General features: G+C 40.8%; 6 protein-coding genes across 7 annotated transcripts; 3 read left to right on the top strand and 3 right to left on the bottom strand.

Moving 5' to 3' along the window:
* The first annotated feature begins 2,159 nt into the window (after positions 1–2,159).
* Positions 2,160–26,529, top strand: LOC311043304 (coiled-coil domain-containing protein 158-like). Its single transcript, XM_084054495.1, has 22 exons — positions 2,160–2,349; positions 3,070–3,127; positions 3,216–3,352; positions 4,439–4,614; positions 4,716–4,825; positions 4,955–5,267; positions 5,801–5,877; positions 6,217–6,327; positions 6,467–6,548; positions 10,374–10,475; positions 12,841–13,026; positions 14,410–14,646; positions 14,857–15,025; positions 16,043–16,153; positions 17,169–17,281; positions 19,991–20,149; positions 22,697–22,789; positions 23,474–23,602; positions 24,023–24,189; positions 25,160–25,227; positions 25,590–25,688; positions 26,423–26,529. Coding segments are annotated over exons 1-22 (2,706 nt in total). The 5' UTR covers positions 2,160–2,342; the 3' UTR covers positions 26,425–26,529.
* A 629-nt stretch (positions 26,530–27,158) lies between these two features.
* Positions 27,159–33,577, bottom strand: fam47e (family with sequence similarity 47 member E; the record flags this gene model as incomplete). The annotated part of the gene is made up of 7 exons (XM_084054373.1): positions 27,159–27,263; positions 27,394–27,471; positions 27,734–27,871; positions 27,981–28,190; positions 28,960–29,160; positions 32,040–32,400; positions 33,516–33,577. 7 exons carry the CDS (start codon positions 33,575–33,577, stop codon positions 27,159–27,161), a joined length of 1,155 nt encoding a protein of 384 aa, XP_083910499.1.
* Positions 33,578–49,217: 15,640 nt separating this feature from the next.
* scarb2a (scavenger receptor class B, member 2a) lies at positions 49,218–67,330 on the top strand. Of its 2 annotated transcripts, XM_084056218.1 has the most exons (13): positions 49,218–49,755; positions 54,333–54,490; positions 55,057–55,204; positions 55,801–55,995; positions 57,303–57,394; positions 57,911–58,030; positions 58,507–58,685; positions 59,806–59,924; positions 60,278–60,351; positions 60,462–60,513; positions 61,103–61,255; positions 62,366–62,410; positions 62,881–67,330. In XM_084056218.1, exons 1-13 carry the CDS (start codon positions 49,633–49,635, stop codon positions 63,013–63,015), a joined length of 1,593 nt encoding a protein of 530 aa, XP_083912344.1. In that variant the 5' UTR covers positions 49,218–49,632; the 3' UTR covers positions 63,016–67,330. The 2 variants fall into 2 exon arrangements, with proteins under 2 accessions (XP_083912344.1, XP_083912345.1); XM_084056219.1 differs by lacking the exon at positions 62,366–62,410.
* Positions 67,331–74,795: 7,465 nt separating this feature from the next.
* Positions 74,796–89,769, bottom strand: ppef2a (protein phosphatase with EF-hand domain 2a; the record flags this gene model as incomplete). Its single annotated transcript, XM_084055394.1, has 16 exons — positions 74,796–76,100; positions 78,066–78,153; positions 78,565–78,734; positions 79,623–79,729; positions 80,464–80,606; positions 81,656–81,841; positions 82,147–82,512; positions 83,597–83,746; positions 84,189–84,225; positions 84,682–84,848; positions 86,591–86,637; positions 86,888–87,002; positions 87,294–87,469; positions 87,557–87,611; positions 87,955–88,082; positions 89,718–89,769. The coding sequence occupies 16 exons, from the start codon at positions 89,767–89,769 to the stop codon at positions 75,847–75,849; spliced, it is 2,241 nt and encodes a 746-aa protein (XP_083911520.1). The 3' UTR covers positions 74,796–75,846.
* A 2,784-nt stretch (positions 89,770–92,553) lies between these two features.
* Positions 92,554–100,473, top strand: LOC311043825 (flavin reductase (NADPH)-like). Its single transcript, XM_084055197.1, has 5 exons — positions 92,554–92,660; positions 95,302–95,445; positions 97,184–97,385; positions 97,931–98,095; positions 99,332–100,473. The coding sequence occupies exons 1-5, from the start codon at positions 92,640–92,642 to the stop codon at positions 99,487–99,489; spliced, it is 690 nt and encodes a 229-aa protein (XP_083911323.1). The 5' UTR covers positions 92,554–92,639; the 3' UTR covers positions 99,490–100,473.
* Positions 100,474–126,003: 25,530 nt separating this feature from the next.
* LOC311044441 (long-chain-fatty-acid--CoA ligase ACSBG2-like) lies at positions 126,004–138,828 on the bottom strand. The gene is made up of 12 exons (XM_084056020.1): positions 138,365–138,828; positions 137,009–137,097; positions 135,716–135,836; positions 133,790–133,870; positions 133,075–133,224; positions 132,548–132,715; positions 131,581–131,762; positions 130,951–131,184; positions 129,417–129,634; positions 128,870–129,009; positions 128,529–128,772; positions 126,004–126,827 (listed from the first exon to the last, which is right to left on the bottom strand). The coding sequence occupies exons 1-12, from the start codon at positions 138,671–138,673 to the stop codon at positions 126,742–126,744; spliced, it is 2,022 nt and encodes a 673-aa protein (XP_083912146.1). The 5' UTR covers positions 138,674–138,828; the 3' UTR covers positions 126,004–126,741.
* Between the last annotated feature and the right edge of the window lie 5,351 nt (positions 138,829–144,179).

Raw genomic sequence — 144,179 nt, forward strand, 5'->3', positions numbered from 1 at the left:
CTTTTCTGACCTCTGACCTCACTGGACGGTCCGCCACACTTTTTTTTACACCTGTGCCGCTTAGCGGAGAGTGTGGCGTTGTAGAGGGGGTCTCCCCGAACGCGTGAGTATGTCACAAGTGTTGGCACACGTGTCCGTCTCCGGTCCAGTGTCCAATTGGTATAGGCTACGCACTGTAAACGGCACTTTTCTGACCTCTGACCTCACTGGACGGTCCGCCACACTTTTTTTTACACCTGTGCCGCTTAGCGGAGAGTGTGGCGTTGTAGAGGGGGTCTCCCCGAACGCGTGAGTATGTCACAAGTGTTGGCACACGTGTCCGTCTCCGGTCCAGTGTCGAATTGGTATAGGCTACGCACTGAAAACGGCACTTTTCTGACCTCTGACCTCACTGGACGGTCCGCCACACTTTTTTTTACACCTGTGCCGCTTAGCGGAGAGTGTGGCGTTGTAGAGGGGGTCTCCCCGAACGCGTGAGTATGTCACAAGTGTTGGCACACGTGTCCGTCTCCGGTCCAGTGTCCAATTGGTATAGGCTACGCACTGTAAACGGCACTTTTCTGACCTCTGACCTCACTGGACGGTCCGCCACACTTTTTTTTACACCTGTGCCGCTTAGCGGAGAGTGTGGCGTTGTAGAGGGGGTCTCCCCGAACGCGTGAGTATGTCACAAGTGTTGGCACACGTGTCCGTCTCCGGTCCAGTGTCCAATTGGTATAGGCTACGCACTGAAAACGGCACTTTTCTGACCTCTGACCTCACTGGACGGTCCGCCACACTTTTTTTTACACCTGTGCCGCTTAGCGGAGAGTGTGGCGTTGTAGAGGGGGTCTCCCCGAACGCGTGAGTATGTCACAAGTGTTGGAACACGTGTCCGTCTCCGGTCCAGTGTCCAATTGGTATAGGCTACGCACTGTAAACGGCACTTTTCTGACCTCTGACCTCACTGGACGGTCCGCCACACTTTTTTTTACACCTGTGCCGCTTAGCGGAGAGTGTGGCGTTGTAGAGGGGGTCTCCCCGAACGCGTGAGTATGTCACAAGTGTTGGCACACGTGTCCGTCTCCGGTCCAGTGTCCAATTGGTATAGGCTACGCACTGTAAACGGCACTTTTCTGACCTCTGACCTCACTGGACGGTCCGCCACACTTTTTTTTACACCTGTGCCGCTTAGCGGAGAGTGTGGCGTTGTAGAGGGGGTCTCCCCGAACGCGTGAGTATGTCACAAGTGTTGGCACACGTGTCCGTCTCCGGTCCAGTGTCCAATTGGTATAGGCTACGCACTGTAAACGGCACTTTTCTGACCTCTGACCTCACTCGACGGTCCGCCACACTTTTTTTTACACCTGTGCCGCTTAGCGGAGAGTGTGGCGTTGTAGAGGGGGTCTCCCCGAACGCGTGAGTATGTCACAAGTGTTGGCACACGTGTCCGTCTCCGGTCCAGTGTCCAATTGGTATAGGCTACGCACTGAAAACGGCACTTTTCTGACCTCTGACCTCACTGGACGGTCCGCCACACTTTTTTTTACACCTGTGCCGCTTAGCGGAGAGTGTGGCGTTGTAGAGGGGGTCTCCCCGAACGCGTGAGTATGTCACAAGTGTTGGCACACATGTCCGTCTCCGGTCCAGTGTCCAATTTGTATAGGCTATGTACTGTAAACGGCACTTTTCTGACCTCTGACCTCACTGGACGGTCCGCCACACTTTTTTTTACACCTGTGCCGCTTAGCGGAGAGTGTGGCGTTGTAGAGGGGGTCTCCCCGAACGCGTGAGTATGTCACAAGTGTTGGCACACGTGTCCGTCTCCGGTCCAGTGTCCAATTTCTATAGGCTATGCACTCCATTGAACAACATTTATCCATTTAGATACATTTTTTATCTTTTAAAAAACGTTTTTGTTACACAGAAACATAATATGTGTTGTATATCTTCGTTTAAATGCTTAATTTATAGTTTTAATGTGCAAATGAACCGTTGTTCAATGGTTTTCAATGGTTTCTTTTTACTCTAGAGGGTACTCTTATTCTGAAGGGATCGTCAACCGGAAGTCTTATTTCTGCTCCGTTATTTCTGCTGACGGAACACAGCTAACAGAAGACAAGCAGCTAGTAGCAACACAGACCAATATTTTGGCCTGTTTGATGTTTGTGTACCGCTATTAAATCCAACTACTGAACCGGGTATATTGTTGCTAATTGAAGCTAGTGAGATTAAAACTCAATGCATAATTCATGTTTGCAACGTGCTAATGAGAGTGTGGTTACCATGGTGACGAGACGACGCTAACAATTTAGCTCCTCGTATTACAGTGAGGATGTCAGCGGGATTTCAAACCTCCAACAATGGCAGGTATTAAGGTTGTTTGTTTGCTCTCTGATAAACATTAATCTGGCTTGAGCGATGGTGGCGGTGTGATGATTGTTTCTCTGACATACTTAGTAACTTATTGTTTTGTTTTGATTAACCTGCCTTAACCAGTGGTCGAAAAAGTACGGTTACTAAATGCAACGTGGAAATACTCTGTCACACAAGTAAAAGTCCGGTAATCAAAATGTACTTGAGTAAAAGTGCAAAAGTATTGATATCAACATATATACTTACCAAAAGTAGAAAGTACTCGTTATGCAGACTGTCCCATTTCACAAGTTTTCAAATGTATAAAATGTTAATAATTAATAAAATAATTTGAGAATAGCAGATCTACAAGCTCACAATGTGTCGCATTGTGAGCTTGTAGATCGGCTATTTTCAAATTGCCGAAATGTATATAGGGCTGAAGTGTAATGTATGTTTTGCAATAATAATCAAAATCTACAAAGTAACTAGTAACTCAAGTTTTCAAATAATTGTAGTGGAGTAAAAGTATAACATTTGCCTCTGAGATGTATTAGTGGAGTAAAAGTACAGAAAATTGGAAATACTCCAGTAAAGTAAACATACCTCATTGTACTTATAAGTACAGTACTTGATTAAATGTACTTATGGTTGTTACTTTACACCACTTGCTGTTGTTTTGTTTGAGTAACTGCTTTCTTTGATAATTAATGATGTATTAACCTTCCTTAACAGAGACACACCACACACATTTTCCTGTGATATTCAGCAATCTGAACCTGGACGAGTTGAGGTAAACATCCTGGACTCACTTCATGGCACCATGACCTACTGGGGTTTGGAAATGTGACAATTTGACTTGTTCCACTGTATGTTTGCAGCAAGGAGCTTGACAGGCGCACAAAAGAGACCCAAATGCTTCAGGAAGAGGTTGAACGTGCAACCAAACAAGCCTTGGAGAGGGCTGGTCTCAATATCACACTGCCTCAAAGCTGCCTTACCACCATGTTTGAAATGGGTGAGTTGTGTCGGTAACAGCCCAACTCACTCCAAAACCAACTCACTCCAAATCGAGCCCAACTCACTCCAGACAACTCCCTCCCTCCACAGCAGAGCCCAACTCACTCCACAAATTTGGCCAACTCCCTCCACAGCAGAGGACAACTCACTCCACAAATTTGGACAACTCACTCCACAAATTTGAGGCACATTGCTCTACACAACTTTTGTTTTTTACTTTAACCTCCCGGTATGTTCAAAATGTCCCTCATTTTATTTATTTTTTAAATAAAATGAGACATACATTTTGAAAGTAGCCGATCGTGTGTCATAATAGGGGTGGGGGCTTTATTATGGCTGCTCAGGTGGTCAGCTGTTAGGGTTTTATGCATCTTGCAAAGGGACAGACACGGGTGGGCCAGGAGGCGAACCGATCACCTTCTGATTACCAGACAGCTTCTCTACCCACTCGGCTATGGTTGCCCAAATAGCCGAACATTCAGCGAAAGTAGTTACATTACATTACTGTCATTTAGCAGACCCTTTTATCCAAAGTGACTTCAACATAGGTAAGCAAGAAAACTACTAATCACCAGAAGTCTTAAGTGCATTCTCTTCTACAACAAGCAACTAAGAGTATACCTAGCGCTAAGGTAAAAGTTCAATATATCAGCTACCTACTTTCTTAAACAGATGAGACAAATAGGAAAATCAAATGAGCAAGAGCTAAAACAAATATCAAATGAGCAAGAGCTAAAAGTAAGTGTATCAAATAAACGAGATCCAATAAAACAAGAGCTCGTACAAATAATTGACAACAAGTAAGCAAGGCTTGATCTACAAGCTTACAGTGAGACTAGTTGCTCTTTGGAGTGGGTTATCAAATGGATTTTTAAGTGCCCTTTCCTCTATAAAGAATGTGCAGGCAGGTAATTCAGGTGAATTCAAAGAGTCCAAAGCACACTGTTCAGTTGATAAAATATTCAAAAGCGTTTATTGTAGCATGGCTTGGCAAAGTTAAAAACGGTGCCAAAGTAACTGCACTATTTTGGTGTATGACATACATAACCTTTTAAAAGTGCATTATATTTACTTATTTCTGCAGATGATTCAGTGATCCAGCCTCTGGACTATGACCAGGATGACTTGAGTTCGGAGGTCACCCGAAGGAGTCTCAGCTTCCGGGAGGAGGAAGGAGTTTCATCGGTAAAGGAGGTGCTGGAGAACCCAGTAGAAGAACATTCTAAAGAGCTGTCTCAACTCCACAAGCAGCTTGAGGAGGTTTGTTGTGTTTCTTTTTATCCGTGGTGTCTTTGGTTTTTCGGGTCATGGAAATGCAATGAATTGCCAATAAGCCCTGGTTAAACCTCTGCCACACACAGACACTTGCTCGGTACGAGCACCTGAAGTTCCACTTTCTCCAGACGGTCGTACGGCTGCAGACGGAGCTGCAGGAAGTCCAGGCGGAGAGAGACGTACTGTCTGACCTCAGGTGAAGCCATGTTACCTTTATTTAACCAGGCAAAACATGTTACAACTACTGGGAGAGGGGAAGTTTGACCTCTGCAGGAGTGGAAGAGTCAGTTTGACTTGCGCGTTTTCTTTTTTCTTTTTCTTTTAGAATGAAGGATTTCGGGGAACATGCTGATCAGATGGACAGGATGCGTGGGGGGCTCCAGAGCATCGGGTGGTCTGACTCTGGGGACCACCAGAGGCTGCGGGAGACAGAGCTTGAAGCCAGGTCTCTGGGCAGGTCCTCAGAGGTAGTGGAGCAGACCTTCAAACAGGTGTACGCTGACCTAGTGGCTCACGAGAAGCAGACTGGACTCAGTGACTCTGTCACTAGCCTCGACCATGCTGCTGCCAGCCCCGGCGATGATACTGCCAGTTCCCTCCGCCCCAGCCAGTTCCCTCCGGAGGTCAAAGCTAAGAAGGTACACAGTAAAATCTTTATCTCTAATGGTGTACAAATGTAACCTAAACATATGTGTACATTCTCAGAGTTACAAATGGGTAAATTAACACTGATGAATTTTACTGTTTAAGATTCTTGAACATGAAATACAGTAAGCAAAAATCAGTTAAAGCTGCAAAAAAAAAAATCTTTTTACAGAATACGTTTTTTTAACCAAGCTGTAAACACAACTATTGGAGGTGGTCTCCCTACTCTTGCATTGAAAAATGTATACTCTGTTCTTGGTTGACAAGAGGTGAATGAATGAATCTCAAAGCACAATATCTCCCCTGCCCAAACGGGTCTTCCGTCTTACCTCAGCAGTCGAAGGTTTCGGGTTTGGATCCTGTGTAGGACAAACAGATTGCAGCCTTAAGTGTTCAATTCTCAATGTAGAAAAAGGCAGCTATTTCTGTTCTTCCCAATGTTCTGAAGTTGTTGTCTCTAAATTGTTATTATGGGTAAGCTCAAGCAGTCATACTGTATATATTTTTGTTCATTACTTAATGACAGGCTGTGGAACAGTTGGGGAGTGAGGAACTGAAATACCAAGGGAAGGCAACATTGATGTTACTGGAGCAAAAAGACCGGTAAATGAACAGTTTACTCAGGTAAATTCGTATGATTATGAAAAAAAAATGTTTTATTGATTTATATTTGGTCTTGCCCCTTGTTTTGTTGTTTTTGTACTGCCTTGGCCTTGTCTTGGCCAGGTCTCACTTGTAAATGAGGTCTCGAACCTCAATGTGACATTGTGACTCTCCTGGTTAAATAAAGGTTACAATGTTCATGTATTGTATGTGTTTTCACATACTTGGGTATTAAGTAGTCAGTCAGGTTGTCTTCAGGTGTGTTGACATTTATATTCAGAAATGCACCCCACATGTCCTTCAAGTCTTTAGTTTTCACCTTGCCTTTTATTGTACTAGGATGGTACAGCTCATTGCCAGTCATGACCAGGAGGTGGTGATGTTGACTGACAAACTGACCTCCTCCAGAAACTCCAATGCAAGTTTACATGCCCAGCTGGGGCAACTACAGTAAGTGTAGCGTGTTCACAAGCCTTAATCAGCAAATTTCCATCTTTTAATTGCATTTATTAAGTAGTGTGCTGTTGTGTATGAAGAAATATGAGAAATTAAAGTGCTCAAATGTCTGTGTTTTATGTATGTGTTTTAGAAATCAAGCAGAGAGCCAGGCTTCCTTGCACGAGTGTCAGGTCACTGAGCTGGAGTCAGCCCTGTCCCTTTACAAAGATAAGGTAAGTGCTATAGCATCTGTTTATTTTTATTATTTATATATTTTTATTTTCTTTATAGGGACTGAGCACATTAATGAATGTTAGTATAAGAATATAGGACGTGAAAGTGCCGGAGTTTAGCAAGAATGCTTGTCCCTACTAGGCAGGTAACAAAAAAAGAAACATTTATTTAAGTGACAATATACAAATACACAAGGAAAAAAAACTATGCGAGGTTAAAATTTACTTCCCTTTACTGACAGCACATTTTGTCCAAATGTGGTGCACCTATATGTCACCTCACAGTCTCCTCTGGTAGTTCTGCTTCATAGAAGCGCCTGATTTAATTATCCTCAGGCATTCTTCATTATTTGCTTATTTCCTGCTATTCAGTCATTATCATTCCACTATCATTTGCTTGCTTATAATTGCTGGGTGTATTCACACGTATGTGCCTCAAGCCTCAAGCTTAAAGTCCGACCCAGGATTCGTACCCGAGTCCCCCACACAAGCACCGAAATGTCTGCTGTTTACTGTAGCTATAAGGGACAGCTGCAGAGGATGAGTTGTGATTTGATCTTCATGCAGTATCTCTTGTCAACCAGTAGGTGTCCTACCCAACCACAGGATCTAAATGTCTAAATAAAAGAGCACATCTCATTTAGCTTGAAAATCAGCCCTTGTCAGCAAGCGACACCATCATGTTGCAGTATAAATGACACTGTACTATGTACTGAATCTGTGTACGTAGGCAGGGAATAGACAGGAGACAGTAGGAGGACGGCAGACATGAGCCGACCACATGGATGTAAGGAACCTCAGCTGGCCTGAGAATGACCCGACAATGGAGTGTTTATGTTTAATTATCAGAACAGGAAGATTGTGACCACAGTTGGGGATAAACAGGAAAATGGTAGCCTATAGAATTCAGACAGGGGGGTGGGGGGAGAGTTACTGTATGTCTTTGTGGCACTCGGCATCAAGGGTTGGATTGGGGGTAAGTCTCTGCGACATACTAGCGTCATGTCCAGGGGGTGTTGTAGAAACAAATGTAACTAGAAAAAGTGCTCCTTGGAGCACAGGTCTCCGCCAGGTCAGGTAGGTTAGTGTGGGCCAGCAATGTTCGGAATTGGCCAATCAGGCTGGAATGTGAAAAATCGGACGGATCGGACAGATCCGTCTTGATCACTTGACTAAAGAGATAATATGTACCGATTTGCGTGATGTTTGGACAACATTTGTAGTAGTAATATCAAAATATCGGCAGAAATCGGCCTCCTGGTGGCGCTATAATTGGGCAATGTTGAAAGGGTGCCATTTGTTCCTCAACGTAGTGCGAATGTGCGTGCAAAGTTTCAAAGATGTCAATCGTAGCCAATCAGGATGGAATATGAAAAATCAGACAGATCCGTCTTGATCACATGACTATAGAGATCATGTGTACTGATTTGCGTGAAATTTATGCTGTTAATGAGCCATCATTTATAGTCAACAACATGAGGACCCGAAGGGTGTGTACTGTCTGTCATAAATATGTCAAAGAAAATAAAATAATTGACCAGTTTCTTTGTGCTGCATAATGAGACAATGCCCAGAGCCACAGTAGAGCATGTTTTCTTCATTGACCACGTTTAAATGGATAGGTTAGATGAAGACAAGTTTGTGGGCTGAAATAACTTTGAATAGATCCTGTTCTCCACTTGCCTGGCAGCTCCATCTTCAGAATCTTTTGCAAGCTCAAATGTTATTTGGTAGCGTTTTTAATTTGTCAATTTGTAACACAGCAACACTGTCTACATCAGCTTTTTACCGTTCTGTTACTTATCTTTAATCCGAATGAATCATAACAACCAATTACATAATAGTATGTTTGTATTCGAGCAACACACAACGAAGACATATTGAACTAGAATTCTCTACTGCTCTATCTGTTAGCATGCTGAAATGGATATATGAAATACAATTTGTTCTTAGAACTTTTAGTTTGTGTGTGCATGCGCGTGTGCACACGTGTGTGCATGCGTGTGCCACCAGGAGGCTGATTGTTGCAAAAACAAAGATTTTGTCCAAACATCACGCAAATCAGTATACAGTATCTCTATAGGCATTAAACAAATCTGGTCTTTCCAATTTTTCATTTTCCATCATGATTGGCTAAGATTGGCTTTGAAGGTTTGTCACGTCACACAAATTGGTACACATTGTCTCTATAGTCATGTGATCAACGCGGATCTGTCCGATTTTTAGGCCCTGGTCTTGTGTTATTATGTCCATCTTTGTCTGATGAGTTTCTGTTTATGATACTACTGACATGATAATGGCCATGATACTGCCATGATACTGACCGTGAAACTGACAATGATTCTGGCCATCATACTGACCATGATACTGACATGACACTGATGAATTATTATTACGTATACGTTAATACGTTATTACATTATGAACTGTTATTACATTATCAGCAGCCACGTAAGGTTCTTAATGCAACACATTATTACACTATTACATTATGCAAAAAGGATGTTATTACGTTATGCGCACATGGTTTTATTACATTATGAGCTTATTACATTATGATCTTTTATTACATTTAGTTTTTTACATTATGAACCGTTATTACATTATGACCCCCTGTCCGTCCGTCCGTCCGTCCATCTGTCTGTGACCAGCTACAGTAATGTCCGGCACCGTTGGCCTGCTCGCTTCGAAACTGTGCACACACACTCCCTGGATGCCAATTCAGAACCTCTGCCCCAAATTTTTCACATAGCCCTGTTATAGCGCCATCAGGAGGCCGATTTGTGCAAAATCCATTTACTCCTATACAGATTTTATCCAAACGTCATGTAAATCGGTACACATTATCTCTATAGTCATGTGATCAACACGGATCTGTCAGATTTTCCATATTCCATCCTCATTGGCTAAGGTTGGCCTAAGTTTGCAGGATTGGTCCGTTTTGAACAAAATGTCTCAAATCATGAACACAGTGTGCGATTTCCGTGAAATTTCACACGCACATTCCCACTAGGCAGAGGAAGAAATGCCACCCTTTTCACATTGGCCTGTTATAGCGCCACCAGCAGGTCTAATCTTAGCAAAACACATTTTTGGAACAAAAGCCTCAAATCATGAATGCAGTGTCTGATTGCCGTGAAAAGCCTAAGAAGAAATGGCACCCCTTTCACATTGGCCTATTATAGCGCCACCAGGAGGCCACAATAACGTACCTGACCTGGCGGAGACCTGTGCTCCGAGGAGCACTTTTTCTAGTTACATTATGAGTTGCTACAGGTGTACTTGTACATCAAGCTGCCTCACGCTACAGAAACAGGAGATAGGCTCCTGCCCTATATGGGCCTCATGGCTCGGCAAGACTTACTTTTTTTGTGGAATCTTTGGTGCCTTATTCAACTGAGCAGCTGACATTACGCATTTAGATAAAGATTTGATTTTAGAGTTTAAACTTGACAAAATGTCTGTCTCTTTGATTTGACAGAGTGTGTGTGTGTGTGTGTGTGTGTGTGTGTGTGTGTGTGTGTGTGTGTGTGTGTGTGTGTGTGTGTGTGTGTGTGTGTGTGTGTGTGTGTGTGTGTGTGTGAGAGGCATGTCTTTAGCCTGGACAGAGACACTAACCGCTGCATGCAGCACAATTTCCTACAAAGGATTTGTAAAAACAGCCAGCAACATGGACACAGCAACCAGCTGAGAACAGATCAGTGTTCTTCATGCCGTCGGAACACAAAGCCAGCAGCAGCACTGAGTCAACATGAAGAAGACACAGTGTGTTTTCTCAATAAAAACAACTGTATTCAACATTTCCCACATGTTGTGCCGCTGCAGGTGTGTTCTGTGGAGCGGCATCTCTCCCAGACCCAGTCCCAGATGGATGAGGCCTTCATGCGGCAGGCAGAGCGGCTCGAATCCCAACGCACCCAGATCACGGTACATGTCATACACCAGTGGTTCTCAAACTATTCCATTTCAAGGACCCCGATTACTCTGAGAGTTGCAAACCTGTAATGGTTCATTTGGAATTCCCTCATTCCAAATACCAAATTTCATCGTATCCTTCAACAGCATAAAGGAAAATAATTCCCCAATGCTGTTGCTTCCTCTTTGAACCTTTGTTATTCAGAAGTCATATAAAGCATGACACTTTATTGTCTTATATAAACCATAAAAAGGCATTAAAAACATTGGGGTAATTATGGGACCATACCAGTGTTACTAGATGTCATTGTCGACTGTCAACAACACCCACATAGTTTACTTAGACTGTGACCAACTGACCATGTATCTCAAAACAGCTTTATTTTTTAGATATCATATTTATGTATTATTTATTTGTTATTTAGATAACATGTAGCACCTGTAAGGAGCAATGTTTTTTTTCCAGGCATAATGATGTTAATGTATGTACATGGCTTCTATAACAGTAATACTGTAGTTTTAGTTGAGATAAACAGCATACTGAGTCTCATAGAGCTGGGGTTTTCAACTGAGTGTGAACCAGGTGGTGGACCACCATTTGAAAACCTCTGTCATGGTGTTTTTTCCACTCTGTTTCAACATGAATGGTAGTGAATTACATTTTGAAATGTAGGAGGAGATCTACTAAAGTATACACTGTATACACTTATGTACACAAAACCTTTCAAAGACGGGGGCAATCTCTGCCAATGGCTAAAAGTTAAACTTAGACTGTTATGGTCATTTAAGGAAGTTTATAGATAATGTAACACTGTTACGTATCAACAATTGATGGTTGAACTCGCCATAACCATAAAGCTGTCATATCGGCAAGTTCTAAGATTTCAAATGCTCCCATATTTCCCCTCTTAGAGCTCTGCATGGCGAGATAGGGCTGCAAGTTTGGGGTTGATGCTCATTAGGAAAGGTTACGTTTCATTTTCGTTCTGACCACTGTGTTTTTAACAGTTTGGAATGTAGATTCTGTCAGGGTTTTGTCACTTGCAGACATCTGTGTTTCCGATGTAGTCATCCGTCCTTCCGTAAATATATTTCCCATCAGTAGTTACTCAATAAAAACCTCCTTTAATTTTCTCTCCTTGTGTCTGGAATGGATCCGTTATTTTCTTATGCATAAACCTTTCCCAGCAGTTCAGTTTAGTTTTGAGACACTTTCATTTTCTAACTTTCCTTAATGGGGCACCACAGGCTCAGCAGGTATCGTGACTAGTGTATGATGTATTAGTTACTTCTTAGTTAATGTTGTAATGTATTAATTGTTATCCAGTGGCTTAGCCTGGCTCCCCTTTAAAGGTCTGATCCTAGAATTGGCCCTGTGTTAAGTTTCAAGCACACATTTCAAATGCCCAATGCAGTCGTCCATTAGATTTTGTCCACTGGATTTGAACAGGGCCATGCAAGCCTGGAGGATGACATGATGACACTTTCCCTTCTTGAGATTCTGTGGAATGTCTTGACCTCAGACTTCCCATTAACTGACCTCATTGACTCATCTTAGGTCACCAGGTAATTTAGTGCACTGCTTCTCAAGTAGTGGTCCATGGACCACTAATGGTCCATGGCGTGATTACAGGTGGTCCATGTCTGTCTCTTCTTGGCTATAGTGGTGGTAAGGGACAACCTTGCCCTGTACATAATACTGTTATATAATATTAATATTCTTCAGGTATGCCAGTGTGGCAATACCACTCTCACAGAGATACTTTGTTACGAAAGGTAAATTACATTTAGCTTTTACTGTCTGGACTCATCCAGAACTTCACAAGGGACTGTGTTTCATACAGTACATGTGTCTTGAAAGAGTCTGGAGCTGAATGCTTGAAATACTTTTGGAATTGAAACACAAGCCTCCTCCCATGACCACTGATAATGTTTTTAATTCCACTGTCCTCATATCACACAAATACCAAATTACCAAGTTTTTCCAAAATAAAAAAAATCTGCACTTTCCTACATTACTGAATGGATGACCAGGGACCACATGGAATACCTTCACGGACCACCAGTGGTCCATGGAAACCTCTTTTTTTCCACTCTGTTTCAACATAAATGGCAGTGAATGACATTTTAAAATGTAGGAGGAGATCTACTAAAGTATACACTATGTACACAAAACCTTTCGAAGACGGGGGCAATCTCTGCCATGGCTAAAAGTTAAACTTAGACTGATATGGTCATTCAAGGAAGTTTAGAGAAAATGTAACACTGTTACGTATCAAACATTGATGGTTCAACTCGCCATAACTCATCATATCGGCAAGTTCTAATCCCACGTTCAGTCAGAGCCACGCTGAAGATCTGTGTTTATCCTTATCAGTCGGAGCTGCGTCAGACACATGAGGAGCTGTCCCAGGAGAAGGAACGCAGCGAGCAGCTGGAGGTGAGGTGCGCGGGCCTCAGCGCCACCGTGGAGGAGCTACATAAAGAGCTGGACGAACGCAGCCTGCTGGTCCAACAACTAGGAACGTTCAGGGAGGACTGCCAGGCTCAGATGGAGACTCTGGTAATAGAAGATAATTGGGTACAGTATAATTGGGACTACATCTCATATAGACAAATGTAGTTTTGATATCAATTCAGGGACTTTTGTATTACGTCTGGATTATTATTTTTTTGGTGGGGGGGGGGGTGTCTTTAATTGGGATAATGTACAGTATCTCGAAATGACTCGTGCAGATATTGTTACATGATTAAATGCTTTGCACGATGTTTGCAAGACCCTTGGAGGGCTGGCCTAGAATGAGTCGGACACTCATTTATTGCTGTGATATTGCATTGTATTTGGCAGTATGGTTCTGCTCCAGAACAATCTGCACAAGCATGACACAGACTCTGACATCACAACCCCCAAAGCAGAGCTTAAATATACACAGTTATTACTTGGACATGATAATAGACATTTGAACCCCTCATAGGGCAGAACATAAAGATACACAGTTATTACATGGACATGATAATAGACATACAGTATGACGCCCTAATAGGGCAGAACATAACGATACACAGATATGTATTAAGAGCATGATACAACACATGAACCTGCATCAAGTGACATACTGACATACCTAAATGCTACTACAGGAAATGACTGGGGAGGTTGGAGGGAGTTTGTTTATTGATGAGCTGTCATTGTGGTAGCACCGAGATATGTTGAGCATGTAACAGTGAATGTCAGTCAGCTCAAATAGACCACATATGAACCATTAAGATTGTGGCTGTTATGCGATTGGAGGGTGCATGAGCGTGAGAACGGTTTTACTTCCGTGCCTGCCTGAACTACTGCCGATGTTCCATTCATGAGCAGTGCAAACAGCCAGTGATGTGCCAGTGTTCCAGTGAATCTAATGCTCCCATATTTCCCCTGTTAGAGCTCTGCATGGTGAGATAGGGCCACAAGTTTGGGGTTGATGCTCATTAGGAAAGGTTGCGTTTCATTTTCATTCTGACCACTGTGTTTTTAACAGTTTGGATGATATGGTTTTCTGTTTCTGTTTTGTAACTTGCTAACATCTGCGTTTTATCTGTGTCAGCTGTCCTCCGTAAATGTTTTTCCCATCAGTAGTTAGTTACTCAATAAAAATCCCCTTCTCTCCTTGTGTCTGGAATGGATTGGTTCTTATGCATAAACCTTTCCAAGCAGCTCACTTTCATTTTCTAATTCTCCTTAATGGGGAACCAGGGGCTCAGCAGGTATTGTATGTATCAGTGTATTCGTTACTTCTTAGTTAATGTTGTAATGTATTAATTGTTATCCAGTGGCTTAGCCTGGCCCCCCTTTAAAGGTCTGATCCTAGAATTGGCCCTATGTTAAGTTTCAAGCACATGAATGCGCAAAAAAATGCCCAATGCAGCCGTCCATTAGATTTTGTCCACTGGATTTGAACAGGGCCGTGCAAGCCTGGAGGAGGCCCAGGGCCGGTGCAGGGCTCTGCAGGCCGAGGCGGATGGTCTGAGGCTACAGCTGGGTGACAGCGAGAAGGCGCTGGAGCTCCTGAGGTTGCAGACGGAGAGCGACGTGCAGACGACGGTGCAGCACGGCCGCATCATCGACACCCTTCACCAGGAGAAGAACCACCTAACCAACCAGCTCAATGAGCATAAGCTGGAAGTCCAGCAGCTCCGGGTGAGGAGAAGGGTTTGATAGTACCCTTGTTCGGTTCAAGAACAAGGAATTTGCCACTTGGCTTTAATTGGTTAAAATCCATGTAAATACCATTTAGCATACTGGTTAAAGAGTATCTGACATTAAAGCCTCTCTGCTTATCCTCTGATTTCAGAGTATAAAATGTTGTATAAAAATGTTTATTTAAACACTGGTTCTCGTCCAAAACAGGCTGAGCTAGCTGAACGCGATTCAGGCCTGGCTGCTCTGGAACAGGACCGGCAGGAGCTGCAGGCCTCCCTGGCCGAGCAGAGACGGCGATTCCAGCAGGCGACCCTGGAGAAACGGCAGCTCGCCGCACAGGTCAACGCACAACGCACGCAACTGTTGCTACTGTCTGGTAAGACGTTATTGACTATACAGCATGTAGATATCACACAACAGGCCTCATTTCTCTCCAATAACCCTGCCAGGGTAGTGCTGAGACCAAGCGCCAAGAGTGCCAATGTTTGACAGAGGTCTACTCAACGTAGCTTTGACATTAAGGCTTGATTTATACTTGGTTGAGTGCCTGTGATACGCACAGAAAATAGCCGATATATACATGTTCACTGCGACACGTGAGCTTGTAGATCGGCCATTTTCGTTGTCAACTTGATTATTAAATCAGCACTACTTCCTTATGAATTGATTATTCCATCACCACCTTGCAGGATTAGGCATCTAGGACTTTCATCCTCTATCAGTGAAAATAGCACATCTACAAGCACAACTACAAGCTCACAACGTGTTGAGTGCCGTGTTGTCAGCTTGTACTGTAGTAGATCGTCAATTTTCACTATTTTGTATGCCACCATTATACAACGAAGTATAATACAGGTTTAAATGGTTAATCAGACTAATCAATTTAGTTGGTTACTAAAAAATTATTCGATTTTTTTCATGTCTATATAATATACATTAAAAAAATATACATACAAATATGTATTATTTAATCAACCTACATGAGCAGCAAGAAGTCGTTTTATTGTTCTAAATATCAGTTTAGATACATTTGGGGATAATTGCCCAGCCCTATCAGTTACAGCACTGTTCCTGGAAAGAGGCACTTCTTTCGTAGCTCGTTGCCAAGCATAATCGGCTGCTTGCTCCACCTAAAGGCTTAAGCAAACAACAAACCACGTCCGGTATGTTTTCACAAGTCAACCAAGCCCCTATTTTTTTCTTCCATCTGTGATCCCCTATCTGTCAGCATCGAGCGTGTATGTAATTTAGTGGCACGCCTGTGTGTGTGTGTGTGTGTGTGTGTGTGTGTGTGTGTGTGTGTGTGTGTGTGTGTGTGTGTGTGTGTGTGTGTGTGTGTGTGTGTGTGTGTGTGTGTGTGTGTGTGTGTGTGTGTGTGTGTGTGTGCGTCCAGAAGGGCACAAGGGTGCTGTGATTAAACTGAGAAGTCAACTGAAGTCCACCCACGCTGAGCTGGAGCAGGCCAAGAGAAGCCTCAGGACCCTGGAGGGGGCGGATGGACACGGTCTCACACCCACAACGCACACACACACACTCACACTCACACACACACACAATTCATTTATAATAAAGGCAGCCCGTTTAATTAAAAAGTCTCCCTATCAGAGAAACATCTGTTTGGCTTTAAGACGGAGTCATCTGCTTCACATCATATAAACCTGTAATAATTTATTTGTGGTGGAATATTTGCTGTCTGTAGAGGTATTAATCCCTTAGATAACGGTGAATTACTTTGGGGCGGGGCAGTGGCGGTTGTTTTACTTCTTCTTTGTTGGCGCTCCAGTTGGAGCAGTTTTAATCTGGTGCTCATAACCGTAAGCACCTGTTCCATGGAGAAAAAAACAACCTGCTTTTGTTTGATTTCTATCCCTAGAATTGATGTGAAACAGATGAGAAGATGTCCTCTGACTCCTCTCTGACTCGTTCTGTCTCATCTTCTCCTCTATCGCTCCTCATTTGCTGGGTGGAAATCCATGCCTCTGCTTTTGATATCCCTCCCCTCTGATATGTTTGATATTTATGTTTGATAATATCACAGTGTAACAATTTGATAAAAATGTATGTTAACCACATTAAACCTGCTTCTCTATTTTGGGCAAATCTTAACTTTTTTTGATATTTCAAAAATAGTAAAAAATAGCAGATCTACAAGCTTCATGATGCAACGTGCTTTGAGCTTGTAGATAGTCTAGTTTTGCTATTTGTAGTACGACTAAGTAATATAGGCCAGGACTTAACAACTTAACCCTATACAGTATACGTCACTCATCGGTGTCACTCTACACTAAATCTGTTTACCAAAAATACCCATTCTACTTACTTACCCCACATCGCATCCCAACGCAACGCTTTGTGAAATTGTAGATCAGCTATTTTTGCTGAATGTTTGCTAATTTCTGTTCACCTATTATGACATGCCTAGGGATGCTAGGATTCATGTGGATAAGAAGATGTCTCTCTCAGTTTTCTTTCTACATATCGAACTCTCATATGGAACTTTGTTGGTGTATCTTGCGTAGGCCTTCAGGTAGCCATGGGCATGCAGAAGCGGATCACCGCGGGCCGGGAGCAGATGGACTCTCTACAGGGCAGGATCCAGCAGCAAGAGGCTGCCATGGAAGAACTGTACCAGGTAAACATGTCAAACCACTGACAGGTGATTTATTGTTGGTGCGCCAGGGTTGCGCACCGAAAATAGCCGCAGCGCAACCTGTTGTGAGCGTGTAGATCAAATATTTTTGGTGTGCAACCAAGTACAAATCACCCTACATTTAATTTAAAGGAGCACTTCACCCCTTTTCAACCTTATCTAACTGCAATTTGTTCTTGTTCGCTGAAGACTCAGCACTCCTGGTCTCGGGCAAGGACAAAATACAAGTTGAGGAAGTCCTCAGTTTTGAACTCAGTAAAATGCGTACTTGGCTTTCCGATAACAAACTGTCATTACACCTTCGTAAAACAGAATCCATTATTTTTGTGTCCAAACATTTCCTTAGTAATGTTAATGCAAATGATTTCAAGGTCAGAGTTGACGATATAGAAATCTCAGGCAAAGAAGAGATTACCTATATCGGCCGTAATCTTGAGATCTTGACAAGTGAAAAAATTACGTCTAAAGTGATCAAGAAAGTCAATCAAAGAACACGATTTTTGGGCAGAATTTCCTCTTTTGTCAACAAAAGACTCTTGCTGGCTCATTCAATGCCACTTTGACTATGCTTGCACCTCTTGGTTCTCCAACATCTCAATGTCACTAAAAACTAAGCTTCAGCTCTCCCAAAACAAACTGATTCGACTGCTTCTCGGCCTAAAGCCCCATGACCCACCTAATTCCAAAACACTTTGCTTGTCTGGGATGGCTCAGGGTAGAAGAGTAAGTAAGTAATTAAAAATGGGATTGGCATTTAAGATAGTCAAAGGGACAGTGCCCTCAATACCCTCATACATGACTAACTACTTCTTCAAAGTGAGTGACACCCACAGCCACAATACTAGAGGGAGCGACAATGATCTGGTACTACCCAAATATAGAACAAACATGGGAAAATTCTCATTCTACTACTCTGCCACCAAAATGTGGAATGCCCTGACACCATTCATTAAAAGATGTAAATCACTGGATTCTTTCAAGACTAGAAAAGAGGTGTCATCCTCTGCCGACGTCTTCCCTTTTTCTCCTTTGTACATATAATGTTTTCGATTCAATTATTTAAAATCGATATAGTAACTATTTATTTACCCAAAAATTCTGTGTGGAAAAATAAATACCTGAATACTGGATATAAACCCCTCTTTCTCTTTTTTCTTCTTAAAAGTACTTAGTATTGATAAAATTGATTATTTGCATTGCAAAACGATTTGATACGATTATTTGCATTGCAAAACGATACGATACAAAGTCAAACGATGCGATATTTTGCTGTTTGCGTATCGATATAGTAGATCGTTGAAAATTAAAAACGATTTTTCAATGTTGCTATATTGAATACACTTCTAATAATAAAGTATTCAATCAATCAATCTTCATATAATTGATCCCCACTAATGCTCGTTATAAGATGGCACCATTTCTATCTACTCACTCTTTGTCTCATTGGTGAGCTATGGACAGTTCAGAAACCTGCCTACCAGTGGCATCATCCATGGGGATTCCAAGCTAATGGAAAGTAAAGCCTTTCTCTTCATGGAAAGTTAGCATGCTGAAATACAAGCCATGTTCTTGCATCAATAAAAATATTAAAACGTTTTAAATTACCAAACCTGCCTATCGATGATGTAATTACAAAGCCGTTCGCAACAAGCACTAATACATGTAACTATAATGATAACAATATCGTTCACCATTGTCTGTTATATTTCTGGTGTGGACTTAGAACCATTTTTAAAACTTTATCTTTATAATTATAGTTATAGTCCACAGCCCCCTCGAGACACAGAGTTAGTAGACAGAAATGGTGCCATCTTATAATGAGCAATCGTGAGGACCAATTCTATGAAGATAGGTTGAAAATGGGTAAAGTGGTCCTTTAACGTGGATATATCCCTGAGTCTGGTCTCCTGTAAAATGTAACCACTTACAACCTGGCAGCCCTATTATGAGTATTTCATTATAAGCCAAAATTGTGATGCAACGTGTTGTGAGCTTATAGACGGACTGTTTTCGAAAATCTTTGAATAGGGCTTAAGTGGTTAAAATATAGGTCTTCCAGTGTCCCTGGAGTGTTTTTTTCCGTAGCATCATTTCTAATTGTCGGTATTGACTGCAGCTTTGTTTAGCGTGTACTTATCTTCGGGCGGGGCCGGGCCGGTGTCCTGAAATGACGCTGCACAGTGCAACGTGAAGTGGTGTCACGAGCTAAGCCTGTTGCTCCTGATCCATAGCAATGCAATGCAAGTGTGCAATATTCAACCACTTGAACCCTAGGGTCCAACATGGTCCCTCAGGGAAGTATATAGGGTTTAAGTGGTTAAATGAATACTTCCTGCACAATTGCTGAGTTCTTACTGGAACAATGGAAGAGCTCTAGCTTGGGATCAGGGAAGGTTTAAGTGCCAAATGGCAATGCCAAATAAAGACTTCCAAAACGATTTAACACAATTTAGGTCCCTTCCGAAGCTGCCGTTATTCCATTATTCCATTCTGTAGGAAATCCTTAGGAAATCCAGCTTTTGAATTAGTTTTTGTTTTGCTTTACCTCATGGGACAAAGAATGGGTGATGTTTCTTTTTTTCTTTAGGACATTCCAGTTTGTTCGATAGTTCGTTCAGTCCTGCGATGTAATCTCTGAATGCATTTTTAAGCACGGTCAATAGGTTACACTTCCACCCGTTGTGTTCTCAGGAGAAGCACTGTCAGGACCTGGAGAGCCAGCGTCAGGTCCAGATGTTGCTCTCCCTGAGGGAGGACAAGAGGAGGTTGGCTGAGGAGCTGTTGGCTCTGCGTTCCAATGAGAGACGGCTCCAGGACAGGGTCAGCGGCCTGGAGGCAGCACTCCACAAGGTGGCCATGACTAGCACTCTATTATGATGCATGTACCGTCATGTGTTATAGAGCAGTACTGTGGTTCTCAAACCTTTTAATTTCAAGGACCCCCAGTTTGATATGCATTAGCCCACGAACCCCCGTTTGATAGAATGTTTTATCTATGACCCTATAGTATAGGTTAAAACACTGAGGATTTTATAGTATAGGGCCTATACTATAAGATCTTCAGTGTTATAACTCTAAAAGTGAATTTGGGTTCCGAGGTCTATTTGCGTCACCACTTTGAGAACCACTGTTATAGAGCCTGACCGATACCAGATTTTTGGGTCCAATGTCCAAGTTTCTATTTGAAAACATTTAATTTACAAGCAAACAAATGTAGAAAAATAGACACAAACAACTTTTTGATTTTTAATTGTGTATATATATTAAATAAATAAAATGTCAAATAACATTTAACTTTTAACATTTAACTATATTATACAACTAACTACAAAATACACACATATACACATGTAAACCAAACAGTACTTGATTTAACCACTTAAGCCCTATTCAAAAAATAGCCAATCAGCTTGTAGACCTGCTACTTTTAAACAGAGAATCTTCAAGATTTTTGGAAAACGTTTGAACATTTTGGAAAGTGGTTAAAAATCTGGACACAATTGCTGATGTAATCAAAAAAGTTAAGTAATGGACGCTATATCGGCCAAACCGATATGTTGGTCGGGCTCTGGTCATGTATTATTTGACTTTAAGGATGGAGGGACCACCAGAACATATTGAGGCTCTTAATCCCAAGTTAACACAATTATACCACGCCACATGATCATTTTAGTGATTTACTAAATGGCTGAAAACTAAAATAGGAATGGCACACCTAAAGAATTTTGGTACTTAGTGGGAAAAGGTCTTGAAGCAGTGGAATGACCTCCCCCTCTCAGTCAGGACTACCAGACTCACTCCCCAGCAGTCTGAAAGCTCTCCTCTTCGCTCTTCAGTCTCTATCTCACTCCCTACTCCTTAGCACTCCTCATTCTTTGTATCACTGCTGTTTGCATTTGCGTAGTATGAATAGCATCTATCAAAATAGGCTAGTTTGATAGATACTATTCATACTATGTAGATTTATGTTGGTTACTTGTTCACACGTCCTATCTAATTTATATAGACATTCTGGGCCTCATTTATCAGTGGAACGTACAAACCAGCTTGGAACAAAGTGGTGTAGACAAATCCTACACACCCTCAGACCAGACGTGAGATCTGAGCGGGCTGTACGCTCAAGTCAAACTCGACAATTGCGGTGATCTTGGCGTGCGCCCATTATTTGGGCCACACCACTTTGATAAATGAGGGCCACTGTTTTCTTGACCACAATTGCTATTATGTTATTTAGATAGCATGTTGTTAAGACAGATGCTAGTTTTGATGTTTGGCTAGTATCCTAGTTTATTTGAAGAGCTTGATTGTTTTTCTCTGCACTCTATTTACGTGACTGACAGTTTAACTTGTTGTTTGACTAGGGTTCATGCCATTTACTCTGATCTTGCACTTTTCGCTCAGGATAAGAGCGTCTGCTAAATGCCTAAATTTTAATGATTGAAATGGTTGAAAACAGACTTTCACCAATCAATGAGGCGAAGCTTGCGAAGCTAGTTCAGGCCAGGCAACTCAAGGGATTGAGCCAACAGATCAGGTGACTAGTCACATGAACTCTTCTCCTGGTCGGGTGGTTATAAGTACTGCTCTGCCTACCTGCTCATTCTGGCTGCTCTGTCTGGCTGCGCTGACGTGCTAACGCTGCTGCTCCTGCTGCTCCTGCTGACATCTCCTGCTGTATCTGCTGCCTTCGCTTGCATGCATATGCTGCTGCCCATGAATAGTCTCATCCCACCGCCTCCGCGGTATCCACCTGTAAGCTCTGTTTCTAGGTACCCATGGGGGTCTTTATTCATTCCCTGTAAATGCTATTTGGCATGTAACATTTATTAAAATGTTCATGCTTACAGGGAGTGAATAGATTCAGAGCCCTGACACCAAACTATGCTTCATACAGTATATGCTTCTTATATCTATGCTCAAGTATGCTCAATAAATATATATTCTAATCCAATCCAAGAGTTGTCTGACTGAACTATGTTAAAGGGCAACTTGCAGTCCGGTTAGAAATCGGCGAAGTTGCCCTTTAATTATTTTCCCAAATTGAGTCTGTAGGAAACCATTGGGTGTGACTTTTTCTTTAAATGTTGGCTGACATTTGGCATCAAAACTTGTATGAACGTTGGATATTTACATTGAATGGCTTGGTCTTGGATTAAAAAAAGGATCACACTGGTTCTGCATAATCAAAGTGTGTGTGTGTGGGTGTGTGTGTGTGTGTGTGTGTGTGTGTGTGTGTGTGTGTGTGTTTGTGTGTTTGTGTGCGTACGTGTGTGTGTGTGTGTGTGTGTGTGTGTGTGTGTGTGTGTGTGTGTGTGTGTGTGTGTGTGTGTGTGTGTGTGTGTGTGTGTGTGTGTGTGTGTGTGTGTGTGTGTGTGTGTGTGTGCTTGCATTCCCTAGATGTCTGAGAGCTTTGCAGACTGTCAAGATGTCATCCACCTACAGGAGCAGGAGTTTATCCGCCTGAAGCTTCAACACGCTCTCGATCTGAAGGTACAGCTGGCCCTATAGAAATGCCCAAAGAATGGACTGCAGCTAATAATGCATACCTTCACTATACACACTGTATGAATATGTGCGGCATATGAGGTCTTACACTGAATTTTTGTAAATATTTTATTTTGTATGTTACATCCCTGATTGATTAGTTTTAAACTCCATCTGACCTTCTGGGGTGAAACCGGTTCCTCTTTATGTTTCCTCCCCTGAGCAGAAATAGGCTTCATTTATACAGTGTCATACAATGGAGCCATGTGCCGAAAATAGCATTCCGGTATCTACAAGCTCACACCACATCACACCACAACGCTCTGAAATGTCACGCGGCAAAAACAGCTGGCTTAAGTGGAAACCAGGGAAGGGGAGTATTGTATTGTCACCAGGGGAGGGGAAATAACTTTTCTATATTCACCCAGCAGATGGCTCACTCAAATGGCTTTTTGATGAGCGCTCAGCTGGGAGCCATTGGCGGTTAAGTGTCTTTCTCAGGGACACGTATTGTAGATGGGCAAGCCGAGGGTTTAACCTTCTGATGTCTGGCCTCTCTGCCCACTCGGCAACGGCCGCCCATAGACCAGAAAGGCATCACAGAATGGGTCGAAGCTGTTCCCACAGCTAGTGCCAATGCAAGCACTCCATTGAGATAAGAGACATGACTGCTTGCTATCTGTTCCCCAGGAGCGTCAAGGCCAGGATTCGCGCAGCGCTGCGACTGCTGTTCCATCGGTATCGCCTCCGATGCCTCCAGCCCTTGCTGCCATCCCACCCTCTCCCTCCACCCGACAGGCTTCCAGGAATCTGAGAGAGGTACGCCAGGAGCTACCTAATGCCCTGTGGCTCCTGCCTAAGTCTCTTCTGGTGTTTATTTGGCTACGAAAGAGGCAAAACTCTGCACATGTGTTTGTTCTTTAAATCAAAAACACATCCAGCATTGCATTCCTGTGGCAAGTGTGGGTGGGACTCAGTTGGGAATTGTTTTAGCTTCTTCAGCATGTGCGGATAGACCTGATAGCGTAGCACTGTTAATCTGAGTAATTTCCCTGTCATTGATTTCAGCGTAGAACAAATAAGACGATCTTGCCAATTCGTCTAAAACAATGTACTGCATATATACCAATATTCCTCTGGGTTCTGTGTTAAGATCTGAGTTAATCAGGCCAACTCTTCATTGCATCTATTTCCACAATGGTGCATTGATCACGTCTCCCCACCTCTCTTTTTTTGCAGCTTAAGGCCCAGAAACTGCAGGAGAGGCTGACCCAGGAGCCAAGGCCTCAAGTCAAAGAGCTTCGAGGTTCGTTTTCGGAGAAATGCAGACCACACACCAGCAGTACCGCTACAGGCAGTCTCCTCAGGCGGGGGTCTACACCAGAGAGAGCACACAGGACCACACCGTGAGTCTGAGTCATATGGTCATATGCTGGAAGGATTAGTTTAGCTTCTTAGGTTGTCTTACTCATGTAAAGCTTCAGGGGTGGCTGCCTGTCCCATTTTGGAATTGAATATGGCATTAAATAATGCAATAATGAGTGTTCAAATGGAACCAAATGGACCCTTACAAGTCTGTGGTGTGTACAAACTCTTTGAGTTCAATTAGCACTCTGGATTTTATTGTGCACCGTGATTCAGTTCAGATGCTGTAATGAGCTGTAAAGGAAATATAATTTAGATTCTACATGGACCCACACATTTAAATGAGAATGAGCTGGTCCCCATTTTAGCTGTTAGATACACATGGAAGCTTAAAAACTCACTTAAGCTATCAAATCCTCTGTCACAGGCTGATGGAATGTCACATGTTCTTATGTCATGTGATGGAAATCATGGAATAGCATGTGATGGAATGTCATGTGTTCTTATGTCATGTCATGATGAAATGGCACATGTTCTTATGTCATGTGATGGAATATCACATGTTCTTATGTCATGTTGTGATGAAATGTCACATGTTCTTATGGCATGTGATGTCACGTGTTCTTATGTCATGTGATAGAATGTCATGTCTCTCTGTAAATTCCAACAGCCGCACTGACATTGCTCATGAAGTTATAACCACTTAAGCCCTATTTTAGACTTCATCGCACAATGGTGTAGCACCATGAAAATAGCCGATCTACAAGCTCACAGTGAGCTTGTAGCCTATAATGATATGCCAGCCTAGGGACACCAGATTGAAAGTGGTTAAAGGCGGTTCCAAATTGACAAAGGAAATAAACAGCAGGTAGGGAGAACAACACCAACTAACCGCCACCTCTCCTGTCTTTGTGTGAATCCACTTCTCCCTGTCAAGCCACATTAATATTAACATGCTGTGAAAAGGAGAACATGTGTGCTGTGCTCTATGAACTTCTGCTTTATGTGCAGTGAACTTCACCTGCAGAGGACATCTGATCTGAACCATCACAATTTAAACAGCGCCATCATCACTGGCAGTGAGTTGCTGTTTAATAACTAGCTACTGTATACATTTTACTACCGGCATAATGCAACTCAACACTGTGTTTATTATGTTTGTTTATTATGTTTTATTATCTGATAGCTGTTCAGATGGCTATGATGTGCGCACGGGTCGGGGGGCTGTTAGTGGTTAAGTGTCAGTGCTCAGGGGCACTGCGACATGCGTCGAACCGACTACCTTCTGATTCCCAGACGGTCTCTCTATCCACTCGGCTACGACCGCAACAAAATAAAATGACAACATGCTAAATAATCAACGTCTACTCCTGTAACGTAGATATATCCAGTCAGCTCACATCACCAACTTAGAATAATGACACTTCCTGTTCTCCGCCAGCACCACTGGGCCGCAGGTCACCCGTCCACTCTCTGCTTACCTCTGTTCCTGATCTCAAGCTTCTACGCCACAGGCCGGAGCCTATCAAAATACCAACCTGTAAGCTATTACTGCTATTGTATGTCTCCTTGTATTAGAACATGCCAACAAATAAGAGGAGATTACTCACTTTAACAAAAGGCTGATTTATACAATGCACCGTCCTTTAGTCCACAAAAACACATATTTGCGTCTACACTTTTGTTCAGTTGAAAATACGCTGTTTTTGTCTTATGGTTGACAAATTGCAAATTAGACCCAGTGTTAATCAATGCAAGTTACACAGTAAGATTCATTAATGTTCATTAATATTTATTATATTTTATTTGTAATTCAGATAACCAAATGGATCCGCAATTAACACAGTATTTTACAGTGTCTGTTGACAAAGGAGTGAGTTGTTTGGGGCTTTTCTGAATATAGTTCAGTCACCTAGAAAGAGAATTACAGTGCTGGCTTGTTGAGGACAGGAATGGAAAGGAGTACAGCATCTAACCCATAGTTGAGGACACACAGTTGAAGAATAAAGGTTTGTAGGACAAAGGGACATTGTTAACATACTGCTTGTAGTGCTGTAATATACAGTACGATGTCATACCAACAGAAATAAACCAGCAATATAGAACTGTGTTTAGAAGAAGTAGCGACAATTCACGTCCACACTGGAAGTGCATTAATAATAGCACTTCCATGTTATGTCTGTCCCTCTTAGTCTCGCAGTTTAAATAGATATGAAGTAATGTCAACAGTGATTTAACGTCTGTTTCGCTCATAGCGCTTCCTTTGTCTTGCAGAAAGTAACTTTCATGTCCTGCCCAGGACTCGAACCCAAGTCCCCAGCACCATTGCACCGGAATTTCTACTGTGATCAAGGGAGGCTCTAAATGAATGTCTATTTTTGTAATATATTGGATTATTTAAATAAAAGTCAGTTTCACTAAATGTTTTTTTTGTTTGTCTTGCAATATTTCCTTGCTTATAGAATGCTGCAGTATGTAGGCCTAAAACCCACAAGGGAGTTTGGAATGTGTTCCCTCACCACCACATTGCTTTGGGTTTTTTGATTCAAGCAGAAAACTAGAAACAGCATTGGTGTTGTACGTCCATCAACCAGTTAGTTCGGTGTCTGTCCAGACTCATAGCATACTGTACATGTTGTGAATGAAGACTTTGATGGATTGTGTTTGAGAGGTCACAGTGACCTTGACCTTTGACCACCTACTTCTAAGCTTCTCAGCTCATCCTTGAGTCCAAGTGGACGTTTGTATGTGTAGCAGTGTGGCAGTGTCTAATATCTCCCCCGGGGATTCCCTCTTAGGCCAGTGGTTAAGATGCTTGGCTCCCACAGGAGTCGTGGGTTTGAATTCTGGGTGTTGCATACATATACTGCATATTGTACCTGTGTATCCTTAACATCTATTGTAAATATATGTGGTTGTACTTATAGCAATGAAAACATACACCAATGCCACATCTGCTGTGATAGCCTGGTTTATTTGCGACATTTAAAGCGTTTGCATTAAGCCCCAACTAATAAACCACCGTTCCCCTGCTTGTTGAAGGTGAGCTGACTGCATCAGGTCCCCTTCTCATCTGAGTTTCTGGTTTGTCTTTAGAGAAGACATTGCTCAAAAACTGCGAAGTGAAGAATTGAATTGAATGTGAAATCAGAATGTGCATTAAAATCAACAACACTCAATCGAATAGATGTCAATCAATGCAGGAACTGTCAGTCGGACGGCTGTTGGATGGTGTTGCCTCTTACCTTTGGTTCCCTCAGTCCCCTGCTGATGACAAACTGCCTGAAAGCTTGGGTTCCATGTATGTGTTTTAGCGCCTCGTCCTGTTGAGCAAAATGTGGTGTTTCACACGTTTAGCCACTTAAGTTCTATTCTTTTGTCATAGGATGGTGTCCTGTAGCGAAAATCCTGTAGTGAAAACAATAATGTGGTTGCAATGTGTAGTGAGCTTGTAGATCGGCTATTTTTGAATTTTTTTAAAACATTTTGCCTATAATGACGTGTCCAAAATAGGGATGCGAAGTGGTAGGAACACACTAAGGAAAATGGAAGGCTTCAGAAACTGCATCTGACGATAGACCTTACCTTCTCACTTGTTTGGTTTCCAAACTCCAGCTCCTCAGGGTTGACGTTTGGGTCCAATTCCTCTGTATTTCTTTTCTTCCAGGGTTTAGAATGATGGAATCTGGTGCCACAAACAGGCTTCTTGGTTCTTGGTTTGTGCTGATGGGCAACCAGAAACCATGCATTACCTTTTACATGAAGAATTTATGGTGCACATTACAAAGACAAACAACTATGAATAATGATTTTTGATGCAAAAACATGGCACCTTTGCCCTTTCAATATGTCTCTCAGAATCTTTGCAGAGCACATCATTTGTGTCCTGCCTGCACAAGGCTGTGACAGGATTGCGTAGTTCGTCTGGCAAGATTTCAGCCTTGTCAACTTGAATGGGGGAAGTCAGTGTCGGCCTCTTCTCCAAGTCGCTGACAAAAAGACCCAGTATGGTTGATTCAGTAATGTTGTTTGTCTCCCCGCCCTGTGGGAAGTGATCACAAGCATTCAGAGGTTATTTTGTTTTAGAATGGCACGACCATGAAAAAACAGGATTTCCTCTTCCCAATCTGTTTGGTAAAGCTGCAATTTGTAATATGTCCAGATGGATTTGAACCCGGGTTTCGTGCAGTGCTGAAATTTCTGTTGTTGGGCTAAGACGGACAGCTCATTTTAGAAAGGGCGAAATTATTTACAGATTGGTTAAAATAAGGTTTTATTCACTAAATAAAGTTGTGGATTGCAGCTTCAAGGAAGATGTTGGTCTAGTTTGGAAGTGACTCTTACCAATGAGGTAACCCAGTCACAAAGCAGTTTGGTGACCTTCTCGATGTCCTGGTCTTGGGATGGGGGCTGGTCTTCTTTAGCACCAGTGTTACTTACTTTCAGTTTAATGTAAGGGTTCTTTGGGCCTCGCTTTTTAATTGTTGGGTTGCTGTCAAATAAGAAAATGTAGATTTTTTATCTACATATATTGACAATCATACTATCAGTCATATTCATGTATGCATTCATTGGTTGTGAATAATTACCTATTTAAGTTCTATTTCATGCATCGTCATATGATAGTGTTGTGCAGCTAAAATACCCTGTCTACAAGCTCACAGCGTGTCACGATGCGACACACTATGAGCTTGTAGATCGTCTATTTTTGCAATATGATGACATGCCCAAATTAGGAATGCTAGGTTGAAAAGTGGTTAATGATGTATGTGGTATTAATGCTAGTACTCCTCAACAGGTCAACATTGTACTTGCGTTTCATTGGGAGATGTCTCTTTCTCCTCAATGACAACTTCATTAGTCTCCTCCTGCTTGTTTGGCTCTGTGCACTCTTCTTCACGGCACTGTTTCTCACGTCCCCTCTCCACATGCTCTGTGACAGGCGCGGGGACCGCAGAGTTTCTCTTTACACACACATACGGGTCCAGAACAGATGTCACCTCATTGAATAACTGCAGGATAAAGATGAGGTGACAGCAAAACATAACAACTGAAGGAAATGGATTCTGAATCATTCAGGACACTAGTGTCAATATTACACTTTATTGCAAACGCAGCCGAAGGCCTCCGCGCAAGTGGAGCTTACTATGAAACCGTGCTCGGGTTGGGGAGGCATGCGTTAATCCGACAGACCTTTGTGTGTGTGTCTGTGTGCACTGCCTGTGTGCAGCCGCGCCCCCATGTGACTCACGCTCTCATTGGCTGCTGACAGATCTCAGAGTGCACTACAGTGTGACTGAAATCCGCCTGCCCCTGGGTGACTAATTACACTCCTCTGAGAGAAATATAGCAGCTACAGTCAAAAATAACACATCTAAAATCATCTACACAAGTTCATCTATTGGGATATCTAAGAATTCCATGTCATTTGTGCATATTTCAGGCCGGATGGCAAGTTGAAAACGCCTTACACTTCTCTACAATTGCTCATTCCTTTCTATTTACGGGGCCAGGCTTCCAGCATGGACCCGTATTGTTATTCGCATTATTCCATTTCTTCTTCTTCTTCTTCTGCCGTTTTTGCCAGTTCTGGCTGAACCGTGCATACGCTTTTTATGAAACTCGGCCATATGATAGATGGTCATGAAAAACGATCAAAAAATAAATCTCACAATCTTTCGTCAAAAGGTGGCGCTATAGCACTCAGTTGAAAATGCCAACTTTGAACAGGTACAACTCATGCCCTGTTTTACCTACAGCCATAAAACTTCAATACACACATGCGTCTCCTCATGATGAACAACTTTCACACTCTGACTTTTGACCTCTGACCCTTAGATCTCCCACCATTTCGAATTATATGAAAAACAGTTAAAACCTATCTCCTCCTGGGATTTTTTAGTAATCTGCACGAAACTTTTTACACATGAACTTTGGACCTATACCAAAAAACGTTTGCAAAATATCTTCCATAAGTGAAAAAATGAAGCTTTAATGAGCCAATGAATATTGCAGTTTTATGACAATTATTCATCTGCCCCTAACACATACATGCAGACTTACCATTCTTTGAAACTTTGCAGAAATGTAAAGGGCCATTCCAAGTATCACTGAAACCAATCTTACTCCAATTGGTCAAACGGGGGCGCTATAGCAATTTTTTGAAAATGCAAACTTTAAACAGGCAAAAGTCATGCCTCGTTTGGCCGACAGCCATTAGACCTGCTTACACATGTGCCTTGACTAATGAGGAACACATCTATCACGTTGACCAGTAAGCACCGCCCTTAGATTGTCCGCAATCTTGAGCAGTTTGAAAAACACTTAAACCCAGGATTTTTCAGCTATTTGCGTGAAACTGTATCATCTGTGTGATCTCCTTTCACAGGTTCTTGTCTGTTGGTGGCTTCTCGCTTAAATGTGTGCCCCACAACCTGAAGGTCACCAGTTCAAGCCTCACTTGGTGCAGACTTCATCTAAGTTGCATTTCACACAACATGACTATCAATGAATACATCTGCAATTGTTAAAGATAACATGAAATACTTAATTGAGTGTTTTTTACATACAGCTGATCTACAATCTCACAACTTTTCAGATAGCAATGAGAGTATGTTTTTTCAATGTATAACATACTTCATTGTGAAAATAGCCGATGTACAATCTGACAACTTTTAATGGTTTGTGAGCTTGTAGATCGGCTACTTTCACTAGTTTTGCTTCTGAGGAGATGTACAATTTCTTCATTGGTAAATGGTTTGTGAACGAGTGATCTTAGTGTTAGTGAAACAGGGGCTTGGGTCATGACAGAAGGCAAGCGTTTGTGATCCTCAACAGACAACATCAGCCTGGACAAAGCTATAATAGCACTATAGGTAGTGTTGCAGCTACCTAAGAGTGCCTCACGACCGCAAGGTTGCTGGTTCAAGCCTCACTTGATGCACACTCATTTAAGTTGAATTGCAAAAAACATGACTCAATCTATTCCGTTTCCATGGCTCTCTCTCTCTTCAATCTATTCCGTTTCCATGTCTTTCTCTTCAATCTATTCCGTTTCCATGTCTCTCTCTCTGTCTCTTCAATCTATTCCTATTCCGTTTCCATCTCTCTCTCTCTCTCTCTCTCTCTCTCTCTCTCTCTCTCTCTCTCTCTCTCTCTCTCTCTCTCTCTCTCTCTCTCTCTCTCTCTCTCTCTCTCTCTCTCTCTCTCTCTCTCTCTCTCTCTCTCTCTCTCTCTCAGGGGCGGCCATAGCTGAGTGGTTAGTGAGCCCGCCTAGGGAGCCAGAGGCTTTGGTTGCCCCAGGTACGATTCCAGGCCAGGTCAGCAAATGTGTCGATGAAATTTGTCATCGACACAAGCAAGACTCTTAACCCCTAATTGCTCACAGGCCCTCATTGGAAACAAGACCGCAAGGACTTTCATGAACTGACCTGTTAAAGGAATTATCATTTCTCTTTCTCTCTCCTGGCCCCGTTTTATCGCTGCTTGCAGCTATATTCTTCTTATTGTTATTTTCAAGCTGCGTTCGCGCGTCTTACTTGTTTTCATAAAATAGGAGTCGATATCCCTGATACTTGGCAGCACTGTTGTGGCACAGACAGTCCATCCAACATGGTCTAACTGTGATCATTCTATCCTGACAGCTGATCAGATTGAGTTCAGTTTAGTTTTATTTATTATACAATATAAAGAGTACATACAAAGTACATAGATTTCTTTTTTATGGTGCAGTAAAGGAAGGAAGCCTGTTGGTTTATTCCGAGTCCTCTCCTTGTTAAATAATTATAATAATGATATTGATAATAGCCTAATAATAATAATATGCTAGCAAATGACCCATCTAAAATAAACCATAAACAAACAAACAGGAACTCTCATAACAGCCACTTACCTCTGGGGGCATGCCTTGCTCATAGTGTGGATACAAGGCCAGTGGATGGTGCTTGAGCTTTGCTTCCACTGCAGCCACCTGTTGTCTATGGGTCTGCTGCTTTGAGAAGCAACAAGCCAGGTCTTTGGAGGAGAGCTGCTTTCTGGGCCCTCGGCCGGAGGCGCAGGCCGCTGTGCCTCTGTGGAACAGGACAGGACAGAGGCCACTCTGGACATGATGAGATCTGCTTAACACAGCCAGGGTCGGACAGCCATCTCTGAAGTCATCCAGACCCACGTTCAAGAAGCGCCAGCCGCTGCCATCCAGGTGCGCTTTGTTCCTCGGGTCTTTCAGGTACTTGGTCTGCAACCTCTCTTTATACCTGAACAATGCACCGTAGCCTAAAATCAGTGGTGTAAAGCAACTAAGTACATTTACTCAAGTGCTGTACTTTAGTACAACTTTGAGGTACTTTTGCTTTACTGGAGTGTTTCCAAATTTCAATACTTTTACTTCTATACTCCACTACATCTCAGAGGCAAATACTGTACTTTTACTCCACTACAATTATTTGAAAACTTTAGTTACTAGTTACTTTGTAGATTTTGTAGTTTTTACAAAACATACACTAACCACGTCAGCCCTATTTAAACGTTGGCTATTTTCAAAAGATTTTTGTATACATTTTAGACATATGACAACTTGTGAAACGGGACATTCTGCATAATGAGTACTTTTACTTTTGGTACTTTAAGTATATTTTGATTACCGCAGTGTTTCTACATTGCAGTATTGATACTTTTACTTAAGTAAAAGGTTTGAGTATTTTTTCCACCACTGCCTAAAATGATCAGTATTGAATGAACTCTCTGGGAGACTCCCAGACTCCTGTGTTTGGTTACACGTTTGTATACACTTTCCCAGTGGGAGTGTATACAAATGTATCCAAGCAAACCCCTAAGGGTCCATTTGGTTACATTTGTACACTGTGTCAGAGTTACAAATTGATAATAAATGAAAGACTTTACTTCAGGCTTAGGTTTAGACCTGGAGAACATGCATGAGCATGATGGACCATCATACATGGAGGATGTCCAAATATAAAATGAACAAATATAAAAAATATGTTTTCTGAAATAACGATAAAATAAAAACATTTCAAAATAATTTCAGTACTTTTCCAAAAATCGAAAACATTCCATGAATGAAAACATATAAATACAAACTTAAGAAATAGTGAAAATAGCAGATCTACAAGCTCACAATGTTGCGATTGGGAGCTTGTTTTTACTTTTTTTAAATTCAGGCTTAAGTTATTGATTCATAACATATTTTTCCCAAGTTTTGGTCCCAGGGTTACAATAAAATATATATTTTTGGTCTCAGTTGAAAAGGTTGTGAGCCTCTGGGCTATCCTACTACTTTTAGGGTGTGTTCTTGAAACAGAGTACTCTACATTTCACAATTTATGAGAATGCAACAACAACACTCACTCACCAAGGGAAAGTGGCTTGGACAGTGTTTCCTTTGGCTCCGAGGTGAAATGTCTTATAAGCCATGGAGATTTTAGACGTTTCTGTGCTCGATATATTTATTTAACCATGGTGAAATAATGTATAGCCTATCCTTTGTGTGCTGCTGGGAAAGCACAGTGGCTCTCCTTCTACCCCCCAGACGTTTGTTAGTCGGTTGCTATGGTAACGGCCAGGGATCATGGTTCTTGGAGTTCACACAAATCTACCTCTGAACTAACTGTGTGTGTGTGTGTGTGTGTGTGTGTGTGTGTGTGTGTGTGTGTGTGTGTGTGTGTGTGTGTGTGTGTGTGTGTGTGTGTGTGTGCTTGTAGATCTGCTATTTTCAAACGATTTGTATACATTTTGAAAACTTGAAATGAGACATTCTGCATCATGAGCAGTGTACTTTAACTTTTGGTACTTTACGTATGTTTTGATGCCAATACTTTTGTACTTTTACTCAAGTAAATTTTGAATTCCGGACTTATACTTGTAATGGAGTATTTTTTACATTGATTGACATTCATTACATTTCTACATAATAGGCCTATCTACTTTCAGAAGCCATATTGGAAAGAACATCTTAAATGGCTGCAGCCATCTGTGGATCTGGTCTCAGTCTAGATCAGAGAAGTGCAGGAAAGGACAACAAAAATGTACAGCACTGTAAAACTAAACTGGTTTGATCACAATAACGTGTCAATTCACTGCAAGATATTCCAAATACCCCAGATATTGTGTTCATTAATGAACACAAAAAAAAACGTTACTATCTTTGAAATAGCTAGGCTGCCCATTTATGGACACTTGTTTTACATCCAAACTTATGAAATATCAGCCTTTGGTTGAACGTATTATGGCAGTGGGATATAATATAACTGTCAACTTATTGTCCTTGTGTTTGGGAGTCTGGGTCACGTTCACAAACTTGTGCTCTGTGGCCTGCAATTGGGAGGATTGCGAAAGACAAATGCAAAAATGTTAAATACTGTTTTGTCTCAGCTATCATGGGAAGTCTGTCTATCTGGAGAAGACGATGTTTCATATATCCTTGAGTAGCTAATGGGGACCATTAGCTAAGCTTTTTCCTGTATAAATTCCTGTATAATATGGTAGTATGTCAACAATGTGTTATCGTTTTTCCTCTGTGTGTTAATAAGCATGTGCAGCAGTTGTATCTGGTTTGACCGTAATGTAACCTTCTTCTGATTTGTGTGTGTGTGTGTGTGTGTGTGTGTGTGTGTGTGTGTGTGTGTGTGTGTGTGTGTGTGTGTGTGTGTGTGTGCGCGCGCGCGCGTGTGTGTGCGTGCGTGCGTGCGTGCGTGCGTGCGTGTGAGAGAGAGAGAGAGATGCGTGATGGCCAATTGCAGAACATGTGACCACTAGAGGGCCCTCCTCATTAGATTATAAGAATTCTAGGTGGTAGTTGCAGATCTGTGGTTATTCTGCCTATCATTCATAAATCCACTCTAGCTCCTTCTTGGTTATAACCGTTTCAGCATAGTTTTCACTGTAAGTAACTATTACATTTACTCAATTACTGTACTTAAGTACAATATTGAGATACTTTTACTTTACTGGAGTATTTCCAATTTTCAATACTTTTACTTTACTCCACGACATCTCATAGGAAAATATTGTAACTCCTACCTTCATTAAAAAACTTTAGTTAATTTGTAGATTTAGATTTTTATTATATAAACATGCATTAACCACTTAAGCTCTATATTATATATTTCGGCTATTTGAAAATAGCAGATCTACAAGCGTTTGTAGATCTGCTATTTTCAAGAGATTTTTATTCATTTTGAAAACTTGAAATGGGACATTCTCCATGATGAGCAGTGTACTTTTACTTTTGGTACTTTAAGTATCCAAACTTTTACTTGTAATGGAGTATTTCTACATTGTGGTATTGATACCATTTTACTTAAGTAAAGAATTTGAGTAATTTTTACACCACTGTATATTTCTACTGTAGTATAACTTTTCTCCAATTAATACTTTTGCGAATAGTCGAGTAATAAGCCTATCTACTTTCATTACTAGTAGGCTATAGGCTCTGCACAGAAGGCATATTGGACCGAAATTGGGCCTCTTCCTTCACAGGTGGCAATGATGTTAATGTTCCATTCAGTGTAGCACAGTGGTTCTCAGACATCTTAATTTCATGGAACCAAATTGACCCTTACGAGGCCATTTGTACACAGTTACACACCCATAAGGGGCCATTTGGAACCCCCTCAAGGAACCATTAGGGTCCCTGGACCACACTTTCCACTGCCTGGTGTAGCAGAGTGTTTCCAGTGAGCCAACATGCACAATATTAGCACCCGGACTCTGTTTGACCAGAGTGGAACTGGAACTTCATTACCATCATTGCTAACACCTGTGAAGGAAGAGGGCCAATTTCTTTCCAATATGGCTGCCATACGTAGAGTCTATTGCATAATGCTGCAAAACATATTCATCTCGACATTTAGAGCGTGGTGTTTGTTGACTCGTTTTGTCAACACGTGGTTCCCGTCAGGGCTGATGAATTAGCTAATTAGCTTTAGTTCAAGTCCCCCCCCCCACTCATGCTGTTCAAACACACCAGGGAAAGCACTGCTGGGACAGAGAGGCTACTGTTTCCCCTCTTTAAACACTGTTGATCCCTATTTATAGTGACACACCAACTCACAAAACCATTTGAATGTATTCACTGAACTGTCTAATGTGCTCCTGCAATTTGCTTCTCAACTACACAGTAGATTTGAATAGGCTCCTGCCATGACTGTGAGGGGCTGGATGGACAGTAATAACATTTCGTTGTCAGGCAGTACCCAGTGGTGGAAAAAGTTTTATTTTTTACTTAAGTAAAAGTATCAATACTGCAATATAGAAATACTCTGTTACAAATAAAAGTCCAGAATAAAAAATGTACTTGAGTAAAAGTACAAAATTATTGGTATCAAAATGTACTAAAAGTACAAGTAGAAAATACTCATTATGCAGAATGTCCCATTTCACAAGTTTTCCTATGAATAGGAATCTACAAGCTCACAATGCATCACGACGCATTGTAAGCTTGTAGATCGGCTATTTTCAAATGGCCGAAATTTACGGCTGAAGTGGTTAATGTATATTTTGTAATAATAATCAAAATCGTCAAAGTAACTAGTAACTAAAGTTTTCATATCATTGTAGTGGAGTAAAAGTACAATATTTGCCTCTGAGATGTAGTTGGGTAGAAGTAAAAGTAGGCTACTGAAAATTGGAAACACTCCAGTAAAGTAAAAATGCCTCAAAATTGTACTTAAGTACAGTACTTGAGTGTAGGCCTACTTAGTTAGTTACGTTGCACCACTGGATGGTACTAACATTTCGTTGTCAGGCAGTAAACCTCTTTTTCGTTGATGCCCTACATCACACAAAAGTAGTGAAAATAGCAGATCTACAACAAATTCACAATGCTTCGTAATGTGACCGCTGTGAGCTTGTGGATCGCTATTTTACACTTGTTTTTGATAATAATACAAAGGAAAGTTTTTTGGACATAGAGGTTTCCACCCAACAGTGATGATGTGTAGCTGATGTAGCCTACATTTGGGATCAAAGCTATCAGCTTCGGATCATTACGATCTATGACAAATTAAGTGTGGTTGAAAATTTCTGCTGCTTACAAAGTGGTTAATAGTTCCAAATTCCTCACTAGATGATAAACATTGACATAAATATTGACAGATGAGAACCATAACTAATAGGACCTCATAAATCCCAGATTAGAGCTTGTATGTGGATTATAAGGCCTAATTTGTATTTAGTTGTATGACTGCTTGCCAAAAACAACACATTTAACAGAAAAACACGACGCACAATTTTCAGTTAATGTGTGATTTCTGGTTGGGGACATTTTGCAACTTTATTGCAAATTTTCTAAATGAAAAAAAACCCTAGATATACAAGTTCACGATGCACTGTGAGCTTGTAGATGTGCTATCTTTATCCAAGGCTACTATTTTCACTATTTGTCCTATGACTAAGTATATAGGGGTTAAGTGCTTTGCCAACAGATGATGTCTGCTAGGCTGGCTACTGTCCTTGAGTGGTTTTCATTCGCATTAGTCTTTTCTTGCCTATGGATTCCTCGTGCTGCGTATATCATGGGACTGGTTGGTTTAGGTCAACAGCATGATGCAGCCGCCTCATGGCCTTCTGAGTGTGATCAGCAAGCATCATCACACTACGTCAATATGGTACCATTTCACGGGGGAGGGGGGGGATGGGGGATTCCAACAGTCGGAAATGTGGATGAAATTCTCATGTGACTCCGCCACGCTCGAGTATTCTAGCAGCTTTCTCTTCCACTTGGCTTTATAGCAGTGTTTCCCGAACTGGGGTCAGGGCCCCCCCTTGGGTGGGACGCCAAAGATCACAGGGGCCAAGGCATGAGGCCTCGTCTGTTTGGAGGTTGTCCGGAATGTTTAATATGTTGCACAAAATCACCCACTGTCTGTCTGTATGTTCTCAATGTGATATCAATCCAACTTGTCATACAGAAAACGTCTTCTTTTTTTCCCCTTGTAAATACTGAAAATAGCCGATCTACAAGCTCACAACGCATCGCAATGCGACATGTTGAGAGCTTGTAGATCAGCTATTTGCACTGTCCGTCGTACAAGAAATATATAGGCTTAAAGGGCAAGACCACTTTGGTAGAGGTTTGGGTTGTGTAGTTACCTCGCCATGATGTAACTCCAAAGGTGGTCAAGAAATACAAAATAATTGCTGCATTGATTAGAAATTGATAATTCAAAATATGCTCCCCATTGACTTACATTGTACAGTAAAACAGCTCTCAAAGTCGCTCTTTTCGCATGTAAACAAATGTAAACAAAGTTGATTCAGACAATATAGAACATCACCAAACCCAGTACTGTTTTTTTTTTAATAGAAATGTTAGCTTACTGTTGATTTAGCTATTTTTATTAGAAAGAAAACCTGGACTGGATCGGCGGATCCGGATCCGAATCTTCAAATAGTAAAATCAACAGGAAGTTGACATTTTTTATTAAAAAAAAAAACAGTACTGGGTTTGGTGATGTTCTATATTGTCTGAATCAGCTGTGTTTGGGTTCATTTATGGGCTAAAGGAGTGACTTTGAGAGCTGTTTTACTGTACAATGTAAGTCAATGAGGAGCATATTTTGAATTATCAATTTCTAATCAATGTAGCAATTATTTTTGATTTCTTGTCCACCTTTGGAGTTACATCATGGCAAGGTAACTACACAACCCAAACCTCTAACAAAGTGGTCTTACCCTTTAAGTGTGGTTAACAAATCTGGAAAAACTCAAGTGTGTGCATGTGGGGGGTCTCAGCATTTGTCAGATGTAAGGGGGGCTCCGGTAAAACGGTTGGGGAACCACTTCTTTATTGTCTGAGTTGGCACCGTATAGTGACTTGCATGGCATGGGCTAGGTGTCAGATTGACCATTGCTTTGACCGTGTTGTGAATCAGCCTTTTGGAGGCCAAGCTGCCATAAAAGTGTTCCTTAGGGCTCTGTCCCAGACGGGCCAGTTGCATTCCGTTATTCCCCAGCCAGGATGGTAAAACCTGTCACACAGTTCAACATCAGCTGAAGATTATCTGTATTCACTGATAAACCACTTGTCGCAGTTTATCATCCATTGATTTAACTACTAATCTAATTAACCTCATTAGCCCTGGTGTCCCTATTTTGGGCAAAATGTAAAAATTTAATTGATACATAGATATATTTTCTTTCACAAAGCTCAAAGCGTGTCACAATGCGACACACTGTGAGCTTTCCTCCCTTTTTGTCGTACACAGAAGTATATTGGGCTTAAGTGTTTAATAATGGAGCTCAACACTGAAGACTGGGCTTTTTTGTTTAGTGCTTCTATTGTTGTTTGCATTGTTGTTGTTTTCTATACAAAGGCAGAGCAGAGAACTTCTGTCGCTGGCGTCCCGGTTTGAAATATGATACCTGTGAAAATGTTCATTGTCTACAAACCGCTTTCTAAGTGGTTGTCCCAGGATGGCCTGACTTGCCTGGGCTCAGCCCCTTTGACAGAGCTGTGGGAGTAAATGTTGGGATGTGAAAAGGATCTTGACGCTGTTTGTCCCGTATACTCCCAAAGTACACATTCCATTGGCACGAGCATAAGTCTTGCAATGTATGACAAAGGTGGAGTTTTCAAATTATTCAAAACAAATTGCTTTATGATTTTATCCACAGTCAGCTTAATTACCTCAGCCCTTCAGAACACAACAAATAAGTGATAAGTAAAGAACTGATTCACCTCAGCAGATTCTAATTATTATTGACGTGGCAACGTCCCAAATATCTCTGAATATTCTTGTGATTGTAGTGTTTGAGCGGATGTTCTATTTTCATTTCATTCATTTCTCTCTTGTTCCTTTGTTTTTATTTCATTCGTAATCAGATTCATCTGTATATTTTGTTCTGTTTGATGATGTGTGTACCTTGGATTGCTTATTCCTAAGCATGCATAAACAAGGGGTCAGCCAAAGCAACAGGACAGCATTAATATCCCTCCAGAGACTTTCGACTTGTCATTGGTAGCGCCAGCACAATGGGAGGAAACAGGCATAATATACAGGAAATGTTTTTGTTTACTGTCTAATCAGAGGAGTTGGCATCATGCTGATTTTAGTGGAATTTACTGAAACTGTTTTAATGTCTCAAGGATGTTGAGGAATTACTCAGAACAAGCCGGTGAGAAAGTATCTGTGTCGAAGGTGTCTCCACGGTCAATCGTTTGGCTTCTTCTGGAAATTCAGAGTGTGTCCCTCCTTGTCATCAACAGCTTATAGGAGATGGAAGCTGCCAAACTTCTCAAGTTTTGCTCCAGTTTGTCCCACACTTGTGTTATACGAATATCCAACATCCTTGTTTGGCCTCATTGTATTTTGATTTATTTTATCACAGACTTTCTTGGAGAAAGTGTGGAGAGGAGCAAGCAGTGGAACACATGATTGAAGCTTGCCCTCTCCGAAGACTTAAAAGCAGGATTAGATACCAGTGGTGGAAAGTAACAAATTACATTTTCTGTATTTAAGTACAATTTTGAGGTACTGTTACTTTAGTAGATTTTTCAATATTTCTACCCCAAAGCAAAGCAAAGTTTGTTGTTTACCCAGGGTGTCGGACTAAGTACGAAACTTGTTTCCAGCCGGACCCTGCATGGAAGCCTTGCTCAAGGGCTATTCAGCGGTGATTCATGATTGATGTGATAAATTGGGGAATCGAACTAGGGACCTTCCGGTATCAAGGCCGCCCCTCTAACCACTAGGCCACCGCTGCCACCACTACGTCTCAGAGGCAAATATGGTACTTTTTACGCCACTATAATTATTTGAAAACTTTAGTTACTTTGTAGATTTAGATATTATTAAAAAACATGCATTAACCAATTAAGCCCAATTTTATACCTAAGTGGTTATTCAACAATAGCTGATATACAAGCTCACAACACGTCACATTGCAAAGCGTTGTCAGCTTGTAGATAAGCACATTTTAGAGTAGAATAAAACACATTGAAAAATGTTCATACTTTAACTTTTGGTACTTTGATGCCAATACTTTTATTCAAGCACATTTCTGAGTATAGGCCTTTTACTTGTAACAGTATTTTGATGTTGTGGTATTGCTACTTTTACTTCAGTAAATAATCTCAGTGCTTCCTCCACCACTGGGAGCTTGCTTTCTCCAAAGACTAAGGAGGCTTAGTGCCTCCTGGGCTGCTGTATCAAGGGTGACTCCGTACAGCCGATCAGGAGGCAACTGTTGGCTCGAGGACTTTATACATTCACAAAATAGATAAAGTGGAGCACGCTAGAAATTTGGGGCAAAGAACTTTATTGTTTGATATTAGCAAGCCAAGGAGTCTTGCAGGGCGCATGCACCCTGAGATAATACGCATTTAATTTTTGAGCTTGTACTCGCAAATGATTTTATGCATGATTAACTGCCCTCAATGCATATGTCGTTGCATAACCTGTCTCTCATGGCTGGGAACAACTGAGTCAAGCTCAGTCCCCCAGAGGGAGAATTGGAGGGAGCAGTTCAACTTTTAGTTACTTAATGAAGTTGCGTTAAATCATATGATATATTTGTTCAACTGATTAAAAGCTTAAATATGCAGCCATTGTCATTCTCATTCCTCCTCCGCATTCTCAAACAATTAGGCTATTTGCTCTCCCTAGTTGCAAAACACACATGTTCAATGGTGGGAAGTCGGCCACACCTAGGTGAGCAGAGGAACTTTATGGTCACCCCATCACTCAGCTGGTGCTGACAAAATAAACTACAGTCACACCATGAAACACCATAGGCCTAAAAGGAAAAGGGTGTATCCTGTAGTAAATATCTCCTGGTTGTGCCAAATCACAACAAGTTGTCTGAAGACACTTTACATATAGAGCAGAAACCCAACATTGTCCCACTTTAAGCAAGCAATTAATTTGTGACTGGCAACAAAAAACTCCTCCTTAACTGGAAGAAGCGTTAGGCCGACCCAGGCTCTAGGGTGGGCGGCGGCCATTTGCCTCGACCGTGTCGGCGGGGGGGGGGGGGCAGAGAGAGAGAGAGAGACTTTACCCCAGCATCCGTATTGTGGGGCAAACTTGTGCAGAAAATAGCTAATATCGGCTATTTTCAGCGAAGATATATGTAATGTAGAGTGAAAACAGAAAAGTTACCAGTATAGAGCCCTGAGGGACTCCTGGGCATGTTGTTAGGTGAAAAAATCCAATATTTTTAAGAGCCATTTGTAGAAGGAACGCCCGTTTGGGCGGGGGAGATAATGCGGTTTGAGTTTCCTCCTCTATACCTCTGTGGTCCTACCTGACAAGAGGATCTAATTGTCTCCCAGAAGAGCTGGGAGACCACCTCCAATTACCACAGGTGTATTAGAATGGTTATTGTGAAAAACATATGGGTGAAAGATAACAAAAATAACTTTTAATTGAAAAAGTTACACAGAATGACTTTAAATTCATTCCATTTAAATGGATATAAATGTGTTTTTTTGTGAAAATGACATGCACACAGTGTGCCAGCGAGTGCAAAACCTAAAATATGTTTTCAGTTGCACCAACCGATTCCTCTTGTAGCACATTCCAATTTATCATACTACCAGGTTACTTAGGTTTCAGTTTTTTTCCTTCCATGCTGCCTGCCACACAGCGAGTTCTTTTGGCTGCAGTGATTATCTCCAAGGAGAGCATGGAATGGATCTAGCACAAATACAGTATAAATTCAGTATAATGTACCCCTCCCATGAAACCTAATGTCTCAGGTTGCATTAATCACCTCAGCTGAAAAGGTCTGGCGCTCCGCAAGTCTCCACTACCACAAGCATGCCTGTATATCAGTCTCTGGCCTTACAAAGCTTGTCTCAGGCTCTAAAGTGCCATGACTAACGCTCGGTACCAGGCTCCACCGTGGTGCAATCCCTATCAATGGTTTAAGAAGTACTCAGTACTCTTAAGTAAAATACCACAATATAAAAATACTCAGTTTACAGTAAAAGTATTCAGTATTCAAAACTTTAAAAGTACAGAATTATTGTCATCAAAATGTAATTAATACTAAAGCAAAATGTACTCATTATGAAGTTTTTTTTAAATAGCCAATCTAAAAAATCGTTGTGATGTGACGTGTTGTGAGCTTTTAGATTGATTAATGTATGTCTTGTAATATTCATCTGAATCTGAAAGTGAAAAGTGTAATATTTGCCTCTGACATGTAGTGGAGTAGAAGTATTTAAATAAGTATTTTTCTTGTTTGAGGCACGATAAGAAATGTTTGTTAATTGAGACAGAGCTGATATGTACAACAAACTATACACTTCCTTGGATTGGGAACAGGTGTGGTGCACCGAGAGCATACCTACAGTATGTTCCCTCAGCCCTATGTTCCCTCAAAACTAACACTAACACTAACCCCAAGCCTAACCCTAACCTCTAACCCCTAACCCCAAGCTTAACCCTAAACTGAGGAAGCATAGGCGTGACCCCAGCACACCTCCGGCTGTATGTGTCCTCAGGTAGCTCTCTTGTTTCCTGTCTGTTTTATTGGTGCCCTAAATTGAATTGCCCTCACAGACTAGTACATTTGTTTTGTATTGTATAGTATACTTGTATTTTAAGTTATAAGATGTAATTTAGTCTACAAAGTCTTCAAACTTGGCCATTTATGATTCATATCTGATGCATGGAGGGCAGTTGAAGATCTGAATTCCAATATTTATTTGTACAGTGCCACCAAAGAACTGCTCTAATTTTGACCCAATCATTGATTGAGCTTAGATATGTATCTGTAATTCTTATCCATATTTTATTACTTCTACGAGAATGTGTACAAATGCGAGAATGAACTACAGAACAGTCTAGACTGTTCTGTAGTTAATTGACCCAGTGACCAATGATTTACAATTGAATGTGCAGATGAGGAATCAGATTGACCTTAAACTGACAGGCTGTTCCTTAGGATGCAACGTGAGAGTAAACCGTTATCATGGGGTGCTCCAGACCTGCAGGCTGTATAGAATGTATGGCACATTCAAGAGAATAATTTAATTTGGCACCTCATGACTGAACATTGTGCCCAAATAAATGCCCTCACTGTTTGTGCCATGCACAGGTCATGTCTCCAAAGTGCAAAAAAAAGCCTTATTGGTACAGTTTCCTGGTAGGGAATGTACAAGAACACAATGGATAAGCTGTGAAGACAAAAGATACCCAGATTGGTCAGCAAGAATTAGTTCAAAATCATTTACCCTCTAGATAAAAGTCTGCCTGTTTGTGGGCCGTATGAATGGTCGCCTTATTCTCACAGTGGAGCCTTTTTAGGGTGTAGTCGTGAGGATAATGTCACTTGCATAGAAAAAAATAATACAAAGTTGAACTCCAATCATCAAATAGCTTTGTGCGGGGCTTCACAGTCGGGTGTCTTCAGCTTCCAACGTCTACAAAAAAAGAAAAAGAAAATCAGTGTCGCACCACTGACCGAACATAAAAAGAGAGGATTACAAAGGTTGAACTGTTTTACCCCGCCCCCGCCCCTTTCTTTTTTGGCAGAAACAATGTTGCTGCATTACTTGACTGTTATCCTTCCCCCCCTGATGCTTTTCTTTAGCATTTTTTTGCTCCCCTTGTTTGCACAGATGCCGCCCCCCCTCCAGCACCCCCGACCGTCCCCTGGGTATTGTCATAGTACCCGGTACAATGAAACACACGGTAAAATCCTGAGTGTCCATCCATGGGCCGTTTAGACACTTTCAGAGTTACAGACCCGTAAGGGTCCATTTTGGGTCAATTTGAGTTAGATTAACACTTCGTTTAACTTGGAGAGTGTACAATGGAACCAAATGGTCCCATAAGGGACCATGTGTACACTCTGTGAGTTACAGACCCATTAAGGGTCCACTTTGTTTCCATTTGAGTGAAATTATCTCTTCAAAACTTAGAGTGTACAAATGGCACCAAATTTATAGACTCTCTGACTCACAGACCTGTCATGGTCCATTTTGGTTCCATTTGAGTTAAATAAACACTGGAGATTTTACTGTAACAGTAAATGCATTTTAGACATTTTATTTCCTGTAAGCGAAATAAAATCAAAATCAAACAATGTAGCCTATATCGCTTCACTAAGGAAACAGTGGTTGTTAAATGTTGTCCTAGTTTTTATTTGGTGAATGGATTTCACACACACACACACACACACACACACACACACACACACACACACACACACACACACACACACACACACACCTGTGTCAAAGTCACCTTCACAAGCAGATAGGATTGTACAAAACCTGCAAGTCATTTGCAGTTCATCCACATTGGAGAAGGTAAATGGTATATTTATATACTGTAGATGCTTTATCCAAAGTGCTTTACAATGTGCATTACATCCATTCACACACCGTCAGCGGAGGAAACCATGCAAGGCACCAAACTGCTCGGACGTCAGGTTCATGTGTCTTGCTCAAGGACACTTCGACACTAACAGGGGGAGCCAGGGATCGAACCGGGAACCTTCTGATTGCCAAGTGGCCGCTCTACCTCCTGAGCCACTGCCACAGTGGACCATGTCTGCATGGCGTGGAGAGTGGACTTTCACAGACTCTTTCAAAGCTGCCTGACCTGTTATCTGAAATGCCATCCAGTCCACTAGCATTCCGGGTAAATGCATGCCCTCCAGCTAACAGCAGGTGTTGTCTGTAAATATGGTGGTAGCTCACAGCCTCACACAATATGTGGTTTAAAATCACCCCTTGAGGTGTCCTATTTCCTCCTACCATCCATGGAGAAATGTTTAGCATGCCACAAAATCCAAATGATCACATTTTATACCTTTGGGAGATGCCCTTTGACCTAATGGTATTTAAAATATATTCTAAACCAAAGTTTGAGAAGGGTTTAAAAAGAAAAGAAAGGATGAGCTTGAGCTTGTGATGAACTTATTTGATATCGAGACATATTGGCACAGCGGTCCTTACAGGTCTGTAACTCTGAGAGTGTAAAAATGGAACCAAATATGGGTCCATTTGCAACAGGACTTTATTCAAAGGTTTGACAACCACTGCGTTATAGGTTAGAATTAGAAACACTTTGAATGGCTAAGCATGCATTCTCTAATTAATGTTTGTCCTGCAAGTGTAAAGTGTAACCCGAAAACTTTATGTAATTGCTTTCGTTTTTCCCTGCTAAATGTCACACGAAGTGAAAGGAACCCTCTCCTTTCATACTGCTGCTATTTCCTGAAACGTGATAGAGGTTTTTGGTTAGGTAATAAGGATATGTTATCAGTCCAACCCTGATTTTAAAGCAGACGCCTAGAATTACATAATTACAATTACACAGTAGTACTACTACAGTAGTATGTTTTTATATTCCCATATTTATATTCATTGCATTCTGCAATTATTCGGCATAGATATAAGTTAACCCCTTAAGCCAAATGTATACTTACGCTGTTCAGACATAGCCAGTCTACATGCTCACAACGACTGCAAAGCATTGTGAGCTTGTAGATCTACTATTTTCAAAAATCTTTTTTGTTGTTGCCTATAATGACTGCTCATTATAGGTTCCTTTTACAGTACCCATGTTGTTCTTTGCTATTTTACTTCAAGTATGAAGTATCAAGTATGTTAAAATTGTATGAATGTACCCATTATGGATGACATCTTTCTGTGTGTGTCTTTTCTCGCCCCTCACCCCAACTCAGTTTACACATCATTTGCACTCAAAGGACCACAATGGGAATAACCTCTTGAGCTTTTATGTTTTATCCTTTTGACATTCTTTTGATCATGCATGTTTATGCACGTTTTGTCAATAAAAACATATTCGGCAGATATAACTTAACCACTGTTATGTGGTTAACTTTTAGCATTTATACTTATACACAAAAAGACAACCTATAAGCTCACAAGCTTGTAGATCTGCTTTTATTATTTTTCCTATTATGGCATGCCCATAGTAGGACAACCAGTGGTGTAAAGTAACTAAGTACATGTACTCAAGTACTGTACTTAAGTACAATTTTGAGGTATTTTTTACTTTACTGGAGTATATCCAGTTTTCAGTACTTTTACTTCTACTCCACTACATCTCAGGCAAATATTGTACTACCATTACAATTATTTGAAAACTTTATTATTAAATTAGTTACTTTGTAGATTTTGATTATTATTACAAAACATCCAGTAACCCCTTCAACCCTATATTTCAGCCATTTGAAAATAGCCGATCTACAAGCTCATATTTCTGTACTTTTACTCAAGTAAATTTTGAATTCTGGACTTTTACTTGTAACAGAGTATTTCTACATTACAGAATTGATACTTCTACTTAAGTAAATAATGAGAATATTTTTTCCACCACTGAGGACAACCAGATTTGAAGTAGTGAATAATATTATTATTATTATTAATAATAATAATAACAACAACAACAAAACAACAATAACAATAATAATTTATAATGTATATGCCTGGGTGTGTATGTGCTCTTTTCTCTCCATGTGTGTAAGATTGGGGGAGACGTGCTTAGTGAGGCAGCAGCATCAGCTCCCCCAGTCCCCCTTTATAACAGCCCCGCCCCGAAATCAGTCGATCAAATTCGGCATCGCACTCGCGCCCCTCCATCCAATCAGGGTGCGGCGGGGGCGGTCTTCAGACGGTGGTCCGGGAGCCCGCTGGCCAATGAGCGCCTCTGCCCGTTGAACAAAAGAGTCGCGTCAACGGTCGTTGGCTCCCTGAATGAGACATTATTCATGTGCATGCTGTGGTTATTTAAGGAGACATGGCAACATAACGGTCCTACCACGCAGTGCATGCTCCGTTAGATGGAGGATGGGTTTTAAAGGGGTCAGCATGTCAGTGTGCCGACGCAACTTTTTACCATTTTTAAAGAGATTAATATTAATAATAATAATGCTTTTTACTTATAAAGCAGTTTATAAATAAAATGTATAAAGCACTAAATTAACACTTCATTTTACTCTGAGAGTAATATAGGCTACCTGTGTAAAGTGTACATTTTGGTTCCATTTGATTAACTCTCCATTTAACTCAGATAGTGTGGCTGTATGAAGATATACAAAATAAATCTCCCATGAATGATGCAGCTGAATGTGCACCAGTTCACATGCAGAGTAAATACTACAGTATATCCTGTCCATGTGATTACAAGCATGTGTTGCAAATTCATTCATTCATTCATAAGCCCCTCTCTGGTCTGCAAGTAGAAAGCAAAAAAAAAAAACTGCCAATAGCCTATCCATAATATTACATATGTATGCCATCATCCTAGCAAATAAATGACAATTAAGTAGATTATTCTGATTAAGTATTAAAGTATTAAATATTTGGCACCCATGGATTTTGTTTCCTAATAGGGGCAAATAGGCACACTTAGAAGTACACATAATATAATTGTGAGGCATTATACGGTTGTGTTTGTGGGGCATTATAAGGTTGCGTTTGTTTGTTTGTTTGTTTTTATCTGTGGGGCTTTATTATTGTGCCTTGAAGCGGTGACATCAGCTTAAGGACGCTGGACGGTAAAATCCCCAGTGCTAATTGAACTAAAAATTCACCCTAAGAGTGAACTAAATGGAACCAAATGGACCTTGACGGGTCCATTTGGTTCCATTTAGTTCACTCTGGTGGGGTTTAAATGACCACTGAGGGTTTCAGGGTGCTTGTGTTTTTCTACACACCAGTGTTGCCATGTCTGCTTATTATAAGCGACCTTGGGCTTGTTTTTCTGTAAAGTTGCTTGTTTTGGGGCTTGTTTCTAATGTGTAGTGTCTTATTTGGGCTTGTGTCCTAATGTCGTTTAAATCAGTGGGTCTCAAACATTTTCATGTCAAGGACCCCCATGTATTTGTCCGCGGACCCCCCCTCCATAAATATTTTGTGCCAGGGACCCCAGTGCCAGATTTGTGTTGTTCAAATGTTTCGAAAACATACCACATTTTTATAGGTTTAAAGGGCTCATGTAGGTTAGTCATAGACCTGGTTGCTTGATTCTCTCGCGAAACCTGGCAACACTGACACACACCCAGAACCCTCCCAGTCACCAAAAACGAGGCTTTCTGCCTGAGCGAGTTCATTCTCCTGGTAGGAGGGGGAGTGGAGCGCTGCATCAACCCGCCCCACAGCCGCTGGTTCTCCGCTACTGCTGAACAGGACGAACGGTGGTCGGCTTCTTATCTTCCCCCCCAATCGATCCCCGTTTGAATGAAACCGGCGAGTATTAATATATCTGGAAACAAGTGCCAACAACATTTCCTTCTCGGGAGATCGTTCAGATTCAAACGCTAAATGACTTTCTGAACGACAAGACTGACACGAATCTACAGCAGCGACCGTTGAAGAACAACTACCATCAAGGAACCACCACCTCCCTCCCGTAAAGGATCGAAGTCTAAAACAGTGTTATTATTGGGTTTTTTTGTAGCCATTTTTGGCAATTTGATTGGTGTCAGAAGTGGGATCCAATTTATATCCAACTGAAAGTTGATAGTATTTTAGGTTTTTAAAGATGACTCGGAGATCGTGTGCCATTTACGCCACCGGGATCGTGTGCGCTCACCTCCTGATCGTGGGGATCGCCCTGGTGGTCGCCCAGGTCTTCCAGACCATGATAAACAGCCGCTTAAAAAAGGTGAGTTCGATATTCGTCTGTAATGCTATGTGTGCAAATGCGTGATTTATTGCCCTACCGTTGTGTTTCGATCGGGATGTGTTTGTTTAGTGTGAGAGGAGCAAGGGTCATTATTTTAAAGTGACTAGACTGAACACGTTCCACCTGCCACCAATAAGCTGTAAATGCTGCCTCTGCAGTGCCAATCACGCGCGGTTTCTATTCGATACAAGGTCATTTCGTGTGTTAAGTTACACATACAATGTATGCAATAGCCTATATATGGCTTCAAGGTCGACCATGCTTATTATTATTTTTAATGCATTCCACGACTATAGACCCCACAAGCAGCTTTATTATGTCGAAAACCGTTTATATATCCATGGACCACCGTCCCAGGGCTAACTTAAAAGCCCCCTGTATATCCCTTGCTCAGCACGACAGTGTCGTTTGCCGAACTGATCAGATATACCTCCAAGTTCAAGCTGACAACACGTCACATCAATCGAGTATTCTTACCAAAAAAATGACGTTTTGCACAGGAAATAACTACACTGTTTCCACTCTGGCTTCCTCACAGAGTCAGTGGCACAACCCTCTTGACAACTTGATGTCAGACGTGGTGACTGTTAGAAATCACAGTAGCATCATCAGAATAACAGCATTGTGATGTTGTGATGACTTGAGTGAACATTCCTGCCTGGACTCAGTGGAGACTGGCACTTTCATTAGTGGTAGTAGTAGTGGGGGGGGGGGGGGGGGGTCTGTCTGAGTAAGGGGTGGGGGAAGGGAGTGACTAACAGGGAGTCCCCTCTTCTAGTAGTAATTGTTGACATTACACACTTTGTTTTAAATAGTTGGCATTAGTCACCAACAGTGACTAACTCATGAGCGTGTAGAAATGGGGCCAAATGGACCCGTTACGGGTCCATTTGGTCCCATTTGTACACGCTCAAGAGTTACAAACAACTGAGGATTTAAGGGAGTGATTAACTAGGCAGGGTGTCCCCCTTCTAGTAGCAGTTGTTGGCATTACACACTTTGTTTTGAATAGTTACTTGGCATATAGTCACCAATAGTAAAATCCTCAGTCGTTAGTAACTCTTGAGCGTGTAGAAATGGGACCAAAATGGACCCGTTACGGGTCCATTTGGTCCAAGAGTTACAAACACGGTCAAGAGCTATAAACGACTGAAGATTTTACAAATGGTGCCACTGTGTAAAATTCTGCATCACTTCAGTTGTCCCACTTAAAAAGAAAAAGTGTGTGAAACAATTTGAGCAGGAATGTTTGACATGTACACTCTAAACCCAGTAGTGGACGACCCCCCCCCCCCCCCCAAACAGCTGTCTTCGCTGACACAGGGTTTCTCTCTCCTGACTTTAAATTTAGTTGTGAGGGCACATTATTGTCATTCTGAGTTATGACAGCATCCCGAGCGAGGAAACCAGAGAGTTCAGCAAAAGAGGGGATAGAGTTTAACATGACTGAGAGATTGGCTGGGGAGTTGATCCTCTTTTTCTTGTCTCCGCACCCTTACTGTTGAATTAGGAGGTCTAATTCAAGGACATGTTAAGCTGATCCCCAAAAAACACTCCTGACTCTGTTGTTGATGCGACCAACCACAATAATGTACTGTAGCCTAGTTGTGAATGACAACTTAAAAGGACCTACACATCTGGTGAGTGGGTGTGTATGAAATACGTAGGAATTTGACGGACTTCTTGGCCCTGGAGGCAGGATTTTTTGTGCCTCAAAGCCTTGTTGTTGACAAACCCTCAACTCACAGTGATAACACACATGCCTCTGTGCCCCTCCCTACCCTAAGACCACATTTTGGAGAGAACACACCGCTCAAGATGATGATGAGGATGGATTGAGAAACATTTTGCGCATTGACCAGAAACAGCATGCTGGTTTTCACACATAAACAGCCCAATCTTTTGAAGGAATAGGATGAATGTGTTTTTAAACTTAGTGTTTTGAATGTGTTTTTAAACTTAGTGTTTTAAATGTATTTTTAAAACAAGGCACTAAAATAAAAATTGGGTCACACACACTTTTCCTATCTGTTTCCAGGCGCAGAACTGCAGTGTCTGATAAAAAGCTGGTTGTGGAAAACTTAACATAACACACCTACTCACGGACACAAACAGTTTTTGTAGATTGGTGAACTTCACTCTCTCACTCACATGTCTGTAGTCATCACAGACCAAGTTTTTAAACATTCTTCTAGAATGAGATAAATGCTCTCTGTATGACGTTCATCATGAAGGCCGTTTTAAAAGACCTTTCTCACTCCAAGGTCAGTTAGTAGAAATGTATCTGATCTGTGTGCAGGTTTTGGGCGTTATCAAAAGCTTCAGCTCCAGCCGTGAGGAGACGCTTGTTTCAAAAGGGCACACAGGTCACGGTTTATTTTAAAAGACAGAATTGCGCAAGTTAAATGACTTACGCTAGTTGAATCTTGGATGTAATAATCAGCCTATAAAAGTGCTTTGTAAGTCCACTGACTGTGAATGACAGTCACATGCTCGAGTTGGGTTGTCCTGCAGTTGCATTATATGGTTTCACTTCACATATAGGTATGCTGCGTAATGATTATGACTCAGGAGAACATGACTATAAATCCTGACCTGTAGAGGTTCCTGCTATATGCAATATCGAACTCCCATGCATATTTGTCACTCTGTTTTGTACTTCACAGTCATAGGGTGGACTTGGTGTAGGCCTAACGTCTTTTCATTGCCACAGAAACTGGTCTAAGACTTCTGCCACCTCATTCTAGTTGCAAACATAAAGCCTGAGTTATACTTGGCTGTGCATGTCGCACACCAAAAATAGCCGATCTACAAGTTCGCTACGCGTTGTAACTTGTTGTGGGCTTGTAGATCTGCTATTTTTGGTGCACAACACCAGCGCGCAACTAAGTACAAATCAGGCTTAATCCTTTGTGTATTACACCGTGCTATTCCAGTTATTCATATACGCCAAAGTCATTTTGCTGTGATAGTTTTCTGGACAAGATAACGTAAACATATATTTTTTAGCATTTCATGAAGTTTGAAGGGCATGTTTAACACATCGTGGTGCACGTTGAACTACTGAACATGGCTCTAGTCCGTTGTCTGTATGAACACAGCAGGGCGTAGAGCTTCTGCAACCTCTGTACCTTGCGTGATCTTGCCTTTTGTTTTCCTCCATGATGAATTGGAGGAGATTACTGTATTACAGTATATCTGGTTCCTCCCCTCAGGTGGTCTACAGTATCCATGGGGTTTTCTGAAGTGGCAAAATGAGAGGATGAAACCTGGATGTCCTAAAGCTAACAGGAAACATTGGTTTGGCGTTCTTGTGCGCCACACCTTAACCTGCATCCTCCTCTTCTCAGCGAGTCCCCTGGGACCTCAAATGAGAAAGAATGGCCTTTTTATCAAGTGCACCTCGTTTTATCCCCGGGACATAAGTCTCTCCAAAATCTAGCCATGAAAAAGACATGAGGGGAAGTGGGTCATTTCTCACTCCAAAAATACCTTCTTGAATGGGAAGGTTTGTTGTGAGTGTGGTTATTTTCCGAGAGGCAGTTAGTCCTGTGTCATCATGTTTTAACAGCCAAAAAGTTTAACTCCACATACTGTACTGTAGTCTGTTACTGTAGGCCCTGTGGTAGTTATACTTCTAAATGCCAAAAAATCAAAGTTCAGTATTATGACACCCATGTCTTGCTTCATTCAAAGTGAATGTTGTCAGAGCAGCTTGCTGTGGCAGTTGAACTGTGTGGTTAAAGGTTGCTGTTCAAACACGAAAACAGAGTAATGTTTAAAATGTAAAGCTTAGCTAGCTTAATTTTTTGCTAATGGTCCCCACACTTGTTCCACAGCTGAGGTTTCGCTTAAAAGAAAATTTGCTGCGCTTTTGTGGAGGGTAGGCTGGTCTGTCGATATCTCAAAACTCATCTGTGATCCCTCCTGTATTGTGATGACTAATGCTGTACTGATATGCAAGTGCTGTGTTGTTTTTTTTACAGCATCAAACACTGATCCATTGTGTGTGTGTGTGTGTGTGTGTGTGTGTGTGTGTGTGTGTGTGTGTGTGTGTGTGTGTGTGTGTGTGTGTGTGTGTGTGTGTGTGTGTGGTGGGGGTGGGGGGGGGTGGGGGGGCCCCGATTGGCTTACAGGAGCCGATGTATAAGATTCTCTCTGCCTTGCTGAGGTCAAATTCTTCGAATGCAGTTTTTGCTCAGGCTTTCTGCTACCCAACACCCCTTCACTGCCCCCGCCCCTACACCCTGGGGTGTCAGGGTGCTGGCCTGGCAACACCCCGGTGCAGTAATTGCCCAACATCTGCTTGCTTGGCACAAACTGACTTTAAAAAAAAAAAATAGCATATCTGCAAGCTCACAAAGCATCGCACAGCAATGCATAATGAGCTTGTAGATCTTCTATTTTTACAGGTTTAACACCTTAGTAAAACAAGTACAAAACAGCTTAAGCATCCTTTCCCCTCAAGAATGTCTGGACAGTATGGGATGCCGTCATCTCATCGCATTGCGTTTCTCTGAACATATCTTTGCTTTTGTCATCGATCTGTTTCACAGGAAATCACTCTGACGGAGAAGAGCCTAGTGTTTGAGGGATGGAAGAACCCACCCCCTCCAGTTTACATGGAGTATTACTTCTTCAACGTGACCAATCCAGAGGTGTTCTTAGCTGGTGGGAAGGCAGCAGTCAAGCAGATCGGGCCCTACACTTACAGGTACAGTGCGCTTAGCTGCGCTCACGTCCCCCATACAGAGACTAGAAATAATAATAGTGAAAATAGCAGATCTACAAGCTCACAACGCATCTTGACGCATTGTGAACTTGCAGACCGCTATTTTTGTATGGTACCATTGTACAGCAGAGTGTAATATAGGGGTTAAGTGGTAAATCAGACTACTCGATGTAGTCAATTATAAATAATCCATTTGAATTCATTTTTGTCGAATCGTTGATATATATCAAATACCAAAATATATATATGAAAAACATCTAGATTATTCGATTAACCTACTTGAGCAAGAGACAGTACGACTTACTTGAGCAAGTCGGTTGTTTCGATATGTTTTCGGTTAATTGCCCAACCCTAACAGAGACACAGCTGTGTTGTGGCGGCTGACTTTTGCAGCCACAGCTGAGGCCAAAGCTGATTTTTGTACATGTTGCTCATCTTGGATCACTGTGGGCTGTTTTGTGTGTGTGAAATGAAAACAAAAAGACATCTGTACATACTCATCTAACCTGACCTCCCCCCAAATCCCTCCCGCACCTTTTCCACCCCAGGGAATACAGGCCGAGGGAGAACGTGACATGGCTAGAGAACGGCACGAAGCTCTTCGCCCTGAACCCCAAAAGCTTTGTCTTTGTCCGAGAGAAGTCATGTGGCGACCCCGAGGTTGACATCCTCAGGACGGTCAACATTCCCTTTGTGGTAAGACGTTTGTTTCTACATTGTGTTGTGTCACTTAAACAGAAGTCAGTCACAGGCCTCTGAGTCATGTGATGGACAAGTGTGTTCCGCTAACGTCAGCGACCTTTCTTGGACACTCAGGCAGTTGGTATAATTTAACGCACCAAACCATCATCTCAAGGTTTTTATTATGACATGCTGATAACTCTGAGGTGAGAGCAAAATATTCCAAGGACCACCAAATGGCCATAGCCTCGTGCTGCAGCCCCCCATTATGAAATGGCTTAAAATACATAGCCAATAAATAGCCAATCTACAAGCTCACACACAACACATCACGTTTTCATTGTTTTTGAGAATGTTTGACAATAACATGCTCAAAAATGTGATCTTTGCAATTACTCCTCTGATCTCCACTTTGAAAGATTCTGGGCTAGACTACTCTTGTGTATCTCTACTCTCACCTGTATCTGTGTAGGGCTGCTATGTCACCTGAATTTTCCTCAGGATAAATTAAGGTCCATTAATCACCATTACATAAAGGCATTCCACCTAACGATCTTTTCCTGTGTTACTCTCCCTTTTCCTTCTGTCTCTTCTCCCCTTCTTGCTCCCAGGCTGTGATGAGTGAGCTGAATCAGTACTCCTTCATGCTCCGTACCGTTGTGTCCATGTGGATGAACAGCCTGGGCATTGAGATCTTCATGACGAAGACCGTCCACGAGGTGCTGTGGGGCTTCAAGGACCCCTTGCTGTCTAAAATCCACAACATGAAGCCCGAAGTGGATGACCATTTCGGCCTGATGTGGAAGGTGAGGACCAGTATTTATTTAGGGAAATTCCATGGTAGTGCAATGTAAAATCCGGTAGTATTCGTTTAATTCCTGAAAGTTAACTAAGGAGTTCAATTAATTCTCTAAGATTTTAATTGTGAACCATCTTGGACCATCTTTCCTGAAAATCTATATAGAGAAGAGAAACCACCATTGCATACATATACTCTTGTTAGTTATTTTGTGCCTCAGGGAACAAAGGCCATAGTCAGGTCAAGTTCATGCTGTTAGTCATGGGATAGCCTTGCATAGCCAGACGATTGGAGATCTCCGCCTCCTGAAAACGTCTGGGGAAATCTAAATTCAATGTATGGGCTAAAACTGGATGGAAACAATTTGAGTATTAAAGAAAATAACTACATCGTAGACCCAATGGAAATACTTTTAGAGTGGTCCTTCATATTGCAACATCTCATGTTTGTAAGCTGCCTTTCTTGCCACTGTTGTATATTGAATGTAAATTTCCCCAGACAAGACAGGTAGGCAGAGATGTTCTATCTTCTGGCTAGGGCTGTCACGATCATGACATTTTACTTGACGATTAATTGTCTCAGAAATCATTTCGATTAATGATTCTAATTGTGTTTTTGGCATTACACATTGGAACATATAAATAAATATTACATTTCTGTTTTGCTTTTAGGCTTCGTAAACAAAAGTTGCGCAGGGCAGATGTGACCAATAACTTAAATATACAGAGAAATGGCTGACACATTTAATAACTTTCAAAATAAACATAGCCCATCTACAAGCTCACAATGAGCTTCTAGATCTGCTACTTCTACTACTTTCTGAAAATGTGTCAACATTTTTCAACATGGAAATGATAATGACGATTATGCAAAATGAATGACGATTATGCAAAATTAATTGCGATTATCTCAAATAATTGTGATCAGGCAATTGTGTAATAGTTTATGACAGGCCTATGTCAGCTATGTCAGACTAATCATGCAACGCCTCAAACAACATATGAAAAAAGGAAGCATTCATGTGTTAGCATTGCTTAAGAGAAGTGAGATTGGCCATATGCTGATGGAAAATACTGTCTTCCTGTTGTGTAAACCTGTGACAAAATGACAGCTTGTTTAGACTATCACATCACCCTCACCCTGCACCGTCAATAGACCGAAACTGACTGATCAGCTACAGTAGCTCACCACCATTTCCTGATCATTTGCTTGGTTTAGGGGTCAATGCTACAGAAGTTACACTGAATCTCGTGTCTCAAAGGGGTCAATGCAACAGCAGTCACACTGAATCTCGTGTTTGTCTCCTTTCCATAGAAAAACGGAACTCACGAAGGAGAGTTTGTCTTCTACACTGGGGAGCAGAACTTCATGGATTATGGAAAGATTGACACATGGAACGGCTTGAGGTAGAGAGCCATGTCTCCCTGCTTTTGTGTTTCATCGTTTTACATTTTTTTCAGTTTTGAAACTTTGTCTTAGGGCTAGAAATTTGTCTTTGGTTTTGACCCCCCTGCATTTTGTCGGCCGGGTAACATTTTTCTCACTGACAAATTGCTTTCAGGACTATGACGTTAGCATTTCCTTATTTGCCCGACTCCTATATTATAAGTCAAAGTCCAAGGCAGACATGACTTTTGTGTGTGTGGTTGTGTGATTTAGTTTTCCGGTAGAACAGGATTTCAAAATCGCATGAATATTAAATGCACTTAACAGTGGGAATAGTTCAGCCTGATTTATACTTTGTTGTTCGTCTGTGTCACGCACCGAAAATAGACGAACTACAAGCTCTGCGATGCGTTGTGAGCTTGTACATTTTCGGTGCACGACATCACGCATAACGAGGTGTAAATCAAGTCACTTATCAAGCATAACAGCACTGTCATACCAAGCCTTGATATCGCTTGTTTTACAACCATCAACAGGGAGATGACGTGGTGGTCTTCAAATCAGAGCAACATGATAAACGGCACTGACGGCGCCGTCTTCCACCCGCTGATTTCCAGGAACGAGCTGCTGTACATCTTCGCCGCTGACCTGTGCAGGTGCGCACGTGGGCTTCTTATCTCTCTAACCGTGCACATGCACATTTGTTTACAGTCAAAGCAGCCAGGAAGGGCCGGGCGTTTAAGTGTTTCCCTGAGTGTCGGGGAACAAGGAAGGAAGCTTGGAAACGATGACACAGTCCCAGGCATTATGGGGCTCGGTTGAGGTCAGCTTGTAGCATATCTCACAGCTCTAATGGGAATCCCATGCATGGGAGGTTTTGGAGGAAGGCAATCTTTCAGAAGTCTCAGTCCGCGCGACACGAGTCGTGTCTACCTAAAGAAGTATTCATCTCTCAAAATGTTCCCTGAAATTATAGGGACATGAGAACCTGCTTGGATGGAGGAATGCAGCATTTTGTGTCCTTTAATTAATAGATAGAATAACCTGCTTAAAAGACTCTTAAAACAATTTGACGTATATTACATTTGTTCCCCAACGTAGCCACTGATGCATCCTCCCTGTTCCTCCTCAGGTCCATCCATCTGGGCTATGTGAAAGACGTGGAGGTGAAAGGCATCCAGGCGTATCGCTTTGCTCCCCCGGCGGACGTGCTGCAGAGCCCCATAGACAACCCCGCCAACGAGGGCTTCTGTGTGCCAGCCGGTGACTGCCTGGGTACCGGCGTGCTCAAAGTCAGCGTTTGCCGAGAAGGTAGTTGGGGAAACCCTGCCGCGTTGACCCGTAGGCTAACTCAGTGGTTCTCAAAGTGCTGTCCTTGAGGGGGTCCCCAGCTAAATTAAGTGAACATAGCATCAAAATCTATTTAACCAACTTTAACCCTATTTTATACTTGCCGATATGAGATTGTAGATCTGCTATTTTTTTTAAAATATTGGATAATTGAGATTAAAAAAATAACTACACTAATCTTCGCTTATGGGGATCCCTGTCGCAACACTTTTCAAATGAGGGTCTTTGACCAATTACATCAATTTGTAGATGGTTGACATGAAAATGTTTGAGAACCACTGTACTAACTTACCCCATAACCTAGATTCTTCCTTCCCCCTAATGGTCCACTGCATCCATTCATTATTCAGTTTTAGGCGCTCACAATCCCAGCATTGTATCACAAGTTGCCACTGTTTGAACTCGCCCGATTTTGCTTTTGCTCAATACACGGTTCAATTATTAACTATAGATGAGAGCCATTGAAGGGTTTTATTGCAGGAAATGAGTGCGAGTATGAGTGTTGGGAATCTCCGCTTCACGTTCTAAGGCTTGTAAAGAAATAAATTGCGTGGGTGTGTGTGTACCTTTTGAAAATAACATTGAACACTTGAAAGATGGCAGCCTGTTCACAACATCGCGATCAACATTTTGCACAAGACTTAGTTGTTGTTTTTTGCCACAGTATATTATTGATCTCACATCAGAACAATGGGACGTAGGCTGAAAATCGGCAACGTTTCCCTTTAATGTAAGTTGAGGCTCTTCCAGCTCATCCTGACCTTAAGTGAATGAGGCTGTCATTAGCCTACCCTACAGAAACACCCTTGGTGCAGGCAGCCGTGCTTATCAGAAGGTTGTCTATTCACCACTTCCTCTACCTCCTGTGTCTAGCACTGTAGCTTCACCCTGACATTCTCTAGCTATCAGTTGACTTATATCGGGTAAAATTGTTTACGTGATCCACTATATAATGAACTAGATCATTTTGTTATCTTGCGTTGTCTTTGATCTCTTATTCTTGTCTGCCTTTTGTTTATACCAAAACAAGATTTACTTGTGATTGTTCACTGGTTGATGCATGTCATCTTGTTTCTACCAGGCGCTCCTATCGTGGTGTCCTTCCCCCACTTCTATCAAGCCGACCCCAAATACATCAACGCCGTTGAAGGGATGACCCCCAACAAAGAGGAGCACGAGACATACCTGGACCTTCAACCGGTATGAACTAAGGGCTGATTCATACTTTGTATTCCATCTCAAGTATTTATGACCCCCAGATGATTAGGCCTATACGATAGCATGGAATACGACTCTGTTTGTTTACAGCTGTGACTTATCTAAGTGACAATAAATCACTATCGTGAACAAGGCTATGTCCTTGATGACTCAGGCTAATGTTTTCATTTCAGGATTATTGCTACATCCACTTGTTTTTGTGTGCTTGACATGGTTAACCACATGGTACGTCCAATATTGAAAATGGCCAATCTACAGTGAGCTTGCTGATTGGCCATTTTACGTAGTTAAAAGTGGAAAGACTTTGAATGCAAGCTCTTTGTGTGTGTCTCCAGACCACGGGGGTTCCCATCCGTGCCTGTAAGAGAGCCCAGCTCAACATCATCCTGAAACGAGTGCCAGGCTTCCCGTAAGTTCAACTCTGACCCACATCACTGTCGCTGCACATACTTCCCGTCGCGGCCTCACGTTGAGCCTCTTGCAATGCTTGCTGACTTTTCTCTCCCTCTGCCCCAACAGCAAAACAAAGTTCATCAACGAGACCATTTTCCCCATCATGTTCGTCAATGAGGTAAGCACATTAGGGCTGCATAGATGAAGCAGATGACACATAGCGTGTATTTTCAGTTTGGGATGAATGTTTTAGAATAGGAATTATTGAATGAATATGGCTACGTTACTTGAAAGCTGTGTATTTGCAACTGTGCTCTTTTTAAACTGAAATGAATCAAAGCACAAATGTCTAACTTGTTAGTTAATGTCAGTTTTTCCTCGTAACCATATTTGATTTGTATCTGACACTGCCTGATGATGTTATATATCGAAAATAGACGATCAACAAGCTCACAACACGTCGCATCGCGAGGTGTTGTGAACTTGTAGATTTGTAAATTTTGGTGTGCAACACGGATGTATGACATGTATAAATTAAGCTTAGGCCTGTGACATACCCAAAATAGGAACGCCGGGGTTAATTTGGTCAATGCTTTTTCGTATGACAAAAATGACATACTGCATCTTAAACTGAAAGAAGTGTTGATGTTTTTGTTTTTTTTTGCAGTGGAGAGTACACTACGTAATTTTGTTGTTGTTCGACTAGGTATAAATTAGCCTTAAGTGAACAAGCAGATCGATAACCGAGTCTCCTCCTCTCGCCCTAGACGGCCACCATCGACGATGAGTCAGCATCCCAGATGAAGACCATGCTGTTAATCGTCACGCTGGTGTCCAACTTCCCCCTCCTCATCGTGGGGATGGGTGTCATTCTACTCCTGGTCCTTGTCATCCTGGTCTGCCGGAACAGACAGAAGAAGGTAAGACCACCCCCCCCCCCCCCCCCCCAGGCAGGGACCCCTGCTTCTGTACTCAGCCGGCCCCATCAGGAGACCCCCCCCCCCCCCCCCAACGCCTAGAATGAATCTGCACTGTTATCTTGGGACACTGAATGCTTGAGAACCCACCCACCCCTCTCCCCAGTATAATGTGTGTGTCAGCTCCACAATAGATCCCAGTGTTGTTGGTTTTACATTGCTGATACACTGCTCAGTATACGTTGGAGCTTTTCATCACAGTGAATGCTCTAGTCAGTGTTTTATTTGGAGGGTCTGACTGGGTCCTTGCATGGGCAGCCGTTCCTGCTTTTTGACCTGCCGTCCCTGTTTGTGGACATGTCATTACAGGAGAACATTTTCAAAAACAGCGGAAATAGCAGATCTACAAGCCTGCAACATGTAGCAAGCTTTTAGATCTATATATATTTGCTGTTTTTTGGGAGGGGGGGCTATGTAATTTATTTCGTTTTAAAATGTCCACCTACTGTATATGACATGCCCAATATAGGGACGCCAGGTTGAAAGTGGTTAACTCGTGCTGGTGAAGGGCATAAATAACCTCAGGCTACTTGCATGTTAGCTAACACGATGCATGACAGCATGTTGCTTTTTATTTAATTTTTTTCTCTGGATCAAATGATATTCGTTGCCTCTGAAATATTTTCTAACCTGTCAGTGCAATCCCTGTCTCCAGGAACGGCTTGCTTCTTCCTACAGTCAGCGTATAAACTTAGACGAGCATGCTTCCCCACACAAAGTGCATTGTCCTCTAGTACTCCCCCCAGAATGTACAGCGTGCCTTTTGCACTTTATCTGTGTTTGCCCTAGGGTTAGTAGATCTGATCCCCCGGTGAATTCCCTGCCAATAGATTAGAATACTCCAGGTCATTAACTGTCTAAATAGAACCTGTAACATATATAGGCCAGCATAACTTGCACAATGGCTAGAACAATCGTTTTTCATTGCAGTTCAGCAGTGAGAGAATGTTAACCTAAAGCTCAGTTTCACTATGTGAGGAAGTGTTATACTGTAGTAACCATGCACTGATTTTAATTTTCTGTAACCCTCCTTTTTTTCCTTTTCTGTTTTAGAATGAAGTAAATCGTATTGATTTTACTGAAGCTTTTTCTTTTACTGTAAGTCTTCATTTTTGCCTTGTTTGCTGTTCTTTTTTAATTTGTTATCCACCTTTGCTTGACATTGATTATAATTTAATTATCTTTTTTTATGGGATATAATGTTTCTTTTGTACCCTCACCTCATAGTGATGTTTTGGTCTGTCTGTGTTTTAAGTTTGGATGCTAATATTAAATATTGTGGTGGTGTCCTGTATATTTACACCGACATAGTTCATTTTCAACATCACATTCATAGTGGAAAGATGTTTATCACTAGAAGTTTATTACTGTTTCACATTTGCTGTGGTGTTTAGTGAAAAGCCAGATTTTATCATTCTTCCTACGACGGAGTCACACGCTTTTAAAAAGATCAGCTATATTCCGGTGCGTGACTCGCATCGTACGATGAAGCATAAATCGGGCGCAAGAGGATGCGTTGCTGTTGGTAGGTTATGCGCTAACATCTGTCTCCCCTCCGTCCATCTCAGACGGCGAAGGACGACACAGCGTACACGCAGGTCAGCGACAAGCCAGAGGAGGCAACGGAGACCACCCACAGCAGTCAGCCTATGCGAAACGGCTCCTACATAGCCATGTCTCCAGTGGAGGCACAGAAGTGTTGATGGAAGCTGGGCCCGCAGGCTGGAACTCAGGAAGGGGGTTGAGGGGAGACCAGGGGGGCTACAGCAACACCGTGGGTGGGGGATGCACACGGCCACCTAGATACTTTTTCTTTTTTTTTCTCCCTGCTTCGGCTGGGTGGGGGTGGGACGGGATGGGACACAAGCCCCAGTAAATGTCACTGGAGACATTGCTCCTCTCATTGAGCCCCCTGATGACTGTCATTCTCTATACTACCTGCTGAGCATGGCCCTTACTGCCTGCCGTACTGCAACGACACAACCAACCCCCCCGCCCCCCCCCCCCCAACACACACACAAACACACTCTATCTCTTCCTTTGTCTCCGTCCTGGTCGGCCCAGCGCCGGTGGGGAGGGTGATGATGGGACTCCGGGCGGGTGTGGCCAGGACAAGCCTTTCTGGGTAACTCTTCTGCTCCTCTGAGGGGAATAGGTAGCATTAGGTTGTGGTGGCCGCTCGTAGAGGCATGCGTTCCTCGGGGCGGACGCCCAGCCAACCAATAGGGCTCAAAGAGGGTTGACGGTTAGCGTTTACCTGTCGACGTGCCGGGTCGCCCTCTGAACTAAGCCAACAGATACAAAGCCCATGCTCCTTAAAGCTGAACGTGTGTGACAAGTATTTTTGTTCCCCTCGAGGCTGAGCTTGACCGGCTCAGAGTGTAAAAAAGAAAAGAAAATGTTTTGCTAACAAACAGTGTACTTACCATATCCTTTTATAAGAAAAACAGAAGAAAAAAAGAGAAAATAGACTGAGCCAAACTATTTATAGCATTTTTGCCTTTTTTTCTAAAGATAAAATTGGTGCACAGACTTGCCACTTGGTATCCCAATATCAGAGTTAATGAACGCGAGAGCGTGCTTATCTTAACACTGCAGTGTCCTGTTTTCATGGACATGGGGCAACTATCTTTCTTGATGCAGGCACAGTTTATTATGACACCTGAACTACTAGTGATGTTGACCCTCCACACACAGTCTTTGTGTTTTTTGTTCCCTCCCTTTTCCAGAGTACTAGTTAAAAGATATATTTGAAGTCTTAACATTTCAAAAACACCAGTTACGGTATTAGCTAGCTAGCTGTAGAAATGTCGCCATAGCTCTAGGTAGCGTCCACACACACACACACACACACACACACCCGCAAAACTTACAAGGGAGACTTGAACCTTATTTCTGCCTTACAGCATTTCAGTGTGTCCTCTATGTTCATGTGGTCAAAAAAAAAAAAGACGCTGTAACCGTTTTGTCACTGTTGTACATTATGTGAAGGGGAAATGTTGGGCTACCTCCTGACCAAAATCCAGCAAGTAGTCCGCCTAGTGTGCTGACGACACTAAACAATGGTTCTCAAAGTGGGGTCCAGAGACCCTCAGGGTTCCTTGAGGAGGTTCCAAATGACCCCTTACAGGTCTGTAACTCTTGAGAGTATACAAATGGAACCATCTATACACTCTCAAGAGTTATGGGTATCCTTGTGAGAGCCACTGCACTAGAACCTGGTGTCCACCACTGGCGTGTGTCTACACTTCAAGAGAAAGCACAATTTGGACTGCTAGAACCAGTCCCAAGTAGACTACCAGGTCTTTTTTTCCTCCTATGAAGACAGTTTATCCTTTCAAATACACCGGCAGGTGCTGTGAATTTTGAAAGTGGATTATTCATTAGAAACTTTTTATTAAGGGGTGGGGGTGGGGCGGCCTGTATACCACTTAACTGCTGTGCATGCAACGCCAACATAGTCACCTTGTTTGCATAGGAGTTGTAGGCCTCCAGTCAAATGCAGCACTTGAATCCCATTTTTGTCTTGCGTTGGACGGAGCGTTTTCATTCTGCTGTCGGGTCACACTAGCGGTGTCATGTGACGAAAAGCCTTTGGCAGTTGCCCATGGAAATTAATTTAAGGCCATATTACTGTCAACATGGGGAACCGTCACCCCCTGCACTTTCCCCTGAAAATGTGCCCAGTTCATTTTCTTGAATTCCTAGTTCATTTCAATGCAAATGGTCCTTATGTATATTTCAGCGGTTCGGCCCAGTCTAGAATTTGGCTGTGGTCAGTGGTGTAAAAGAGGGACACAACAAATTGGGCACTCATGAATCTTGTTACTTGAGTTCCAGAACATGGAGTGTCTTGTTCCTTTGAATTCTGTTTTTGTTTTGTTTGTATTTGTTATTGCTGCTAATGTTTGCCATAACACATGGACTTGTATTTGTCTATGGATATTTACCATAATGTGCTAATATTCGGTGTGAGGTGGTGCCACAGAAGCCCAGTGTTCCTGTGGTGCTCGACCTGTGTGCACCTGTGAATATCTGAGCACAGGATACAAAGCCCAAAGCTTGCTGCCATTTATTGGGATTAGCGGTTAACTGTAGCTAGTAAACATTTCATAATACGAAGTTATCACGCTTATAACCACACATTTGTCAGCAGTTGATAATCTGACCGTTGTATTTGTTCTTCTGGGTTATGATGGGATTAGTTAACTGGACAGTGTGATGGATGGTCTACACAGTAAAAGCACTCGGGAGTATACAAATGGAACCAAATTGGTTCCTTTTGTATACTCGTAAGAGTTTAATTAACACTAAGCATATACTGTGTAGTCCGAAAACAAATGAAGGAGAGCCAATAAAAGCTTTTTTTTTGTCGCCATTCAGGATTTGTGCCAGTAGTCTGTCAGGCAAGGGATTCTAGGTATATCCAGTTTAAATCTGCGCTAGTGATTGCGATACGAGTAGGCCTTTTTATCCCACCAATATCCAAGCAATCGCAGCCTTGTGCAACCTCTACTGTACTTGCATAATCACAGTATACGTTAACCGCCGGTATTGACTTGAATCTGAAAGACCTTAATCCTGGGAGCCCTTCTTTTTGGTGCATGTGTGTGCTTGTACAGTGTCTGTTTAAACAGTGGCATACACCTCTGTCTGACTCACTATACACTGACCTTTGAGTACAATCCATCTAGTCCATTGGATCGTCCCATGTTTGACCAAAGATAACCTGCATAGATCTGTCCCGGCAACCATGTTTACTCTTCTAGCCGAAAAAATGGCCATGCCACCAACCACCGCCGCCTACCTTATTAATCGTGCCACGACCCAAGTGCAGTATTTGCAACAGTGTTGTGTGCGTGTATGTATGTGTGCGTGTGTGCTTTTTTTCCAACAAGGCAAAAAAAGGTTTTACAAATTTGGTTGTGATATCAGAAACTCAATTGATGGATATTGTTTCTGTTGTTTTTTTTTCGCATGGTCCGAGAAGATGGAAAAATTATTAAAATGTGGCTCTCTTTGTGAGCAAAAAATCTCAGTATTATGTATTGATAAAGCAATACAAACTTATGTAAAATATGGAATTGTGGATGTTTTGTAATCAGCCACACAATATTTAAGTATATTTTCAGTTTTTCCTCTATTTGTATGTTTGTTAGTTTATTTGTGGTCCAGTTTAATTTCTCTTTTAGTGCAGTTCAGAAGTTTTGTAATGTTCAACAGGGGTCAAAGCACATTTCAGTTATTATAATTTTTCTTTTCTCATTTTTCGAAATGAAGAAAAGTCTAAAGATGGACCAGTACAGTATATCACATTGTAACTACCAGAGCAACTGTAACATCCCCTTAAATGTCTGTAGGAGGATTTCTGGATGGTTGGGAAAACAGTGTATTTTGTGTGCCATGGGAACATGTAGTGTAAACTAATGCACTGTTGTTTTTTTTGTCAAACTGGAGTGACTTTACTGGAAGGCTGATTATCTGTTCAGATGTGAGTTGGGAGATTGCCTCAGTGCCAACAGACGCCTGATTTGGACTTTGTTGCGTGCCGTGTCGCGCGCCAAAAATAGCTGATCGACAAGCTTGCAACGCTTGCAGATCTGTTGTTTTGAGTAGTATAAAGTATTTGTATAAATCAGGCTTTAGATGAGCATAAGGGAAATACACATGCAGTCTAACCCATGTAGATGAATGACGCTTTCCTTCAGGGAATGAACACTAGTACCGTACCATCCTTCTATTTCCAACATTCGCTCTTTGGTGTTGCAGCAGTTCAAGACACCTCTGCGTCTTCCAACACCGACTACAAGACGTTTCCTATTGAGATATTAGATTCTTTTTGCTGCTGAAAATGACAATCCCCTTTGTCATGTTAGGTGCAAAATGATTGCAAAGTAATTTTTCATTTTTAGTTTTGATAATTTACTCTGCACACATGTTTCTACTGTGCTTTTTGTAAACATTTTTAGTGTATTTGCAAAAAATAAATAAAGTTGCAACAGATGCAAAGTTCTTCAAGTGATGTCTGCTGTCATTTACTTGCATGTGTTAATGAGATTCTAGCATTAAAGGTGCTCTACGTGATATGTTTTGTTTTTTGTTATTAACTAATCTTTACTATATTCAGATCATAATCATTGCTATAGAGCGTTCAGTCTCCCCATGGAGCCAAATACATTTTCAGCTGGTTTACACATTTCATCCAGTCAGGAGAGAGGACTCCACAGAGGTTATTTATCAGCTTGTGTTCCAGGTCCAATTTTGTGTGCTCATTTATTTGTTTCATCACTGCCAATTCCACTTGTTTATACTGTATCCCGTATGAGTTCTCTCTCTTGATGGGATTAAATTGGTATTGTGACCTTGAAATTGTATTTTCTGTTTACTAAAGAGCTGGAGAGATGGGGAAACCCCTGTTATTGAACAAACACTATAGCAAGGATTGCTATGGCAATATAACGCTATTTAACATTTATTTTAACAGAAAAAGTCACTCATTGCACCTTAACACAAGAAATATGTGATTTGTGATCATTACATTTTAAAAACTACATTCAACATAAGAAGCTATAAATATGAAACCACTGAACGCAAACTACAGTTGCATAGATACAAAAATAATTCCTTGTTTATAAACAATTCTGTCCTTGAAAATGTTATTAATGGATGTTTGGTGCAGAGTGGAAATCCTGTTGGCTCTACAAATGTACTCGGAATTTGATAGAGTCTCAGATTAGACACTTGTTTCTCCAGACCTCCCAACAGATGTCATCTTGTTGTGCTTCCCTCCAGTCACGTGGAGTAGCCTACTGTAACTTGATGCAAGGAAGTTCCCATGAGAGATCATGTAAACACGTCTACCTCAAGGCAAACCACGTAACTTCTCCATGTCATCAATCACGAACACAACAACGTGCTTTGGAAATGTTCCCTGTTGATTTGGCCTTCCATTCAAAGCTCTTCATTAGGGCCAATCTACGGCTGCTTTTTGACCACTTTTAACCTGGCATCCCTATTTTGGGCATATCATTATGAAGAATAAATAAGTAATAATTTTAGAAGACTTTTTTTACCCTTCAAAAATAGCAGATCTACAAGCTCACAACTCGTCACAAATTAATGCGACACGTTGTGAGCTTGGCGATCGGCTTTTTTCGAAATAGCTGTGCAACAAAGTATGAATCAAGCTTAATTAGTCAAAGAGGGACAGGCAAACAGTTCAGTAAAGACACCCTGTGGTCAGTGAACAATGGACAGCCCCTGATCTTCCAGGAAAAGTAGGCCTGTCTCAACCAGGCCTACTTTTCTGCTGGCTGCCTTTCGCCTCCTCTGCTCCATTCATCGCCAGTGTGTGAGTTTGTGGGGGGGATGTAACTCCACAGAATGTGAGGGGGCAGCCTGAGGCTGAGGTGAATGAGAGGCTGTGGCAGGCCGGGGCATGTAGGCCTCTGGCTAGGGGCAAATCTAACCGCCCTCACATGAACTCACAAGGCGTGACGCATGTTCTTTAGTTGACAACAGTCAGTGTTCCTTCCAGTAACAGGGAAGTACTGTAGTAGTTACTTCCCAAGGTTATTATGGGTTTGTACTTTTTATTTCAGTTAACTACAATATATACCACCACCTATAGTTTCTTTATGGTTGACTCCTTGGTACCTCCAAGGCTCCCATACCCAATGATGGTCTGGACCAGAAAGTGTGAACATATCCCCCCCCCCCCCCCCCCCCCTCATTTTTAGTTCAGTTGTATGATTGATGTTGTTCACCAGACAGAGATCTCAGACTCAAGGGCAGGGCGGAATACCATCTTTCTTTCTGATATTAACAGGTGACATTAACAGGTGGATTGATTTTATTTGATGGTTTAACTGAATGTTCCGGGGCCTATACATTTGGTCAAAATAGCAGATCTACAAGCTCCCATGAGCTTTTAGAGATTTGGTGGACAAAAGGAGGGGGTCTAGTATAGACTCCGGTCAACCAAGTACAGTATATAGGGGTGAAGTGGCTAAAATGCACTTGCACATGCACCTAATTGCTCAGAATGTAGCAATAAAGTCACATTACTTATATTTCTATTGCAGTCCTGTAGACTTGGCTGGAGGGCGGGTGTAGTAATTAAACTCAGCACATTATAAAATCAGCACATATTCCACAGATTATAGGGATTACATTACTCTAATGTTTTACTTATAGGACACATTTTGAATACGTTTCTTAAAACTACTCAATATGAACATATTTAATTTCATTTGGGATTTTATTCCATTCATCCCCAGCATCCCCAGTAAACCTGCTTCTTAAATTGGCCACGTTGTAGCTGTATTCGTATTGAAGGAAGTTTCTGATAGAAATGAAAATACCCATGATGATTTGGAAAAATACCATGTGAAATCTTTGAAAACATGTTATGTTTTAAATGTTTAAAAATCAGCAGGAAGCCAGTTCACCTGTTAAAATATTTTGGAGTAATGTGTTCTTTTGGGCTAAACTTGGAATACCTTCAGCTTGTTTTTGTTTTTTGTTCTTTTTTGTTATCAGGCAGTGTAATCAAGTGACATTGAACTATTCGTTTTGAACTAATGTCCTTGTGGTCTTTATCCAGGAAATTAGATTTTAAAAATGTGTTTTTGGAGTAACCTTTTCAAAACAGAAAAGGCCATAGATTCACCTGTCATACATTAGTCCACTTCACATCCAAGATAACAACAGAATGTTTTTCTTTTAACTGTAGGCTAGGTTATCCCATGGCCAGTGGCGTAAAGTAACTGAGTACATTTACTCAAGTTAAGTACAATTTTGAGGTATTTTTACTTTACTGGAGTAATTCCAATTTTCAGTAGGCTACTTTTACTTCTACTCCACTACATGTCAGAGGCAACTATTATACTTTTACTCCTCTACAATTATTTGAAAACTTAAGTTACTAGTTACTTTGTAGATTTTGATTATTAATACAATACATACATTATCCACTTCAGCCCTATATACATTTCAGCCATTTGAAAATAGACGATCTGCTATTTTCAAAAGATTTCTATACATTTGAAAGCTTGTGAAATGTGACATTCTGCATAATGAGTACTTTACTTTTGTACTTTAAGTATATTTTGATACTAAATTACCAATACTTTTGTACTTTTTTTTACTCAAGTCAATTTTGAATTCCGGACTTTTACTTGTAATAGTGTAACGTAACTTCTACATTGCACTATTGATACTTTTACTTAAGTAAAAACTACTTTTTCCAACATTGATGGCACGTCACGCACGCATGCATTTGAGAAAAACAACCTTGGGTTCCTAGTCTTCATGTCATTAGCAAAATGTTTTGTACGTTTTGCATAGCTCTGCTACTTTCGCTAGGCCTGAAGGCCTAACTGTCGTCTGACGTAGTGGCCTATGACTCATTTATACTAGGGCTTAAGTGGTTAATAATCGCACTCAAAGACACGCCTGTGGGTCTGGAGCTGGAATGTGCATAATTGTTCCTGTATCTCTCATTCATGTCAGTCACTAAATGACAGTGGTGGGAAAAGTACTCAAATATTTTATGTAAAAATACCAATAGGCCTACTGCAATGTAAAAATACTCTGATACAAGTAAACGTTCGGAATTCAAAATGTAATGGAGTAAAAGTACAAAAGTATTGGTATTAACTTTAATAGGTTACTTTACACCACTGCTAAATGAGCCATTCAAGATACAGGCAGCTCTGATTGAACATGTTGGATTGGTCAGTCCCTTCGAATTCCTTCGTTTGAAAAGAAAACTATTAGGCTGAATGCATTGTAATGGACCGCTGCAGGGGGTATGACCTTGTGTATTGCCAACTAGGTGGCCTATGCTGCCTTTTCAAATGCCAATTAGACCTGGTTTGTTTGTTTTTTGGATAAACCATTGGTCTAAATTGGTTCTCAGAGATATGCCAAAGACATATCAAAGGCTTGTCTCTCTTAGAATCAGTCTGTAAATTAATGTAATCGAAAACCCCACAACCTCTCTTATCTGTTGAGTGGAGCACTCATGTGGTACAAATGGAATGTTAATGCTCCCTGCTGGTGGTAATGGGTATCTCACCTGCCATGCTCCTAATACTACAGTACATCTGCCATACCATGCAACAGTATACATTCATTTTGAGTGCTGGTGTTATCTGGATATGTCATTTATAGGAATTCACAGTCGCAATCAACTCTGTACGACCGCCAAATGTAAATGTAATGTGGAAAATATTATTTAAAAAGTTGTAGATCATTCACTGTCACTAGGTTCATCCATGTACATGTCTTCAATATAGCCTACAACATTTGGTTTACAAAGGATCCATATAAATTCTCTAATTAAAAATTCATAAACATTTTTCTCATACCAAACATACCCGTATAGGCCTAATGTAAACTCATATAGCACTAATATAGCATTCTATACTCTATAGTGCACAGTAAAATCCTCAGTGTTCATTTATCTATTTGGGTCCATTAGGTTCCATACACTCTCAAAGTTAAATTAAGACTTAGGACTTTACTGTGTAAGTGGATCATTTACCTGCTTGGCAGCATGTTAAAGGACGTGTAAGTGATATTTCCTGTCAAAAATAAGTTATAAATAGCTCTATATTCCAATAGTAAACATAACATACATTTTCAAGTTGGTATATCATTATCAATACATTTCATCCAATCAGAAGAGAGAAGTCTTTTCTGTTTTCTGTTTACTTTTTTTTCTTATTTTTTTCCTTCTTTGCGCTGAGGTGCTCTTGTGTAGTTACACAATTTTTTGGGGGATGATGATGGAAGATTAGCTAGATTTTTAAGTATTATGTCAGTATCATGGTCAGTATCATGTGAGTATCATGGTCAGTATCATGTCAGCATCATGTCAGGATCATGGTCAGTGCTTTTCCTGAAGAAGACGTTGAAACGTTGGTTTCTCATTTAATTAAATCCTGCATCGTTGCTACGAGTGGCCTTTTCTTTACTCTCATCAGTATCATGCTTAGTATCTTTTTTCTTTCTTTTTTTTTTACATCGCCTTTAACATGCTGTTGACATCAACATTGAAATGTCAAGCTTATATTGAAAAGAGAAAATTAAATGAATGAGTCTATTGTTTATTGACTTTCCAGCAATGCATTTTACAAACAATTTAACAGGTTGCTGTGAAGTCCAACACTCTGCACCACTGTCAGCTCAGCTGTGATGAGCTGCTCACTTATGTAGTGCTGGAGAGAACTGACAACAAAGTGTCTTCTTAAACTATACCAGTTCAATAACACTTTCTTTGAAGCATTATAATCTCCTTATAACACTTTATAATCATAGTTATAAGCACACATACATACTCATAACGTGAATTTTATAGTGACTATAGAGATAATGTCAAAAATAAATGCATTATAATATGCTTAGAACATTGTAAAATTATGTTTATATACACCCAAATACTCACAATGCTTCATAACAATAGAATAATAAAACATTTTATAATGACCTATCAGGCCATGTATCTCTTTTTTTGGTGGTCAATCTGGAGTGACTTACTGGAAGGCTGATCAGTGAGTTGGGGGACTGCCTCAGTGCCAACAGACGGCTGATTTAGTCTTAGTTGTGCCCTGTAGACTTTTTGGCCAGGATCTAGTGTATTATAATTCTCATAGTAGAAATATGTAATAATTTTGTTATTACATTATGAGTTTATAATGCATTAAAATCAGTGCATGATACAGTTGTGTTATAATGAACCCTGAACATGGATGTACAGATCCAGTCATTCTGTTAGGGAGAGTGTTGTGTGCTGTAAGATTTTCATCTTTTGACCTCTCACCTCCCCCTCCAACCTCACATGTGCCCTAAAACATCCCATTGATGTGAAAGGCCTGGTTGCACTAGAGAAATGGAGGTGCTTCATACATCTGATGATTAGGGGTTTGAATCATAAGACTTTTATTTTCTGTGGTAGTCACATGTTAACTTCATCAAGCAGGATGTAATTAGGTTGATTGAGAACATGCAGGCTCTCTGTTGTTTTACACTATTAGTTTGATTTTATAGCTCTTTTAGTTGTTTAAGTTGTTTTGTTTTAGTTGTTTTTTAGTTTTGTTTATATTTTGAACCTAGAACCTTTGGTTTATAAACCCTGGATTTATGTCTTGAGCCACACTGGTATGTAAAGACACAACTGAAAACGTAATACTTAACCCACCTTTTGGAATTGAGATGGACAGTGAAAATATTCTTTAGGAGCTTTGAACCCTAAATCTTCGGTTTATAAACCCCTGATTCATCTCCTCCTATGGTGCTTCTCTATCTTCTATGGTGCTTCCCTGTCTACTATGGTGCTTCCCTGACTATGGTGCTTCCCTGTCTACTATAAAGGATAATTCCTTTTAACAGGTCGTTCATGAAAGTCCTTGCGGTCTTGTTTCCAATGAGAACCTGTGAGCAATTAGGGGTTAAGAGTCTTGCTCAGGGACAAATTTCATTTCATCGACACATATGCTGGCGTGGCCTGGAATCGAACCTGGGGCAACCAGGGCCTCTGGCTCCCTAGGCGGGCTCACTAACCACTCAGCTATGGCCGCCCCACTATGGCACTATGGTGCATCATATGGTGGTTAGATGTCATCTATGGTGCTTCCTATGGTGCTTCCCTGTCATCTATGGTGCTGAAAAGCTAGGCCCTATCATGGCCAGTATCATGGTCAGTATCGTGGTCAGTATCATCGTCAGCATCTTGGTCAGTATCATGGTCAGTATGATATCAGTATTATTGTCAGTATCGTGGGCAGACTATGATACTAACATGATACTGACCATGATACTGACCATGATATTGGCCATGATAGGGCCTGGATTTCAGGTCCTGTAACAGCAGGACCTGACACCCCTGTGACAAGGCTGGTAACATGTTACCATGGTAATATCACAGGGCCGGTGACAGGGCCATGACAGCCCTGCCATTCAGTGCTGTGAGAGGGGCTCGATGTGACATGGCCTGACATCCATATCCATATCCATTTACAATTCTACTTATAATCGTGACAGGCTTTCTTTTCTCTCCCTGGGAAGTAGGCTAAAGGCTAACAATTATAAAATAATCACATACTAACAGTCCCGTTTAATGTCAAATCTGATATTTGGAAATGTATGTTTCCTAAATTATATAAGCAACACAATACACAATAAAAAATAAAGCTTACATTTGAATTGGTTTTGCGGGGCCGTAAGGGACCTGGATATTGGATACTGGACACTGGACACTGGCCCAAAAAAGGTTGAGAAACACTGACTTTTGTTGTAAAGGATTAGGAATATTTATGGTGCTTATAACTCTAATTATACAACAGATTTTTGTTTTGTTTTTAACGATATATTTATTGAACAATTTTGTACTTACAATGACATCAAAACACTCTCATAGATTGATTATAATGCATTGTTAGAATGTTTATAATGCATTATAGACACAGGATTCATTGAGTGTTATCAAATTCTTACGTCAATACCGATATATATCTGCAATGAGCAAATATCGGTTGATATCATCGGTCTGGCTCAACTATAGGCTGAGTCATATACTGTATGTACAGGAACATTAGTATGAGTTTCACGAACGACCGCCCTAAATCCTATCACTACTAAGGCACCATCAACATTTACAATCAGTTCACTTCCTTCGTACACTGAAATATAAACAACTGCGGCAGTTTCAAGAGTAACGACTCTCCTCCTACCTTACTAGAAAAACTGTTAACAGTTTTCTAAATGTCTCTCAGTGAAAATGTTCAACCAGCGGTGGTAGAACTACTCATATTTTTCACTCACAGAAAGTAAAAGTAGCATGCAATACCACAGTGTAGAAATACTCTGTTACAAGTAAAAGGTAAAAGTATTCAAAATTAGTAAAATAAAATTAGAGTAAAACTACAAAAGTATTGGCATCAAAATATACTTAAGTACCAAAAGTAAACGTAGTCACTATGAATGACTTTATAATGTTTTTCAAAATTTGTATACCTTTTTCAAAATAGCCGATCTACAAACTCACTAACGTGCCACGACACATTGTGAGCTTGTAGATCGGCTATTTTTGAAAAGTATAAAGTGTGGCCTAATTGGTTAATGTATGTTTTGTAATGACAATCTAAATCTACAATGTAACTTGTAACTAAAGTTGTCAAATAATTGCAGTGGAGTAAAAAGTACAATATTTTCCTCTGAGAGTATAAAGTCTCGAAATGTAATTTCCTGTGTTCTGGTGAATTTTGGGAGTTTGATACCAAATCAAGGAGGGTTGGCCCTGCACCGGTGTGAACCGAGTACTCTCTTTCCATCCCCGGTGAACCCTGATCTTTCATAATCCCGTCCAATCTGCTCGGCAGTCAGGTAACGGCGTCTACATCTGAACGTGCGTCACTCAAGCGGCTTGCTTCGGCTACTTGGCAGCCCTCTCCCTCCTCCGTAATCTATCTGATGAGTGGGATTACGTTCCTGGTTGTCCACGCGGCCTCTCTCGGGCGGCGTCACTAAAATCATATGTTCGGATCCCCCTCCAGAAGGGTCAGGTCCTGGGCGGTGCCCATGAACATGCTGCGGCCGCGCTCCATTCGGCTCTTCTTGTCCGTGAGGCGGAAGGCCTCCATGAACTCGTCGATGTCGATCCTGCCGTCGCGGTTGCTGTCGATGGAGACGGCCAGGTCCGAGATGGCCTTGTCCGTGATCTGCATCTTCAGGTAGACACTCAGCAGCTTCCACGTCTGCCGGAAGTCCTCCATGCTGATGAAGCCTTGTTAGAGGGAGGGAGACAAGAAAAGGTTATAGGAAATCCTTCAACCTCCATGGTGATAAAGCACTGGCAGAGGGAGAGAGAGAACTATAATAAAAGGATGTTGGGGACGGGGAATGCATAGAAAAGACAGGAGGGTCGGTGAAGTGAAAAGAAGGATAGAGAAGAGAGGAGGGAGCACAATTTGTCACTGTCAGACAGAAACCTTGTTGCAGGATAGAAAAAGGTGACAATAAAGCTGATTCTGAACTGCCCCCCTCACCCCCCATAAAATGATGCCCTACTTTTGTCATATGACAGTGCCGCGCAAAAGTAGTGAAAACAGACAATCTACAGGCTCACGCACTGTGATAAGATGCTATTTTTGAGATTTCTGAACGTTTTCATCCATAATGACATGCCCAGACAGCAGGTTTAAAGTGGTTATGTCTGTCTTTGGGTTGTATACACATTCAACCAATGAAAAGTTAAGAAGAGCCTGTGACTAAATAATAACTACATTGGATCCACTGCAACACAGGTTTCCTGAAAAGTAATGGGTTTGGACATGCAAGGTGGATGGGGATGAGTGGGGGGTGAGTGTTAAAAGAATGCGGAGGAGGGATGGGAGGCAAGGGGGGGCTTAGTAGATCAGTGGGTTAATCTCTCTCTTATCTTGGGCGAGTCAGCAAGCCCACCAGCTGGCATTCTTACAGGTGGATTAACTGCGTCATCATGAGCTCCATTTTCACAGCAGACGTATACTGTAGCAAGTTGGTCACAACATACCTATATGTGAGGCCAGTGGTGGTACTATACTATTTTTTTCACTTAAGTAAAAGTATCAATACTGCAATGTAGAAATACTCGGTTACAAGTAAAAGTCAGAAATTCAGAATTTACTTGAGTAAAAAGTACAAAGGTATTGGTATCAAAATGTATTTAAAGTACAAAAGTAGACTTATTATGTAGAATGTCCCATTTCACAAGTTTTCAAATGTATATAATGTATAAACATCTTTTGAAAATAGCCGATCTACAAGCTCACAATGCGTTGCGTCGCGATGCATTGTGAGCTTGTAGATCGACTATTTTCAAATGGCTGAAATGTATATATGGCTGAAGTGGGTAATGTATCTTTTATAATAATAATCTAAATCTACAAAGTAACTAGTAACTAAAGTTTTCAAATTATTGTAGTGGAGTAAAAGCATAATATTTGCCTCTGAGATGTAGTGGAATAGAAGTAAAAGTACTGCAAATTGGAAATACTCCAGTAAAGTAAAGAATACCTCAAAATTGTACTCATACATACTTGAGTAAATGTACTTAGTTACTTTACAAAACTGTGTGAGGCTCATCTCTCAATTAACAGCCTCGCAAAGGTTGTTTACCAAAGAAGAAGCTTGTTTAAAAGGAAATAGTTTGGTTTTGTTTGTACATCCTGAGTCAAAGTGTTGGATGCCGCTTTCAAATGTGAGCCATTTAGAAACGACATCCACAACAATTTGTCTCAGGTGTGCTCAGGTGTACTGTAGTTACTGAGAAATGTCCACTGGAAGCTTGGTAGCATTTTCTTTTGCGATACTAATGGAAACAAAGGGAATCAGTTCGCTGGTATCTAGTCTTTCAAGACAGACATGTTGGCTCACAGAATTTTCAAATGCTACATCGGAAGCGCTGAAAATTTGGAGAAAATAGAAAGTCGTAAATAAAGCAGATGTCCTGCCTCCCTCCCACTTCCGTTTCACTTTGCATTCTAGCTTGCTGCTTGGCAGAAATTCAAAAATGTGTTTAAAATATAAAGTATATTTTTGGGAATCGTAATGACAAACAAATGACTGCTTTCTGTCCCAACATTTGCAAGGCGGAGGTACAGACTCCCTGTAGCATTCGAAGATTGTGTTGTCTGCTTGAGAGACTGGTATCCAAACAAAAAAGAGAAATAAACCTGTACTATAACGTGTTTTTGGTAAGATGTTTTACCTGAGTTGTCCTTGTCCACTACTCTGAATATGGTCTCCAGGGTGGACCGGTGTTTGTACAAGGTCTCCAGCAAACTGTTTTCGATGTGCTGAATGGGACAACATAAGGAACATCACCAGACAGAACAAAGAGGATTTTAACCATCAAAACATTTTCAAAGATTTTCACAATTTATCTGCATAAAATGTGCAGTATACGGCATTTACAGTATACTGTATAATTATGAATCATTGTTCTAAAATAGGCTAGCTGATCTACAAGATCATAACTTGTTGCATCACATCATCATTGTGAGCTTGAATCAGCTACTTTATATAACGACATGCCCCCCAAAAATAGGGATGCCAGGGTTAAAGTGGTTAATAACATAAATGTACGTAAATGTGCCCATGTACTCTCCTTGGTAAATACAACAAAAGAAAACAACAATAACATTTCTATAGACATAACATATATCCAGTAACTATGTACACATAGTTAGGTATTGATTTGTCATTACATCTGTGCCTGGTTCTTTGATAGCCAGTTCATCGAACCACCGGTTGTAGTTCAGCATGCCATCGCTGGTCTTGCCGGTGGAGACTAGCTGAGTACGCAGCATTCTCCAGGGCAGGCCCAAGTGCATCACACTTTCCACCGCAGACGCCCAGTCGTTCAGAGACACCTGGCCTAATGTGCAGGGGAAGGGATTGACAGGGAGATAAGATAAGATAAATAAATTAAAAAGATCGAATCAGGAGGATTTCGGGATCCACGTGGGAACGGCGTGGCTCCGATGTGGATCTTGGATTTGTGGCCAGCCTGTGGCGTCAGTCATCTATGACGTCAGTTGTCAATGATGTATGACTCCAAATTATGGGGTAAGGATTCAGCCTGATCAGAGCCCCATGGCTTCCATTATTAAAATTAAAGTGAAATATTATAGTATATAAGTATAAAACATACATGTATGTGGACAAACAAAAAGTGGAGGTAAGTCATTCTGTGACCTATTGGCAGTGTGCACAATGTGGTGGCGATGATCAGTCCAGCGGTTTGCAAGACTGATTAGCTCCAGACAATCAGACACACGCACACGCGCGCGCACGCACGCACGCACGCACGCAGGCACGCACGCACGCACGCACGCACGCACGCACGCACGCACACACACACACACACACACACACACACACACACACACACACACACACACACACACACACAGACAGAGTAGACCCTCTTCTAGACGGCTCGCCTCTGAGGAGCAAACTTTTGAACAGTTGCCCAAAATAGGGACACCAGGGTCAAAGTGCTCAATTAGAAAGCGTCTCGAGACTAAAGTTTCACATGAAACTGTCGATGCGTTTCTGTACTACTGAGACAAAAGTAGGATCCAAAGGTTTTTGCTGGGATTACCAAATCATTAAAGTACAAAAGAGGAGTGCGCTCACATTACTTGCCCCCTAGACTTTGTCCTTAAAGGAATCAAATCGGGGAGGTGTGGCTGAGAAATAAAACAAAGTAAAATACGATCTGCTGGAGACTGAATGTGAAGGTGAAATGCACACGACACACCTGTGTTCTCTTTGTCTGACTTTTGGAAGGCACCGATGAGGTCGGACTTGTGCGCAAACAGCTGCTCCCGCAGGCCACTGAGGGCTGAGTGCTCTGTTCGCCCCACACTGTAGAAAAGAACCACATGTTCACATGTTTGTGTTATTCTGATTAGTTTTTTCTAGACCACAAATGTCAAGAATGTTATTTAGATAGCATGTTGTTTAGACAGATGCTATGCCTGATGTTTACCTGGTATCCTAGTTTCTCTGAGGCAGTACATTGTTCTCTTTGCACTATGTGACTAGTATTTACCCTGTTGTTTGTTGACATGCTCTGCTTATTCTGATTTCACATTAGTAAGTCGCTCTGGATGAAAGAGTGTCTGCCAAATGCAGAGTATAAAGTGAGCATTAGTGTCATAGGACCACAATGGAAACAAGTCCCCAGGACTTTTATGTGATATCCTTTTAGCACACGTGTGTTCCGTGCTGTTTACATTTTTCAGGTAATAAAAAAAAAGTTAGGAGGTTTTGTCCATCATTGTTAAGAACAGCGGAATGGACCTCCAAGTTCACAATGAGGTTGGAGGTCAAAAGGGGGTGGAGCCTGGAGTCAGCAAAACCAGCTAACTCCACCCCCCTTTGGTGGACTTAGCTGGTTTAGCAGACAGTTTGAGGATCCAATGGAGTTAGTTGGTTTTGTCAGAAGCTCTTTTTAATACTTTTCATCGGTTCAATATTTTTTTAACCAACACACAGATGTAAAGGGTGTTCATTAGCACTGATTTATGAAAAAAAAGCTGGTTTCTGCCAGACAGCGACAATATATATAACAATTAAAAAGTGTTGTTCCAGTTTACCTTTGTCTGACAGTGAGCTCTCTGGTCATACTGCTAGCCTGATACTGGACCACATGTGGCAAAAGGTCTGGCCCAATTCTGAGATAGGCCCCCCTGTTACTCCCCTCTTCATAGTAGTTGGATGCAGAAAACAAGGTAACGACCTGAAAGAAAAGAAGAAAAAAAAACACATGACTTTGACACTGACATGTTGTAACAGGTTACTCAGGGAGTGCATTTGGGACAAAATAGTTTCATACAGACCCAGACCAGTGTCATTTTCTTTTGTGTCTTTTAAATGGTTACAGACCACACATTATATATTGATCAATCATGGAAATCATAAGGGTTGGATAAAGTACTTTAAAACCACACCTGCGTATGAAATCCTTAAACCCTTAAGAAAATAATGTGTAGTAGTTCAACTAAATACACTATACAAGTATCAAAAGTATCTGGTGTTAAAATGTCCTTAAGTATCAAAAGTAAAAGTACCAGGTGAGTTTCATGCTTTTGTAGTTACTTAGTAATGAGATGTCCATTGTTATACAGTCAGTATCCTTCTTTGTTTTTTAAAATGTAGTAAAGTTAAAGTGAAAGTGGTGGTGAATATAAAAAACGCAAATAAAGTATAGATCCTCCCAAAGATTACTTAAGTACTGTAATGAAGTACTTGTACTTTTCTACTTTACAAGGTGTACACCACTCTATTGCCAAGTATAGATACTACCACCATCATCCTACAGTACATGGACATGAACAGGACCCACATTCACATCAAAGAATCCTGTGCACATCGCAGAACAGCGGTCGACCCAATAGAGAATTTTGGTGTCTCCCTGGGACCCAAACATAAAAAAAAAAACACTATGAATGATTCACTTAAGTCTTATTTCAATAACAGTGTAAATAGCAGATCTACAAGCTCACAATACGTTGCATCATGACAAATGTTTTGAAAACCTTTTTTATCTTTTGGAAGAAAAGAAAAAACTGGATTTTTACTTCTTGTGACCCATAAAAACCAAAACTGGCCCCACCCATTGTTTGGGAACCACAGCGCGGTTCTCTCTCTCTCTCTCTCTCTCTCTCTCTCTCTCTCTCTCTCTCTCTCTCTCTCTCTCTCTCTCTCTCTCTCTCTCTCTCTCTCTCTCTCTCTCTCTCTCTCTCTCTCTCTCTCTCTCTCTCTCTCTCTCTCTCTCTGTGTACTCACCTTGCGGTTGTGGCAGAACTCATAGCCCTCCTGTTTACACTCGTGGGAGCGGATGATGAACTGGAGGTTGTGTCGGCTGAGGAAGTCCTCGGTGACGTCAGGGCCCCAGTAGCAGCCACCGCCCCTCACCTCGTTGGGCATACAGCCGTCCTGGCTCATGGGGTCGCTCCACAGCAGGTCCAGGATCTGGTGGCACACAGGATGACATGGACGAGGTTCCATTTGAGTTATGCTGTCCATATTCTGGGAATCGAACAACCTACTCTGATGATGTTTTTGTTTTGTGTACACAATAAGTGTTAATTTAACAAGTGTTAATTCAACACTCAGGATGTTGTCCATATATACATTTAAAAATGTATGCCCTTGCAAACTGCAGAACATATTTTGCCCTAAATGCTGCTGTAGACTGTAACCAGGTTAATGTGATGAAAATGGCTCAGTATGTACGATGTTTTTATTTAATTTTATCTAAAAGTACATCCAGTCACCTGTTTCCACTCGTCCGTGGTGCTGTCACATATGTCCGTGGACTCAAGGGAAGGGTCCAAGGAGAGGGAGGGGTTCAGCTGCTCCTGCGACTGGCTGAAACCGGGCGTTTTAAGGCCGGCCTGCCGCCGGCGAACCTCCAGTTCCTCCTCCACGGTCAGCTTTTGGACGCGTGGGGACAAGTCCTGGAGTGATCGGTTATGGAAGCTGTCGCGGGCTCCTCCCAGGGGTTTGGGGTTGAGGGACGCCCGCCGGGCGGACATCTTGTCGGCAGACCACGCGTCCGCGTCGTCTGTTCCGTCAGAGTCCACAGAGAGGCCGGCCATGCTCTGGTACCTCTTCTTCGGAGGCCTCAGACAGGAGACGTACTGGCAGGTGAGAACAGCAGAGAGCAGGACGGTTGTTTATTATCTCACACCTTAAACCACTTCCACCCCTATTTTATACGATTTCCAAACTTTTAAACATTCTCGAAAATGTTCAAACATTTTCACGATGCCAAACATTGTGAGGTATTTTCGTCATGCAACACTGTCATACAATGAAGTACAAAATAGGGCTTAAGGGCCAGAATAGGGCGTCCCTATTCTGGGCACGTCATGTCCATATCCATGTCAATATCTCGGTGCCTGGACTGCTTCAACGGAACTGAATCAATCAACTAGAGAATAAAAACATGTCTCCACTGCTACAGCAGGGACTAAGCACAATTTAAAGAATGTAGTGACACAATATGATTGCTATAATAATGAGCTGTGAAATGTCTTTTAGTCCACAGCTGTTGTTTCATCACTTCCAATTACTTTTGACTATCCTGCATCCTGTATGAGTTCTCTCCTGATTGGATAAAATTGGTATCCCAGCCTGAGCATTTCTCTTTCATTTTACTTAAGGGCCGGAGAGACAGGGAAACCCCTGTTACTGAACAAACAGCAATGAATGATACTATTGGAATACAGAGCTATTTAACGTAAATTTAACATAAATATCACTTAGACCACCTAACAGGTGTTTAAAAATGTCATGTGAACGTGATAAAGGCCGTGAATTCATGCTTTTTCAACTAACATTGACCTGGAACTTGAAGAGAATGAGATATTGATACTGTATACTCTAACGTACAGTACAACATCACAATCTGTGCCAAGTAATAGTGCAATACAAATTCATGCTTCAATATCTAATATACTATGTGCAATAAAAAATTACAAGTTCACACACTGGTTCTCAGATCCACTTGTTTATAGCCGTTCGTTCAACGTTTCGATCAAAAGATCTTCATCAGCAATTAAATTCCTGTCGAACGAACAGCTATAAACACATGTAGCAGAAAACCCTTGTACGGACTTCATTCTTTTTTTATTGTTGATCTGCCGTTTTTCCAGCACCTGGACACTGAATAGGATGTGCATGCACTATCTCTCTTTTCAATATCTATATAAGGGTCCTTACTCTCTGTCTGTCCAGTCTTGCGATGACATTGAGGTCTGTGGTGTCTGAAATTCCTCCATGAAGAACCACCACCTTTTGGTCAATGATTGTCGCTAAGGGCAACCAGCTGAAGATCTTCTGTAACAACTTCAAGATGCGTTTGCCATGCATCTGCAGGGAGAGAGAGAGAGAGAGAGAGAGAGAGAGAGAGAGAGAGAGAGAGAGAGAGAGAGAGAGAGAGAGAGAGAGAGAGAGAGAGAGAGAGAGAGAGAGAGAGACAGACAGACAGACAGACAGACAGACAGACAGACAGACAGACAGACAGACAGACAGACAGACAGACAGACAGACAGGTGCAGAGAGAGAGCAAGACAGAGAGATAGAGAGATAGAGAGATAGGGAGAGAGGGTGACGGTGAGACATAATGTTTTATTTACTAAAAAAAAATATGGATTGCAGTTTCAAATACTAGGTAGGCGATGTTGACTCGTGCAGTTTATAGTTTGTGATTCCTATGTCGGCAGCAAGGATAGAGTTTGCCACTGTGCATGAGTTTCATAAGCAGGATAAGGACCTTATGATTTCAACCTTCATCCATGTGATAGAAACTTACCCTGTATTTACTCAACACCTCCTTAGTGAAGCCATACCTAAAGCAGAGTACATAAAACAAAAAGAAAAGAAAACTGGAATGACTGAAATGGCAAGAAGACGAAGATGAATGTTTTCTTATTTGTGCAGTGAGATAGCATGAAAGGTAACAGGGACTGCACAAAGAGGTCCAGGGAACTTCACAAATTTGAACTTATAGGCTAAATTTTGTTTAAATGTTCAAACCTTTTTCAAACATAGCTGATCTATAAGCGCTGTGAACTTGTAGATAGATAGAGTAGTGGTCCTACCTGACCACAGGATATACATCACTCAATAGAAGAGCAGGTCAATCAAGTACAGTACAACCAATGCAGTTGTACATGTACAGTACCATACAGATTGGTCAAAATGTATTATTCTCTAAAGGGTTATGGTATGCAGCTTTATCCCATAGTGGCTAATACTGGTTTGAAATGGTTTGATTTGTATATGGGCTGTACAGGCCATCTTACCTCAGGTTGACCATATGGTCTTCATGGTTTCCTCGGTTGAGTTGCACTTCATGAGGATACAGTATCAGGAACGAGAAGAGAATGAGAAGGATCTCTATGGAGTCTTTGCCTCTGTCCACAAAGTCCCCGTTAAATATATACGGCTTCTCCAGGGATGGCATGCCATTCTAAAGTAGACAACACAGGCAGGGCAGTATTAAATGTCTGAAACTGTCAACCTGACAGTGAGGAGGCACCACAGAGGATTCAAACCTATAGTCTCCGCAGTGGTGGGCAGGAACTTTACCCCTGCGCCACCTGAGCGCCAATTTGCAGAGCTTTTGAAAGAATTATAGGATGTTATTGCTAAATAGTCCTACTGTATGTATGTTTTGTATCAGAGCAAAGCAGGCTATTCTTTTTTCTTACATGTTTTTTATGATTTCCTTTAGGGCTGACCAAAAATGTATGCCTTACAAATGATACATAAAACAATTAGACATTAGAGGTACTTTACATTTCATAAAGTTCCACTTAAAAGATTATAATATATTTATGTGGGAATCTAGGTGACTGGTGCACCCACTGCACCTGACCTGGTCACATGACCAGGAAGTATAAAAGTCTAGTTCTTCCTAGTAGAGAGGCATTTGACTCTGCTGCAGAGGATGGTGTTTCCCCTCTCAGCAAGGGTGAAGGAGAACACATGGTACGCCAAAGCTCATCTTTGTGTAGCATATTATAACATTTGTAAGGCTACCCTTTTGTTTGTTGCAGCTAATGCTACTGCTAGCCTATTGTTTGTTTGAGCACATGCTACTACTTTGTTTGTTCGCCTACTGTTTGAGCACATGGATGCTACCATGCCTATAGCACTTTAATTTGTATCTACATTGTTATGTTTTATTCTATTCAAATGTATTTATTATTTTATTTCCGTTTACAAACGAAGTGACCACCAGTGAGCTGCTGTGCGGTGTCTAGAGACCTGGAGATACTGGTACAGCTGTATTGATTTTATGTGTTGCCTCTTTGTGCATTTTAATGTATTTTTAGTTTTGTAACATCACTGTCTTCTTCTTGTAGCCGTGGTGCTGGAATTGTCCCCTGCCCTTGTCCCTGCATTGTGCTGCATGTGTGTCCATTCACTGCAAAGCAAAGTAGGTTTATGCTGTTCTTTTTAAAGATTTGAATACAGTGTTTGCATTATGTTCAAATACTAGGGCTGGCAACTAATGTGTTTTGTCTGTTTCCTTAAAGGGACCAGTCCAGCCACTGTTTTCCACTGTTATTTTGATTTGATTTTGATTTGTTTATTTGAGTTCATTCATTTGAGGTACAGTAGTTAGGCAGTAGTTTTAGATTTGCATTTATAGTGACATTGTTTTAATTGTTTCTCTCTTCTTCTTATGTTACAGTAACCGTGTTCAAGGCCGGGTCCGCCCTGTTACACACGCCTTCCATTCCTCTCTTGGGACTGCACTGTGGGACCTTTGGGTTTTATTGGTGTGTATGTAAAATCGTGACACTGCATGTTTTTGTATTGACTTTTATATTTTATATTGCATGAGTTTGGTGCCAGGCCTGTCCCCTTCGCTTTCCCCCAATAGTACCCTGTTAGTATTGTGTGTACGGGCCGACCCGCCCTTCCTTATTAGAAGAGAAAAAAAATAACTTGTCACTTTATATCCTTGCCCTATTGACTATTGCCTGATATTTTAATAATCCATGTTATTACATAATTGTTTAATAAAGTATGTTATATTTTGACACAAACTGCCTCCGGTAAATTGTTCCTGTCTAAGGGAAAGTGGTTATATTACACTGTGTTGAACATTTTCAGGTTCAGGGGTTCCTCCTGCCCCCTCCACAAGCGGGAGGTGGCGTAGTCAGGCATATTACAGTATTATTACTCAGTTACTACATTTACCTTGTAGAATATTAACAGCAAGTCATCCAGTTGCCCATGCAAGTCACCTAGAATGAAATAAGTCATGAATAAATTAAACAACTACAACTAGACAGTATTATGTACCCATCTATATTACTCATGTCAAATATGCCGTGTACAGCAAACCTTTATTCAAAGTATGACTCCCCAGTATTATTAAGGGCCGCCCACACCAAGCACTATAACTATAACTATATCATTCACATCTTTATAGTTATAGTTACAGAGTTTGTGGTGGACGGCCCATTATTAATCAGCCTTTACTTCAAAACTCACCACAAATGGTGATTTCCTTAGTGTGGCACGTAAAGACTCGGCTGATATTTGGCATCATGCGGAGCACCTTCCATGTTTCCAGGAGAATCTGGAGGACGTAGCGAGAGTGCAGCTGCTGCTGGGACAGAGGCTTGGTTAGGGTCAAAGTAATTTCTATGACAATGAGAGATGGAATAAAACCAAAAGACTGATTTATACTTAGGTATTTAGTGATCATGTTATTACCATAATACTGACATATGAAAAATAACCTGCTGGTCAGATACTTTGTCATGGCCTGTTGTGTACCTTGTACCACGTGTGGCATCTAAAATGGTAGTTGCCACAACATGATTCAAAACAATCGACCACAACACATTTTGGATGCTGGTCGGTGTAAACTCATGAAGCACGCAGGTGCACCTACTCTCTTGTTCCTGAAGGCCTCAACAAGTTGCGTCACTTGTTCCACGGTAAGGGGAAATTCGAGGTGGGGCCCCGAGTAGACGTCTGGAACCTCTATGTTCTTGTAATCGAAGTGCCTCTCCCACTCTGGGTCCCGGCAAACATCGTTCTCTCGGAAGATGTGACAGATCAGGTTCCCTGGAAGGCCAATAATAGTTTCAGAGAGGTACTGTACGAATGCAGGCTCGAAATTAGGAAAGATATTTTAACAAGGGAAACTCTTACGTTCATTGCTAGAGGGTGTGAAATTGTCCATAAGGTAGCCAAGGAAATTGTACAGCTGCATAAAGAACAGAGATGGTTATTGAGTTAATGGCTTATGAACCCTGAAGTTGTACGGTACTTGGCTGTATATCGTGTTCTGCACCAAAAATAGCAGATCTACAAGATCACAACGCGTCACCACACGACAAGCTGTGAGCTTGTAGATTTGCTATTTTCGGTGCATGACACTAACAGGCAATCAGACCATATTCTAGTTACTAGCCCACTTGTATACCAGTGGGGCCTGGCCCAGAGGTTGGGAATCGCTGTTCTAGTATCATTGAGATCTACTGTCACTATTGTGTGTGTGTGTGTGTGTGTGTGCGCGCGCGTGCGTGCGTGCGTGGGGCCTTTCTCACCTTTATCTGTGACTGTTCGCCAGAGTACTCCATAGACTGGAAGATGTGCCAGGTGTACCTGCGTCTCACCTCTGTGCGCGCTACATACTGTCGGTACCACCGCTGGATGAGCACTGCAGCCTTTATTGCTGCAACATAAGAGCACACACAACATGTAGTTATGCCCACGTACTGTTATCAAATCCTGAGTGTCAATTTAACTCAGAGAGTGTACAAATGTAACCAAACGGCAAACGGGTCTATTTGGTTACACTTGTAAAACAAATTGATAAATAAACACTCAATACTTTTACTCTGTATCCTATATCTATGGCTACAAGTATTTCCAGTTTGCTTTTCATCACTAAACTAATTATACATTTTTCTATGATGAACAGATTTGTTTTGATTTATTTTTAAAGAAATCCTACGACAAAGAACAAGCTATAGCTATCTGGCACAGGCTATAAGCTCTGTTTATAAAGTCCCGGGTTTCCCGAAGGAGGCATACCCATTTCCTGTTCCGGGTCAGTTTCCCATAGCTTCGTTTCAACCACAGAAATGTGTATCCAAGATTCAAACCTAGATCTTCTGCGTGGGAAGGGACACTAAACCTTAACCACCAGGCTAAGAGGGAATCCCCCCTTGGCCAGGGGAGATATTACGCTTTTGGGCTTCAGGCTGAGCTACTCTGCTACATTCTGTCAAATGAAGCTATGGGAAAATGATCCGAAACAGGAAATGGGTATGCCTTTGGGAAACCTGGGACTACGATTTTGCACAGAGCCTAATAGGTCCTGTTTCACTAAACCCATTTAGACCTGAGGCCGATTTGAAAAACACCTTCTAAAACCTAACCTAAGTTCTCTGAAAACGTTCAAATAATTACTCAAAAAATAAATACAAAATAAAAAAACTAATGAGACACAGCGGTGGCTCCCGGATTGAAAGGACAACAACATATAGGTTAGAACAGGTCTAAATGGGCTAATACCCTGACCCAGAATATTATGACTTTAGCCAATCTAGAGCTCTGCTACACGCTACATGCTAGACAACAACAAAACAAACAAGGTATGGAGGTGTGGCTTACATGTGCATGCTAAATGCAGCAGATTTGATGAGAGGAGAAAAACAAAGTCCTCAGATTCTTAAATGAAACCCACACTCAAACACTGTAAATACATCTTTGGTTATCAAGACATATTAAAATGGATTGTGTTTAAAATAATCTAGTCGACTGATAAATTGACAGTTGAGCATTTACCTGGGACAGGAGCTATGATGTATGTAACAGGGGAGAGAAACAAGAAATACCTTTGGTTAGATGTTATAGGCTAAACATACTGGACAGTAGGTCATGACTCAAGAGGAGATGTCTCTCTCTGATCGTGAGACGGGCTCTCACAAAGTGTAACGCCCGGGATTCAAACCCGGTCTCCCCCGTGGAAAACCAACATCCTAACCACTAGCCTAAAGGGGAATTATCCATGGCTGGCGGAGATATTAGGCTTTTGATCACCAGGCAGAGGCTCTGAGCCACTACTGCTACACTCACCCCCCTTTTGACCTCCCCCCACCAATGTAACGCCCGGGAATCAAACCCGGGCCTCCCGAGTGGAGAACCAACATCTTAACCAGTTGGCCAAAAGGGTAATTCTCCATGGCTGGGGGAGATATTAGGATTTTTGTCATCAGGCAGTCATCAGGCAATATAATTCATGAAGATGCCACTCAATAGACCTCTCTCTGAATTAGTTTTTTGGCATCTGTGTCCATGTTACCTTTTTCTTCTTGTTTGAAGAACTCTTTGGATTTTGAGACGCCACATCCCATGGCTGTTCCTGGTCAAAGCACAAACATTACATCACATCAGTACAACTCTGGACGTGCGGCGCAGGCAAGGAAAAATGTCGGTGCAGCCTGTACAGGAGGAAAACAGGAGGCCGGAAGTTGTAATCCTGTTATCTGTCGGCTGACTCCTAACCTCCCTGTCCTCAATCCTTCAGGAGAGGGAGACCTGCATTTATATGAAGGCTTACACAAGGAAAACTATTTAACCATTTTGTTTTTTATTTTAGAATACCCATATAAAGCGATGAATGCAAACAGAACATGGTGTTCATGATGCCATTAAGTCTTAATGCATTAAGATTCGGGAGATCAACTTAAAACAAATGCAATCAGATTTATCCCACCTCCTTTCCTGTCACTTTCCTGTTCCAGGACATATTTGTCAGGTTCTTATTTACACAGACATCTCCGCAGGGGAAAAAAAATAAAAAGGAAACACTGCCGTCATCATAAACTAGAAGATCCATAAGATAAAGTGTACTTACGTGGTCACTTTTTCTGTCAAGTCAACACGTTCCCAAGTTCTTCGGCTCAATGTTCCGTCTCAATGACGCATTTGTTCTGTTTCATCTTCCACCAGTGACTGGTCTTTCGACCAGTCATTCTTCAGTTGTCTGAATGACAGAACTAGCAGGCTTCATTTGTGCTTCTCCTTTTGGTCTGTTGTGTAGGCTACTAAAGCTTGTTTGGTCTTTAGTCCTTGGTGTAGTGCAACACAGGCACAGAGCCACAAGTGGATTAGTTTGGCTAATGACTTGAAGCGACTAGTCTTGTCTTTATATAGGATAATGGCACTAGGCAAAACCGATGACAATTGACATAGGTTAAGCACCATTTTGGTCAGTTGGCCCTCACTGGACATTGCTTATTTTAGATACAGCTTATTTTCTAAGTTGTTAGTGTTGTGTCTTTGTTTTCGATAAAACTATGAAGGTTTACCGTTTACCTAGCCATGGTTCACATGACACTCGTCATGTTTCAGGGCTACTGTTTACCTAACCTAGAATATGGGGTCCCGTCCCCCGTTCACTTCACGCTTGAAGGAACCCCCCGGAGTACTCACATTTTGAACAAAGGCTATTATTGACATAATTATGTTGTAGAAAGGATGTTGTCTACTTTACCTATACTAAGCTATTCTAAACATTAGATGCAATTTGACCTAAACAAAGTCACCTTACATTGTGCAGTGTGATTTTCTTTCCTTTTTTTCCTATGTGTGCAATGTTTTTGTTGCTAATCCAGCCAACTGACAAGCTCCATGTTTCTCGCAAGGCTATCATGAGAACTTAAATGTGTCATTGAAATCTAACAACAGTTAAAGGTAGGGTGAGTGATATTTTTTGGCTAAAATAAAAAATGTTTTGTCAAAAGGTTCATGCTGAATACTCTGATAGTCATTGAGTATAGAGTGGTTGTTCAGTAACAGGGGTCTCCGTCTCCCTGTCTCTCCAGCTCTTAAGTAAACAGAAAATACATTTGAGGTGCCAAATTCAGCCTATCAGGAAAGAGTACCCATTTATCAGCTTCAATTTTACAGAGTTCCAGTTTAAAAATTGTCTGCTCATTTATTTGTCACCACTTCCAATTTCACTTGTTTATCCTTTATCCTGAATGAGTTCTCTCTCCTGATTGGATAAAATTGGTATCCTGATTCCTGACCTAAAAATGCACAGGGAGTCAATCGACCCCTATTACCAGACAATAACACTGCAATGATTACTATCAGAATATAGAGCTTATTTTCTGTTTGCTAATTGCAATCACAGTGATGTATGTTATTTGCACAAAGGACTGGGGTGTTCTGTCTTATTGTCTAGGCTACTCAATTTATGTAGCCTATACATTAGTATGATAGTTTAGAAGCTTGGACCTGGCCCCCAATGCAAAAGTATTGCCCACCATATAGACCCCTTAACAGACGACGTCACGCTGGTTGCAAGCGTCATACTGCGCAAGCGTCAAACCCATTCTGTCAGGTCTCAATTCAATTCAATTCAATTCAAAGGGCTTTATTGGCATGAGAAAACATACGTTTACAGTCTCGCTAGGGCGCGCAGCACTAGCCAACACACAAGAGGGGGTTGGGGTGTGCTGAAACTAGCGCACCCCGAAACAACAGGCTGAGAATAGACCAATTATTTGTTTACTAACATTGAGCCAGGACGCACAGGTGATTGTTTCACACAATCAATTCCCAACCTGTTTCGGGGTGCACTGGTTTCAGCACACCCCAACCCCCTCTTGTGTGTGTTGGCTAGTGAGACGCGTCCTAACGAGACCTGATATAATGGGTTTCGTTGCGCGCATATGACGTCGTCTGTTAAGGGGTCTATTGATTGCATGAAACAATCACCTGTGCATCCAGTCTCAATGTTGGTGGTAAACAAATAATTGGTCTATGGGGTGGTCATGTAACAATATAAAGAACCTTGAATCATTCACTTTTAAACTTGATCAATAATAATAATAATTCAGAAATACATTACTAGCTGATGATAAATCCTGAAGTATGCTATTTTTTTTTTACTTAAAGGAGTAGTTCTAACAATTACACACCGCATGATGAAGCCTTATTGAATTCATGGAGATTTTTTGTCACATTCCTGAGCCAATAATTTGATGCCTGGTCACCAAATGATTCGCTCAGGAATGAGAAAAAAACAAGGCTTCGTGGTGTGTGTAATTGATAGAAAATAAGTACATTGTTGGGTGAACTACTCCTTTAACCCGTTCTACAGACAGTGACGGTCAGCCTGCAACAGTGCAGCTCTTGAACGTCTCCCACTCTGCGGACCCCGGCCAGCTGTTGTGTTTTGTAACCAGCCGATTGTGTTACACAACATTGGAGTATGATCCGCATGGCGGTGTCGGTGAGCAATACGTTATTTTAAAATATGCCTAAAATCGTTTACTATAACTTAAGTAGTCATATCAAAATATTAGACCTTCTTTAGCCCTGTAGCCTAAGTCCGTTTGGTAACGCATTTATTCAATGATCAGTAATCAGCTGGTGTAAAGTAGCCTTACATACATCTACCTTAGATATAGATCAAGACTCTCGTAGAGTTTTATCGAGTCTGAGTTTTACCGTCGTATCTATGAGAGTCTTGGCGACCCCCGCCCCCAGTTTGACCTGGAATTTCACCAGTAATAGCCCTAACCTCGCGTCACCCATAGAGTTATAATAAAAAGGCGTCACCAGACTGTCCAAGCCTGGTAGGCTGGTATTCGTTCTAAAACTAGCCGTGTGATCCGGTTTAGAAAAAAAGGTTTAAAAAAAATTAATTGTGGTTCCGGTGGTTGGTTGTGGTTGGCGTCGCATTCTGTATGTTCCCCACATAATGCGAATCAATTCGTTTAATCACGACAGTCGCGCCACGAGTTAGAATAGAAAATGGACATACCAAACCATTATTATACCAAATGAAATGAAACGATTATACGAAACTAAAGTTTTAAACTAGGGGAATCATTTTGGAGATGCACGGCGCCGGAGGTTCCGGTTGCCGGTTCCGGCCACCTGATGACGTAACGTTCTGACCGGATCAGAAACCCGAAAATGGTATTGATCCCAGGCTAGTAAAGCCCGTATTTCTCCGAACATGTACAAATGCAAAATATAAGGTGCTTACCCGCTTGCCCCAAATGTTAACTAGTTGTCCGTTGTGTTTGTGCAATGTGGTAGTCCATATATTTCAATAAAGAAGTGTTTTAATCCCGTCTGTGGCCGATTCTGTCGGAAGTTACCAATGGGCGTTAGTGACGGGGCGCATCCGGTGAAAACCGGAATTACACTCATGTAAACGGGAACTAAACGAGGGGGGGAAATGGCGTTAGGCCACAGACGGGATTAAAACACCTTTTATTGAGAAATATGAACTAATACATTGCACACATACTCCGGACACCTAGTTAATATTTGGGGCAAGCGGGTAAGCACCTTATATTTTGCTTTACTGGTGAAATTCCAGGGCAAACTGGGTGGGTGGTCGCTAAGACTCGTAGATATAAAAATATAAAAATCGATAAAATACATCTACGAGTCTTGATCTAAGCCAAAGGCTAGGTGTAGTAACTAAGTACATTTGCTACAATTTTGACTTTACTGGAGTATTTCCAATTGTCAGTACTTTTACTACTCCATTACATCTTAGAGGCAAATATTGTACTTTTACACAATTATTTGACAACTTTAGTTACTTTGTAGATTTTGAATATTATTACAAAACATACATTAACCACTTCAACCCAATATACATTTCTGCCATTTGAATTCCGGACTTTTACTTGTAACCACGGTGTCGCCTGTCAAAAGCAACTGTTGCTTTTCAACAGGCCACACCCATGGCCACACCATGAATGTTTTGGTCGTGACGTGGGCGTGGCCTGTCTCCTATGTGTAAACAGTAAACACATGGTAAAGTTCCTGCTTTACCAACCTGATAAGACTGTTGATGGAATTGACATGAGGTAACAACCACCAGGGGTGGACAAAGTACACAACCCCATTTACGTGAATCAAAGTATAGAATAACAGTGATGGAAAGTAGTAAAGTAAAGTACATTTACTCAAGTACTGTATTTTTTACTTTACTGGAGTACTTCCAATTTTCTGTACTTCTACTCCACTACATCTCAGAGGCAAATATTGTTGTTTTTATTTCACTACAATTATTTGAAAACTATTTGAAAATTATTTAACTTTAGTTACTTTGTGGATTTTGATTATTATTACAAAACATACATTAACCACTGCAGCCCTATATATACTTTACAAGGTCACGTGAGCATTTTTTACATTTGAAAACTTGTGAAATGGGACAATCTGCATAATGAGTACTTTTACTTTTGGTACTTTAAGTATATTTTATTGCCAATACTTTTGTACTTTTACTCAAGTACATTTTAAATACAAGACTTGTATAACAGAGTATTTCTATATTGCTTTATTGATACTTTTAGTTAGTAAAACATTTGAGTACCTCTTCCACCACTGTAGAATATAGGCTACTGGTCAAATATTACTCCACTAGGCCTACTAGAACTACAAGTGAAAGTTGCTCAGTCAAAATAATAAACAAAAACAAAAGCTAACGCTTACCCTTTGTGATTGTTGAGATTTTAATTTAAATTTTCCCTTTATTTATTTATTTTCTCTTAATATGTATATTTGCTGAAATATAGAGTGAAACAGAGCCTGGCTCGCGAGGCTGTTGTTAATAGGTTAATAGTGTGGTTAATAGTGGTTAATAGTGTCAACATATCATATGTTTCATATTTCACGTATTGCTTTACTGTATCTCAGGAGGCCTAGATGTAGATCACCAGGCAGTAAACTAGCATTGAGCAGCCTTTTTTATTGTACCGTAAAAAAAGGAAGCGTTCCTGCTTTGAGTTGCGAAACTGGGTGGGAGCAGCCCGCGGCTTGCTTGGCTTGGCTGCACAGACCCACATTGCTCACTGTACTGATTAACTTGCGCTGCAGCCCTGACTGAGTTGTATTTGTCCTAGAGTGTGAAGATGAAGATCGCTGTACTTGGAGCCACAGGGCAGACTGGACAGCATCTGGTGGAGCAGGCTCTGCAACAGGGACACGAGGTCACTGCCATAGTGAGGAACCCTGGGAAACTCACCGCGCACCATGACAACCTCAAGGTACCAAGGTTCAAGGTTCTTTATTTTGTTACGTCTTGTGTGCAGGTGCATACGGGTAAAGTGTACTTTTCTTCGGCTCCTCTGGCAGCAGCAGCAGCAGCACATTGACATGATAAACATCAATAGGGATAGGAAAAAATACATAATATTGTCAAATAAGTGTTTCTTATGCTAAATGCTTCTCCTACTGTGTGGTTACTGGTTACATTGGTTCTCTACTTGCTGGGTCCATCATGGTTTATAGGTGCTGAAGTCATATGCAGATCTTACAATTTCACTCTTGTGTACCACTATATGAGATGTAACAAATACAAATCTTGATTCTTTGAGTAATTACTCGCAAGTGATAATAAAGGAATGATTATGTCAAAATGTAACCCTTCCTGGTTAACTGACAGTGGGTTCAAACTAAAAGTGCTTCTGTTCACACACAAGTGCAGATTATTCAGTAACTTGTAGGTTGGCAGAAACCTTGTCATTGTTCATTATTGCTGCACTATTCTTTATGATTTATTTGCTGTTGTTTTACTATTACTGCTACAATGCTGAGTTGAGGAACCAAAGCCAAATCATTTTAAGTCATTTTAACCCATTAAAGCTGGGAAAGCATCTGTGTCATTTTAGGTTTTAGCTATATATATACATATACTGTATATATAGCAACATTTTTCAGAAAACCGTAGGATTTAGAAGGCATTTGTAGAATCGGCCTCAGGTCTAACGGGTTGAAGCTAGCGACATGAAGCTACAAAGTGACGCCTGGCACTTGTCACTGCATGAAGGGCATGCATGACACACCACAAATCAATGTTGAGCTGGCCTCGACTTTTCTTCAGTGCTCCAATGACGCAGGGAAGCGTCAATCAATCGTAATGTTTTTGTTTCACAAGTTAAACTCCCCTTCTCTCACAATTCCTGCTCCGTTCCGTACATTTGAAGAAAAACTCATTATTACCTTTGAAATCAGAATCGACATTGTTATCACATCATCATCACATGATTACAGGGTGTAAAAGAGTGGGGGATTTTTTTTGTGCCAGCTTAACATTTGCAGTTACAGGAAGAGTTAGAATAGGGAAAGAGTATAAAGAAGAAAGGAACACAGGGCACAGAACAAATAACAGGAAGGCACAGTCTAATCAAATATACAAAGTGCAATATACACAAGGTGCATGACTAAAACATAGCATTGGATTAATAGCTCTACAGAAGGCAGAAATGCTTCTTGTACATGTGGATAACATGTCCAGCATATGCAAAAGCAGTAGGTATATAAAACCAGGTTCATGTGCTTGTGCATGGTCAAAGTGCCATGGTTAAAGAAATGTAAAACAGACATTTTGATTGTACGACAAGAGTTACAGGCCCAAACAAGGCCTGTTTATAGTGAAACCTTGAGGCCAATCTTCCTTGGCCTACTTGGAGTGTGCATGCAAAGTTTCACACCGATCAGTCCAGCGGTGTCTGAGATAAGCTGTCTACGGACCGACACACAATGACACAGACACATGGACAGAGGCAAAAACATAATCTTTTGGCCTGGCAGAGATAACCAGTTCCTTGTGCTATAATTGGCACTAGTCTGAACGCAGCCTTAGCGTGTACGCTATGTACTGAACATGTTCACCAATTAGAATATCATGCACTGGCACTGAGCCTTTTCTTGCACAGATTTATGAGGTGAACTGTGAACCTCGGTCATTAACATTCCACCCTCGTTTCCGCTCTGCTTTGCCAGGTTGTGGAAGCGGATATTTTCTCGGCGGATGGTTTGAAAGCGCACATCAAAGGGCATGACGTTATCATGTCCTGCCTGGGCTTCCCCCCGTCCTTCCTGGCCGGGGTGACGGGCTACACCCAGTCCATGAGCGCACTGGTCAGCGCCATGCGAGAGGTCAAGGTCAACAGGGTCATCGTTATGGCTTCCTGGTACACCGAGCGTGAGTAGGCCTGTCTTACATAATTCGCCTGATCGCAATTATTTGCAATGATCGCAGTTATTTTTGCATAGTCAGAATCATTTCCAGTCATCTGCATGAATTCATCTGTTGAAAAATGTTCATACATTTTCAAACAATTTAAAAAATACCAGAAATAGCAGAGCTACAAGCTCACAACAAATTGCGATGCAACGCGTTGTGAGCTTCTATTTCCTGCCATTTCCACTATTCACATTTTCTTAAGTGTAATATTATTAATTATGACCTATTTTAGTACATTATTTATTGTGATATTGTGATCATAACTGTTCAATTTGTGTTTAAAAAGCCTAAAAGCTTAACAGATGTCATTTTGATTTACTATGTTCCAATGTTCAATACCAAAAACAAAAATATCGTTCATCGCAATTATCTATATGACAGTTAATCGTCAAGTACAATGTCATGATACACCCCCTAGGCATGAGTCTCCCAGAGGCCAAACCAGTGAAAAGTTGCGTTATAAGATAATCTGTGGTAACTTTTCCCCAACATTTCCCATCCAGCAAACTCTGCAGCTCAGGCATCCTACCTGGTCCGGTTCGTCCTGCTGCCGATGATCCGCAGCATCCTCTCTAACATGCATGAGATGGAGCACTTCCTGAACGGCATCCAGGACATCAACTGGACCGTGGTTCGACCGCCGGGTCTCAAGAACCTGCCTGCTACAGGTAGAACCTACAATATGTAACTTGTAGGAGAAAGAATGGAACACGTATATTAAATAATCAATTAATTCGATTAACTGTTGCGCCCCTATTTCACAGACCCACAGTGCAGTTTCATGGGCCTCAGGCCCCATTTGGTCACAGTCGGCTAGTATTTCATTGACTTAAAAGGTCATCCACAATACATGCCTGTTTTCACTTTCTTTGCGAATTGTCTGTGAATGAATTGGTCTTCTAAAGACCAACCTTGCCTTGAGGGGTTCAAACAGTCTTAGCTTACTACAACGTAAAATCCAGAGTTTTCTTCTAACCCAGAGAGTGTAAAAATAGTCAATTTTTACACTCCCAGAGTTAAATGAACACTTTGAATTACACTGTGATCTTGTGCTTCTCATGTATCAGAGGAACAACTGAGGAGAATATCTCCATTTGACAGTGTTGGGCAAGTTACTCAGGAAGAGGAATACGTTTCTAGCTACCGGTACTTATTACTCCTTTAAAAAGTAATGATATTACTTTATAACTGGGTGTCAAGAGTAACTAGTTATTACATTACTTACTTTAATTACATTAAACTAGACCATACCCGGTCGGCGCAGCGCATCCGTGGGGGGATATGCGCACATGATCTGGCAACCCGGGAGGCAGTTCGTCCCATAGCTGGGCAGCCCCGTAACCATGGCGACAGTGTTTGACACAAAAACGCTAATAAGAAGCTGAGATTTGATGACATTGAAAAACGGGCTTCACAGTTGCGTTCAGATGGTAATGGTCAATGGCTGTGTGCAAAATCAGAGCAATTGGTCCAGCCAGTGAGGAGAACCCGGTATCTTCACTCACGTACTACTACAGAGGTTACTAGAATTATAGTAGGATTACTATATCACTTTCGCTACCCTAACCTGCACGTACACGTTACGTCATCATTTTGTGAGAGAATCAGAATCTGAATCATCTACATACATACATGCATACATATGCAGTATAGATGACAGGATGACAAGTTACTAAGTTAGTTGTTTTTGACCAAGATAGACTACATCTATCTTGGTCAAAAACAACTAACTTAGTAACTCAAAGTTACTTAATAATTGTAATATTATTATTGTTTTGTCAATTGTGATCAGTTACACTACTAGTTATTGGAGAAAGTAATTATGTTACATTATGTTATGTAGTAACTGGTTACTGTCCAACACTGGTTATTGTTAATGTATTTTGTGGTTGTGTGCTCCACAGACAAAGAGTTCCTGACCCACGAGAGCTACTTTGTTCCAGACCCCAGTGGGCGGCCTGTCGGCATCTCAATGTCCAGGGGAGACGTGGCCCGCTTCATGCTGTCTCAGGTCAACAGCGACTCCTGGGCCAAGAAAGGGGTTGCGATCGCTACCCCATGAGCCAGGCTGTCGTCATGGCTGACACTGTGGCGTTTTAACGCACGTTCAATTTGTATGTTTTTATCTTTGAACGTGTACATGCCTCATCGACGGTAATGGAAACCACTGCTTTAATCAGTTAAACCCAAGCGTCCCAATTCTGGGCATGTCATGATAGGCAAACATGTGGCAAAAATGGGCGAATGTTCGGTTAAAATAGGCAATCTCCAAGCTCACAATGCATCGCTACGCGGCGTGAGCTTGTAGATCACCTATTTTCGACAAAAATATTTGGCGTAGAGGGAACATAGGAGGAGACCAAACAGAGGCCCTGTGGGGACTCTGGTCAATAACGTATACAGGGTTTAAGTGGTTACGATCACCCTGCAGAATGACATTTTTTGTTGTCTTTAAAGATTTTCACCACATGAGGGCGATGTTGCCATGTATGATCACTGTCTAACAGTTGAATGACTATGGTGTACACATGACAGCTGGCTGTCCTATGCAGAGGATGGGAGGTTATACTGTATGTGATGTACAGCTCTGCTTAGGTGAGTGATGATGACAGCATCATACGTGTATTTTATATGCTAGCATAATTTATAATATATGCTATACTCAGTATGCTGTGTGTATCAGCGTTATGTATGTATAACGCTGGAATGATTCAAATAAGTTCTGGATTGCAGATTTATTTTCTGTCAATGACGTGCCTTTGTGAAATGACTAGGCCTGTCACAGTTATTACATAATCGCATGATTGCAATTATTTTGCATTATCGTCATAATTGTTTCCATTCATCTGTTGAAAAATAGCAAAAATAACCCACCTACAAGCTCAGAACGCATCACCATGTGAACACGTAGATGGGCTAATTTAGCTATTTTTGAAATGATGGGAAAGTAAAATTATTAAGTATGTCTTGCAGTGGTACATTATTTATTTTGATTATTGATACTGGTCATTGTCAGACATGTCTTTGTATTAAAGTTGTCATATCTGCCCAGTGTAATCTTTGTTTACAAAGCCTAAAGGGCGAACTGAAATGTAATTTGTATTTTGTGTTCCAATGTTCAATGCCAAAAACACAATGAAATCGTTAATTGCAATTATTTGCTACGGAAATTAATCGTCAACTAAAATGTCATGCTTGTGACAGCCCTAGAGATGACAGCTGATCTTAGTGACATTTTTTGGTTTGTTGCGAAAACGAGGCAGACGGAATGCTGTTTAACTAACTTGTCTGTGACCTCTGCCCTACTATCCCACATTCAGGTGGAATATAATACTGTATGTTTATGTTTACGGTAAAGTTGCAACGCCAGTTCCCTGACTGAGTCCTCTATATCAGAGGTCTTCAACAGGGGGTCTGCGACCCCTAGGGGGTCCGCGGAGGTACTGCAGGGGGTCCGCGAAATTGTTGTTTGATTAAAAAAAAAAAAAAAAAAAACGTTTTAAAAACTTTTTTGTTAATTATTTTTTCTAAAATGTCAATATGTCTTTAAACATAACATGACAACATTTTAATAGCTTAGTATTGAATGCACAATAACATGGTATGTTTATACATATTTTGTAGAGAAAGAAACGGTCTTTTGCACACCTACTGGGACAACCTGTGGGTAGGAGCAGGCTCCAGGCAACCATTTGTTCATGTTTAATTGTTTATACATATAAAACACAGTTTTATACATAAATATACGATATATGTGGTGGCCTTCCCCCTACCCTACGAGGTAGGGGGTCCCTGCTCCATCACCCCATCAGTTTGGGGGTCCCTGCCTGGCCTGAAAAGGTTGAAGACCCCTGTTCTAAAGCAATCTGGGGCCTGTTCCTGTGCCTGGCTTTAACACCTATCCTGGCTTAATTTAGCCAGGATTAGGGCTGAATCGGTTCCATAGGCCTGTTCCTCAAAACACGCAATAACCCCACATTTGCAAGACCACTTTGGTAGAGGTTTGGGTTGTGTAGTTACCTTGCCATCATGATGTAACTCCAAAGGTGGACAAGAAATAAAAAATAATTTCTCCATTGACTAGAAATTGATAATTTAAAATATGCTCCTCATTGACTTACATTCAGTGAAGAGGCTCTTTTAAACCCGTAAGTAATCATTTATATATATATATATATATAGAGACATTTTTTATAATATAAAAAAAAAATCTGTTATATATTATCAAACATCTAACAACAATATGAACTATAGTGTTAACAGAGTGACAATGACATCACATGAGTCATTGTGAAACAATTATGATTGATGGTCACACACTATTTCAGTAATATAATTAATTTGATTATATCTGATTGTATTTATTTCATTTTATTTGAATGCAAGGTCATTAAAATGAGTCCATATTCAAACACATGTGTTGAATTAACTGTGGAAAAACTTGAAGAACAAAGGCACTGGATTAAGTAAGCTTGGCTGTTAGCCTGCTCCTGACCAGGCTAACTTCACAGCTAAATTGCCATGGTAACTAAGGTAGGCTTGCTTCAATTCTCTTTTGAGGAATCGGGTCATGGCTAAACTTAGCCAGGGTGAACTGGCTAAACTAATCTTCAAGCTAATTCAGCTTTTGAGGAACCGATTCAGCCCTAATCCTGGCTAAATTAAGCCAGGATAGGTGTTAAAGCCAGGCTTAAGCTCTAATTCCCTTTTGAGGAACACGCCCCATGAAAGCTGAATTATCTTGAAGATTAGTTTAGCCAGTTCACCCTGGCTAAGTTTAGCCATGACCCGATTCCACAAAAGAGTATTGAAGCAAGCCTACCTTAGTTACCATGGCAATTTAGCTGTGAAGTTAGCCAGGTCAGGAGCAGGCTAACAGCCAAGCTTACTTAATCCAGTGCCTTTGTTCTTCAAGTTTTTCCACAGTTAATTCAAAAAATGTGTTTGTATATGGACTTCAAATAAAATGAAATCAATACTTTCGTTTCGGTAAAAAGAAAATCGTTTCGGTAAAAAGAAAATGTATTAAGTCCAGAGCTCGATGGATGTTAGGGACAAAAAAAATTGTCACTACATACTCCTAACAGGTTTTTGGGGGGACGATTTACCGTTTCGGTAAAAAGAAAATCGTTTCGGTAAAAAGAAATTTTACTAAGTCCAGAGCTCGATGAATGTTAGGGACGCAAAAAAAAGTTACTACAAAGTACTACCAATCAACTCTAAATTGCCTGAAACGTACTCCTAACAGGTTTTTGGGGGGACAATTTAAAAGAAAATCGTTTCGGTAAAAAGAAAATTTACTATTAAGTCCAGAGCTCGATGAATGTTAGGGACAAAAAAAATAGTCACTACATACTCCTAACAGGTTTTTGGGGGGACAATTTACCGAAACTTTCGTTTCGGTAAAAAGAAAATCGTTTCGGTAAAAAGAAAATTTACTAAGTCCAGAGCTCGATGAATGTTAGGGGCCAAAAAAAAAGTCACTACCAATCAACTTTAAATTGCCTGAAACGTACTCCTAACAGGTTTGGGGGAACTTTTTTTTTTTCGTTTCGGTAGTGACACCATTGTGTCACTACCGAAACGGAAAAAAAATTACTAAGTCCAGAGCTCGATGAATGTTAGGGGCCAAAAAAAAAGTCACTACCAATCAACTTTAAATTGCCTGAAACGTACTCCTAACAGGTTTTTGGGGGAACAATTTTTTTTTTAAATTAGTAAGTCCAGAGCTCGATGAATGTTAGGGGCCAAAAAAAAAGTCACTACCAATCAACTTTAAATTGCCTGAAACGTACTCCTAACAGGTTTTTGGGGGAACTTTTTTTTTTCCGTTTCGGTAGTGACACCATTGTGTCACCATTGTGTCACTACCGAAACGTGAAAAAAATTACTAAGTCCAGAGCTCGATGAATGTTAGGGGCCAAAAAAAAAGTCACTACCAATCAACTTTAAATTGCCTGAAACGTACTCCTAACAGGTTTTTGGGGGAACATTTTTTTTTTCGTTTCGGTAGTGACACCATTGTGTCACTACCGAAACGGAAAAAAAATTACTAAGTCCAGAGCTCGATGAATGTTAGGGACCAAAAAAAAGTCACTACCAATCAACTTTAAATTGCCTGAAACGTACTCCTAACAGGTTTTTGGGGGAACAATTTTTTTTTCGTTTCGGTAATGACACCATCGTGTCACTACCGAAACGGAAAAAAAATGACTAAGTCCAGAGCTCGATGAATGTTAGGGGCCAAAAAAAAAGTCACTACCAATCAACTTTAAATTGCCTGAAACGTACTCCTAACAGGTTTTTGGGGGAACATTTTTTTTTCTTCGTTTCGGTAGTGGCACCATTGTGTCACTACCGAAACGGAAAAAAAATTACTGGTAGCACTTTACAATAATGACCCGTTATAAACCATTTATAAACGTTTATAAGTATTTTGTAGACTATTAACAAATCATTAACAACCTGTTTGTTGACATTCGTAAATGATTACTAAAACCTTTATAACTACAGTTACAAATCATTTATAAAGTATTAGTAAGTAGTGAACTATTCATGAATAAGCCATTTATATACATCTGTAAAAGATTATTAAATCATTTGTAACGACCCATTCTAAATCATCTATAAACGTTTATAAGCAGTTTGTAGACTATTAACAAATCATTAACAACCTGTTTATTGACATTCGTAAGTGATTACTAAAACCTTTATAACTACGGTTACAAATCATCTATAAAGGTATTTTATGACTATTCATGAATAAGACATGTATAATACATCTGTAAATGATTATTAAATTATTTGTAACTGATGTTACATAATATATACAAGCTATTGGTAGCTTGTTCATGTTTAACATATGCTTTGTTAAACATTCCTAAAGTATCTATAAATCCTTAATACATGTTATTATGTGCCCTATAGTAAAGTGAAGACAGTTCATCATTTACAACTGTCTGTTAATGTGTTTGTTCATGTTTAACATGCTTTGTAAAACATTCCTAAAATATAATATAATATGCATTATTATACTCTACCAGGAAGGCCGTACTTGTCAGCCATCTGTTAGCTCAATGGGTTGAGACGCAGTATTCATGATCCAGAGGCCATGAGTTCAAATCCCATTGATGTCTTTCCTATGATTCTTTCCTTTGCAGACTGGCTTCCAGAAGATCAACGGAAAACTACCAGGAAGGCTTTACTTGTCAGCCATCTGTTAGCTCAATGGGTTGAGACGCAGTATTCATGATCCAGAGGCCATGAGTTCAAATCCCATTGATGTCTTTCCTATGATTCTTTCCTTTGCAGACTGGCTTCCAGAAGATCAACTGAAAACTACCAGGAAGGCTGTACTTGTCAGCCATATGTTAGCTCAATGGGTTGAGACGCAGTATACATGATCCAGAGGCAATGAGTTCAAATCCCACTGGTGTCTTTACTTTGATAATTTCCTTTGCAGACTAACTTCTAGAAAAACAAGTTAAAACCACCAGAAAACCTGTAACTCTCAGCCAACAGCTTAGCTCAACTGGTAGAGCGTCTGTCCAATAACATGACTTGACTTGAGTGGGTTCGATTCCCACTCGAGTCAAGTGTCCCCGGTAACTTGAGGCAATGGATAAATTGACTGATATCCTTAGTGATGCTTCCCTTTGCAGACTAACTTCTAGAAGAACAAGTTAAAACCACCAGGAAACCTGTAACTCTCAGCCTACAGCATAGCTCAACTGGTAGAGCGTCTGTCCAATAACATGACTTGACTTGACATTAGTGGGTTTGATTCCCACTCGAGTCAAGTGTCCCCGGTATCTTGGGGCAACGGATAAATTGACTGATATCCTTCGTGATGCTTCCCTTTGCAGACTAACTTCTAGAAAACAAGTTAAAACCACCAGGAAACCTGTAACTCTCAGCCAACAGCATAGCTCGACTGGTAGAGCGTCTGTCCAATAACTTGACTTGACTTGACTTGAGTGGGTTCGATTCCCACTCGAGTCAAGTGTCCCAGGTAACTTGGGGCAACGGATAAATTGACTGATATCCGTAGAATAACTTGTAGGAGTGTGCTGGTTCAAATCCAGTACAACCCAGGACCGAGCCGTCCTGGGTTCGATTCCCACTAACGTCAAGTCCCCGGTAAATTGGGGCAGCGGATAAATTGACTGATATCCGTAGAATAACTTGTAGGAGTGTCCTGGTTCAAATCCAGTCACCACCTTAGTAACTGAAACCGAATCTGGCCAATTCAGTCTCTTCGGACAGACGCTCTACCAGTTTAGCTATGCTGTTGGCTGAGAGTTACAGGTTTCCTGGTGGAACTTTTAAAGGAGTACAATTCTAAAACTATGCAACATTTCAAAGATTCCTTTTCAGGCAAACATGTCCAGAGTAAGACGAACATTTTAAAGTATGAATGAGGTTACTAGGCGTAAGTATGTAGTTGTAAGCCTGCCTTTAAATGTCCATTGCCGCATCGACAATGAATGGGGCGCTTAAAGTTAAATATCTCCAAAACTACAAATGATTTCAAAAGAAAAAATCTCAAGCATGCATGTCCACAGTAAGGTGGAATTTTTGAACTGTGAATGGAGTTTCTAGGTGAACGTGTTTTTTTGAGGTCCCTATAGCCTAACCCTAACCTTCCATCCGCCTCCATTCTAAATCTCTGAACTTTTAAAGGAGTACAATTCTAAAACTATGCAACATTTCAAAGATTCCTTTTCAGGCAAACATGTCCAGAGTAAGACGAACATTTTAAAGTATGAATGAGGTTACTAGGCGTAAGTATGTAGTTGTAAGCCTGCCTTTAAATGTCCATTGCCGCATCGACAATGAATGGGGCGCTTAAAGTTAAATATCTCCAAAACTACAAATGATTTCAAAAGAAAAAATCTCAAGCATGCATGTCCACAGTAAGGTGGAATTTTTGAACTGTGAATGGAGTTTCTAGGTGAACGTGTTTTTTTGAGGTCCCTATAGCCTAACCCTAACCTTCCATCCGCCTCCATTCTAAATCTCTGAACTTTTAAAGGAGTACAATTCTAAAACTCTGCAACATTTCAAAGATTCCTTTTCAGGCAAACATGTCCAGAGTAAGACGAACATTTTAAAGTATGAATGAGGTTACTAGGCGTAAGTATGTAGTTGTAAGCCTGCCTTTAAATGTCCATTGCCGCATCGACAATGAATGGGGCGCTTAAAGTTAAATATCTCCAAAACTACAAATGATTTCAAAAGAAAAAATCTCAAGCATGCATGTCCACAGTAAGGTGGAATTTTTGAACTGTGAATGGAGTTTCTAGGTGAACGTGTTTTTTTGAGGTCCCTATAGCCTAACCCTAACCTTCCATCCGCCTCCATTCTAAATCTCTGAACTTTTAAAGGAGTACAATTCTAAAACTATGTAACATTTCAAAGATTCCTTTTCAGGCAAACATGTCCAGAGTAAGACGAACATTTTAAAGTATGAATGAGGTTACTAGGCGTAAGTATGTAGTTGTAAGCCTGCCTTTAAATGTCAACTGCCGCATCAACAATGAATGGGGCGCTTAAAGTTAAATATCTCCAAAACTACAAATGATTTCAAAAGAAAAAATCTCAAGCATGCATGTCCACAGTAAGGTGGAATTTTTGAACTGTGAATGGAGTTTCTAGGTGAACGTGTTTTTTTGAGGTCCCTATACCCTAACCCTAACCTTCCATCCGCCTCCATTCTAAATCTCTGAACTTTTAAAGGAGTACAATTCTAAAACTATGCAACATTTCAAAGATTCCTTTTCAGGCAAACATGTCCAGAGTAAGACGAACATTTTAAAGTATGAATGAGGTTACTAGGCGTAAGTATGTAGTTGTAAGCCTGCCTTTAAATGTCCATTGCCGCATCGACAATGAATGGGGCGCTTAAAGTTAAATATCTCCAAAACTACAAATGATTTCAAAAGAAAAAATCTCAAGCATGCATGTCCACAGTAAGGTGGAATTTTTGAACTGTGAATGGAGTTTCTAGGTGAACGTGTTTTTTTGAGGTCCCTATAGCCTAACCCTAACCTTCCATCCGCCTCCATTCTAAATCTCTGAACTTTTAAAGGAGTACAATTCTAAAACTATGCAACATTTCAAAGATTCCTTTTCAGGCAAACATGTCCAGAGTAAGACGAACATTTTAAAGTATGAATGAGGTTACTAGGCGTAAGTATGTAGTTGTAAGCCTGCCTTTAAATGTCCATTGCCGCATCGACAATGAATGGGGCGCTTAAAGTTAAATATCTCCAAAACTACAAATGATTTCAAAAGAAAAAATCTCAAGCATGCATGTCCACAGTAAGGTGGAATTTTTGAACTGTGAATGGAGTTTCTAGGTGAACGTGTTTTTTTGAGGTCCCTATACCCTAACCCTAACCTTCCATCCGCCTCCATTCTAAATCTCTGAACTTTTAAAGGAGTACAATTCTAAAACTATGCAACATTTCAAAGATTCCTTTTCAGGCAAACATGTCCAGAGTAAGACGAACATTTTAAAGTATGAATGAGGTTACTAGGCGTAAGTATGTAGTTGTAAGCCTGCCTTTAAATGTCCATTGCCGCATCGACAATGAATGGGGCGCTTAAAGTTAAATATCTCCAAAACTACAAATGATTTCAAAAGAAAAAATCTCAAGCATGCATGTCCACAGTAAGGTGGAATTTTTGAACTGTGAATGGAGTTTCTAGGTGAACGTGTTTTTTTGAGGTCCCTATAGCCTAACCCTAACCTTCCATCCGCCTCCATTCTAAATCTCTGAACTTTTAAAGGAGTACAATTCTAAAACTATGCAACATTTCAAAGATTCCTTTTCAGGCAAACATGTCCAGAGTAAGACGAACATTTTAAAGTATGAATGAGGTTACTAGGCGTAAGTATGTAGTTGTAAGCCTGCCTTTAAATGTCCACTGCCGCATCGACAATGAATGGGGCGCTTAAAGTTAAATATCTCCAAAACTACAAATGATTTCAAAAGAAAAAATCTCAAGCATGCATGTCCACAGTAAGGTGGAATTTTTGAACTGTGAATGGAGTTTCTAGGTGAACGTGTTTTTTTGAGGTCCCTATACCCTAACCCTAACCTTCCATCCGCCTCCATTCTAAATCTCTGAACTTTTAAAGGAGTACAATTCTAAAACTATGCAACATTTCAAAGATTCCTTTTCAGGCAAACATGTCCAGAGTAAGACGAACATTTTAAAGTATGAATGAGGTTACTAGGCGTAAGTATGTAGTTGTAAGCCTGCCTTTAAATGTCCATTGCCGCATCGACAATGAATGGGGCGCTTAAAGTTAAATATCTCCAAAACTACAAATGATTTCAAAAGAAAAAATCTCAAGCATGCATGTCCACAGTAAGGTGGAATTTTTGAACTGTGAATGGAGTTTCTAGGTGAACGTGTTTTTTTGAGGTCCCTATACCCTAACCCTAACCTTCCATCCGCCTCCATTCTAAATCTCTGAACTTTTAAAGGAGTACAATTCTAAAACTATGCAACATTTCAAAGAGTCCTTTTCAGGCAAACATGTCCAGAGTAAGACGAACATTTTAAAGTATGAATGAGGTTACTAGGCGTAAGTATGTAGTTGTAAGCCTGCCTTTAAATGTCCATTGCCGCATCGACAATGAATGGGGCGCTTAAAGTTAAATATCTCCAAAACTACAAATGATTTCAAAAGAAAAAATCTCAAGCATGCATGTCCACAGTAAGGTGGAATTTTTGAACTGTGAATGGAGTTTCTAGGTGAACGTGTTTTTTTGAGGTCCCTATAGCCTAACCCTAACCTTCCATCCGCCTCCATTCTAAATCTCTGAACTTTTAAAGGAGTACAATTCTAAAACTATGCAACATTTCAAAGATTCCTTTTCAGGCAAACATGTCCAGAGTAAGACGAACATTTTAAAGTATGAATGAGGTTACTAGGCGTAAGTATGTAGTTGTAAGCCTGCCTTTAAATGTCCATTGCCGCATCGACAATGAATGGGGCGCTTAAAGTTAAATATCTCCAAAACTACAAATGATTTCAAAAGAAAAAATCTCAAGCATGCATGTCCACAGTAAGGTGGAATTTTTGAACTGTGAATGGAGTTTCTAGGTGAAAGTGTTTTTTTGAGGTCCCAAATTCGTCCATCGACCTCCATTCTAAATCTCTGAACTTTTAAAGGAGTACAATTCTAAAACTATTAAACATTTCAAAGATTCCCTTTCAGGCAAACATGTCCACAGTAAGATGAACATTTTAAAGTTTGAATGGGGTTTCTATTCTATATATGACATTTTGAATCATTACAGTCAGTTCACCTTCTTTTGGATCTTGAGTCGAACCAATTACTCCCGCGGAGACATCAAATTTCTCTTTTGGGCCTTGAGTCTTGGGACTCATGGCCCAAAAGAGAAATTTGATGTCTCCGCGGGAGTAATTGGTTCGACTCAAGACTCTTTTGGGTCTTGAGTCTTGGGAAAGAAAAAAAAGTGTGCCAGTTGGATTTGAACCAGGAATCTTCTGATTACAAGTCCTGTATCTAAACCACTGCACCACAGAAGTCCTTACATGTTCTGTTGACTTGCGTGGAATTTGTCTGAAAGATTATATAAAGGTAAAAGCCCCAGGTAAAAGTTAGAAAGATGTCCTTCCGAGATTTGAACTCAGGACCTTCAGTGTGTAAGGCCTGAATCTTAACCACTGCTCCATCATGGTACATACTTTCTATGGTGTCTTACACGCTGTTCAGTGAAAGATCAGATAAAGGTGCAAGAGTCAGGTATTTGTTGGAGACCTGTCCTGGTTGGATTTGAACCGGTAACCTTCTGGTTGCAGGTCCTGTATCTAAACCACTGCACCACAGAGGTTCTGACTTGTTCTGTTAACTTAGCCTTGAAAACTTTGTACCCTTTTACCTTTAAATATCCATTGCCATTGACAATGTATTAGACGCTTAAAGGTAAATATTTCAAAAACTACAAATCATTTCAAAGTAAAACATCTCAAGGATGCATGTCCACAGAAGGGGGAATTTTTGAACTGTGAATGGAGTTTCTAGGTGAAAGTGTTTTTTTGAGGTCCCAAAACCTTCCATCCGCCAACATTCAAAAACTCTGAACTTTTAAAGGAGTACAATTCTAAAAATATGCAACATTTCAAAGATTCCTTTTCAGGCAAACATGTCCAGAGTAAGATGAACATTTTAAAGTATGAATGAGGTTACTAGGCGTAAGTATGTAGTTGTAAGCCTGCCTTTAAATGTCCATTGCCGCATCGACAATGAATGAAACCAGGTTTCCTGGTGGAACTTTTAAAGGAGTACAATTCTAAAACTATGCAACATTTCAAAGATTCCTTTTCAGGCAAACATGTCCAGAGTAAGATGAACATTTTAAAGTATGAATGAGGTTACTAGGCGTAAGTATGTACTTGGGGCAACGGATAAATTGACTGATATCCGTAGAATAACTTGTAGGAGTGTCCTGGTTCAAATCCAGTCACCACCTTAGTAACTGAAACCGAATCTGGCCAATTCGGTCTCTTCGGACAGACGCTCTACCAGTTTAGCTATGCTGTTGGCTGAGAGTTACAGGTTTCCTGGTGGAACTTTTAAAGGAGTACAATTCTAAAACTATGCAACATTTCAAAGATTCCTTTTCAGGCAAACATGTCCAGAGTAAGACGAACATTTTAAAGTATGAATGAGGTTACTAGGCGTAAGTATGTAGTTGTAAGCCTGCCTTTAAATGTCCATTGCCGTATCGACAATGAATGGGGCGCTTAAAGTTAAATATCTCCAAAACTACAAATGATTTCAAAAGAAAAAATCTCAAGCATGCATGTCCACAGTAAGGTGGAATTTTTGAACTGTGAATGGAGTTTCTAGGTGAACGTGTTTTTTTGAGGTCCCTATAGCCTAACCCTAACCTTCCATCCGCCTCCATTCTAAATCTCTGAACTTTTAAAGGAGTACAATTCTAAAACTATGCAACATTTCAAAGATTCCTTTTCAGGCAAACATGTCCAGAGTAAGACGAACATTTTAAAGTATGAATGAGGTTACTAGGCGTAAGTATGTAGTTGTAAGCCTGCCTTTAAATGTCCATTGCCGCATCGACAATGAATGGGGCGCTTAAAGTTAAATATCTCCAAAACTACAAATGATTTCAAAAGAAAAAATCTCAAGCATGCATGTCCACAGTAAGGTGGAATTTTTGAACTGTGAATGGAGTTTCTAGGTGAACGTGTTTTTTTGAGGTCCCTATACCCTAACCCTAACCTTCCATCCGCCTCCATTCTAAATCTCTGAACTTTTAAAGGAGTACAATTCTAAAACTCTGCAACATTTCAAAGATTCCTTTTCAGGCAAACATGTCCAGAGTAAGACGAACATTTTAAAGTATGAATGAGGTTACTAGGCGTAAGTATGTAGTTGTAAGCCTGCCTTTAAATGTCCATTGCCGCATCGACAATGAATGGGGCGCTTAAAGTTAAATATCTCCAAAACTACAAATGATTTCAAAAGAAAAAATCTCAAGCATGCATGTCCACAGTAAGGTGGAATTTTTGAACTGTGAATGGAGTTTCTAGGTGAACGTGTTTTTTTGAGGTCCCTATACCCTAACCCTAACCTTCCATCCGCCTCCATTCTAAATCTCTGAACTTTTAAAGGAGTACAATTCTAAAACTATGCAACATTTCAAAGATTCCTTTTCAGGCAAACATGTCCAGAGTAAGATGAACATTTTAAAGTATGAATGAGGTTACTAGGCGTAAGTATGTAGTTGTAAGCCTGCCTTTAAATGTCCATTGCCGCATCGACAATGAATGAAACCAGGTTTCCTGGTGGAACTTTTAAAGGAGTACAATTCTAAAACTATGCAACATTTCAAAGATTCCTTTTCAGGCAAACATGTCCAGAGTAAGATGAACATTTTAAAGTATGAATGAGGTTAATAGGCGTAAGTATGTACTTGGGGCAACGGATAAATTGACTGATATCCGTAGAATAACTTGTAGGAGTGTCCTGGTTCAAATCCAGTCACCACCTTAGTAACTGAAACCGAATCTGGCCAATTCGGTCTCTTCGGACAGACGCGCTACCAGTTTAGTTATGCTGTTGGCTGAGAGTTACAGGTTTCCTGGTGGAACTTTTAAAGGAGTACAATTCTAAAACTATGCAACATTTCAAAGATTCCTTTTCAGGCAAACATGTCCAGAGTAAGGGTTAGGGTTAGGGTTAATAACAATACCTACTCCTACTCCTCCCCTACTCCTCCCCCTACTCTGGGCCCTACTCCTACTGCTCCCCCTAGTCTGGGCCCTACTCCCCCCCCTATTCCTACTCCTCCACCTACTCTGGGCCCTTCTGGGACCTACTCCTACTCCTCCCCCTACTCCCCGACTATATTCCCTCTTTACTCTACTCCGCCTACTCTACACACCCTCTATCTATCTCAGTAACTGAGACCGAATTGGCCAGATTCGGTTTCAGTTACTGAGGTGGTGACTGGATTTGAACCAGGACACTCCTACAAGTTATTCTACGGATATCAGTCAATTTATCCGCTGCTCCAATTTACCGGGGACTTGACCTTAGTGGGAATCGAACCCAGGACCGCTCGGTCCTGGGTTGAACTGGATTTGAACCAGCACACTCCTACAAGTTATTCTACGGATATCAGTCAATTTATCCGTTGCCCCAAGTTACCGGGGACACTTGCCTCGAGTGGGAATCGAACCCACTCAAGTCAAGTCATGTTATTGGACAGACGCTCTACCAGTTGAGCTATGCTGTTGGCTGAGAGTTACAGGTTTCTAGGTGGTTTTAACTTGTTTTTCTAGAAGTTATTCTGCAAAGGGAAGCATCACGAAGAATATCAGTCAGTTTATCCTTTGCCCCAAGTTACCGGACACATGACTCGGAGTGGGAATCGAACCCACTCAAGGAAAGAATCATAGGAAAGACATCAATGGGATTTGAACTCATGGCCTCTGGATCATGAATACTGCGTCTCAACCCATTGAGCTAACAGATGGCTGACAAGTACAGCCTTCCTGGTAGTTTTCCGTTGATCTTCTGGAAGCCAGTCTGCAAAGGAAAGAATCATAGGAAAGACATCAATGGGATTTGAACTCATGGCCTCTGGATCATGTATACTGCGTCTCAACCCATTGAGCTAACAGTTGGATGACAAATATAGCCTTCCTGGTAGTTTTCAGTTGATCTTCTGGAAGCCAGTTTGCAAAGGAAAGAATCATAGGAATGACATCAGTGGGACTCTACTCTACTCCGCCTACTCTACACACCCTCTATCTATCTCAGTAACTGAGACCGAATTGGCCAGATTCGGTTTCAGTTACTGAGGTGGTGACTGGATTTGAACCAGGACACTCCTACAAGTTATTCTACGGATATCAGTCAATTTATCCGCTGCTCCAATTTACCGGGGACTTGACCTTAGTGGGAATCGAACCCAGGACCGCTCGGTCCTGGGTTGAACTGGATTTGAACCAGCACACTCCTACAAGTTATTCTACGGATATCAGTCAATTTATCCGTTGCCCCAAGTTACCGGGGACACTTGCCTCGAGTGGGAATCGAACCCACTCAAGTCAAGTCATGTTATTGGACAGACGCTCTACCAGTTGAGCTATGCTGTTGGCTGAGAGTTACAGGTTTCTAGGTGGTTTTAACTTGTTTTTCTAGAAGTTATTCTGCAAAGGGAAGCATCACGAAGAATATCAGTCAGTTTATCCTTTGCCCCAAGTTACCGGACACATGACTCGGAGTGGGAATCGAACCCACTCAAGGAAAGAATCATAGGAAAGACATCAATGGGATTTGAACTCATGGCCTCTGGATCATGAATACTGCGTCTCAACCCATTGAGCTAACAGATGGCTGACAAGTACAGCCTTCCTGGTAGTTTTCCGTTGATCTTCTGGAAGCCAGTCTGCAAAGGAAAGAATCATAGGAAAGACATCAATGGGATTTGAACTCATGGCCTCTGGATCATGTATACTGCGTCTCAACCCATTGAGCTAACAGTTGGATGACAAATATAGCCTTCCTGGTAGTTTTCAGTTGATCTTCTGGAAGCCAGTTTGCAAAGGAAAGAATCATAGGAATGACATCAGTGGGATTTGAACTCATGGCCTCTGGATCATGAATACTGCGTCTCAACCCATTGAGCTAACAGATGGCTGACAAGTACAGCCTTCCTGGTAGAGTATAATAATGCATAGTCTTAGATATTTTAGGAATGTTTTACAAAGCATGTTAAACATGAACAAACACATTAACAGACAGTTGTAAATGATGAACTGTCTTCACTTTACTATAGGGCACATAATAACATGTATTAAGGATTTATAGATACTTTAGGAATGTTTAACAAAGCATATGTTAAACATGAACAAGCTACCAATAGCTTGTATATATTATGTAACATCAGTTACAAATGATTTAATAATCATTTACAGATGTATTATACATGTCTTATTCATGAATAGTCATAAAATACCTTTATAGATGATTTGTAACCGTAGTTATAAAGGTTTTAGTAATCTTTTACGAATGTCAATAAACAGGTTGTTAATGATTTGTTAATAGTCTACAAACTGCTTATAAACGTTTATAGATGCTTTAGAATGGGTCGTTACAAATGATTTAATAATCTTTTACAGATGTATATAAATTAGTCCTTGGGCCAAACCCCAAAATCTCACATATCGCTACCACCTGGGATGGCAAATTCTAGTTGGGATTTTTTTATTCCTATACATCCCTAGATATTATTTTTGTATGATAGACCTTCCTGAGGCCCAGCTAAATTGGGGTTATCAGCTGCTAAAGTTACCACCCCCCATTGAAAAATGGCATTTTAGACACATGTGCATATCTTGGTATTGGCTCACGTTCAGGGCATATTACAATGTTTTATATTTTATGTTTGGTATCATTTTTAAGGGGACACTTTGAGCTTTCATTCGAGCCCTTTGGTGACTATGTATGATAAGTACAGTGGTCACTGGAGCTCTTCAAACCTTTAATAACCTTTTTTTTCTCACAATTTCCGCCTAAACCATATATTTTCTTTTAGTTCTGTGGCATCAAGAAACATCAGAGACACAAAACACAACAACTGGAATACTGACATGACCCTAAGGATTCAGGAAATGTATAATTTACCCATAGTATTTCATTCTGGGGTGGTAATTTTCAGCCTTATCTTAAACAAGCACTTTTTATGAGAAATAGACCGGTCAATAGGCATATAAGAAAGAGTACCACTAAACCTCCCTAAACATTGATAGAAAAGGGTTTTCAATAGATTCTGGTACCTTTAGGCATGCTTGAGAACATCCCAAATATCCAGGAAAATATACTTAGCAGAAAGGCATAATTTTCAAGATGCCATCCAAGATGGTCATGCAGTTCTGGGCAAGAACCATGCAGTGTTTTGCATTCAGTACAAATATGTAATTTCTGCCTATTGTAAAAAGGAGACCACTTCTAGGAGAGGAGACTGCATCTATAGCTGTATGAGACCACTGTACTGTATCTAGAAACCACTGTACTGTACTGAATATATTGGAAGTGGTCTGTAGACCACTCTAGTGCATCTGTAGACCACTGTAGTGCATCTGTAGACCACTCTACTGCATCTGTAGACCACTCTACTGCATCTGTAGACCACTCTACTGCATCTGTAGACCACTGTAGTGCATCTGTAGACCCCTCTACTGCATCTGTAGACCACTGTAGTGCATCTGTAGACCACTCTACTGCATCTGTAGACCCCTCTACTGCATCTGTAGATCACTCTAGTGCAGACCACCACACTGTATCTATTGCTATCTGAGACCACTTTACTGTATCTAGAGACCACTGTATTGTGTATATATACCACTGTACTGCATCTATAGCTATATGAGACCACTGTATTGAATCTAGACCACTGTGCTGCATCTATATCCCACTGTACTGAATATATAAACCACTGTACTGCATATATAGACCATTGTACTGCATCTATAGACTAGCTACTGTATCTATAGACTGCTGTACTGTATCGATAGACCACTGTAGTGCATCTGTGTAGACCATGTAGTGCATCTGTAGACCCCTGTCGTGATCTGTAGACCCCTCTAGTGTGTCTGTAGACCCCTCTAGTATGTCTGTAGACTACTGTCTTGATCTGTAGACATCTCTGGACACTGATACTGCATCTGTAGACCCCTCTACTGCATCTGTAGACCACTCTAGTGCATCTGTAGACCACTCTAGTGCATCTGTAGACCACTCTAGTGCATCTGTAGACCACTCTACTGCATCTGTAGACCACTACACTGCATCTGTAGACCCCTCTACTGCATCTGTAGACCACTGTAGTGCATATGTAGACCACTCTACTGCATCTGTAGACCACTCTAGTGCATCTGTAGACCCCTCTACTGCATCTGTAGACCACTGTACTGCATCTGTAGACCACTCTACTGCATCTGTAGACCCCTCTACTGCATCTGTAGACCACTCTACTGCATCTGTAGACCACTGTAGTGCATCTGTAGACCCCTCTACTGCATCTGTAGACCACTCTAGTGCATCTGTAGACCCCTCTACTGCATCTGTAGACCACTCTACTGCATCTGTAGACCACTGTAGTGCATCTGTAGACCACTCTACTGCATCTGTAGACCACTCTACTGCATCTGTAGACCACTCTACTGCATCTGTAGACCACTCTACTGCATCTGTAGACCACTGTAGTGCATCTGTAGACCCCTCTACTGCATCTGTAGACCACTGTAGTGCATCTGTAGACCCCTCTACTGCATCTGTAGACCACTCTACTGCATCTGTAGACCACTGTAGTGCATCTGTAGACCCCTCTACTGCATCTGTAGACCACTCTACTGCATCTGTAGACCCCTCTACTGCATCTGTAGACCACTCTACTGCATCTGTAGACCACTGTAGTGCATCTGTAGACCACTCTACTGCATCTGTAGACCACTCTACTGCATCTGTAGACCACTGTAGTGCATCTGTAGACCCCTCTACTGCATCTGTAGACCACTCTACTGCATCTGTTGACCACTCTAGTGCATCTGTAGACCCCTCTACTGCATCTGTAGACCACTCTACTGCATCTGTAGACCACTGTAGTGCATCTGTAGACCACTCTACTGCATCTGTAGATCACTCTAGTGCATCTGTAGATCACTGTACTGCATCTACCGAGCCTTTGTGGCGACATAGTCATGTTAAATGTGCTTTATATATACATGTTTAAAGCTGTGTTGAGTTGAGATGCAGTATAGTGGTCTATAGATACAGTACAGTGGTCAATGTATGTGGTCTATAAATGCAGTACAATGGTCTATACATGCAGTACAGTAGTTTATAGATTCAGTACAGTGGGATTGGATGCAGCACAGTGGTTTATAGATTCAGTACAGTGGGATATAGATGCAGCACAGTGGTCTAAATGCAATACAGTGGTCACATATATGCAGTACAGTGGTCTCATGTAGCAATAGATGCAGTACAGTGGTATATATACAATACAGTGGTATCTAGATACAGTAAAGTGGTCTCATATAGCAATAGATACGGTGCGGTGGTATATATACAATACAGTGGTCTCTAGATACATTAAAGTGGTCTCATATAGCAATAGATACAGTGGGGTGGTCTAGATACAGTACAGTGGTTTCTAGATACAGTACAGTGGTCTCATACAGCTATAGATGCAGTCTCCTCTCCTAGAAGTGGTCTCCTTTTTACAATAGGCAGAAATTACATATTTGTACTGCATGCAAAACACTGCATGGTTCTTGCCCAGAACTGCATGAGATAGGCATACATTTGGCATGTCTGTACAGGAGAGGCTTGTAGGTATCCATGTAACCCATTTTCATTCACATATATTGAGGTGACAGCTCAAGGGACCATTTGGAAAATGGTGATGGTCGTTTTTCCCTCGCCAAAATGTTGTCTTAACTTTGAATCATTAGGTATTTAGCCCCCTTCCCGACAAGGTAGCATGACAAGGTTGGTCCCATTGGAAACCTGAGGTTGTCTGGAATCAAATGGTATCTCTATCTTTGGGCTACGTCTAAATTTGAGTTCCAGCCAGCCATCCCGCAGGTCTCATAGGGTTAATAAAACATTGAAAAAAACACACTTGGGACCACTTTTTTTCTTGGGATCATCAAAATCCCAATATTAGAGGTCCTATGGATGCCAAAAATCAAAACTAGAAAAAAAAATAAGCAGTCGCGCGTGGACCCCTCCTAGGGCCTCTACTACTTCAGCTTTGATTCCTGAAAAAACTGCTCCACCACCAAATAGGCCACACCCACTTCATCAACTACTTTAATTGGACACAGGTTTGTTTAATTTATTAAAAAAAAGGAGCAGTGTGATGTCCAAAAAGTGTGTTATATAACTTTTAATATGTTGTTGGCTATGAATGAAAATCCGCCTATAGAGAAAAATAACAACATGTCAAAAAATATAAAAAGCTGCTCCTATGGAAAGTCTATCATATTTTTATTTACTTATATTGGCCCAAAAAACAATTTAGTATAGGTAAGGTTTTGCCAACTTTGTGGTAGCGATATCTCGTCTGGCCCAAGGACTAAATGGTTTATAACGGGTCATTATTGTAAAGTGCTACCAAATTACTAAGTCCAGAGCTCGATGAATGTTAGGGACCAAAAAAAAAGTCACTACCAATCAACTTTAAATTGCCTGAAACGTACTCCTAACAGGTTTTTGGGGGAACATTTTTTTTTCCGTTTCGGTAGTGACACCATTGTGTCACTACCGAAACGGAGAAAAAAATTACTAAGTCCAGAGCTCGATGAATTTTAGGGGCCAAAAAAAAAGTCACTACCAATCAACTTTGAATTGCCTGAAACGTACTCCTAACAGGTTTTTGGGGGAACATTTTTTATTTCGTTTGGGTAGTGACACCATTGTGTCACTACCGAAACGGAAAAAAAATTACTAAGTCCAGAGCTCGATGAATGTTAGGGACCAAAAAAAAAGTCACTACCAATCAACTTTAAATTGCCTGAAACGTACTCCTAACAGGTTTTTGGGGGAACATTTTTTTTTTCGTTTCGGTAGTGACACCATTGTGTCACTACCGAAACGGAAAAAAAATTACTAAGTCCAGAGCTCAATGAATGTTAGGGGCCAAGAAAAAAGTCACTACCAATCAACTTTAAATTGCCTAAAACGTACTCCTAACAGGTTTTTGGGGGAACATTTGTTTTTTTCGTTTCGGTAGTGACACCATTGTGTCACTACCGAAACGGAAAAAAATGACTAAGTCCAGAGCTCGATGAATGTTAGGGGCCAAAAAAAAAGTCACTACCAATGAACTTTAAATTGCCTGAAACATACTCCTAACAGGTTTTTGGGGGAACATTTTTTTCTTTTCGTTTCGGTAGGGACACCATTGTGTCACTACCGAAACGGAAAAAAAATGACTAAGTCCAGAGCTCGATGAATGTTAGGGACCAAAAAAAAAGTCACTACCAATCAACTTTAAATTGCCTGAAACGTACTCCTAACAGGTTTTTGGGGGAACATTTTTTTTTCCGTTTCGGTAGTGACACCATTGTGTCACTACCAGTGGTGGAAAGTAACTAAGTACATTTACTTAAGTACTGTACTTAAGTACAATTTTGAGGTATTTGTACTTTCCTTGAGTATTTCCAATTTCCAATACTTTTACTTCTACTCCACTACATCTCAGAGGCAAATATTGTACTTTAACTCCACTACATTTACTTGAAAACTTTAGTTACTAGTTACTTTTCAGATATAAATTATGATATAATGAAACATACATTAACCACTTTAGCCCTATTTTATACCTCGGCTATTTGAAAATAGCCGATCTACAAGCTCACAACGCGTCTAAATTCCCTGAAACGTACTCCTAACAGATTTTTGGGGGGACAATTTACCGAAACTTTCGTTTCGGTAAAAAGAAAATCGTAATCGTTTCGGTAAAAAGAAAATTTACTAAGTCCAGAGCTCGATGAATTTTAGGGACGGAAAAAAAGGTCACTACAAAGTACTACCATTTAACTCTAAATTGCCTGAAACGTACTCCTAACAGGTTTTTGGGGGGACAATTTACCGAAACTTTCGTTTCGGTAAAAAGAAAATCGTAATCGTTTCGGTAAAAAGAAAATTTACTAAGTCCAGAGCTCGATGAATGTTAGGGACCCAAAAAAAAAGTCACTACAAAGTACTACCAATCAACTCTAAATTGCCTGAAACGTACTCATAAGAGGTTTTTTGGGGGACGATTTTGGCCTCCACACTTAGTGATTTTTTCGGATTTAACTTTCGTTTCGGTAGTGACAAACTTTCGTTTCGGTAGTGACACAATAGTGATTTTTTTTTACTAAGTCCAGAGCTCGAAGAATTTTAGGGACCAAAAAAAAAAGTCACTACAAAGTACTACCAATCAACTCTAAATTGCTTGAAACGTACTCCTAATAGGTTCTTGGGGGGACGATTTTGGCCTCCACACTTAGTGATTTTTTCGGATTTAACTTTCGTTTCGGTAGTGACAAACTTTTGTTTCGGTAAGTGACACAATGGTGAAAAAAAAAGATTTACTAAGTCCAGAGCTCGATGAATGTTAGGGACGAAAAAAAAAGTCACTACAAAGTACTACCATTTAACTCTAAATTGCCTGAAACGTACTCCTAACAGGTTTTTGGGGGGACAATTTACCGAAACTTTCGTTTCGGCAAAAAGAAAATCGTTTCGGTAAAAAGAAAATGTACTAAGTCCAGAGCTCGATGAATGTTAGGGACGAAAAAAATAGTCACTACATACTCCTAACAGGATTTTGGGGGGACAATTTACCGAAACTTTCGTTTCGGTAAAAAGACAATTTACTAAGTCCAGAGCTCGATGAATGTTAGGGACAAAAAAAAAAGTCACTACCAATCAACTTTAAATTGCCTGAAACGTACTCCTAACAGGTTTTTGCGGGAACAATTTTTTTTTCGTTTCAGTAGTGACACCATTGTGTCACTACCGAAACGGAAAAAAAATGACTAAGTCCAGAGCTCGATGAATGTTAGGGGCCAAAAAAAAAGTCACTACCAATCAACTTTAAATTGCCTGAAACGTACTCCTAACAGGTTTTTGGGGGAACATTTTTTTTTTTCGTTTCGGTAGTGACACCATTGTGTCACTACCGAAACGGGAAAAAAATTACTAAGTCCAGAGCTCGATGAATGTTAGGGACCAAAAAAAAAGTTACTACCAATCAACTTTAAATTGCCTGAAACGTACTCCTAACAGGTTTTTGGGGAACATTTTTTATTTCGTTTGGGTAGTGACACCATTGTGTCACTACCGAAACGGAAAAAAAATTACTAAGTCCAGAGCTCGATGAATGTTAGGGACCAAAAAAAAAGTCACTACCAATCAACTTTAAATTGCCTGAAACGTACTCCTAACAGGTTTTTGGGGGAACATTTTTTTTTTCGTTTCGGTAGTGACACCATTGTGTCACTACCGAAACGGAAAAAAAATTACTAAGTCCAGAGCTCAATGAATGTTAGGGGCCAAGAAAAAAGTCACTACCAATCAACTTTAAATTGCCTAAAACGTACTCCTAACAGGTTTTTGGGGGAACATTTGTTTTTTTCGTTTCGGTAGTGACACCATTGTGTCACTACCGAAACGGAAAAAAATGACTAAGTCCAGAGCTCGATGAATGTTAGGGGCCAAAAAAAAAGTCACTACCAATGAACTTTAAATTGCCTGAAACATACTCCTAACAGGTTTTTGGGGGAACATTTTTTTCTTTTCGTTTCGGTAGGGACACCATTGTGTCACTACCGAAACGGAAAAAAAATGACTAAGTCCAGAGCTCGATGAATGTTAGGGACCAAAAAAAAAGTCACTACCAATCAACTTTAAATTGCCTGAAACGTACTCCTAACAGGTTTTTGGGGGAACATTTTTTTTTCCGTTTCGGTAGTGACACCATTGTGTCACTACCAGTGGTGGAAAGTAACTAAGTACATTTACTTAAGTACTGTACTTAAGTACAATTTTGAGGTATTTGTACTTTCCTTGAGTATTTCCAATTTCCAATACTTTTACTTCTACTCCACTACATCTCAGAGGCAAATATTGTACTTTAACTCCACTACATTTACTTGAAAACTTTAGTTACTAGTTACTTTTCAGATATAAATTATGATATAATGAAACATACATTAACCACTTTAGCCCTATTTTATACCTCGGCTATTTGAAAATAGCCGATCTACAAGCTCACAACGCGTCTAAATTCCCTGAAACGTACTCCTAACAGATTTTTGGGGGGACAATTTACCGAAACTTTCGTTTCGGTAAAAAGAAAATCGTAATCGTTTCGGTAAAAAGAAAATTTACTAAGTCCAGAGCTCGATGAATTTTAGGGACGGAAAAAAAGGTCACTACAAAGTACTACCATTTAACTCTAAATTGCCTGAAACGTACTCCTAACAGGTTTTTGGGGGGACAATTTACCGAAACTTTCGTTTCGGTAAAAAGAAAATCGTTTCGGTAAAAAGAAAATTTAAGTCCAGAGCTCGATGAATGTTAGGGACCCAAAAAAAAAGTCACTACAAAGTACTACCAATCAACTCTAAATTGCCTGAAACGTACTCATAAGAGGTTTTTTGGGGGACGATTTTGGCCTCCACACTTAGTGATTTTTTCGGATTTAACTTTCGTTTCGGTAGTGACAAACTTTCGTTTCGGTAGTGACACAATAGTGATTTTTTTTTACTAAGTCCAGAGCTCGAAGAATTTTAGGGACCAAAAAAAAAAGTCACTACAAAGTACTACCAATCAACTCTAAATTGCTTGAAACGTACTCCTAATAGGTTCTTGGGGGGACGATTTTGGCCTCCACACTTAGTGATTTTTTCGGATTTAACTTTCGTTTCGGTAGTGACAAACTTTTGTTTCGGTAAGTGACACAATGGTGAAAAAAAAAGATTTACTAAGTCCAGAGCTCGATGAATGTTAGGGACGAAAAAAAAAGTCACTACAAAGTACTACCATTTAACTCTAAATTGCCTGAAACGTACTCCTAACAGGTTTTTGGGGGGACAATTTACCGAAACTTTCGTTTCGGCAAAAAGAAAATCGTTTCGGTAAAAAGAAAATGTACTAAGTCCAGAGCTCGATGAATGTTAGGGACGAAAAAAATAGTCACTACATACTCCTAACAGGATTTTGGGGGGACAATTTACCGAAACTTTCGTTTCCGTAAAAAGACAATTTACTAAGTCCAGAGCTCGATGAATGTTAGGGACGAAAACAAAAGTCACTACAAAGTACTACCATTCAACTCTAAATTGCCTGAAACGTACTCCTAACAGGTTTTTGGGGGGACAATTTACCGAAACTTTCGTTTCGGTAAAAAGAAAATCGTTTCGGTACAAAGAAAATGTATTAAGTCCAGAGCTCGATGAATGTAAGGGACGAAAAAAAAAGTCACTACAAAGTACTACCATTCAACTCTAAATTGCCTGAAACGTACTCCTAAAAGGTTTTTGGGGGGACAATTTACCGAACCTTTCGTTTCGGTAAAAAGAAAATCGTTTCGGTAAAAAGAAAATTTACTAAGTCCAGAGCTCGATGAATGTTAGGGACAAAAAAAAAAAGTCACTATAAAGTACTACCAATCAACTCTAAATTGCCTGAAACATACTCCTAAGAGGTTTTTGGGGGGACGATTTTGGCCTCCACACTTAGTGATTTTTTCGGATTTAACTCTTGTTTCGGTAGTGACAAACTTTCGTTTCGGTAGTGACACAATGGTGAAAAAAAGATTACTAAGTCCAGAGCTCGATGAATGTTAGGGACCAAAAAAAAAAGTCACTACAAAGTACTACCAATCAACTCTAAATTGCCTGAAACGTACTCCGAAGAGGTTTTTGGGGGGACGATTTTGGCCTCCACACTTAGTGATTTTGTCGGATTTAACTTCCGTTCCGGTAGTGACAAACTTTCGTTTCGGTAGTGAGGGCCCCCAGACCCCCCACTAGCCACGCCCCCAACCAATCTCCTGGATTCTGACAGTCCAATGTTGGCAGCCCTGGATAAAGGTAAAAGCCCCAGGTAAAAGTTGGAAAGATGTCCTTGCTGGTTTTGAACTCAGGACCATCTGTGTGCAAGGCCTGTACAGTATCTTAACCACTGCTCCACCATGGTTAATACTTTTTTAGGTCTCTTGCACATTCTTCAGTGAAAGATTAGATAAAGAGTCAGGTAAAAGTTGGAAAAATGTCCTAGTTGGTTTTGAACTGTGAACCTTCTGTTTACAAGCCCTGGGGCCTGTTCCTCCAAAGGTGAATTAGAGCTAAAGCCTGGCTTCAACACCTATCCTGGCTTAATTTAGCCAGGATTAGGGCTGAATCGGTTCCATGAAAGCTGAATTATCTTGAAGATTAGTTTAGCCATGACCCGATTCCACAAAAGAGAATTGAAGCAAGCCTACCTTAGTTACCATGGCAATTTAGCTGTGAAGTTAGCCTGGTCAGGAGCAGGCTAACAGCCAAGCTTACTTAATCCAGTGCCTTTGTTCTTCAAGTTTTTCCACAGTTAATTCAACACATGTGTTTGTATATGGACTCATTTGAATGACCCTGCATTCAAATAAAATGAAATCAATACAATAAGATATAATCAAATTAATTATATTACTGAAATAGTGTGTGACCATGAATGAATCATAATTGTTTCACAATGACTTGTGTGATGTCAGTCACTCTGTTAACACTATAGTTCATATTGCTGTTAGATGTTTGATAATATATTACAGATTTTTTTTTATATTATGAAAAATGTCTGACACGCAAATCTTTTGAGTCATCATTTTAATGATATTACGTAACGCCTTTTTAGTACTTGTATCCTCTTTGAAATGAATATGTATAGTCACTGTCAGTGACTGACAGTGACAAGATTATTCAGTTGATCATTCTTCAAATACTATTCAAATTGATTTAGTATTAACTAATAACTGATGATACGAGTGCATATATAAGATGATTAATTTGTTGTACGACGGTGTCCATTTGGTTCCATTTGTACACCATCAGAGTTACAGATCTGTCAGTACAGGGTCCATTTGGTTCCTCACTATCCATCAATTAGCTGGGGACCCCATGGAACCCTCTCAATGATACCTGGTGGTCCCCAGACCCCACTTTGAGAACCACTAGTGTGTAGGCGAAGTTACTGGTGCAGGGTGACTGTATTTAGCCTGGGGATGGGCTTGTTTATTTCCCATCCTGTTAATTACTCCTTGCCTGGTGTTTTTGGTAATGAAGATAATTAGGGGCCAATTAATAATTTAAGGGTTGATCTGTCTCTTTATTTTCTTAAAAGGAACTTGAGTACACGCAAGTTCCTATGAGTCCAATATCCTCTTGTTCACAAGGCTGTAATCAGAATGTCAAATTAATTTACACTTTATACCACTACTGAAGTTAGCGTATAGTAAAAGCACAACAGTCTTTTTCCTGAATCATTGTTTTTTTTTATTGACAAAGCATAATTTGATAGAACATGCATCGAAAAATTCACATTTAAATATTTCCCAAACTGTACATAGAGAGGCACTGTCGTTGCCCCTGCTTGTTGAGATTACATATTTCTTAAATACATAACAGCAATAGTTGTTCATTTCCAACAAACTCCCTTTACTCAAAGCAACGTCTGAAGAATGGCTCCTCAAAATAGGATCGTACTTATTACTGCAAAAATATACAAAGATACTGCTGCATCAAAAATATAATAAAGAGGCTTGTAAGTTTAATTTGTCTTGTATAGTGTTTGTACAGTTTATAGCTGTAGATGGCAGAATTTGGCTTTGAATATGTGGTTTATTTACAAAAAGTGCATTTCAAGTCACATGTACATTTATAACAACTTAAATATTGATTTGGACTGTATATCAAGAGGTGTTGCTTCCAGTTCAAGGGAAAATTGACACAAAATTGTCTACAAAAACGTCAATCATTAAATAACGGCACAACTAGAGCTAAAACATTATCGTAATCAGGCCTCTTTACTTTAGTTAAAAAAAGAAATCAACATTAAATAGTATTTTTACATGCTGGAATACATACGGAGGTGCATGGTGCTATGTATAGTCAAGGCCCAGGCTTCTTCGCAGCGTTGGCTTTGTTCTCGTTCACCATTGCCCTACAATCCCTGTTTAGTGTTGTACATTCTACTGTCTGTTATTCCTGGGTAACTGCGTACAGCTGGTCTATTTTCTCCTGGTACATTTTCACAACACAGGGCCTTTTCAGTTTCATGGTGGGCCCTGAGGAGACAAACGGGGAAGAAATATTATGTGTCAATTAGGGGTGCAACAGTTAATCGAACTATAGTCGATTTAATCGATTGTTAAAACTATTAATTGGGCATGTAATTATAGGCAAAAAACTTTCAAAGAGTGAAAATAGCTCAACAAGCTCAGAGCTATCAGCTATTTTATTTTAACTATTTTTGCATGATACCATTGTGCGACAAAGTATAAAGGGATATTTCACTTACAAAAAAACTTTTTGTCATTTTATCATCTACTCAGGCCTTTGTGAGCCCCCCAGACAGTTTAAGTTGCTTGATTCAGTATTTAGATATTTGATATTAATTTTATCAGACACGCCCCCTTCCTATACAAACCCATTGTAACTTCAAACTCCATTTAACCATGTTAGATTCATCAAAAACACCCGTCCTTGCTTCTGGTGACTCATACCGCCCCCCTAATACGAGAGGGGGCCGTGTTTTTTCAATTACTTTTTTCATTTATTTTTAATATTTTTTTAGGAAAATGAAAAAATAAAATGCTATAAAAAAATAAAATAAAATAAATGAAAAACAATATCGGAAAAACACAGCCCCCTCACGCATTAGGAGGGCAGGGTGAGTCACCAGAACCAAGGACGGGTGTTTTCGATGAATCTAACATGGTTAAAATGTAGTTTGAAGTTACAATGGGTTTGTATAGGAAGGGGGCGTGTCTGATAAAATTAATATTAAATATCTAAATACTGAATCAAGCAACTTAAAAACTGTCCGGGGGGCTCACAAAGGCCTGAGTAGATGATAAAATGACCAAAAGTTGTTGTGAAAGTGAAATATCCCTTTAACACTGGGAGACCACCAAAAGAAAAGTATTGCTCACAAGCTTTTATTGTGACTGTTCTCTCGAAACCTGGCCACAGCAGGACGTCTGGTCAATGCATTTCAATGAGAATGCGCACGCAGATTTCTTTCTAGCGGAAATAAATCAGCGCTTGTGTGCTTACAGTATGCTTGCGTGGTGGGTTCCTAGTGTAAGAGGTTAATCGATTCATTGATATATAGACAATTATAAAAGTTCTTCTTGATCAAACGAAAAAGTAATTGATAGAATATTCACAAAGAAAATAATCGATAGATGCAGCCCTAGCCCTAGTGTCAATTCTCTCTGTTATGTTATGTAATGTGACTGGCAAAAAGTCAAACCCTGACGCTTACAAAATGCCACCAGAGCGGTTTAATGAGGTGAGGGCAACAAGTGAGTGTCTAATAGCAGAAACAAATGGAATGCCGCTTGGCACAAAACAAAGTCATGAGACAAAGCCTTATCTCACTGTCTTTGTGGTTATCTCACTGTCTTTGACTACCACATAGGTAATTCATTCAATGTTCAATTCAATGCTGCTAAATGCTAATTCTTTTCTGGCTGGTACTGGATACTCTACTTTCACTTCCCGTTTTCATAAACAATTAAGTCCCATTTTATATCTTGTCGTATGATGACGGAGAAAATAAGCAAGCTTACAAAATAAGCAAGCTCACATATGCATCGCAAAGCGATACATTGTCAACCTGCAGTTTTTGAAACTTTTTGAAAGTCTTTGAACAGTTTCACCTATAAAGTCATGCCCACAAAGGGAGGCCGGGTTGAAAGTGGCTCATATACATAAAACAAGGGAGGGAAAAAAAACTCTTGTGACTTTTTTCAATAACTTACCCAGTTCCCCGCCAGAGACACTGAAGTCTTTATCCAAGATGACCCACTTTTGGATTTTCTGGGCGTTGGAGGTAGCTACGGCGTTGACACGCTCCATGCCTTCCTGGATGGCCTTGTAGATTGCCGGCTCCTTATTGAGTATGATCTCTGAGACCTTGGTTGCTGTGACACCGTGTTGTTGACAGTAGGTAAGTGCCTCGGGGGTCAGATCGTCTGTGGGCTCACCGTTGTCATCCACTACGCACTATGGAAAGAGAGAAGGGTCATTAACGGGGTCATTCTAGTGACTTATTTAGTAGTTGTATCTACAGTATGCAGCAGATATGTAAGAGAGTGTGTACCTTAAGAGTGAGCATCATGGAGAGGAACTTGAGCTTGTCACCGAGCAGCATGGCGTTACTGATGATAGCCGTCTCTGCCTTCACTGCGTCCTCAAGAGGAACCGGAGGGATGTTTTCACCTCCTGCTGTGATGATCAGCTCTGTCCAAACACAATTAACCACTTTAATACTGGTGTCTTTAATTTCCCTTCCTTTACTACCATTTTTAACTTCTCTTGCTTTTCACCTTTCTTTTGTCATGAAATGCTCATCCTGGCTGCAGTTTACTATATGGCCAGTTTCTGTTTTACATTTACTATTGTGGACATTTGCCACTGTGAAAATAACCGAACTACAAGCTAATAGCGCGTTGCATCGAGCTTGTACATCTGCAATTTTTTAAACAAATTTAAAAAAAAAATGCCTATAATAACATGCTCATACACTAATAGTTGTCCTGCATAGCGTAAAACACACCAACATCTGCGGCGCTGACGGCCGAGTGGTTAAGGCGCGTGCCACATATGGGCTCTGATGCAGCCTGACATCCGTGTAGCCATCCCCTTACCCTTGATTCTTCCTGTGATGTACAGGAAGTCGTTGTTGTCGTGCTTGCCCAGGTCTCCAGAGTGCAGCCAGCCGTCGTCATCCAGGGCCTCTGCCGTTTTGTCAGCCATGTTCAGGTAGCCCATGAAGACGTGTCGCCCCCAGAAACAGATCTCTCCGTTCCCTTCCGCGTCCGGCTTGTCCAGCTTCGTCTTGCAGCCTTTCATCACCTTCCCGCAGCTGTGCAAAGACCAAGGTTATTATGGTTATTATTACTGAAACATGAGTTTATAAAACAAACTAAAATCACAGAGAAAATGTCCTTTCTTTGTCTTTGTGCTTAGTTTCTCTTTGACAGTTTATTTCATACATAAAGCTAGTATTTGGGGTGGATATGAAATCTATCTTCAATTTTTCTGCTGTGCAAGTTTAAACTGTTAATACATTTGTTATGGTATGTACTCTTGAGTTTGTATTACCCAATATTTCTTCTGAATTTTTTAATCTTGTCCCTGACAAAGAAGTCAAACTAACACTAAAACCAATTCAAAACAAAAACAGAATGAGTCGATACCATATCGAAGTGCAGATCATAGTTTTCTGTACTGTATGTTTGGAGCAACTCTTCATATCTGTTTAATCAGCATTCAGTGCGAGCCTCAAAGTTTTTCACATACGTTATCGACTACGTGCATCAGTCGGCACTCGGCACAGATCTATCGCTACACGTTACCAATGTCCCAGAATGCCACTAATCCACTAGTGTTACAGTACTTTACTTCATCATTTCATTTTTTTAATACTTTATTTTGTACTTTTTATTCCACTACAAATATGTCACAGCTTAAGTTACTAGTTACTTTGCAGATTTAGATTATTATAACAACAAAAGATACAGTAACCACTTAAAGGGATAGTTACCAAAAAAATGCCTTTTTTGGTAACTAATTAATCACCCCATGGAGACTTGACCAGCGGACCAGTAGGCAGCGGTTCAGGTAGGAGACACAAAGGAGACTCTTTGTCTCTCCTACCGGAACCGCTGCCAGTCAAATTATTAGCTTAGGAATGCGACAAAAACAAAATAAATATCCATGAATTCAAGTCTCCATGGGGTGACTAATCGATAGAAAAAAAGTCATTTTGAGAGTGAACTATCCCTTTAAGCCCTATTGTATACTTTTGTACTGCAAGTATATTGACGCCAATGCTTTTGTGGTTTCACTCAAATTGTGCACTGTATGTTTGTCCTGATGAAGGTATAAGGACCAAATCGTCGTTCAGTAATAAATAGTTCAAGACAGTGACTTTTCTCATTGTGTATTCGGACATTCCTTTTGTCCTGCACACGTTTAAGGTGTGCAAGTAAAAACAAATCTGAGTACTTCATCCACCGCTGAATGCCATACTGACCTCATAAGGCGGTAATTGTCAGCCCAGGAGATGGGTCTGCGGCCCTTAACTTTCACTCATGCCGTATAACTCGAAAAGCGGCATATTCAGGCTCATGAAGTAAACCAACGTATGTCAAAAATGTGAGTACTTCCACCACTAACCTCATAATGTGGAAATTGTCAGGCCAGGAGATGGTCTGCGGGCCTGAACTTTCACTCATGCCGTACAACTCAAAGAGCGGCATATTCAGGCTCATGAAGTACTCCAGGGTGTCCTTAGTGATGGGGGCAGCTCCTGTAAAGCAGGCTTTGCAGCGGTCCAAGCCCAGTGCCTGGCGCACCTTCTTGAAGACCAGATTGTTGGCCAGCATGAAGCCCCAGGGAACCTGGTGTTCCCTGTCACCCAAAACAAACAAACACACAAGTCAGAGTTGTACATAATGACTGGGAATGGAGTTTAATCACACCTGTCCACAACAGAATACTGCTGTTGGGGACCAATTGTGTGAGGAACTGAACTCTGATGTCAGATTACAACATACAACGCACAGACCAAATACTGTCATGTTAAACGAGCATACCGGTGGTCTGGCATGTTTAGCCCATTGACTACAAATCAAGCTATACAGTACCTAACATTACTGACAAACTTTTAACACACAAACTGTAACATTTAAACCATTGTACAAACTGGTTCATATATGACACCTTTAGATCAAACTTAATGATTACATGGACATTATTGCACTCTGCCCTCTGCCCAAGATCCTTGTCGTCTGAATGTTGCCTCACCCGATCATGGCACTATAGTTGTACTGCAGCCCTATGGACTTGGCCCAGTCTGCTATTCTCTTCCTCATGGGAGATGACTTGGCACCAATAGCTCTCATCTTCTCTTGCATCTTCTCCCACACCCGGGGGACGCCCAGGAACGACGTGGGCCGCACCTCTTTCAGCGTGGTCCCCAAGGAGCCCTAGGACATTCATGTACATTACAATATGATTAGGTATCCAATGTTTTAAACCTGAGTTTTACTTGGTTGCACATCGTGCACTGATATTAAATAGCCAATCTACAAGCGCACAACATGCGTTGTGAGCTTGTAGATCAGCTATTTTTGGTGAACGAAAGTGGCACGCAATTATATTAAGTATAAATCAAATTTTCTAGGGTAAAGAATTTGCCTTTGTATTGGGAAATGAGTGCACACAATGTACTGATATAGTAAATTAAAAGATAATAATTCATAACAGTATGTTGTTTGTACTGCAGTAATAACATGTGGTTGTCACAAAATCCCAAGGCACACCTAAACTTGTCTCATGACACACCAGTGTGCCTCACCACACCGTTGGGAACCACTGTGTACGGTTTTATCTCCGTCTCACAAAGGGATGAAGCCTGGAAAAGTGTCTAACCGAAAGTACAGGAAGTAAAGGGCAACATAGATATCCAGGCTAAACTACCCGAACTTCCAGTACTTCTAAATAGAATACAAGATTTGTGTTGTTGAAATGTTTCAAAGGTATTCTTTTCTTTTTTTTTTAAAGATAAAAAAAAGCTGATCTACAACATCTGATCAACATGTCGCGATGCGGCGCGTTGTTAACTTATAGATTGTCTATTTTCAAATAGCCAATGTATATAGGGTTAAAGTCTTTAAACTCATTTTGCTGGGGACTCCCTGGAACCCCTTTAAGGACCCCACGTTGAAAACCAGTGCACTACTAGGAGATGCATGTTGTTGAGCAAGCTTACCTTGAGGGCGTCCGGCTCAGCGAAGTGAGTGGTGGCCGCAAACCTCATCGAGATCCACATGTCATTCATCTGGGCAGCGACATGGCTGAGGGGCAGGTAGCTGACGAGCATCTCCTCACCGTAATCCAGGTCCAGGGAGGAACCTGCTTGAAAGGAGGTCCAGGTGATCTGCATATGAAGGGGCAGGAGAGGAAGTGTCAGAACATCTGGTCATTATTCAGTCAAAGTGGTCTGACAGAAACTGGCGTTTCCATCTGCTCACCAACCTAGATTTCTGGTTACCGGTCTAGTTAGTTACATATTGTCGTTCTTGAAAACAATTAACACGTTTTATTTAGCGTAGCCAATTATTTCTACCCCTTTTTTCTCCCAATTTAGTCGTTATAACCCTCCCCACATATGTTTGTGTTGCCACTTCTGTTGTACCCTACTGGCTGACCTGCCATAAAAAGCCAATTGTTAGTTCAGTCAGTAAACATAAAACCATTTAAAGAAACATATTTAATGGTGATTGTCTTGTTACTCACATTGTCATGGCTCAACATGACTCCTTTAGGGTTGCCGGTGGTCCCAGAGGTGTAGATGAGAGAACAGCACTCATTGGCCCTCAGGCTGTCAATCACAGTGTCGAGCTGGGCGTCGGGCACGTCCTCACCCAACTTCATAAACTCTGCCCACTGCAGAGACACACAAGTCAACTTAGTACCTAGGTTATTATAGTTAAATAAAACTAACAAAATAACGAAAACTAGATGCCAAAAAAACTAAGAATTTATGTATTTTAGTACTGATATAAAAAGAAAAACAAGGCTTAAAAAACCCAATAACTCAAACTGTATTGTGTGTTTACAAAACTAACTATAATCATAGAGAAAAAGTCCTAAGTTGTAATTTTTAGCTGTGCCAGTTTTAACTGTAAATAATTTTTTAAATGGTGTGAGCTTGTATTAGAAAAAAAACTAATATAAAACACTTTTTTCAGATCTTTTTGAAACTCAACTAAAACTATAAGCTAAAAAAAAAAATTAAAACAATTAAAATGAAATCTGCCATAACCTTGCTTACTACAGGCCAGGGCACCTCAGACTAAGCTGAGTTATGTTTGCAATGCAATTGTGCTGTTAACACGCAGTTTAAAGCAGAAACGCCAGTGGCATTTTGATGCTGACACAGATAGTATGCATCAGTATGCAAACCGCTCGTCTGGCAACGTTCCAAACGTGACTGAACATAAAAACCTACCGTGTACAAGTTGGGTAGCTTCTGTTGCAGCTCATCCTTGTACTGAACTATGGCTTTCAGGTGAGGTAGCTGATCTTTAACCTGAAATGACATCACAAGTTGGAATGAGTAATTTACAGTGAAGGTGTACAAGTGCAATGAATCATAATACTTAACATCCTCTGTGTTCATTTGACCCGTTTTAACACATTGTGTGCCAAAAACGGTCCGGACCGTTTTTGAAAAGCTATGCATTAAGTGGGTTCATTTGGCTACATTTACATATGGATAAATGAACACTGAGGATTTTACTGTGTAGCCTACGATCCTCAACTAGGGCTTAATGATATATAATTTCAGCATCGACATCACAATGTACACCAATGTAATATTCACATATTGCAAATGATGCAATTGCAAATGATCGATTTTGTCTCATGTTAGCTCCCTGAAGTGATAAAGCAGCTTTACTAGTGTAATGTAATATTTTGAACTGGAAGACAGTGACATGAGCCCTCCTGTATCCTTTCCAGACAAGCAGACACCACCCTTCTTTCAGCAATTCACATAGGAGCTCCCTGCTTTTACAGAGTGCATTATTCATATTGTGTGGATCATGTACTTTGATGGGGTGACTCCTAGTAGTCTCGCATAGACAGATGATCACACCTACTAATACCTCTGGGGAAATCTATTGTTGTATTGTATTGTTATTGTTGTATTGTTATCTTAACACAGCCCTGCAGAATAGGTCCCACCAACATTTTGCCGCTTGCACTACAAATAAAACTGTTGATTCTTGATCCTTGATTCAATAAATGGGCTAGAACTAGTGCTAGCAAACTTACAACTTCTGCCTTGAAAGCCAACCCCGATACCATCCCGATATGCAGTGGTGAGCTGTGGATTTTTTAACTAAGGGTACTGTATTTTATGACGTCACGCGCGCTCACATAGCCACTCAGCTCAGTGCTAGTTGAAATACTGTATTCAACATGTGATTATTAATGTAATCATATGTATTATTATTTTGTTGTATTGTTGCATTGTTAATTTGTTGTTTTTATTTTTGTTTCAAATTAATTATTTTATTTTCCTTTTAATTTTATATAAAAGCCCTTTACATAGACTCACCCACACATAAGTAGGCCTACTTAAAATAATCAGACAACTTGTCCTTGTCTTGTCTCAGAGAACTGGGTCCTCTGCTAAGCGATCCCCTTCACACCTTGCAGTGCAGAGATGTTGTCTGTCATTGTGAGAGGAATGTAACACATTCAATTCAAGTCCGTGTCTTTTCTCGAGTAGCCTAATGTTATGCAAAGCAGCCAGGTAGACGCTATTGAGAACGGCTCGCCACTGACGGCGCGAACCTTGAGAGGCTATTGTTTTTAAACTTTAAGGCGTTAAAGACCGCCGCTGACGGTGCGTGCACGCGCGCCCCCAGCTCCCACAGTGTCAGAACTAAGGGTACGCCGTACCCCCCGTACCCCCTACAGCTCAACCCTGCCGATATGAAGGACCACCCTAAAGTCTTTTTTACATATGCAAATTGTTTCCACCCATATTTAGCCAATTCACTGAATTTAGATGTCCTCATACGTACTGTACCTGTAGGTGGAGATCTCTGATCATCTCTCTGATCATCTGGCTACACGATACTAGTGACTAGTAATTGGATACAATGTTGAGTCAACCAGAGTATGGAGAAACTGACTTATTTCTCTCTCATCACCATGATCATTGCTAGTCTGGAATGACCAATTCTTTCCAAATAGAGCCACTGAAGTTAAACGCTGAATGTTTTTTTTGCCCCCCCCCCCCCCACCCCCCTTGCAAAACACACTACAATGTTAATTGTTACCAATATCATTCAGGCCAAGTATTTATTATCAACTGCCATCTCTTACAACACCAAATGCAACTAGTGGGAATGTGTCTCCAGACCTGTAGGATTTTGATAAGCTGTTTGTGGTTCTCCACGACCAGGACGTTGGCCTCGCAGTTTTGGGCTACATACTGGCAGGCCTCGGGGGAGTTGGTGGTGTAGATGCCGGCAGCCAGGCCCCTACAGCACAAATCAAGAGAAGATATTTAGTGTGGAGCGAAACCAGGAGAGGGCCTAGTATAGAGCCCTGAGGGACTAGGGTTTAAGTGGCTAATTCATGCATCTGTCAGCACAGTAACGTTACAGTAGAATGTGTTCTGTAATCATCTACAAAGGCAGTGCACCATAAGCTTGATTGGTTAATCATTGAAACAAATAAACAACTAAACATGACATTGTTTTTGGATATTAGTGCATAAATCTTGAATATACTGCATGTTGTTGGTAATTATTAGAAAGTAGCGGTAAAGATAATGTACACCACAGGTTGTGGTGGGGTGCTGGGAATACATACAAAAGTATTGCACTGTGGCTCCACATGCAGTAACTTTTAATGGTTGACATTTCGGCCCACAGGCCTTCCTCAAAACCAACAATAGGTTTTTGTTTTGGCAGGTCTGTCGGCCGAAATGTCACTCACTTATTAGAATGTATAAAATGTTTTACTGTTGTTAAAGTGACTTGAGTCTATAAGCTCAGTGCAGTTTGTTAATGACATTTACAGTATCTGAGGATAACAGCTACGTTGCGTACTAGACGGCCACTAATGTGGTATACCTACAATAGTTTTGCTTAGCTTCACCTATGGGTAAATGTTTACACTCTCAGGGACCAATTAAAGCAGCAATCCATAATTTATTTTTGTGAATAAGACATTATTTTATCTGTACGGTACAGTACTGTATGTTATATAATATAAACAACAGAACTGTGGTAGTTGCCGGTGGTCTCCAAGCTTTTCTATTGTGAAATGTAGACTCTGATTACTACTGATTGACAAGAGGTATTGCATGATGCTAAAACTGTCATATCCCCCGTGCCCGGTGCAGGAGACCCTGCATTGGGCAGGAGACCCGCCGTAAGACCAGCTTTAAAACTATGGATTTGACTGTGGATCAGGTGAAACAATGGCAAGAACTTTGACATACAGGGATGCAGAGTGGATTAGGGGTGCAACAGTTAATCGAACTAATCGATTTAATTGATTATTAAAGAAGATCTATAATCTATACATTTATAAAATAATCATTCAATAATCAATTATAGGCAAAGAGTATATAAAAAAATCAAATGCAAGAAAGAGAAAAGAAAATAATTGATAGTTGCATTATATTATGAAAATGTAATCTTACCCAGCCAGGATGCAGCCAACGTCTGAGATGAACCATTCAGGACAGTTGAATCCCAGAATCCCGACACCATGGTAGCGTTCCAGTCCCAGCTACAACCAGAGATGAGGAGTTAGATGTGTTTTTGTTTTATTGTATGCATTTTTAACAAGACCTGGTACAGTGCCTCGGTTACTTGTTTTGACCTACATCATGCTTCAGGAGATACTCTGCATCACGGGCCACGAACATGACCATGAAACCAGAGAAGAAACATAAGCTGTCAAAATCCCCACACACCCAAGTGTTGGCTTTCAACAGCCCCATTCTCACACCATGAAGGAAATTACACGTATTTTCTGTCCAACTATGTAAAACACTCTCACACTGTAAAAAAAACTGCAGAAGAACAAAGAACTACTAATGACAGAAAATCAATGTTGGTGATCAAACTTTGATGTTGAACGTTATGGGGGATATTATTAGGAAAGACTACTTAATCCCAAAACAAGGCATTAGTCTCACTCAGATAAGAGCTGCAGAAACCATGCTGTGGAGCTGTAAACAAATAAGATAAACAGAATAGCAACATGTGTGTAATAATTCCCATAAGAGCACTAACATCCTTGTTCTGGGAACTTTCACTGAAAATAGTAGGTCTACAAGCTTGTAGAACGCCTATTTTCAGTGTAGAGGGGGAAAAAGTGGACCAATGTACAGAGCCAACTCAGGTCAAGTTTGGACATTCACTAAAAAGTCGACTTCGACTTAAGTTGACTTAATTAACACAACAAGTCGACTCCCACCAGGAGAAGTCGAACTTTTTTTAGAAATAAATAATGAAATATTATAACACTAAATCATTATATTTGCTCCATATGTGCGCGTGTACATGATTCAAACTGTAGGATTGATTATTGTCAAGGACAGAAGTGATTGTTTCCATTTCCAACTGTGTTCCATTAGCAGTTCTCAGGCATTAATTAAGGAACTCTTTGCAGCCGTGCCTCTGCCACTGATGTGCCGTCCGCTCAGCTGCGCTCTATCCCAGTGAATGGCTGAACTGCACGGTGTGTGAGAAGTAACAGAAGCCGCACACTTTATCGTGTTGGATAAATGCATCCAACGTTATGTAGGCCTATTATACATGATATCTATAATATTAAGCGCGACTACCGCACGACCCCCCCTCCGCAACCTTTTTTTGTCGTCGTCCCCCGCTCCTGCAGCCCCCCCCCCCCCCCCCCCCCCCCCCCCCCCGAATGAGTCGACTCGACTCGACTTTTACTGACAGCAAGTCGACTTGCTAAAATCACAAGTCGTTAATGCCCGAGATCAAGTTGACTAAATATAGAGGATTTAAATGGTTAACAATCATACCTTTAGGAAGCTCTTGGCAGCTGCTCGACACTGATCGTAGTACTGTCTGTAGGACACGGTCTCCCACTGGCCCTCCTTCTTGAAGGCCAGCGCCGGATGGTCACCGTAACTGGTCACCGTCTCCAGGAACATCTGGTGAACATTCACAGCGGTCTCTGACCCTGGACCGGAGCCCTCCATCCTCAACTTGACTCCCTTGTCTTTGGTGATGCTCCATAGCTGATCGGCCGGGCTCAGACTTGCTGCAACATTCGGAAGAGGGATCGCCTTAGGTTCCACATGAGCACAACAGTTGCATTTACCCGCCATCAGCAAAAAGCCCAATGAAGTCCAAGTTAACTAACAACAACCAACAACACTCACAACAGCAGTCAAGTCTAGAACTGACAGAGAGAGTCAAGACTGCATGGACGGTCTAAGGCTGCAGACATCTCTCTATATGCCGAGCTTCCACCTTGTGGGTGTGTATTCAGCAGGGCTGTCTCAGCGTGAATTTCAGGTCCTTTAGAGCTGCAGGGGGCAGGTTTGTTTCAGGTTACTCGAGATAAAACAGGAAGCTATGGAATGTACCTTACTACCAACCAATCAGGTTTGGTCAGGAAGATTGACACAATGGATACATGATTTGGAGCATGTCAGTAAACACACACACACGTCACACACATTAGAATAACTGAAAACTGTGACACAAGGTCACGTTTATACTGTATATGTATATTTCATTGGCAAAGGCATGCTCAAATTTGTTTCCAAATATTCAAATTTATTTAAAATTTTCAAGATCTGATTATACAACATACTGTGCTGTAGATAAAGCCCTCTGATAAAATTTAGGAACTTGCATATGGTCACTCTCGGGGGAAACCTTGTATTTCCAAAACCTGCGGTTCAGGAAATGTAAAAAAGAACCTGTGGTTCCGATGGATCCAATGTAGAATTATTTGACATAATCTTTTGCTGAAATATTTATCAAAACCACAGATAGCCTTAAACACTTACTGTCAACCTGGGTCTCTATTTTGGGCATCTAATTGACACAGTATGTGAAATATTTCAATACATGCCCAAAAAGTTCAAATGGTTGCATTGCAGTTTGGTAATCTTCACTACTTATGCGCCACACTGTCATAAGAAGAAGTATTAGATAGGGCACACATTTATGAAAAAACATAAAAAGATGAAATATGGAGATACAAGGTTTCGCCCGAGAGTGACGATATCATACATGCTCTCCATTTACCTGCCCCCTTGCAAAGTACACAAAACCAGTTTTCACTCATCTACTAATGCTATCATCATCATAATCAAACAACACGAAAATATTTGTTTGTGTCTTTTGTTCTGTGTGGACTTTTGGAAGACTTCTTGTCTGCGTCGAATTAGTATTATTAAAAATATTGCAAGAGTCAGAGGAATTATGTCCAAGCAAGACCTAGAAACACTTACACATGCTTTTGTTTCCAGTAGACTGGATTACTGTAATGGTGTGATCACAGGACTCTCAAGCAAAGCTCTTAGACAACTCCAACTGATTCAGAATGCTGCTGCTAGAGTCCTGACCAAAACTAGAAAATATGACCATATTACACCAGTCCTAAAATCCTTACATTGGCCATCAATCTCCCAGAGAATTGATTTTAAAATGTTACTGGTCTATAAATGTCTGTGACTCTGGGCCCAGCTACACCTTAGACATGCTGGAACCATATGAACCCCCTAGAACCCTTAGGTCATCTGGGGCTGGCCTACTGATTGTTCCCAAAGTTGAAACAAAACATGGTGAAGCAGCATTTCACCACTATGCACCAGAAACCTTGAACAATATTCCAGGTTACATTAGACAATCCCCAACCATAGCCGTTTTTAAGTCCAAGTTAAAAATATATTTATTTAACATTGCTTACTCTACCCAATGATGGCTAAGAACAGCTAGGTCTTTAAATGAGCTGTGCTGTCACTTTTTATCACTTTCTTTTTGTATCAAAGGTGGGAGTATTTGTTTTTAATTTTTATAATCTATATGCTCCTTTATCTTATTTTAATTGTATCTATTATATTCTTCATTTCTTTTTAAAGTGCACTGTTGCACTCTGTATTTTTATTCTGTAAAGCACTTTGAATTGCCCTGGTGTATGAAAACTAAAAGTGCTGTATAAATAAAGTTGCCTTGAAGTTACCGATACCACATCATTTATCATGTGATGATATTTAATTCAAAATCATATTTTGAATGTTTCACTTGATGTTGCCCGACTGTTTTAAACTCTTACTGTACTATTTACATTATTCATTTACTAACCACCATAACTCTGAGAGTGTTCAAATGGAACCAAATGGACCCGTAACCCAGTGAGGGTCCATTTGGAACCCCCTCAAGGAACACTGAGGGTCCCTGGAACCCACTTTGAGAACCACTGACCTAGATTATTTTTAATTTACACACTGGTATCGGACGGTACTCGGTATCAACCGATACGCAAGTTATGGGTATCGGTATCGGGAAGGAACAACTGGTATCGGTACATCTGAAGTACTTTCTAATATTTAAAAAAAAAATGTTATGTTTAATCTAATCGATTAACCACATAAGCAATATTTTATACTTTGCTGCACAATGGTGTAGTGCAAAAATAGTGAACATAGCTGATGTTTAAGCTCACAGCGCTGAGCTTTTAATTTAATTGTGAGCTATTAATCGATTATTTGATAAAATTATTGATTATCAATTAGTTTGATTAACTGTTGCAATGCACCCCTACCGTTCGGTGTATCTTCAGCCTGTGCTGTGTCAGGCGCTGCTGTCTGGCAGACTCCTCCGTTGGTGAGTGGATCGGACACCTTTAGGGTAGTTAGGCTGTAATGCACATCGAAAAGGTTTGAAATCTAACATTTGTTTATGTCAGATCCTCATTATTTAACAAATTGCCTGCAGTGATGATTCTTGAAAGATAAAATGTCTCAGGAAATGTCACTTAAACCCTACTTTATACGTTGCTGACATATGGCAGATTTCTTTTTACAAATCTTTAAATACTTTCGCCGAAAATAAAATAGTGCTGCTGGGGTTTAAGAGGACTAAAACCCTAAACCCTCTATATTCTGACAGTAATCATTTCTCCCCCAGTCTCTCCAGCAGTTTTAGTGAAGAGAAAATAAATGTTCAGGTGGGACACCAATTTCCTCCAGTCAAGAGAGAGACCCAATTTATAAGCTTCTATTTGAAAGTTCCAATTTTTTGTTTCATCACTTCCAATTTCACTTGTTTGTTACATTATACTGTATGACTTCAGATTGGATGCAACTGGTATCCTGACCTGAAAATGTATCTTATGTTTAAATAAAAAAGCTGGAGAGATGCAGAGACCCCTGTAATTACTGAACAAACACAATACAGCAGTGATTACAGTCAGAATAAATGTGCACACTTATTTTCACCTACAGCACATTTAAAAGAGTCAAAACAAACTCTTGGCTCTTCATGCACATGATGTGAAATGCAATCTACTCACATACCTCTCAGTGATATCTTCCAGGATGCCGTTGCTGATAACAGAATGTTCTTGGTCGGACATCTTCTAAGCGCTGCAATAAGTGGAAAAGCAAGCTTTATTTAGATGTACATCAGGTGCAGTTGTAGTTACCATACAAGATTCCTTTTCACAACCGTTTCAGACAAAATCACTTGCTCCAAATAAAACGGCAACATTTATATGACACAGACATTCTCAGAGGTCATTCATTGCAACATCTCACTGTCAATGGCATAGTCGTGTCAATATAATCACGTACTACAGCCGTGCTCCATCATGTGTTGAAACCATGGATTTATATGACACAGACATTCTCAGAGAGGTCATTCATTGCAACATCTCACTGTCAATGGCATAGTCGTGTCAATATAATCACGTACTACAACCGTGCTCCATCATGTGTTGAAACCATGGACGCTATGACAAAAAATGTTGGGCCATCTGAATGGGTAATGATGACCTTTGTCCCACACACCAAAGAGATTTGAATCAGTCGCCTAAACAATGTCATCTAGAGTTGAGTGGTTAGTTTAACCACATGGACTGGTTCTCAAACCTTTTCATGTCAAGGAACCCAAAATTGATATGTATTTGGCCGCAGACCCCCATCTGAAAATGTTTTGTTCAAGGGACAACATAAGGAAAGACACTTTCAAGATTTTTCAAAAATGACGCGCTGTGAACTTGTATATCTGCTATTGTTGTATATGTTTAAAGTATGGTTAAATGTGTTAATATGTGATGCTATATTATCAAATGTTGCTGGGGACCCCCTGGAATCCCCCCCAAGGACCCCAGGGGGTTCCCGGACCCCACTTTGAGAACCACTGCTATAGCGTCCCTATTCTGGGGGCAAACATTGGCAAAAATAGCAGATCTTCAAGCTCAGAGGGCAGCGCAATGTGAGCTTGTAGATTGGCTATTTTTGGAAAAGAGATTTGGTGTACAAAAGGGGGGCTAGTCTAGATGTCTATATATACACTTGTAAGGTTTAAATTGGTAAAATAGGAGCCAACCAATTACACGACATAGCCAGAAAAGGGCCAGTATAAAACTAAATGTAAATAATGTTGAGATGAAGATGTTAAACTTGTTTTAATGAATAAAATGTAATGTTGTCCAATCTGTATGGTAGAGTATATGTTAATACCATATAACTTATACAATTGGGGTAGTTGTATTTTGTCTCCCTGCTCTTCTATTGAGACATTTAGATTGTGTCAAAGGTCAGGTCTCACCTAGACACAGGATCTGACAAGAATTTTGACCTGATGGTCAAGATTCAATTATCCCCTGAGCAAGCAGGCCGGCTCTATTATCTCAATGGTAAACATTGCAGCACTTAAGCAGGAAACCAGGTTCAAATCCGGGGGAAGAAGAGGAAAGTTTCATAGAGCTGCTTTAAATATGATCTTTGTGACATCTATGATGCAGACAGTAAAATCACGCCACCTAGTGGGTAAATGCAGCAACTATGGAAACGCAATACAAGCTACACAGACACAAAACTAATCAAATCAATTCAGCATAAGATGAGGGGTAATATGAAATGTTACAACAAATGAATGATACATGTTTTAACTGACATCATGCTTAATTTGATAACTTGATAACAGCTGTAGAGACGCAGAAAGACAATCTGACCTCTGTTATGAACAGCAAGATAAGTGTGGTCAAGATTTATGTGGGGCAAAGTTCATTCTAATTACAAAACTACAGTGTAGCAATATGAAGAGGCTATGAAATAGCCTTTGCACAGCATTATGCAAACTGCTTTTAAAGGGCTCTTCACCGACCTTCACAATGACAAATTCCTATTTTCTACAAGATTCAGGCTAAGTTGCACATTACTTGGGAATAAGACTTGTCCTTCAACCACTTTCAAGTTGTCCCTATTTGGAGCATGTCATTCATTATATATTTTCACTATTTTCTTTTTAATTCTGAAAGTATAAAATAGGGCTTAAAGGGTAAGACCACTTTGGTAGAGGTTTGGGTTGTGTAGTTACCTTGCCATGATGTAACTCCAAAGGTGGGCAAGAAATAAAAAATAATTGCTCCATTGATTAGAAATTGATAATTCAAAATATGCTCCTCATTGACTTACATTGTATGGTAAAACAGCTCTCAAAGTCACTCTTTTAGCACATAAATGAACCCAAACGTAGCTGATTCAGACAATATAGAGCATCACCAAACCCAGTACTGTTTGTTTTTTTAATAAAAATGTCAACTTCCTGTTGATTTTACTATTTGAAGATCTGGATCCGGATCCGCCGATCCAG

This window comes from Gymnoscopelus microlampas (genome assembly GCF_963454915.1).
Source record: "Gymnoscopelus microlampas genome assembly, chromosome: 4".
In the NCBI taxonomy this organism is placed as follows: Eukaryota; Metazoa; Chordata; class Actinopteri; order Myctophiformes; family Myctophidae; genus Gymnoscopelus; species Gymnoscopelus microlampas.

What these genes read in the sequence shown, in the direction of transcription:
- LOC311044441 (XM_084056020.1), bottom strand. Translation starts at nt 138,673, where the DNA reads ATGGCGGGTAAATGCAACTGTTGTGCTCATGTGGAACCTAAGGCGATC. An exon ending in AGCTACCCAACTTGTACACG is followed by an intron (nt 133,225 to 133,789) that starts GTAGGTTTTTAT and finishes GTGTCTCTGCAG; the next exon opens with TGGGCAGAGTTTATGAAGTT. An exon ending in TGTCTCTGGCGGGGAACTGG is followed by an intron (nt 126,828 to 128,528) that starts GTAAGTTATTGA and finishes TTGTCTCCTCAG; the next exon opens with GGCCCACCATGAAACTGAAA.
- scarb2a (XM_084056218.1), top strand. Translation starts at nt 49,633, where the DNA reads ATGACTCGGAGATCGTGTGCCATTTACGCCACCGGGATCGTGTGCGCT. An exon ending in ATTTCGGCCTGATGTGGAAG is followed by an intron (nt 55,996 to 57,302) that starts GTGAGGACCAGT and finishes TCCTTTCCATAG; the next exon opens with AAAAACGGAACTCACGAAGG. An exon ending in CATACCTGGACCTTCAACCG is followed by an intron (nt 59,925 to 60,277) that starts GTATGAACTAAG and finishes GTGTGTCTCCAG; the next exon opens with ACCACGGGGGTTCCCATCCG.
- LOC311043304 (XM_084054495.1), top strand. An exon ending in CGGAGGTCAAAGCTAAGAAG is followed by an intron (nt 5,268 to 5,800) that starts GTACACAGTAAA and finishes ACTTAATGACAG; the next exon opens with GCTGTGGAACAGTTGGGGAG. An exon ending in CAGCGCCATCATCACTGGCA is followed by an intron (nt 25,228 to 25,589) that starts GTGAGTTGCTGT and finishes GTTCTCCGCCAG; the next exon opens with CACCACTGGGCCGCAGGTCA.
- LOC311043825 (XM_084055197.1), top strand. Translation starts at nt 92,640, where the DNA reads ATGATCCGCATGGCGGTGTCG. An exon ending in CGCACCATGACAACCTCAAG is followed by an intron (nt 95,446 to 97,183) that starts GTACCAAGGTTC and finishes CTGCTTTGCCAG; the next exon opens with GTTGTGGAAGCGGATATTTT. An exon ending in GGCTTCCTGGTACACCGAGC is followed by an intron (nt 97,386 to 97,930) that starts GTGAGTAGGCCT and finishes TTTCCCATCCAG; the next exon opens with CAAACTCTGCAGCTCAGGCA.